General features: G+C 43.0%; 1 protein-coding gene across 4 annotated transcripts; it reads left to right on the top strand.

Annotated features, from left to right (window-relative positions):
* Positions 1-65,812: 65,812 nt before the first annotated feature.
* CD99 (CD99 molecule (Xg blood group)) lies at positions 65,813-133,484 on the top strand. 4 transcript variants are annotated; one of them, XM_075850775.1, is made up of 15 exons: positions 65,813-65,915; positions 71,327-71,395; positions 77,118-77,171; positions 85,192-85,212; positions 86,349-86,408; positions 91,711-91,764; positions 94,930-94,962; positions 103,642-103,692; positions 105,218-105,265; positions 109,020-109,040; positions 111,710-111,733; positions 112,342-112,374; positions 112,871-112,984; positions 114,591-114,647; positions 132,934-133,484. In XM_075850775.1, the coding sequence occupies exons 5-15, from the start codon at positions 86,369-86,371 to the stop codon at positions 132,957-132,959; spliced, it is 501 nt and encodes a 166-aa protein (XP_075706890.1). In that variant the 5' UTR covers positions 65,813-65,915; positions 71,327-71,395; positions 77,118-77,171; positions 85,192-85,212; positions 86,349-86,368; the 3' UTR covers positions 132,960-133,484. The 4 variants fall into 4 exon arrangements, with proteins under 4 accessions (XP_075706890.1, XP_075706888.1, XP_075706891.1 ...); XM_075850773.1 differs by having other exon boundaries at positions 103,642-103,701; XM_075850776.1 differs by lacking the exon at positions 111,710-111,733 and having other exon boundaries at positions 103,642-103,701.
* The last annotated feature ends 10,695 nt before the right edge of the window (positions 133,485-144,179 follow it).

The following is a 144,179-nucleotide window of genomic DNA, read 5'->3' as shown; positions in this document are numbered from 1 at the left end:
AAAAATCAAGGGATGTATGGTAAATTTTAAAGCAATCTTTTATACAGAGCCCTGGTTTTTCAGGACACGTGTCACATTGATATATTGTGACCTTCCTTATCCCCCTCTTATAGCAGACTCTGCACCTCTTTTGAGTCTTTCCCTTCCCACCAGTTTGGGGAACTTCTCCTGGAAAGTGTTGCCCTGGTACGATGCGTGTGGCCTCGCTTCCAGAAGTACTGGGTGCCCCCTCTTCCTGGTCCCTAAAGATTAGGTTCTTGATAACCACCTCTTGAAATTCCAGGAAAGTTCCCCTCTGGCCTGCACATCGATGTAGAACGTACGCGTTGTACAGTGCCATCTGTATGATGTGCACGGCCAGCTTCTTAAACCACACCCTCGATTTCCGCATGGCGCTGTAGGGTTTCAGGACTTGATCTGACAAGTCCACCCCTCCCATGTACCTATTGTAGTCCAGGATGCAGTCTGGTTTGGGGGTCTCTGTACTGGTACCTCGTACAGGTACATGGGTACTGGTGTGGCCATGTATTGTTGTCAATACAAGGACATCTCTCTTGTCCTTGTACTTGACACACAATATGTTGCTGCTAGAATGTGCCCTGCTCTCACCCCTTCTGAGTGTTTGCCCAAGCAGTGTCTTAGGGAGGCCTCTCAGGTTTTTTCTAGCAGTGCCGCATGCCACAGTACTTCTGGAAGCGAGGCACTTGAAGGGTGGGACGCTGGTATAAAAATTATCCAGGTAGATTTAGTAACCCTGGTCCAGCAGTGGGTGCACCAAATCCCACACAATTTTTGCATGAATTCCCAGTAAGGGGGGGGGGCATTCTGGGGGCTGAATACTGCTGTCCTTCCCTTCATATATCCTAAATTTGTACGTATACCCTGATGCACTCTCGCACAGCTTATACATCTTCACGCCATACCTTGCCCTCTTACTTGGCAGGTACTGGCGGAATGAAGCCTCCCTTTAAAATGTACCAGGGACTCATCAATAGAAATACACTTCTCGGGGGTGTATGCTTGGGCAAACCGGGCACTGAAATGGTCTAATAGGGGTCTCAGTTTATACAAACGGTCAAAACTGGGGTCATCTCGGGGTGGGCACTGCTCATTATCAGTATAATGTAAGAAGCGAAGTATTGCCTCATAACGCATCCTGGACATGGCCATACGGTACATTGGGGTGTGGTATAAGATGTCCGTGCTCCAGTAGGTCCTAATGGACGGCTTTTTCAGAAGCCCCATGTTCAAGTGAAGTCCCCAGAACTTGCCCAACTCTGCTGCGTCTACAGGAGTCCACCTCTGGGATTTGGCATAAAATGAGTTTGGGTTCTTGGTGATATACTGTTCGGCATATAAATTTGTCTGGGACACCATAAGTTCTATAAAATCATCAGTAAAAAAGAACTTGAAAAAGTCCATCTCACTGAGCCCTGCCGTGTTAAATTTGATCCCTGGGCTGCCCGTGTACTCAGGGATTTGGGGTTCATAGTTGTCTGGTGTGGGCGACCAAATGGGGTCACTTCGCTCAGGGGTATCAATTGTTGCACGGTCACTTGTCTCGGGGGTTTCAACTGTGGTGGTGGTGGTCCTGGGGCATCTCCTAGGGGGTCCCTCCTCTTCATCTCCTAGGGGGTCCCTCCTCTTCATCACTGGATGAGGAGGTCGACAAATAAAATAGAGTCTCACCATCCGACGAGTCTGTGTCGGAGGCAAGAAATGAATATGCCTCTTTGGCAGTAAATGTCCTTTGGGACATGTTTGTTGTGCTTAGTATACAGCAAACAAAATAAAAAAATCCCAAACTGGGAGCAATAGGCTGCTACCTAAACTAGCACAAAAGCGTGTTTTATTTTGTTTTTAGAGAACAAGTGGGCTTCCCTGACACTAAAACTAACTAGGGCGAGGGTTCCTAACACTAAACCTAACTAGATTTTATGTGAACTTCCCTAACGCTAAACCTAACTGCGTCGACGATTCCCTAACACTAAACCTATCTAGATAATTCCGAGCTTTCCTGACGCTAAACCTAACTACGGTGATGGATCCCTAACGTTAAACCTAACTACGGTGACGGATTCCTGACCCTGAAGTCCCTGACGCTACACCTAACTACGCTTTTTTTTTTTTTTAAACTCGTTTTATTGAAGAAACGTAGTACAAATGCAATCATTCCATACACTCAATACAGTACATATTGCAGACATGGATGATAATCTTTACCTTTCCAACTTTACATATTAGGAGAAGTACATACATGTAATCAGACATTTTAACATGAGTCTAGGATCCATCAGAATTACAAAAGCAGCTATATTGGAGAACATCAGCCAATACAAATTTGAACACTTTGCATAAATGATCTAGATCCGCCACCCCAGATGTTCAGACATGTGTTAATGACCTACGCAGGTCGCTATACCTGTGCGGAGTATACTGTGTCCCTGCAGAATCACACCAAGCTTCCCATATCCCATGAAATTTATCAATGCAACCCCTCTGTCTATACATTATTCTCTCATACGGGATAACCGCGTTCACCAGTGCTTTCCATCTTGCCACTGTGGGAGGACGGGGGTCCATCCACCTTAAAGCAATAGCTTTTCGTGCCATAAACAGAATTTCCCGGAGGAATATTTTCAGATAATGTGGCCACTGTTCATCCTGGAGGATACCAAATATACACACTTGTGGGCTTACTGGGACCGGAATATGTATGATTCCCGCAGCAACCCCTACCTCCTCCTTCCAAAAAGAGGAGATAACCGGACACTCCCATATCATATGCCAGAAGTCTGAGCTAGGGTGCCTGCATCTGTGACATTCTGTGCTCGGATATCTACCCATTTTATGCATTCTAACAGGTGTCAAGTAGCTTTGGTGGACTATTAACAGCTGTATCATCCTATTGTTGGCAGCTGGCGACACGTATAATGGAGAGGTTAGGATCACATCCCAGTCCTCTTCTGTAAGGTCAGGTATCCTCGCAGTCCATCTATCCTTGACCATCAGGGGTGTATTAGCTACCTTGGCTGTAATGAGAGATGTATATATAGCTGATATCAGACCTCTGGGGCCTTGGGACCTAAAAACTCCTATCAGAGGAAGCCGAGTGAATGTCGTGTCAGTGGGGGGGAATTGGGCATTAAGAGCATGACGCAGTTGTAAATATCTATAAAAAGCAGCCCTAGGTATTGCAAACTCCGACTGCACCTGTGAAAATGATTTGAGGATGTTATCCGTATATATGTCCCCTATAGTACATATCCCCTTTTGAATCCAAAACTGTGGAGCCAGTTCCTCTGATATCTGAGGGAGAAGGGGGTTAGACCATAGTGGCATATCAATTTGTACTCCCGAGTGACTGTATATGCTCTTCGCAGCCCTCCACACCTGAGAAGCCACCCTATGGATTGGCAACACATTTTTAATTTCGTTCAGGGACCCTTCCAATACCGGCCACAGAGTGGACATATGCATATGGAATGCCAGGTGATGTTCCCTATCTGGCAGGGCCATATTGGCAACCCATACTTTGAGGTATCTTAGTTGTCCCGCCAGATAATAAAGGTAAAGATCTGGCAGGGCCGCCCCCCCTGATGTTTTGGGGCGCTGCAGAGTAGCAAGACTGAGCTTCGATCTATTGGAGCCCCATATAAACCCTGGAAATAGCGCATGTATCTGTTTGAAAAATTTTTTGAACACTGGTGTCGCTGCATGTTCGAGGATATAGAGACATTTAGGAAGAATGACCATTTTTATTAGATTTATTCTACCCGTTACTGCTAGGGGAAGAGTGCTCCTAATCCGAAATTTAGCCTTTATATATTCTAACAATGGCAAGACATTACTGGCATGATCATTCCTATGCTCTTGATTTATAACAATTCCCAAGTATTTAAATGAGGAGACCACCCTTAATCCGTGCATCACTTCCGGTCCTCCCGCCCCCTGTAATGGCATAAAAAAGGACTTGGTCCAATTGACATAAAGGCCAGAAAACCCCCCAAAGATTTCCAAAGTGGTGATTGCCAAGGGCAGTGTCACCATTGGTTGGGACATAAAGAGAACCATGTCATCTGCATATAGGCCAATCCTATCTTCCCTACCCCCCAAACTAATCCCTTTATATCCATTATGTTGGCGTATGTGTAAGGCTAAGGGTTCTATAGCAAGTGCGAACAGCAATGGGGAGAGGGGGCAACCCTGCCGAGTACCCCTCTGTAACCGGAAATATGGGGACAGTATGCCGTTCACCAGAATTTGTGCCCTTGGTGCTTTATATAGAATCGAAATCCATCTAAGGAACTGTGGTCCAAACCCAAACCTCTCCAAAGTTTCCAACAGATATATCCATTCGATGGAGTCAAAAGCTTTCGCGGCGTCTAAAGACGCCATCGCCCAGTCAGCCTTCATCTCTTTCCCTATTTGAGCTATAATCTGTACCCTCCGGATGTTATCGGAGGTAGATTTCCCAGGCATAAAGCCTGTCTGGTCTTCATGGATTACTTGGGAAATAACTTTGTTCAGCCTATTTGCTAATATTTTAGTAAGCAATTTGTAATCATTGTTTAGTAATGATATCGGGCGGTAGGAGCCACATTCTACAGGGTCTTTATCTGGTTTCAGCAGAACAATAATAGTGGCGTCATACATACTTTCGGGTAACTGCCCTCTCTCAAGTGCATACGAAAACATAGCTGCTAGTGAGGGAATGAGATGCTCTGAATATTTATGGTATACCTCAATAGGGATCCCATCAGGACCCGGTGCCTTTCCCTTAGCCATATCTTTCAAAGCTTCCCTTATTTCATCTTCAGTCACAGCCCCTTCCATGGTCTCTCTACCTTCCGTACTCAGCTTAGGGAACTGAATACCATCCATATACGACTGGAGCTCTAAATTATCATATCTAGATTGTGAGGTATATAGCCCCCTGTAAAATTGAACAAATGCCTCGGCTATGCCTTGGGAGTCAGTCAAGCATTCCCCAGAACTACTTTGAATTTTAAGAATAGCCGGGCTTTTAGAATTTTGGTGTATCAAATGGGCCAACAGTTTACTAGACTGATTACCTAGTTCAAAATATGTTTGTTTCGCAAAAAATGTCTTCCTATGTGCCTTCTCCTGCAGCAGTAGCAGGTACTTCCTCCCCATTTGCAACCATTGGTCTCTATTTATGTCAGTGGGGTCAGCCGTATATTTACCCTCTAGTTCAGCGCATTGTTTTCCCAACTCCACTTCTGTTCTGGAGGAGTCTTTTTTAATGTATGAAATAGTGGACCGGAGACACCCCCTAAGATATGCTTTCAGTGTATCCCAGGCAATGCTGGAGTTTTCAAAAGTGCTATGTTCCCTGTTAAACACCTCCAATTGATCAGGGATCCTATCCTGTGGGCCTATCAGGGTTAGCCAGAAGGGGTGTATTTTCCAACTTCTGGGCAGTGGAGGGCCTGGGATGCTGAAGCTGGCCACTATTGGAGAGTGATCAGATACTGCCCTGGGTTTATACGAGATTGATTCCACCAACGGTACAATTAAAGAGTTTCCCACCATATAATCTATACGGGACAGGGAGTTTCTGCCTAGGGAGTGACATGAATACACTGTAGACATCGGGTACTTATATCTATAGAGATCCTTCCAGCCCATCTCTTCAAACAGTAGACCCAAAACTGATACCGCAGAGGGTGTCCGGACCTGCCCGGTAACAGCATTAAACCTATCCATGTTGCTGTCCACCACCATGTTGAAGTCTCCCATGCCAAGCACTCTTGCGGTCGGATATGTGGCTGCAAAGGTGGCTGCCAAATGTAGAACCTGTAATGAAGCTGGCGGGGGGATGTATACACCCAACAAGACATGAGGTACATTTTCTATAAGCGCATACACAAAGACATATCTACCCTCACTATCCACTTTAGTGTGAATTGCTTCCCATCTCACCGATTTGTGCACTAGTATGGACACGCCCCTTGAGTATGTCGTGTGATATGAATGGCTAGACCACTGCACCCATGGCCGGAGAACCGTTTTCATTTTAGCTGGCGTCAGGTGTGTCTCTTGAAGGCACAGTATATGAGGGTTGATCTTGCGTATATAACTATATATTATCACTCTCTTCTGTGGATTGCCCATGCCCCTCACATTCCACGACATTACCGTTAAAGAAGACATTTCTGAACTTTATCTTCCACATACAGGAGATATCCATATTGCCTGATATACATCAACACTCCATCCCATCTCAAATAATGAATATAACTATGCATTCCATCCCTTATGCAGTTACATTTGTACATGAATGGTGCTATAACTATCCGCACCCAAGGCACATTCCAACTTAAAACCCAGAACAACAGGTTATTAATAACACAACCATACCGGCAATGCATTGAGATGCATATTACATTACCGGTGCGTGCCGTATAACGTGGCATTTTGAATATACGGGGGTAATACCCGCGCCAAACATCAGTTATGAATGCTTCCATCAGGACTTAAACGACCAGCAACTTCTTCGGACAAGACGTCCAATACTTCAGGATAACCTAAGTCAGTACTGTTCTAGCAAAAAGGACCAGCCATTCTCTGCCAGACCCAGTCTGTATCCTCTTCAAGCTGGGGCCTTATAACAGGAAAGTCCAACGGCAACAAATACTTCACCACGAGGCACCAACCTTGATATCAGGCATAGCTAGTTCCTTCGTGGCTGACGCTTGCCCCTCACCCAATCATCAGCATCCTGCGGAGAATTGAAAAAGATGGTTCTCTCTCCGTCCACAATACGCAGCCTAGCCGGATAAGACATGGAGTAAGGGACCCCCAGCTCCCGTAAACGTCGTTTAACAGCCAAGAATGTCGCCCGTTTTTTTTGCAATTCTGCCGAGAAGTCAGGGAAGATGGAGACTTTCGCCCCGTTATATGTAATTTCCGGCAACCTGCGAGTCAGACGCAAAATCAAGTCCCGATCATTGCAGTTTAGCATACGTGCCAGAAGCGGTCTGGGGGGAGCCCCCGGTGGTGGCGGCCTTCCCGGCACTCTGTGGGCTCTCTCAACCGCCAAGGCTTGCGAAAATGGCGCGTCAGGAAGCAGGTTTTTAATCCACTGCAGAACGAAATCACCAGGAATCTGACCTTCAGCTCTCTCTGGCAGGCCAATTATGCGTATGTTATTACGCCTAAGTCGATTTTCCATGTCATCTGTCTTCTGTTTCCATAATTCTGCCGCCGATTCTAAGTCAGCAATGGCCTCCGGTAAGGACGCCGTTCTGTCCTCCACCCCGGATACTCTATCCTCCACGTGGGTCAGACGCTCCCTCATGGTCTGCATGTCCTGTCTCATAAGGCCTATGTCAATCTTAACTTCCTCCAGCTTACCGGTAAGCGAAGTTTTACATGCTGCTATAGCTGCGAGAAGTTGAGTAGTCATTTCGGACAGCGTAGGCTCCGGGGTTGTCTCTGTATCCGATTCCTTGCTGCATGAGGCCTCTCCTCCCTTAGATCTCTGAGGCAGAGGTGTGCGTCCGCCATCTTGCCCCTCACTCCTTGCAAAGTTTTGCAGCTTCTCCGCGGCCGTCTGACCTCTAGTGGGGCCCATGCTGGCTCCGGTACTTGCCCCCGGTCGTCTCGGGCGTCTGGACGGTATTTTTATGAGCTATGGAAGCCTCAGGATCTTTGCAGGATAACGATGGCGCGGGTTCACTGCGGAGCTCCTAGAACATGCGACCGCTCCTGCTGCGCGCTAAGCCACGCCCCCCTAACTACGCTTTTTGACTGTTCCCTGACACTAACTAACCCTAATACTAAACTAACAAGTTAAATTGTCTAAATTGTCGAAACTGTTTTGTTTTTTTTACTTTTACATTTTTTTTTCCGTTTTATATATTTTATAAAGAAAAAAAGAAAAAAATATTCCCCAGGGACCAAAAATTTGTCCCTGAAGACTAAGGCTGGGTTCACACGAGCACATTAACGTCCGTAATGGACGGACGTATTTCGGCCGGAAGTCCCGGACCAAACTCAGTGCAGGGAGCCGGGCTCCTAGCATCATAGTTATGTACGATGCTAGGAGTCCCTGCCTCTCTGCAGGACAACTGTCCCGTACTGTAATCATGTTTTCAGTAGGGGACAGTAGTTCCACGGAGAGGCAGGGACTCCTAGCTACGTACATAACTACTAGGAGCCCGGCTCCCTGCACTGAGTTCAGTCCGGGACTTCCGGCCGAAATACGTCCGTCCATTACGGACGTTAATGTGCTCGTGTGAACCCAGCCTAAGAAGTGGTCAGTGATAGGAGATCACTGACCAAAAACGTGGAAGGACCACAAAAAGGAAGGGAACAGGAGAGGGTAGTGCATGCAGTGGGTAGTGGGAAGCTGAAAAAAGTCTGTTTAACATTTTTTTACTTTTTCTCTCTCTCTTCCTGCACACAACCGCTCCGAACGCCTCACGAACTCCAACAGAGACGTTCAGGGCGGATGTGATGTCAGGGAGAGGAAGTTTAGACACAGATCGCCTCTATTGGACAGTTAGTCAGCAACTAACCAATAGCTGCGATCGTGAAGGCGGGACCATTTAGATTGGTCCCGGCACATTAAGCTGTGATAGCCTGCTGTCGGAAACAGCGGCTGTCACAGCTCGTGAACGCGCGCGGCGCTCTGTTTAATGCATGACATACTATTATGTCATGGAGCGCGAACGATGCACTTACCATGACATAATAGTATGTCCTGGAGCGGTAAGGGGTTAAAGGTCATTTTGTGCGCCAATGTCCACAGAAACCGGGAAACTCCAACACCTAGGGTTGGTTGGAGAGGCAACACTAGGTGGGAAGTCTCCAAATGTCAAAACCTCTTCCAAATTATCGATTCCTGTGGCCATCTTCTACGGAGAAACGTCACATCCCTCCTCTGCCTATCTTGACTCCGGAGAAGCTGTTAGTTTCAACCAGCAGGATCTAGTGGATCGCTTACATCTACCCACAGTTGTTCTGGAGAGACCTCTGGCTGTTGCGTCTGTGAATGGTCTACCTTTGCCTGATCCGATTGTGTTCATCACGGAACCATTGACACTTCAAGTTGGAGCTCTTCACTTGGAACAGATCGCCTTTCTGGTATTACCCAAGGCTATCAATCCTATCCTGCTGGGTCTGCCATGGCTTACCCTGCACGCTCCGGTTCTTGACTGGAGTTCTGGAGAAGTTCTTCAATGGGATCCCAGATGCCATAGCCTGTCACAAGTTCGTCCTGTTTTGCCCCCTCTGCCTCAGTCACTCTTTGATCTACCTTCTCAGTATGCTAGTTTAGCGGAGGTCTTCAGCAAGTGAGAGGTTGAGACGCTGCCTCCACATCGGAATTATGACTGCCCTATTGAACTGGTTCCAAATGCTTCTCTTCCCCGTGGACGGGTATATCCTCTCTCCTTGCCAGAGACTCTATCCATGTCAGCCTATTTCAAGGAGAATTTGGAGAGGGTTTCATATGCAAGTCTTCCTCCCCGGCCAGGGCAGGGTTCTTCTTCGTTAAGAAGAGAGACGGATCTCTTTGACTCTGCATTGACTACCGTGGTCTCAACCAGATCAAGGTCAAGAACAAATCCCCTTTGCTACTTATATCCGGACTGTTTGACCGTATACAAGCCAGTATTTTTTCAAAATTAGACTTGCGTGGGGCTTATAATTTGATTCGAATTCGTCAAGGGGACGAGTGGAAGATGGCGTTCAACACGCGAGACGGGCACTACGAATACCTGGTGATGCCCTTCGGACTGTGTAACGCTCCCACAGTCTTTCAGGAATTCGTCAATGATATCTTCCGAGATCTCCTCTATGTCTGTGTTGTAGTCTATCTCGATGATATTTTGATTTTCTCCCCAGATCCGACGACTCATCGGAGGCATGTCCGTAAGGTTCTACTGCGATTAAGGGAGAATCGTTTATATGCCAAGTCGGAGAAGTGAGTCTTTGAAAAGAAGTATTTGCCCTTCCTGGGCTACATAATCTCGGATCAAGGTCTCAAGGAAGCTAAAGTCTGTCCTGGAATGGCTACGTCCTCAAGGCCTGAGGGCCATACAGCGTTTTCTGGGATTCTATTCAATTTCTACTGGCAGTTTATCCCAAACTTCTCATCACTGACTGTCCCCATCTCTACCCTTACCAAGAAGGGTGTGAACGCCAAGGTGTGGATTCCAGAGGCAGAATCTGCATTTATTTGCCTCAAGAAAGCCTTCACTTCAGCCTCGATCCTCCATCATCCTGACGTGTCTCGGCAATTTTCATTGGGGGTGGACGCTTCTTCTGTTGGTGCAGGCGCACTTCTGTTCCAAATGAACTCCAAAGGAAAGGCAGTAGTATGTGGCTATTTCTCGATACTTTTTTCTTCTGCAGAGCGCAACTACTCTATTGGGGATTGGGAGCTACTGGCCATCAAATTGGCTCTGGAGAAGTGGAGACATCTGCTAGAGGGCACAGCTCACCCCATCCTGATCTACACCGACCACAAGAACCTTACCTATCTCCAGTCGGCCCAACGGCTGAACCCCATCAAGCCAGGTGGTCACTGTTCTTCACCCGCTTTCAATTTGTGCTCCACTACCGTCCCGCTGACAAGAATGTGAGGGCCGATTCCCTGTCCAGGTCATTTGAGACGGATGACATGGTGGAGTCCCTTCAAAGTATCATAGACCCGTCCTGCATCGTCACTACCAATCCTTTGCAGGTTGGAGACATCCCTCCGGGGAGGACTTTGGTTCGGTTGGCAGACAGGAGAAGAATTTTCCGCTGGGGACACAGTTCTAAACTGGCTGGGCACGCTGGTGCTTGTAAGACCCGAGACCTGATTACTCGTCTCTTCTGGTGGCCCACGCTACCCAAAGATGTTGTGGACTTCATCTCTTCCTGCACGGTGTGTGCTTCTAACAAGGTTGCTCCCCTCAAACCTGCTGGCCTGCTCCAACCTCTGCCTGTACCCAGTGTCCCCTGGCAGCACATTGCGATGGACTTTGTCACAGACCTTCCTCCCTCAGCAGGATGCAACACTGTCTGGGTGGTGGTAGACCGGTTCTCGAAGATGGCACATTTTAACCCGCTGACCGGCCTACCTTCTGCTCCCCGACTGGTGAGTCAGTTCATTCAGCGCATCTTCCGCTTACATGGCTTGCCCCTTCACATTGTATCCGATCGGAGGGTTCAATTTACCTCAAAATTCTGGAGAGCCCTCTGTAAACTCCTGGATGCGAGATTGGACTTTTCCTCAGCCTATCACCCCCAGTCCAAGGGGCAAGTCGAGAGGATCAACCAGATTATGGAGAATTATCTCCACCACTTCAACTACTTGCAGCATGATAACTGGGTACAGCTTCTTCCATGGGCCGAGCTCTCGTATAACAACCACATGAGTCCACCACTTCCACACCATTTTACATTGTGTACAGTCAACATCCTAGAGTCTGCTGACTTTGCATTTGGGGACTTTCTGCAAATCTGGCAACAGACCCGGTCCTCTATTTTGCTGGCAGTCGATCGATTGAAGCGAAAAGCGGATACAAAAAGAAGAGAGCCGCCTCAATATCTTCCAGGTACCAAACATTTGTTTAAAGATGCCTTCATACACGTTTGCTCCCAGGTTCCTTCTAAGCCCTACAGTGTGCCCAAAAAGCAGTTTACATCCACATGTAAGGCATTGCGATACCCGGGAGTACCCACTTAACAATTTATGTGGTGAGATTCCCCAGTGGCACAAGCTGGGCACAACATATTGCAATTTTCACTTTGCATCATCCACTGCGTTATAATTTCTGAAAAACACCTGTGGGGGTCTAAATTCTCACTACACCCCTTGATAAATGCCTTTATTGGTGTAGTTTCTAAAATGGGGTCACTTTTCTTTGGTACATTAGGGGCTTTGAAAATGCGACATGGCGTCCACAAACCATTCCAGCAAAATCTATGCTCCAAAAGTCAAATACCACTCCTTTTGTTCTGAACCCTCCCATATGTCCAAACAGCAGTTTTTAACCACATATGGGATATTACCATACTCGGAAGACATTGCCTTACAAATGTTGAGGCGCTTTTTCTTATTTAATCCTTGTGAAAATGAAAAATGTTGATCTAAATCTATATCTTATTGGAAAAAATATATATTTTTCATTTTCACTGCTTAATTCTAATTAATTCAGCAAAAAACCTTTTGGGGTCAAAATTCTCTCTATACCCCTGTATGATTACTCAAGGGGTGTAGTTTCCCAAATGGAGTCACTTTTGGGGGATTTCCATTGTACTAGTACTACAGGGGCTCAGCAAATTCAACATTGCACCTGGAAACTATTCCAAAAGCTAAATGGCACTGCTTCCCTTCTGAGCCCTACAGGTGTCCAAACAGCAGTTTATGATCGCATATGGGGTATTGCCGTACTCAGGAGAAATTGCTTTACAAATATTGGGATGCTTTTTCTCCTTTAGTTCTTGTGCAAATTTAAAAAAATTTGTGAAACCTACATTTTATTGAAAAAATTTCAATTTTCATTTTCACGGCCTACTTCGATTGTAAAGTTTGACACTAAGCAACAATTGTTGCATTGATATATGACAATATCCGTTCACTTGATTGATTAATGGTATCACTGCCTATATGAACGATTAAAATTCGATTTTTATTGTAGAAAATCTTACTAAAATTGGGCTAAGTAGCCAAAGGTACTAAGAAGGCGTAAGCACGGTACACCAGACAGATGGAGGAGCGATAGAAAAACTGTTGTTAGCACCATTTGCTGCCAAACAACACTTCCCCCTGTCTGTATTATGATATAACACCTGGTCAATCCGTGCCACTAACACGTGTCCCTACGCGTTTCCTCACCGCTGATATTCACGGTGATTCATCAGGGGTCACACTGATGCGATAACAACACATCTATATTTGATTATGTGATATGGCCGGGAGACACCTATTGCGTGTCTCAGATCATTCACCCGGCTCGTGTACGACACTAGTCAGCTGGTCGAACACGAGCCGAGTGAGATGCCGGACATATGTAGTACTAACCCCTCCCTCCCTGGAGTGATGCGGCGGCCGGGCAGCCAATCCCCGCGAGGCTGGGCGGCCAGAGCAGGGCCGGCCCCCGGGCGCTCGCTGTCACTGCAGGGGGGAGGAACAAGAGCGTCCCTAGTAACCAGGGATTACCAGGCGGCCGTAACCCACTGGCCTGGGATATTGCAGCTAGGAAGAGTAACCAGGGAAGAACACAGCGATCCTGAGCCCACACTGTGGCACATTCAATCACTGTGTGTGTCATCCTGCAATGGGAGACTCCGCAATCCCAGAGTGCAGTTGACAATGTGCACTCGATCGCCGTATTTGTGAACAGAGGAAAAGGGGGAGTGTATAGCAATTCATTACACACTAAGGGACCGCTCCAACCTCCCTAAAAATGCAAGCCATACTATAGGGATTCATGCGTTAGACTGGCAATGGGGCAATTGAACATGGGCAGGGTGTGACATATGATTCACTCCGGCCCCAGGTGACATATGACCAATTCAGAGGAAACAGTTAAACGATATCTGTTCATTGAGACCCGCCGGTTTCATGGTATGCATGCGGAAAATCCATTGGGCCTCTTTTTGCAGAATCCTTTTGTCCCAATTGCCCCCCCTGGCAGATGGCCTAATCTGTTCAATCCCCTGGAATTTGATGACGTGGGTATCACCGCCATGTTTTTCCCAAACATGTCGGGCCACTGAAGTGTCCACATTGCGGCGAATGTCGCCTATATGATCCCTTATTCGTCTCCTGAATTCTCTAATTGTCTTGCCAATATACTGCAGTCCGCATACACATGAGATCAGGTACACGATGCCCCTAGTTTTGCAGTTGATGAAGGATCTATTTTCATATGTCCGACCAGTCGTGTGGCTATTGAAATTCTTGCTACAAGAAATCGATTCGCAAGCTCTGCAGGACCCACATCTAAATGTACCCTTAATGTTATGTGTAAGCCATGTGGTAGGGCGAATGGACAACATATGGCTATGGACTATACGATCCCTGATATTCCTACCCCTCCTATAGGTAACTGATGGTCTGTTGCCTACAAGGTCCCCTACATCTGGATCTGTCCTGAGGATCCCCCAGTAGGTCTGTAGGATCCTGATAACTTCCTGATTTGATGAATCGTACGTACCTATAATGCGCATTTGGTCATCGGTCGTACGTATTTTGGGGTTTAGGAGTTCGCTCCTATTGCAATGAAAGGCATTGCGATAGGCCGATCCCAGGACATCATGGGGATAGCCCCTCCGGCGAAATCTATTCTGTAGGTCAGAGGCAGCTAGTTTGAAGTCAGTCAAAGTGGAACAGTTCCTACGTACCCTTAGGTACTGACCTTTGGGTATGCCCTTTCTCAAAGGTGCGGGATGCCAGCTCTCCCATCGAAGGAGACTATTCGTTGCTGTCTCCTTCCTGAAGATGTTGGTTTGTATATACCCCTGTTCGGTTTTATATATGTTGATATCCAAGAAGGTCATTTTACTCTCATGGATAACAGATGTAAAAAAGAGCCCCATTTCGTTAACATTAAGGATGTCCACAAATTCGCTGAACTCCTCTTTAGTTCCAGACCACAAAATCATGATGTCATCAATAAATCTTAGCCAGAGGATGATCATAGATGTCCATCGATCCATCTCCTCCCCAAATACAATCATTTTCTCCCACCAGCCCAGATATAAGTTGGCATAGGATGGTGCACAGGGGGTCCCCATCGCTACCCCCCTTAGTTGGTGGAAGAATTTGCCATCAAACAGGAAGAAGTTTTGCTCAAGAACAAAACGAAGGAGGCTGACCACGAACTCGTTATGGGCCTGAAAATGTGTTCCCCTTTCCTTCAAAAAGTCTTCTACAGCTCTGCATCCCATGGCATGGGGAATCGAGCTGTATAAGGCCTCCACATCCAGTGAAGCCAGATGTACACCAGGATCACATTTGATGCCCTCCAAGCGTCTAAGTACATCCATGGTGTCACGGACGTACGATGGGAGGGCCACTACAAATGGACTCAAGATCCGATCAATATAGAGACTAGCATTCTGAGTCAGGTTATCAACCCCAGAGACAATGGGGCGACCCTTGAGAGGAGATGTGCCCTTATGTACCTTGGGCAGGCTGTAAAAGGTGGCATATTGTGGATGATCAGTCAGGATAAAGCGTTGTTCATTAATGCTCACCAGATTAAGCGATCGGCCTTGATTTACCAATCTCTTTAATTGGTTTGCAAAAGTTGGCATAGGATCACTTAATAGAATTCTATAGCATGCTGTGTCACTCAGAATGCGGTGGCACATATCACTATACTGATTGCGATCCATCACCACAATATTACCACCTTTGTCTGATGGTTTAATGACAATACTGTCATCCTGCTCGAGGGCCTGTAGGCCTGCCATCTCATCTCTGGAGGTATTAAATTTGATAGTCTTAGAAGAATCCAGTTTCCTGAGCTGGTCCACCACTACCTCCAGAAATACATCCATTGAGGTATTATCATTGATAGGGGCATTTCTGGTGGAGGGCTGCCTCAACTCTGTGAAGGGACCATCACCCACATTTCTCTGACCTTCTTCCAATAATTGATTAAGTATTCTGAAATGTGGCATATCCTCCTCAGAAATCCCCAGTTCAAGGCATTCACGCCTATCGTGGGTTTTGAAAAATTTCTTCCATTTCAATTTGCGCACGAATAGATTCAGATCCTTGACCCACGTAAAAAGGTCGAATCTATTCGTGGGCACAAATGATAAACCTTTCTTCAGAATGCTAGTCTCCTCGGTCGTTAGGGTACGTGATGAAAGGTTGATGATCTGCAAATCATCCTCATGATTCCCCGACACTACATCTCTCTCCTGTCTCTTAGTAGATATTCCGAAATGGGGTGGTTTCGTGATAAAAAACCATCCCTGTTGGGGCCCTTTCCTCTACCTCTGCCCCTTTGGAAACTACGTGATGGGTTCTTCCCAGTGTGTTGACTTCCCCTAGCTCTCCTACTGGGATTTCGTGCAGTATCGGAATCAGACAGATCTTGCTCTGAGGAGGACTGTTCGGTCTCAATCTCCAGCCCCCCCATATTTTTGACACTGTAGTCGAAGATTTTCCCGTCTTTAAAATCAGCGGTATCTCGGACATATTGGAAATGCTTTCTCTCCTTAATATGGATGATACTTCTCATCAGAACGCCCAGCTAGTAAAAGTAGTAAACACGCCCCGATGTACGCACATAATACACGCCCAGTTGTACTTTTACTTTTCAACACGCCCAGTTGTACTTTTGCAAGCCTCATTTGCATAAATACGAAAATGGTCATAACTTGGCCAAAAATGCTAGTTTTTTTAAAATAAAAACGTTACTGTAATCTACATTGCAGCGCCTATCTGTTGCAATAGCAGATAGGGGTTGCAAAATCTGGTGACAGAGCCTCTTTAAAGAGGCTCTGTCACCACATTATAAGTGCCCTATCTCCTATATAAGGAGATCGGCGCTATAATGTAGGTGACAGTGATGCTTTTTATTTAGAAAAACTATCTATTTTAAACCACTTTATTAGCGATTTTTAGCTTTATGCTAATGAGTTTCTTAATGCCCAAGTGGGTGTGTTTTTACTTTCGACCAAGTGGGCGTTGTACAGAGAAATCCTGACACTTCTGAATCTTTTCTGTGAGATTCCAGCAAGCCACGCGTAATCTCGCGAGATTACGATGTAAACGATATTTAGTTTCCCTTGCTGGAAATGTCACACAAAAGATTCAGAAGTGTCAGGATTCTGAATACACATGACGTCCTGACTGGAGGTCATGTATATTCATTATCAGGACACTTGATTAACGTTAATGTCTGTGTATGTGGCTGCACATCGTGTTCTAGTAAGAACGCGATGCTGCTATGTAAATGAATTGAGAGGAGTGCATGATGCTGACTGGTCACTGATTGGTCAGCGTCATAAACTCCTCTGTACAACGCCCACTTGGTCGAAAGTAAAAACACGCCCACTTGGGTATTAAGAAACTCATTAGCATAAAGCTAAAAATCACTAATAAAGTGGTTTAAAATAGATAGTTTTTTCTAAATAAAAAGCACTGCTGTCACCTACATTATAGCGCCGATCTCCTTATGTAGGAGATAGGACACTTATAATGTGGTGACAGAGCCTCTTTAAGGGGGTATTCCCATGAAGGACATTTATGACATATCCAGAGGATATGTCATAAATGTCAGATAGATGCAGGTCCCACCTCTGGGACCCGCACCTATGTCTAGAACAGGGCCCCCTAAACCCCGTTCTAGCTTTGTCTGGTCTCGCTGCCTCCTGGTCACTTCCTGGTTATATGGTCGAGAGTTCCGAAAGCAGCATAGCTCGGCGAGCTACGCTGTTTCCGTAACTCCCATAGTAATGAATGGCAATTCCGGAAGCAGCGTGGCATGTGAGCTACGGTTTCCATAACTACCATTCAGTTCTATGGAACTTACAGAAACAGCGTAACTCAGCGAGCTACGCTGTTTTCGTAACTCACGACCATTTCATCTTTTTCATGGTCGGAAGTCACATCATTCAGCCGCAACACAGAGCAACTGAACGGGGTTTAGTGGGCCCCATTCTAGGAATAGGTGAAGGTCACAGAGGTGGGACCCGCATTTATCTGACATTTATGACATATCCTGTGGATATGTCATAAATGTCTCTCATGGGAAAACACCTTTAATTCCTGTGAAACGCCTAAAGGGTTAAGAAACTTTCTAAATGCTGTTTTAAATACTTTGAGGGATGCAGTTTTTAAAATGGGGTGATGTATGGGGGTTTGTATTGTAGAACATTTTTTGAAAATTCTAAGTTCTAAGCCTTGTAACGTCCTAGAAAAATAAAAGGATGGTAAAAAGAAATGATACCAACATAAAGTAGACATATAGGAAATGTTAATTAGCAACTATTTTGTGTGGTATTACTATCTGTTTTACAAGAAGATACATTTACATTTATAAAAAGTCTAATTTTTCGCTACATTTTGGTGTTTTTGACAATTAAATACTGAATGTATCGACCAAATTTTACCACTAATATAAAGTCTGATGTGTAATGAGAAAATCTCAGAATCGCTTGGATAGGTGAAAGCATTCCAAAGTTATTACCACATAAAATGACTTGTCAGATTTGAAAAATGAGGCTGTCAGGAAAGTCCAAACTGTCTGCAGCAGGAAGGGGTTAAAGAAGCCTGTAATACTGTGAACCGCTGCTACAAAGTGTGACGGCTTTTTACAGTATGGAGCAGTAAAGAGAATGAAGGGGAAGCAGCGCTTGAAGGAGCGCTGCGGAATCTTTAAAACAGCTAGACGGCAGGGGTGCTGAGAGTCGGACCCTGCTGACCATAGGATAGGCCAGGGTTCTCAAGTACACGGCTCGCGGGCCGCATTCGGCCCTTGGGGCTGTCATCTGCAGCCTGTGGGACACAGAGCTGGTAGTACAGACTCTGCTTTGGGACTCTGGAATTCCCTGACATCAATGTTCACATATGGACAGTGATTTCTGGGGCTTCCCCAGAGCGGAGTCCCGGGCAGAGCACAATTATCGGCTCTCCTCCAGTACTCTGTGGAATTCCCGGACATCGCTGTCCATATATGGACAGTGTTGTCAGGGTCTTCCCCAGAGCGGAGTCCCGGGCAGAGCGCTAGTATCGGCTCTGCTCCGGGATGCTGTGGAATTCCCTGACATCACTGTCCATATATGGACAGTGTTGTCAGGGTCTTCCCCAGAGCTGCAGTCCCGGGCAGGGCGCTAGTATAGACTCTGCTCTGGGACTCTGGGGAAGCCTCTGATTTCGCTGTCCATACATCGACAGTGATGTCAGGGGCTTCCACAGAGCAGGAGTCCCAGTGATGTCAGAAGCACAGCTGGAGTCCCAGGAAGAGCCTACTAGCACTCTGCCCGGGACTCCAGCTCTGGGGTTGCCCCTGACATCCATGTCCATATATGGACAGTGATGTCAGGAGCAGAGATGGAATCCCAGGCAGAGTGCTAGAAGTGGCTCTGCTCCAGGACTCCAGCTCTGGGAAAGCCCCTGACATCACATTTCGGTCCACGAGGATCCCCTGACTTCACTGTGTATGGACAGTGACATCAGGGGCTCCAACAGCAGCTACAGAGGACTCTGTGGCAGCAGCTACAGAGGACTCTGTGGCAGCAGCTACAGAGGGCACTGTGGCAGCATCTACAGAGGGCACTGTGGCAGCATCCACAGATGGCACTGGGGCAGCATCCACAGAGGGCACTGTGGCAGCATCCACAGAGGGCACTGTGGCACTATCTAAAGAGGGGCTGCCCAATCTTGACATGTGTGTCTGCCAAACACTGCCAACTGATCCGCCGGACTGCATTTAGCGACATTTAAACTGGAAAACTGGATTGTTGAAATAAGCACGTGGAGAAATATCTCAAATTTTAAACCTAGCGGTATTATTATAGTAATGTAGTATTGTTGTAGTAGTAATGTAGTGTTATAGTAATGTAGAATTGATATAGTAATGTAGTATTGTTATAGTAGATCAAATAACTAACTGATTAACAATAACTTTGTATTGTATCAAATTTGAAAGTAATGCAGACCGTCAACTTCCCATTTTTTCTATATGTGGCCCACTTACCCGGTCGAGTTTGAGACCCCTGGATAGGCCATCAATTTTCTCTCTCTCTGGAAAACCCCTTTTAAGCCAATACTAGTGGATGTAACCCTCTGCAGGAGATAAGATCCTTTCACGTCTATTACCGACTGTGACTTCCACAGGGGTTTGTCACAATACTTATCATCAGCTGCAAAATCTTGTGAATGGTCATGGGTGATGTCGTCAGGGACATAGGGCTTTTCCTATGTACATTGTCAATTCTACAAGCCCTATTGTTCATTTCATAGATGAATTTCCTGCTATTAAACCAGCCTGACTCTGACCGTGCTCCTTTTGTCATACTCTGATCAAGCTGACTCTATATTGCCGATGATACACATCACCATTCCAGAGAGCCAGCTGCAGCTATCTGTGATACTCTGCTCCTGCCATCAGCTCTCCAGTGGAATAACTCCAATCCTATAAGTTTAACCTGTTAGATGCCGTGGTCAATAGCAACACCAGAATCTAAGATGTTTGACAAATGTAGGGGGCTTCGTTTGTCAGCTCATCGGCATCCTGCTTTGCGATTGCGGGGTATTAGTAATCACAGCTTCAAGTCCCCTTTCTTTTCTTTTTTCGTTATCAAACTTTTTTTTATTAGAAAATAAAACATTTCACAAAATTGCAAAAGTTTGCACGCAGTGCAATACAATAAAGTAAAACTATCGAAAATGTTACAGAGACATATGAACAATGGTAGGAGGTAGTCTCCCAAACATCAAAGTAATAGGAAGTAAATAATAAAATCTAATGGTAAGTAATAGTACCATAACCACAGTAAAAGTAGTGCAATATTTAGGGAAACCAGTCCCAAAACGAGTAGTAATGACACGTTTAGGTGCAGATTTTAGCACAAAGTTACATAAACACAAGACTACAAAGGGAAACACAAACGGACAAAAGCACACAGAATTTGGCGAGATGAGCGTTCAAAAGGGGCCATCCAACCAGAGAGGCAGATCAGTACCACCCCGGAATCCGGACCATACTGACCAAGTTCGAACAAAAATCTCGGATTTACCACGATCAGCAGACATCAGCTCCTCCATCCTCATAATCACATTCAGCTCCGTTACCCATTCCTTCAAAGAAGGCACAGTACTAGACTTCCAATGACGTGGAATTACCATTCTAGCTGAAGTCAGAAAATGACTAAAGACCCTGTTTTTGAGGTGTGGGAGTGATCCAGGAACCATGGAAAACAATCCAACAGAAGGCGAGGTAGGAACGTCAGTGCCAAAAAGCTTATTGCCAAGATAAAAAAAAATTCCCCAAAGGGACGGAGCTTGGGGCAATTCCACCAAATGTGCAACATGGTTTCAGGAGCCTCCCCACACCTCCAACAATCTGCAGACACATTAGGAAATATCCTACGTAAAAAGGAAGGACAACGGTACAATCTGGTAAGTATTTTATAGTTTTTCTCCTGAGCAAAACAAGAAGTTGGTAACTTATGAGCCAGAAAGAAAGAAGTTCCCCAGTCCTCCTCAGAACGTCGAACCCCCATTTCCTCCTTCCAAGCTGTGGTGAATGTCAACTGAGAATAAGAGTATCCCGGTTGGAGGATCCCATGTAAATAGGACAGCACATGAGAAGGAGCAGAAGTCAAAGACAGATAACGTTCCAGAGGAGTCTTATCCTGTAGCAACACAAGACAATCACCCATGGAAGAGAGATATGAACGCAACTGAAAGTAGTGCCACTACATTGATCGTCTCCCCGGGCAGGCCTCAGAGACAGCAGCAAGCGACAAAATTGCACCATCAGGTGTAAGGGTCTGAGCCAAATATCCGCCATCCTGTCTCCCCCAACAGAGGAATGTGTCCACACCCACCGCCGGAGGGAAGGAAGGATTATCAAACAGAGGAGTCAAAGGACCCGGACGGTGAGCAAGGTCCAGGGTACCAATGATCCGCTCCCATACCACAAGAAACTGACGTGTGAGGAAAGGCAGAGAAGACGTTGGTCGCTATAAGCCAGACAACCAAGGCAAAGAGGACTAATCAAGAGAGGACATATTATTCTCAATGCGCACCCATTGCTTACCCGTAGCTGCACGGTACCAATCCACCAACATCATGAGGATCGCAGCTTGATGTTAACGCTTAAAGTCACCCCCCTCCACCTTGGGCCCCCTCCACCTTTAACGTCACCTTAAAGTCACCCCCCTCCACCTTTAACGCTTAAAGTCACCCGACCTGCCCGGGGAGACGATCAATGTAGTGGCCCTACTTTCAGTTGCGTTCATATCTCTCTTCCATGGGTGATTGTCACCCAGCACCCCCCTCCACCTTGGGCCTACTGAGAGCAGAAAATCTAAGCCGAGGCTTAGAAGAGCCTCATACAAATTTGGTTATGGCCCTATGCATGGTCTTAAAGAGGCTCTGTCACCAGATTATCAAATCCCTATCTCCTATTGCATGTGATCGGCGCTGCAATGTAGATAACAGTAACATTTTTTTTTTTTAAACGATCATTTTTGGCCAAGTTATGAGCAATTTTATATTTATGCAAATGAGCCTTTCTAATGCACAACTGGGAGTGTGTTTTCTCTTATTTCCAACTGGGCGTGTATTGTGTTTGTAACATCTGGGCGCGTTTACTTGTTTTACTAGCTGGGCGTTGTGAATAGAAGTGTTTGTCAGCATCATATGTCAGCATCATACACTTCTATTCACAACACCCAGCTAGTAAAACAAGTAAACACGCCCAGATGTTACAAACACAATACACGCCCAGTTGTCCATTAGAAAGGCTCATTTGCATAAATATAAAATTGCTCATAACTTGGCCAAAAATGAACGTTTTTAAAAAAAATAAATAAAAATGTTACTGTTATCTATATTGCAGCGCCGACCACATGCAATAGGAGATAGGGATTTGATAATCTGGTGACAGAGCCTCTTTAAAGAAGGACGCAGGAACCACAACGGGGACAGTTTGAAATATGTACAGAAATTTAGGTAAAATATCAATTTTGACATCGTTGATACACCCGAACCACGACATGCGCCGACCCCCAAATGCCTCCAACTATCGCAAGGTACGCTGTAAGATAGGTGTGTAGTTCATGGTAAACAGGTCAGACAAATGTGTGGGGATACCTCGCAAGGTACGTGTAAGATAGGTGTGTAGTTCATGGTAAACATGTCAGACAAATGTGTGGGGATATGTATCCCTAAATATTTTAAGGATGCAGTTTGCCACTTAAACGGGAAAACCCGAGCGAGATGAGCAGTTAGAGGGGCGTCCAGAGATACATTCAGTGCCTCCGATTTAGAATAATTGACCTTGAAGTTACTCAAGTGACCAAATCACTCAAACTCCCCAGTCGATGACTCCCCAGTCGAAGATGGCAAAGAAATCATAGGAGTCGTAAGGTACACTAGAAGATCATCAGCGTACAGTGCTAACTTGTTATGCTGAGCACCAACACAAATGCCCTTAATGCTGGGGTTAGTTCGCAGTGCCACAGCCAGGTGTTCCATGACTAACACATAACAGAGGCGAAAGTGGACACCCCTGTCTTGTTCCATTTGTAATAGGCAAAGAATCAGACAAAAGACCATTAACTCGTACCCGAGCTGTAGGCCTGTGATATAATGGCATAATCCTATCCACCATTGTAGAGCCGTCCGACCTGAGTCAAGACACTGCGGAGAAACACCCAGTGTACCCTATCAAAAGCCTTCTCGGCATCGACAGAAAGTAGGCACATCGGTATCCTGCGTGTCTGGCAATAGGATGTTAAAAGCAGGGTCTTGTTAGTATTATCCCTGGCTTCTCTACCACGCAGAAATCCCACCTGATCATCCGCAACCAAGCCCGGTAAGAACGGAGAAAGTCTGGAGGCAATCAATTTCGCAAAGATTTTCACATCTACATTAATCAATGAAATGGGCCGAAAATTTGCACACGCCGTGGGGTCCTTACCCGGTTTTGGTAGAAGAGTAATATGAGCCTCAAGAGACTGAGGCGCAAAGGGACAAGAGGAAGACACAGAGTTAAAAACTTTTGTCAAAAAGGGAGCAAGTTGATCCTTGAACGTCTTATAAAATCTATTGTTGAACCCATAAGGTCCTGGACTTTTGCCCAAAGGAGAGTCCCCAATCACCTGCAATACTTCCGATTCCAAAAATTCTTCCTCAAGTCCCAAGGCGTCCCCAGCCTCCAAAGATGGCAAGGCCGTGTCCTGTACATACTGATCAATTTTCCCCCGCAATGCATCAGCCTGCATGTCCTGAAAATGACCTTTGAGGTTATACAAAGTAGAATAATATTGTCTAAAACATTCAGTGATACCGACTGGGTCATGAACCTCGCCGCCAGTGGGAGACGCAATTTTAGGGATATATGCTTGCGTACGGGGATGTAAAATCCGTGCTAAAGACCGATCACATTTATCCGCAAATTCGTAGGAATGTTTGCGCATCCGATCCCGAAATCTAGCATGCGATTGATCTAGCAAAGAACGCAGGGATTCTCGCGTTGTAGTGGGCTCAGAAAAAACCTGTGAGGAAGAAGGAGCACGCTTATGACTGGACTCCAACTCTCGTATCCGCTCCAGGAACCGTGCAATAGCCACCCCTTTTTCCCTTTTCAAACGAGCCCCGTGCTGAATTAGGACACCTCTAACCACGCACTTCAATGCCTCCCACTGTAAAGGTAACGGAGTAAAGTCATGAGCGTGCACAGCGAAAAAAGAGCTAAGAGTATCTTTAAGAGCTGACATACACACCGTATCCCGCAAGAGATTATCATTAAGCTTCCAAGACTGGAAATTGGGCACCGAATCAGGGAAGGTAAGGGACAAAAAAAAACGGTGCATGGTCTGACCAAAACATGGGGCCCACCTCAGAAGAAGGGTGCCAAGTAAGCAAGTGATGGCTAACAAGAAAGGCATCTAAATGACTGTACATATTGTGCAACGGAGAGAAAGAAGTATATTCTCGTACCTGAGGATGGAGAACCCTCCACACGTCAATCAATTGCATAGAGTGAATCGTAGTCTTCAAGGCCGCCAAGTGTGTCTTAGGAACAGCAGACCTGCCCGAGGAGGTATCATGCCTGGAGTCAAATGTCAAATTAAAGTCACCTCCCACAAGTAAAACACCTTCCGAAAACTCCTCTAATTTCCTGAGAAATACACGGCACACCGGAGCCTGATCCTGATTAGGAAGATAAAAGTTAGCCAATGTGAAAATCTTATTCCTAATGGACAGCTTAAAGGAACAGCGTTACCACAATTTTTTTTTTAATATGTTAAAGATGTTAGTGCTTTATTAAAAACGTTTGGATTAATTTGTGTGTTTGTGTGTTACTTTTTCTTATTTTTACACTTTTTCTTCCCTATGGGGGCTGCCATTTTTTTTTCCATTTCTGTATGTGTCGATTAACGACAGATACAGACATGGAATACGGCAGCTCCAGTCCCATAGGGACTGCGAACGGGGCCCGTTCCATCCACTTCTGTGTACGCCGTCTGTGTGGGAACGGCGCATGCGCCGATCCCACACAGTCCAATTTGAAATGCGCGCCGTCCGGCGCCATTTTCCTGTGGACCGTAAGTCGCGGCCGGACAGTAAGATTACTACTTCCGGTCGCGGCTTCCGGACTTGTGCACTTGGACCAGCGGCAGCAGACGGAGCGGACGGGCCGGAGGGAGCCGCGGCGGCAGGAGCAGGTAAGAGATTTTTATGTATGTTCGTGTTTGTGTGTGTTTACTACTGTATGTAAACCTACTACACTGTGTGTTAGCTCAAAAAATGGCGACACACAGTGTAGGAGGTTAGACCGTTCAATCCCCTCGTTTATCCCGGCACTAGCCAGGATAAAGGAGGGGGGGATGCTGAGAGCTCACTAGAGCGAGGGCTTTTTACCCAATTTTGCAGCATAAAGCAATGTGGTTGCTTTACCACATGCAATGCTGCAATTTTGGGAATGGCTCCATCTAGTGACCAGCAATGGGAAATATTATAAATTAGAATCCAATTGAATCCAATTTATAATATTTCCTGACTCGTGAAAAAAAAAAAAAAATTAGAACAATGTTTAATCACCTATACACTAATTGTTTAACTAAAAAAAAAAAAATCATGTTTTGCTGTCAACACATTCCCTTTAAGAAAGACAAACCGACCACCCGGGTCGATCAGGACATCAATGGTCTTATGAGAAAGCGATTTGTGGATACAAATACTAGCAGCTTTGGATTTAGCTTCCGGGTTGGCACTGTGAAACCAAACCGGATAATACCGATTAGTAAACTGTGGTGTATGGCCCACCTGAAAATGAGTTTCCTGCAGGAACAGGATATGCACCCGCTCTTTGTGCATGTGATACAGTACCTGTGAGCGTTTTTCAGGGACATTAAACCCTCTAACATTAAAGGTACAGATTTTCAACTGTGCCATCTTACCGTACTCAGGATGAGCACGCCAATACTGTGTACTAATGCAACAAAGACAAAGACAAGACAAACAAGGAAGGGATAACACGACAACAAAGACAAACAAAACGGGTGAAATGATCACCCACTCCCTGGAGAAACAATCCAAATACAGTAAACATCGGATACAACCAGTGAGTCCCTAAGTGCCAGGACAAGGTCTAGCCAGCGCCCTGCACCCCCCAACCCAGCAATAATATGAAACATAGCTGAATTGATAAGAGATAAATGAAAAAGTAAAAGAAAAGGAAAAGGAAAGGAAACCAAGTGATGTAATATGAGGGGCCAAAGACCAATGACAGAAAGCATACAGTATAAGGCACATGACATGGTCAGAAACAGACAGAAAACCCCAATAAAGAACCGCCCACCATATAGTTATTGATAAAATAAATGTAAGTTTAGGCAAATAAAAGTATGAAGTAAACATTCACATGGGATTAATGTCGACAGCCCAGCAGGAGCCATAAATCAACAAGAAATGGCAAGAACACAAAGTCCACCTAAAATAAAAAAGAAAATTAAGCAGGCATAGGAACATGTAAGCAGCACACAGCCTCACAGGGCGGAGGCCAAATTGAAGATCCAACAGCAGACCGCAAAATAGACTTCAGGAAGGAATCATAGCGGATCAGTGTCCCGACCACCATTACGCCTCATAGGAGATGCAGGGGAGCGGCCACGCCTCCGTGATCGTGGACGCGGGGCAGCTGAGGAACATAAGGCCATTCAGGTATAGAGACTAGAGGCAAATGAAGAGCAGCACAAAAATCCGGAATATCCCCGGGATCTCGAACAATCAGCAACCCACCATCTTTCCGAACCTGTAACTGAAAGGGGTGGCCCCACGAGTGAGAAATCTCATGCTCTCTCAGCACATCCAGCAAAGGACGCAGCACTCTTCGTTTATCTAAAGTCATCCTAGACAAATCAGACAGGAGTTGAATCTTGACACCATTCAAGAAAACGTCGCCTTTATCACGGGCCTTCCTCATAATCTGTTCTTTGAGAGCGAAGAAGTGAACACGGCATCAGACATCTCTAGGCCTGTCAGGATCCGGATTACGAGGACCAAGAGTTCTGTGAGCTCTAGCCAACTCCAGAGGATCACCTGCGGGGCGCTCCAGTAAGGAGTTAAAAATCGACTGTAAAGCGGGTATAAATTGCCCAGGAGAGACATCCTCAGGAATGCCCCGGAGTCGAATATTGTTACGACGGTTCCGGTTTTCATGGTCCTCCGACAGATTAAAAAGCATGTGAATCTGGGGAGTGTTGATCCAAACGATCTGCATGTGAAACCTGTTGCACTGAGACAGATGAGATATCTCCTTCCATACGCTGTACTTGATCAGACAAGTGAGAGAGATTAGTAGTGAGAGATTGAATCTCAGATTTATAAGTGGTCTCCAAGCGGTTAATATAACGCTCCATGTACTGTTTAGTAGGTAAAGCAGACAACTGTAGCCGCAATCCTTGTAAATCATCCCCTGGGGCGGTTAGACTGTGAGAAAAGTGACCTGCTGTATCCCTGGAGGAGATGGGAGGCAATGACGAAGGCCTCGGCATAGAAGAGGAGAAAGTAGGGGAGACCCGGCCGCCATGACAGGCACCACGTGGTGAGCGCTCCATAGCGGGAGACGCCATGACAGTCCCAAGAGAACTCAGCTCACCCCCAGCCTGCAGGGGTGGAAACTGTCCCACAGGGAGAGGAAAGGGTGCAGCCGGTACCTGGAGCAGCAGCGGTGGCCGCAGATGTAAGCCCCTCAGCAAGCGGAGTCCCTCCGCCATCTCGTCTCCCCTCCGGCAGAGCCATCTTGGAAGGAGCTCCAGCAGCATCGTCTGTAAGGAAACGCTGAATTGAGCCGGCCGACGACATCTGCCTGGTCTGATATGGGGTCCCAGAGGTTGCCTTGGATTTCCTCACCATCAGGTAAGTGAACTTCAGCTTCTAACGGTGCTAATGATCGGGTTAGGGAAGTGCCGGAACGGAGCTCTCAAGCAGCCTGTCTGGTCAGCGCCATGTCCAAGCCACGCCCCCCAAGTCCCCTTTCTTCATTAACATTTTCTTACTGTTGAAAAGTAGTAGACAATAAAATAAAAAATTACTGGTAGAATACAGATAATATATAGCACAGCGCATGGTGTTACCGCTCCCAAAAAAACAAATAATGCAGGATTTGCTGTTTATTTTATCATTTTCTTCCCCTAAAAAGTTATAAAAGTTAATCAATAAATTCTACATATCAGAAAATGGTGGCAGTAAAAACTTCAACTCATCCTGAAAAAAACAAGCCATCATAGAGCCCTGTGGGGCGATAAAGACCCATAATAGTAGAATAAATAGACAATTATAATTATAAACCATCAAATAGTGTGTGATAAATCTGGCTCACACAATCCTCATGACAAAATATAATGCATATTATTATAATATATTTGCTTTCGCTTGAGAACTATTTTGCAGAATTCACCATTTATTTTCAGTTCATCACTTTTTTCAGCGATTTTATACAACTACTGTTTTTTTCCACTATTTTGAGATAATCACGTCAAAAACCTGCCCGTGTGAACACACCCTAGAATGATAATCTTCACAGACCATCTGTAAAAAATTACTTTGAATTGACTTTCCATAGGAATGCATTGAATAGCTTAAAGAGGCTCTGTCACCAGATTATCAAATCCCTATCTCCTATTGCAGCAGATCGGCGCTGCAATGTAGATAACAGCAAAGTTTTGTTTTTTTTTAAATGATAATTTTTGGCCAAGTTATGAGCAATTTTATATTTATGCAAATTAGCTTTTCAATGGACAACTGGGCGTGTTTTCTCGTTTTACCAACTGGGCGTGTATTGTGTTTTTACGAACTGGGCGTGTATTGTGTTTTTACCAACTGAGCGTGCTTATTGGTTTTACCAACTGGGCGTTGTGAATAGAAGTGTATGACGCTGACAAATCAGCGTCATATACTTCTCATCGTTCCCACCCAGCTTCTTTCACTGCAGACACACAGCGTGACGTCACCCACAGGTCCTTCAACCTTGGCGTCGGACAGATAAGATACATCGTCTCCAGGCGTCCGAGAGGGTAATATTCTCGTCTCTAGGGAGTTTACTATGCTTACCTGCACACGGTGATGCTGCTGCAGTGACAGAAGCTGGGTGGGAACGATGAGGTCACCCACAGGTCCTTCAACCTTGGCGTCGGAAGAGAGAAGACACATCAGCTCCAGGCGTCAGAGGGTACAGTTGAATCAGCTGCAGCATCTCCATGTGCAGGTAAGCATAGCAAACTCCCTAGAGACGAGCATATTACCCTCTCGGACGCCAGGAGCCGATGTATCTTCTCTGTCCGACGCCAAGGTTGAAGGACCTGTGGGTGGCGTCACGCTGTGTGTCTGCAGTGAAAGAAGCTGGGTGGGAACGATGAGAAGTGTATGATGCTGATTTGTCAGCGCCATACACTTCTATTCACAACGCCCAGTTGGTAAAACCAGTAAAAACGTCCAGTTGGTAAAAACAATACAAGTCCAGTTGGTAAAACGAGAAAACACGCCCAGTTGTCCATTGAAAAGCTCATTTGCATAAATATAAAATTGCTCATAACTTGGGCAAAAATGATAGTTTTTAAAAAAAAAAAACAACTGTGCTGTTATCTACATTGCAGCGCCGATCACATTCAATAGGAGATAGGGATTTGATAATCTGGTGACAGAGCCTCTTTACAAATCTCTTCAAAATCACTCCAGTCATGCAATGTGGTTGCGATCTTTATTTTTAATCGACACATGATTGATTCTAAAAGTAGCAGCGAAAGGTGCATCCAAATGGGTCGCATACAAACCAGAATAAGCCGGAAAAATGGCCAGGAAATCCGCACCAAACCGGGCTTATTTTAGCCCAGAGCTGCAGCCGGTGATTGGTCTACCTCACTGTTGCATACCTTTTTTTTTTCGCGATATACAAAGGGACACTCTTTTAGCTACTGTCTGATAATGAAGCCCTATGGACACTTTAAACGTGTACGTTGGGTGCTTTCCCACTGTGCACACGAAACCTACAGTAAACAAAAAAAACTTGATGTGAACCAGGCCTAACAGTGTCAGCAACACTGCCCACACAGTGTCACTATAAGGGTATGTGCACACAATAACTGCATTTACGTCTGAAATTACGGAGCTGTTTTCAGGAGAAAACAGCTCCTGAATTTCAGACGTAATTGCTCGTACTCACGTTTTGCGAGGCGTCCTTTACGGACGTAATTTGGAGCTGTTCTTCATTGAAGTCAATGAAAAACGGCTCAAATTACGTCCCAAGAAGTGTCCTGCACTTCTTTGACGAGGCTGTTATTTTACGCGCCGTCTTTTGACAGCGACGCGTAAAATTACAGGTTGTCGGCACAGTACGTCGTAAAACCCATTGAAATGAATGGGCAGATGTTTGCCGACGTAATCGAGCCGTGTTTTCAGCCGTAATTCGAGGCGTAAAACGCCTCCATTACGCCTGAAAATAGGTGTGAACCCAGCCTACGGGTATGTTCACACGGCTTAGCAAATTACGTCTGAAATGACGGAGCGGATTTCAGGGAAAACAGCCTCTGATTTTCAGGCTGGGTTCACACTACTTATTTTCAGACGTAAACGAGGCGTATTATGCCTCGTTTTACGTCTGAAAATAGGGCTACAATACGTCGGCAAACATCTGCCCATTCATTTGAATGGGTTTGCCGACGTACTGTGCAGACAGCCTGTCATTTACGCGTCGTCGTTTGACAGCTGTCAAACGACGACGCGTAAAAATACAACCTCGTCAAAAGAAGTGCAGGACACTTATATACATTATATGCAGGACACTTCTTTCAGACGTAATTTGAGCTGTTCTTCATTGAACTCAATGAAGAGCAGCTCAAGATTTCCGGCTGTCAGAGAAGCCTCGCAAAATGCGAGGAGGAGCATTTACGTCTGAAACGAGGCAGCTGTTTTCTCTTGAAAACAGCCTGTCTTTTCACACGTAAATGACTGCTACCGTGTGCACATACCCTAAGGCGTTTTTGAAGCTGAAAATGAAATTTGGAGCTTCTTTTGAGGCGTTTTTCATAGTGTTGAATGGAAAATCAGCTACAAAAAACGCCTCAAGAAGTGACATGCTACTACTTTTTACGGAGCGTCTTTTTACGCTCCGTTTTTTTAAACAGAGGAGTAAATAGACAGTCTGTATGAACTAAATGCTGTTTTTCCCATTGATTTCAATGGGCAGATGTTTGTAGGCGTTCAGCTTCTGTATTTTCAGGCGTTTTTCGTGGCGTAAACACCCCGAAATATGTCTGAAAACACTTCGTGTGAACATATCCTTAGGGTATGTGCACACGAGATCTGTCATTTACGTCTGAAAAGACAGGAGAAAACAGCTGCCTCGTTTCAGATGTAAAAGCTCCTCCTCGCATTATGCGAGGCATCTTTGACGCCCGTAATCTTGAGCTGCTCTTCATTGACTTCAATGAAGAACGGCTCAAATTACGTTGCAAAGAAGTGTCCTGCACTTCTTTGCCGAGGCAGTCATTTTACGCGTCGTCGTTTGATAGCTGTCAAACGACGACGCGTAAATGACATGTCGTCGGAACAGTACGTCGGCAAACCCATTCAAATGAATGGGCAGATGTTTGCCGACGTATTGCAGCCCTATTTTCAGACGTAAAACGAGGCATAATACGCCTCGTATACGTCTGAAAATAGGTTGTGTGAACCCAGCCTAACAGTGGCAGCCATACCGCCCCTATAAAGGCCTGATCGCATCAGCGTTCGGGTTCCGTTCAACCTTTCCGTCAGAGGAACCGAAACTATCGCTTCCATTTGCATTATCATTGATTTCAATGGTATTGCTTCCGTTTCAGTTTGTTTCCGTTCCGTAAAATTTCAGTTTTCTTAACGGAAACAATAGCGTAGTTGACTACGCTATTGTTTCAGTGAAAAAAAAAAACAGAAACAGGTTTTTAGACGCTACTGGGGATGTGCAAGTACTGTACGGTCAAATGCCAGTCCCTGCTGCCATGACTGACCACCAATGTCATCACTGATATTATTGGAGAAAAGCCTGATGTTTCTCATGGACATTAGGGGGCAGTGATCCCTCTAAGCCTTTGTAGCTAGTGAGCGGCGGGGCAGTTAGAGACCTAGGGGGGTACATCATCCAAACGTTCATTCTGTACATAGAATTGAAATCAATGGTGATGGAAACGGAAACCTCTGGTTTCCGTTTGTCAGTTCAGGGTCCCGTTCTGACGGAAAGCTCCGACGGAACGTCAGAACGGGACCCTAACGCAGATGTGAACGAAGCCTGACACGCATAAACCAGTTGTTATCGATCACTTGTCAGAGACACGCAGGACCCGCTGTCACCGAAGCCGTCAGTCCTGCAGACCTGACGGATTTGGGTTTCAGCGCAAGATACTGCTTCTATGTATCCAGGATACAAAGCAGCTGTAGCTCAAAAAGGAAAAAACTATTTTAAAGGTGCATTAAACACAATAATACATAATTATTATTTTATTTTAGTTTCAAGGTTTACATAGCATTTAAGACTCATCTAGTTCATGAATGACACGGCACAGAACTGCCGCACAGTTACCTCACAAGTCTACTGGAAGTCGCAGCTGTCTGGGCGGGAAGCTTAGAAGCGGCCCATCAAAATGATAACTATCTGACAGGGAAAAAACTGATGCGACTTCATGTTACTGCGCCACACCTAGCCGCTGCCAGTGGGCAGGCTGGGCGGGGCAGAGCCCAGGCTGGAAGGCGGCTGCCTGGTCTATTGGTCGTGTTCGCTTACAGATAGTGTGGGAGGAGAATGGTGCAGGGGGTGGAAATTTAAGTTTTTCAATAGGGTGGAAACTTTCCTGCGGGCAATTGTACGCAATCCGGCCGTGCGCTATACACAAGCTGCTATACCGCGGCAGCTGGAGCGCGTGATCTCGCCTGAGGGGCTTCCATAGTGTGTACGTGAGTGTGCGGAGACCACCTTTACCAGGCACGATGAGACTCGCCGTGTGCTGCTGCCTGCTGGTCCTTGTTGCTGGAATCAAAGGTAAGACTGGTAACATATGCCCGCATCGTTACTACGTTGGCTGGGCACGGCTCTGCCCCTGTATACTGCATTCAGCCCCTGTATACTGTACTCCGCCCGCCTGCTCCGGACAGCTGACAACTGTTGTAGACTTTCTATATATAAGTTGTGATGTAGTGGTGCCCCTCACCCATCAGCTCTTTGTCTCGTCTTAATTTGGGTGGGGTTGTGTATAGGTGAGGGATGTGCTGCATGTGGTGAGGCTCATCGTAGATCACAAGCTATGGGAATATCACACCCGGGTCTCTAGGTTATATAATCTATGAATCAGAGGGATTGATTTCTTATGGACGCCCTTTCCTGCAGATCAGGTTTTCCACATAACTCCGAGGCTCCTCGCTTTACTTCCATAATAAGTAACAAAAAATTAGAGGGAGATAAAAGCGAAGATGGTGCCAGCTGCCAATGGTGCTAGGATGTGGGCAGTGCTGCGGGCATGTGCTTGCGCCAGTTTTATTATGTTGGAAAACGTAATGAGACGGGACATGGTGCCCACCCTTTCTTTATGAAGCAGTGCCTGCTCCTATTTACAAAATGGTGCCTATCCCCTATATATGAAGCAGTGTTAACCCCTTATTTATGAAGTGAATGATGTACTTGTTTGGCACCTCTGCTACTAGTTTATAACCCACCATAGAAAGAACTGCGCCAGTCTCGTGGACATCTCTTAACAACTTTCATGTGGTAAAAGGTATAAGAAAAACGTAGAGAGTTCAGTGGCAAACCAAAAACAATGTCCTACGTCTACAGCAAAGCTGGAAATCCTGACCCTTTTTATGACGTCCCTTTTATTTCTGACCACGTGAAAGTGTGTAATGCTGAGCAGATGTACGTAAGACTGCGACGTAGCGGCTTTTTATGCTGCTTTTCTTTATACGTTTGCAATCTCATGTAATTCTTTATTCTAGAAAAAATAAAACCATTATAGCCACTTGACCCGTATGATGAGGCCTGTATGACACGTGTGGACTATTTTAGGCATTTTCTGCAGTGTGACTGGAGCCATCTGCTTCCGGGACCGACCAACGTATAACATCTGGTGCCATAAGGCAGCCGATGGGTGCGGGGTCCGGGTGTAGGACCCCTACCAATTATATACTCGTCACCTATCCTGCGGATAGGTCATCAGTATGACAAACCGCCCCATGCCTGGACGAGCCCTTCTCGTTGATCCGCGATCGTCTACTCTTTACACAAGGAGCAATGCGTGGGGACGAGCAAACATTACTAGCGCTCATCCTCGTACGTTTCCATCATGACGGTAGCACATCTCTCTCTTTACACCGGGAGATGTGCTGTCGACGGCGATATTTCTTGCAGCATAAACGATACGATCAGCCTATGAACAAGCGTTTGATCGTTCATCGGCTGGTCGTTGATTTTTTATTTTTTTTTACCCATATTGCTAATGTTTTTTTGCAATGTTTTCTGTTCCTTTCTATATTGGTAGTGAGTTCTCATAGATAACAATGGAGTCTGGAAGAATGCAGTCGATTAAATATGGACAAAATAATCCTAGTCTTTATCAATCTCCTTATTTTAATGCACTTGTGTGAATGAGGCCTAAGGGAGGCTTAAAATACAAGTGTGCCTTCCCTCCGTCTCTGACTATACAAGCATGCTTGGCGTGGTTATCATGCCTATGTGAAATCCCACACCTCAGACGCAGGGGGTGCTCAGGACGTTTAGCTGAATGTAAAGACTACACCCAGACCATAATCTTGTGCAGGGGAAATCATTCTTTTCCTAAGGCCTGATTCATACGAACGTGTTAAAGAGGCTCTGTCACCACATTATAAGTGCCCTATCTCCTACATAAGGAGATCGGCGCTGTAATGTAGGTGACAGCAGTGCTTTTTATTTAGAAAAACGATCTATTTTAAACCGCTTTATGAGCGATTTTTTTTTTTTGCTTTATGCTAATGAGCTTAATGCCCAGGTGGGCGTGTTTTACTTTAGACCAAGTGGGCGTTGTACAGAGGAGTGCATGACGCTGACCAATCAGCATCATGCACTCCTCTCCATTCATTTACACTGCACTAGCGATATAGATATATCACTATGTGCAGCTACATACACAAACACTAACATTACTACAGTGTCCTGATAATGAATATACATTACCTCCAGCCAGGACGTATTGTTTGTTCAGAATCCTGACACTTCTGAATCTTTTCTGTGAGATTCCAGCAAGGCAAGCGTAATCTCGTTTGAAATGACAGGTTACATCGTAATCTCGCGAGATTACGCTTGCCTTGCTGAAATCTCACAGAAAAGATTCAGAAGTGTCAGGATTCTGAGTACACATGACGTCCAGGCTGGATGGTCATGTGTATTCATTATCAGGACACTGTAGTAATGTTAGGGCTTGTGTATGAGGCTGCACATGGTGATATATCTATATCGCTAGTGCAGTGTAAATGAATGGAGAGGAGTGCATGATGCCGATTGGTCAGCGTCATGCACTCCTCTGTACAACGCCCACTTAGCCTAACGTAAAAACATGCCCACTTGGTCTAAAATAAAACCCGCCCACTTGGGCATTAAGAAACTAATTTGCATAAAGCTAAAAATCGCTCAACGTGGTTTTAAAATAGATAGTTTTTCTAAATAAAAAGCACTGCTGTCACCTACATTACAGCGCCGATCTCCTTATATAGGAGATAGGGCACTTATAATGTGGTAACAGCCTCTTTAAACGTCCGTGGGATGGCCGTTGAAACAGCGGCCGTCCCACGGACCTTTGTAATTCATTGTGGCCGTTCAGACAGCCGTTGTTTCAACGGACCGTGTGAAGGGTCCGTGCGAAAATAGGACATGTCCTATCTTTTCACGCATCCCTCCATAGACTCTCAACTATGGTGGATGCGTGACATCGCGTCCGGCAGCACTGAGCACGGATGCACCTCAGACGTGAAAAACGTCAGTTTTTCATGTCCGAGATGCGCAGCGCTCGTGTGAATCAGGCTTTACTGTATGTGTATATTCTGATATGGAGGCTTTCCAGGTAATGATTTAGTTACAGAAGCTTGCTTTATTCCCCTCTCCACATTGAAATAAAGTGCAGGCTTGGCTAGGCCGAGCCTCCCATGTTTACGGTGGAGTCAATTGAAACAGCTGGCGGCCAAGGAGCGTTTGGAAGTGTATGACTAGATAAACTCTTTGCTATCGAGACATTTTTAAGTGTATACTTGGCCCTGGAGTGGCACCCATCCTCTCCCTGCCGTACTGTTTAGTTTATGATTCAAGCTCATTGGATTAAAAAGAAAAAATAGACTCTCGGTTTTGCAGGTTTAAAGTGCAGCGTTCGCAACAATTTGTAACCCGTGCCCACCACATGTTGGTGTGTTTTTTGGCTTTATGCGGATGCCGCTACGTGTTTCCTCAGCCATAAGGGTTTGTCCACACACAACGGAAATGCTGCAGAAAATTTCTGCAGCAATTCCGTTGAAAGTTGCAGACTTTCCGCTGCGGCAAAACGCACAATTTCCTGCGGTTTTTGCGGACGAAAATTGTTATTTTGCTGCGTTTTTCACAATGCAAGGAGATGGTGACATCTCCTCTGAAAAACGCAGCAATTCTGGCCACTTTCCGCAGCAGAAATTGACATGCAGTGGTCAGAAAAATACGCACCACAGGTACATTTCTGCTCTGATTTTATACGCAGTGTGTGGATGATTTTTGTTAAATCTCATTCACTTTGCGGCTACTGTATTCTGCTGCGTTTTTTCCGTCCGCAATTCCGGACGGAGAAAACGCGGCGAATACGCAGTGTGGAGACGAGCCCTAACGCTTCTAAATAGACAATTAACATTCTTGTTATCTCTATAGAGTAGTGACAGATGAGCGTCACCTGTGGAGTTGCTTATCTCCAGGGATAGCAAAAAATTGAGTTAAGAAAAATCCCTCCAATATGTTTGTTCCACTGGTGGCGTCCTCAGGCAGTTTCTGCCAAGCTCGCGAGACTTGGTCAATGGGTCCTAGAATAATTATTGGAATCTGCCAACAAATACCTATTGTCTACTGTCCGCTTTAAGAGCTCATTCACACGAGCGTGTATCTCGTCCTAGTGGTGGCCTTTTTGCCTGCGGTTTTTCACATCCAGGGTTAGCCAGGCTCGCGTCGATGTAGCCTAAGGCTGGGTTCACACAACCTATTTTCAGGCGTAAACGAGGCGTATTATGCCTCGTTTTACGTCTGAAAATAGGGCTACAATACGTCAGCAAACATCTGCCCATTCATTTGAATGGGTTTGCCGACGTACTGTGCAGACGACCTGTAATTTACGCGTTGTCGTTTGACAGCTGTCAAACGACGACGCGTAAATTTACTGCCTCGGCAAAGAAGTGCAGGACACTTCTTTGCCACGTAATTTGAGCCGTTCTTCATTGAACTCAATGAAGAGCAGCTCAAGATTTACGAGCGTCACAGACACCTCGCATAATACGAGGAGGAGCTTTTACGGCTGAAACGATGCAGCAGTTTTCTCCTGAAAACAGTCTGTCTTTTCAGCCGTAAAAGCCTCTCGTGTGCACATACCCTAAGAGAGAGCACTCAACAGTATTATGAATAAGTAATACGGTAGCTGTTTTATCAGGAATATATTCTGTTTTTTAATAGCTATTTTAATTTTCTGGTCAGCTAGGACAATACGTTAAATATTCTGCGGGACACCTGTTACCAGAACGCTGTCTATCATGGAAGCATGGAAGTTGACAATAACCTAGTGAGACCTCTTGCTCTCGGCGCTATTTGGAAAACATGGATCCTGAATACGGGGCCCTCCAATTCTTGCATGGAGAGATAAGACACTGTGGCTTTAGGGTATGTCCAGACTTTGCAGATTTTGTACTGAAAATCCGCAACAATTTAAAGTACAATACAAATGAATGGGGTTGTAGAAAATCCCATTCACACAGCGAAGAAAACCCACCCAGATTTTCAAATCCATATATTGGGGGTTACGCAAAGCAAAGGGTGCAGTGACTCTGATTTGTAGCAAAATCTAGAGGCAATAGTGTCTGTCAGCTGCGTGTCTTCCTCTCCCCTATTTCGTAAGTGAGCACGCTTGGCCGAGACAAGTGGGCATATTTATCTTATGTATAGGGCCAGCTTTACGATATTTAAAGGGGTTGATTGCTTTGTACAGTCTTTATTGTTAGATAAATCCCATGACAATAAGCTGTCTCGCGGCCTGAACCCCCAGCGATCTGCTGTGATCTGAAACCCTACATTACCACCACAGGAGAGATAAAGCGCTACACAGCTCGGGTGCTGATGCGGCGACTAAACATATTACATGGGAGGGGGGCAGCTTGCTGTTACGTGCAGTTGAAATTCACGGTGTGTTTGTCACAACCAGGCTTGCCCTTCTGCTCCACGGGAGGTTTCTGTCATCCCTGAGCTTGCCTTAGGACACCCTGCGGTGATGGTGCCGGCTCTGCTTCTGAGCTCGCACCATCACTGCGACATAACTGTACTGCGGTTTGCGGGAACAACTATTATACAGCTGGCACCTTCCTGTAACTGCCAGGACCGGAGCTATACTCCGATCCGGTTGATTAACCCCTCAGATGCTGCATTCAATAGAGCGAAGCATCTGATGGGTTTTAACCCGACCGGCAACCCAGCGACTCAATCGCTGGGTTGCTATGGCAATCGGAGGCCAAATAATGGCGTCCGAGTCTGCGGCGAGTCCTCATAGGCTTGCTGTCAGTGAATAACTGACAGCGCTAATACACTGCACTACGTATGTAGTACAGTATATTAGAGTAGTGATCGGGGCATCAGGCCCTCAAGTGCCCTTGTGGGACAAGTCAAAAAAGTTAATAAAAATGTCAAACAATAAAAACAGATAAGTTTCAAGTAAACAAAAAAAAAAAAAAAGCTAAACTGCCTTTTTCCCCATAGTAAGTCTTTTATTATACGAAAAACCCTAAAAAATGAAAACTACACATAATTGGTATCGCCGCGTCCGTAACGACCCAAACTACAAAACTATTATATAAATTATCCCGCACGGTGAACGCTGTAAACAAAACATGAAAAACCGCCAGAATCTTTGTTTTCAGGTAACCTCTTCTCCCAAAAAATGCTATAAAAAATTATCAGTCACATTTACTCCAAAATAGTACCAATAAAAACGACAATCTGTCCCGCAAAAAATAATCCCTGACAAAGCTTTGTCCACGCAAAAATAAAAAGTTATGGGTCTTAGAATATGGCGAAACAGAAAACAAATTATTTAATAGAAAAAAAGTGATTTTTATTGTGCAAAAGCTGCAATACATAAAGGGAAAAAAAAAAACTATAAATTTGGTATTGCCGTAATCGTATCGACCCGCAGAATAAAGCTAACATGTAATTTATGGCGCACTGTGGATGCCAAAAAAAAACCCCAATAAAAAACTTCCAGAATTGCTTGTTTTTGGTAATTTCCTTTACCAAAAAAAGAAATAAAAAAGTGATCAAAAAGTCGTATGTGTTCCAAAATGGTACCAATAAAATCTACAGCCCGTCTCACAAAAAACAAGCCCGCACACCGCTCAATCAACTGAAAAACAAAAAAGTTAAGGCACTAGTAATGCGGTGATGAAAAAACATCTCAATGCGCAGCAGGAAGGGAACATTCCTTCAGTTTCAGGGCCCTAGTATTTAGGAACTAGGAAAGGAAGGGACATAGCACATCCGCTGGAAGCGAGGGCGCCTGTATTATACCAGCGCAAAAGTTTCCCAGCAAAATTTCCCAAACTATGAAGGAAAAAGTCCCCAAAAGGCGCAGAGCGTTACAAAAGGGGAATAATAAAGAAAACCGTTTATCAGTGTGACACCGGCCTGTGCATAACGGATCGCTTCACAGCGTAACACACATCTATGGATAATTGTTTTATTTACCCCATTATTATACCCTATTATTATGCCCTGATGTACTCCGCACAGATTACATATACCCCCACATTATAAACTGAAATACCAGCAAAACCCTAAACAAAACTACCAAGCAAAATCCATACTCAAAATGGCGGTCTTTCCTTTCTTAGCCCTACAGTGTGCCCAAACAGCAATTTATGGCCACAAGTAAGGCATTACCATACCCGGGAGAACCTGCTTAACAATTTATGGGGTAAGATTCTCCAGGGGCACAATATATCGTTCAGTGAATAGGCCGATCAGTGGAAAAATTGAAATTTTCACTTTGCACCATCCACTGTGTATTCATTTCTGAAAAACACCTGTGGAGTCTAAATTCTCATTACACCCCTTGATAAATGCCTTTAGGGGTGTAGTTTCTAAAACGGGTCCCTTTTGTTTGGAACATCAGGGATTTTGCAAATGTAACATGCAGTCCGCAAACCTTTCCAGCAAAATCTACGCTCCAAAAGATAAATACTGCTCCTTTTCTTCTGAACCCTCCCATATATGTAAACAGCCGTTTATAACCACATATGGGGTGTTACCGTACTCAGGAGAAATTGCTTTACAAATGTTGGGGTGCTTTTTCTTCTCTATTCCTTGTAAAAATGAAAAATGGTGATCTAAAACGACATCTTATTGGAAAAAAAAATTATTTTTCATGGCTTAATTCTAATTCAGCAAAAAACCTTTTGGGATCAAAATTTTCACTATACCCCTAGATGATTCCTCAGGGGGTGCAGTTTACCAAATGGAGTCACTTTTGGGGTGTTTCCACTGTACTAGTACTACAGGGGCTCAGCAAATGTGACATGGCGCCCAGAAACCATTCCAAAATCCAAATGGTGCTCCTTCCATTCTGAGCCATACCGTGTGTCCATTCAGACGTTTATGACCATGTGTAGTATTGTTTTACTCGGGAGAAATTGCTTTACAAATGTTGTGGTGCTTTTTCTCCTCCAGTCCTTGTGGAAATGAGAAAAAATTAGATAAACCTACATTTTCTTTGAAAAAAATGTAGATTTTCATTTTTACGGCCTACTTCCAAAAAATATCTGCAAAAAACCTGTGGGGTCAAAATGCTCACTATACCCCTAGATAATTTCCTCAAGGGGTAAATTTGCTAAATTTTGAGCTCCAAGAGCCAAATGGCCCTCTTTCCCTCCTCAGCCCTGCCATGTGTCCAAACAGCCGTTCATGACCACATGTGGGGTATTGTTTTACTCGGGAGAAATTGCTCTACAAATGTTGTGATGCTTTTTCTACTTTAGTTCTTTTGGAAATGAAAAAAAATTGGCTAAACCCACATTTTATTTGAAAAAATGTAGATTTTCATGGCCTAGTTCCAAATATTTTTGCAAAAAAACTGGTGGGTCAAAGTGCTTGCTACACCCTTAAATAAATTTCTCGAGGGGTGTAGTTTCCAAAATGTGGTCACTTTTGGGGGATTTCCACTGTTTTAGTACCACAAGACCTGTTCAAAGCTGACATGGTGCCTAAAATATATTCTAATAAAAAGGAGGCCCAAAATCCACTAGGTGCTCCTTTGCTTCGGAGGCCGGTGCTTCAGTCCATTAGCGCACTAGGGCCACATGTGGGATATTTCCTAAAACTGCAGAACCTGGGCAATAAATATTGAGTTGTGTTTCTCTGGTAAAACCTTCTGTGGTACAAAAAAAAAATGGATTCAAACTGAATTTCTGGAAAAAAATAATTAACTTTGTAAATGTCACCTCTACTTCTGCCTTTAATTCCTGTGAGATGTCTAAAGGGTTAAGAAACTTTCTAAATGCTGTTTTGAATACTTTGAAGGGTGCAGTTTTTAAAATGGGGTGATTTTTGGAGGTTCGGGACTGAACTGGCCCCTGTAAAAATAGCCTTTTGAAAATGTGAGAAATTGCTGCTAAAGTTCTAAGCCTTGTAACGTCATAGAAAAATAAAAGGATGTTTGACATTGTTTTTTAATCTAATGTAGACATATGGGGGATGTTAATTAACAAAATTTTTGTGTGGTATAACTGCCTGTCTTACAAGCAGATAAATTTAAATTGAGAAAAATGCTAATTTTTGCATTTTTTCTCTAAAATTTTGGTGTTTTTCACAATTAAATACTGAATGTATCGGGCAAATTTTGCCAGTAACATAAAGTCCAATGTGTCACGAGAAAACTATCTCAGAATCGCTTGGATAGGTACAAGTATTCATTCCGGAGTTATTACCATATAAAGTGAAACATGTCAGATTTGAAAAATGAGGCACTGTCAGGAAGGTCAAAAGTGGCCAAAGAGGGAAGGGGTTAATTTCTGCATTGTTGCCAGTATTGACCCTATGAAGTCTACTTAAATTTCTACTGAGTGATAAGCAAAATAAATAAATCCAAGATAACAAATGACTTACGACTTTAAATGTCTAAAGTAAGGTTATCATAGTTTACACATTCTAGTTTGCTCTCAGATTATTCTAATAGGCGCTGTCTTGCTGATAACTAGTGTAAATTGTGTTCCAAAACGTTTATTTTCAGTTATGAGCTTTTTTCTAAATATGCTAATGTAGCTATACTTACCAAATGTGCGTGAAAACGCACCAATATAGGATATGCAGTGAGTTTCACGCAGCGGACTCTCGCTGCGTAAAAACTCACGCATGTATGAATGACCCCTTTGAAATCAATGTGTCTTGTATGCTGCACGTGATTTCCATGCGCAGCACATGTATGTTATTCACGTTCATGTGAATGGGCCCTAATATTTTTCTCACTCATTTCAAGGTTTAAAGGGGTTTTCCTAAAATCATTAATTATCACCTATCCACAGCATGGGTGATAATTTTATGATCGATGGGGGCCCCACCGCTGGGACCCCACTGATCGTGAGAACGTGAGTCCTGAATCCTCAGATCCTCCTCACTGCTCGACCGCAATGAGAAGGAGCTTTGATGGAGCGTCAGTTGAGCATTTGCCCGTCTCTTCATTCACTTTCTATGAGAATGACGGAAACAGCCGAGCGCTGTACCTGGCTGTTTCCATCATTCCCATTGATATGGAATAAAGCAGCCGCTTCATTCAACGTCCTGCTCTACTGCAGTGAGGAGTAACTGAAGATTTGGGACCCCTGTTTTAACGATCATTGGGGGTCCCAACGTTGATATGTGATGTTTATGATTTTGGGAATACCCTTTTAATGTACCAAGTTTTGGTATAACATTGTGGGTATCTTTGCTCACAACAATGTCTACACATTAATGTCACGCTATTCAAGGCAATTAGATTGTGGACATTTATTTGAATGATTATTTTAATATACCCATCTCCAGAAAGCTGACGTTAACAATAAATAAAAACAGGTAGTGTCACCTGCACATCAAAAACCTCTCCAGAATCCGCCCTTTTCTTACTGTGGAAACAGCCACAACTCTCATTGTCGCTCTGATTCACTGTCGTCTTGACTACTGTAAGGGTATGTGCACACGGTGAGAGGCTTTTACGGCTGAAATTACAGACTGTTTTCAGGAGAAAACAGCTGCCTCGTTTCAGCCGTAAAAGCTCCTCCTCGTATTATGCGAGGCGTCTGTGACGCTCGTAAATCTTGAGCTTCTCTTCATTGAGTTCAATGAAGAACGGCTCAAATTACGTTGCAAAGAAGTGCCCTGCACTTCTTTGCCGAGGCAGTCAATTTACGCGTCGTCGTTTGACAGCTGTCAAACGACGAGGCGTAAATTACAGGTCGTCTGCACAGTACGTCGGCAAACCCATTCAAATGAATGGGCAGATGTTTGCCGACGTATTGTAGCCCTATTTTCAGACGTAAAACGAGGCATAATACGCCTCGTTTACGCCTGAAAATAGGTCGTGTGAACCCAGCCTAACTCATTACTAATTGGTCTTCCACTCCCTAAACTCTCCCCTCTCCAATCTTTCCTGAATGCAGCTGCCTGCCTTCTCTTTCTGACCAACCGCTACACCAATGCCTCTACCCTGTGCCAGTCACTGCATTGGTTACCCATTCACTTTAGAATACAATTTCAACTTATTACTCCCACCCACAAAGCTCTCCACCGTGCTGCACCTTCTCACATCTCCCTCACTTGTCTACCCCCCTACCCAAATCCATCAGTATATGGCTGGGAGGCAGCGTGATCACAAAAAGCTAGAACGGGGTTTAGTGGGCCCCATTCTAGAGATAGGTGTGGGTCCCAGAGATGGGACCCGCATCTATATAGCATTTGACATATCCTGTGGATATGTCATAAATGTCCCTCATGGGAAAACCCCTTTAAGCTGCTCATACACCCCCCCCCCCCCCATAGACATGCACACTAGTCTCGACCCAGCATTCATGTCTCTCAAGGCAGAAAAGTGTCCGGCAGCTTATGTTTATGTGGAGCATTAGTTGAGTGCGCACACTTCCCCCCCCCCCCCAAACGTGGCACATGCCTGTTGGGGGTAATACAGTGTGGCTATTGAACAATACTTTAGTTCTCAAGTATAAAATGTAGATGTAAGAATATTTTCAAATTCTTTTTTTCAGGAAAAAATGCACGATCAGTGCCCTGTCTAGATTTTATGTAAACCAAAAAATTGTCGCTAGACGGCAGCACATCTCCCTGTGTAAACGGAGATATGCTGCTGACATGATGCAAATGCATGGGGACGAATGATTTTCATCCCCATACACTACCGACAATTGCTCCTTGTGAATGGAGCAAACAAGTGCGGATTGTGGTGCTGTATTGTTGATCGGCGCTTGTTTTCACTCCCAGTATTGAATTGTCTAAAAGAACCATTAGACATCAGTTTTCACTCCCTTGTAGAGATAAGATGTGCTTGAATCTATGAAATGCTCCCTTCCTCTGACTGAACATTGATCAGAGCTGGTAGTTCTTGCCCTCCCACAGGCTTAGTGCATTTTCTGCGATTAATCCCGGCAGAATTTTTCTCTGCAGCCAATCGATCTCGCCACCTGCAGCCACAAAAATGTCTTACCAAGGGAAACCGGAGCATAAATGTAAAACTGGCTGACTATCAGCTATGCCAAGAAGGAAAACAACGACTTCAATCCGGAAGCATTGCAGTGACTTGAACACAGGTATTCAATGTACATACACCGACATCAGTCCATGAACTCTTTGGGGAAAACAATTTGCCCCTTTGTATTTTTTGGAAGTCACCACCAAGGCATAAATACTACAAAAGATAAGAATGGGAACGGATAAATAGAACATGGGAAACCACAGAAATTGGCCGTTATACTTATATGGTTCAGATACAGTTGAAAAACAAATGGTAGATGGTGTAAAATATCAATAACGTACTAAAGTGGTGATACTCAACATAACCATCACCATCATAAGGAGGCAAAGGCGGGTGAGGAGAAGGAGATATTGACATATTTTATGGTTATAACCATCTCTGTAAATGAACACCTCAATTGATATGCTTATATCTAAATATAAGGTAAGTATATGGATAGAATTACAAGGTGCTAAGAAATATGAAGGAGTATTAAAGAAATGCTGCAAAAGTGAAACCTTCATTTAGCCCAAGAGGGCTAAGGGTATGTTCACACACTTACGGACGTAATTCGGGCGTTTTTGCCCCGAATTACGTCCGAAAAAATGCGGCTTGAAAGCGTTGACAAACATCTGCCCATTGAAAGCAATGGGCTGACGTTTGTCTGTTCACACGAGGCATATATTTACGCGCCGCTGTCAAATGACGGTGCGTAAATAGACGCCCGTGTCAAAGAAGTGACCTGTCACTTCTTGGGGTGTAATTGGAGCCGTTATTAATTGACTCCAATGAAAAGCAGCGCCAATTACGTCCGTAATGCACGCGGCGTTCAAGCGCCTGCACATGCCGTTACGGCTGAAATTACGGGGATGTTTTCTCCACACATTCAATCCATACATGATGGTAACATTCGCTCATTACAATTTTGGGGCATTACCCAGATTAAGTTGAGCCCTAGAGTTGGTAATCTAGACCGCAAACTTCTACAAGAAGAGGCGCGGTGGATTCACCTCCTGGGCACTCTTAGCCCTGTTGGGCTCAACGAAGGTTTTACTTTTGCAGTGTTTCTTTAATACTCATGTTTCTTAGCACCTTGTAATTCTATCCATATACTTACCTTATATTTAGATATAAGCATATCTATTGATGTGTTCATTTACTGAGATGGTTATAACCATAAAATATGTTAATATCGATTTCTCCTCATCCGCCTTTGCCTCCTTACGATGATGATGGTTATGTTGAGCATCACCACTTTAGAACGTTATTGATGTTTTACACTATGTACGATTTTGTTTTTCAACTGTATCTGAACCATGCTTCCTGATTGGAGTCGTTTTTTTCCCTTCTTGGCATAGTTGATAGTCAGCTAGTTTTAAATTTATGCACGAAGTCCTAACGCATGTGCAGTATTAACACCTCTAAAATCATTAAGTATCTCGGCATTGCTATACTTAGACACCGTTCATACACTTCCCTCTGCGCATGCGCGAAGAACGCTTTACCACTGGTCACTTCAGTGGCAATTTCTATTGGTCTCCCCCTTTGTCCGTCACACTGTAAGGGGCTCAAACGCCTGCACCAATTCCATTGGCTGCCCCTCACTGAATCTCCACCTGCTCAGTACATCCGGGCTATTTAATAGGAAAATCGGCGGCGCTCTGTCATTAGCCCCTGAGGACGCTGAATATGTAGTGAAACGTGTCGGGGGGGGGGCTTTTTTGGATTTTAATTACACGATCTGTTGCTATATCCATCTTTACTCAGCAGTTAGCGTAGCTATAGCGCTCTGCAGCCGCTGGCTTCTAATGCACTTTTATCTTAAAGAGGCTCTGTCACCAGATTTTGCAACCCCTATCTGCTATTGCAGCAGATAGGCGCTGCAATGTAGATTACAGTAACGTTTTTATTTTTAAAAAACGAGCATTTTTGGCCAAGTTATGACCATTTTTGTAGTTATGCAAATGAGGCTTGCAAAAGTCCAACTGGGCGTGTATTATGTGCGTACATCGGGGCGTGTTTACTACTTTTACTAGCTGGGCGTTCTGACGAGAAGTATCATCCACTTCTCTTCAGAACGCCCAGCTTCTGGCAGTGCAGATCTGTGACGTCACTCACAGGTCCTGCATCGTGTCGGACACATCGGCACCAGAGGCTACAGTTGATTCTGCAGCAGCATCAGCGTTTGCAGGTAAGTATCTACATCGACTTACCTGCTAACGCCGATGTTGCTGCAGAATCAACTGAAGCCTCTGTGCCGATGTGTCCTCGCTCGTCTGACACGATGCAGGACCTGTGAGTGACGTCACAGCGTGATCTGGCAGAAGCTGGGCGTTGTGAAGAGAAGTGGATGATACTTCTATACACAACGCCCAGCTAGTAAAAGTATTAAAAACGCCCCGATGTACGCACATAATACACGCCCACTTGGACTTTTAAACACACCCACTTGGACTTTTGCAAGTCTCATTTGCATAACTACAAAAATGGTCATAACTTGGCCAAAAATGCTCGTTTTTTTAAAATAAAAACGTTACTGTAATCTACATTGCAGCGCCGATCTGCTGCAATAGCAGATAGGGGTTGCAAAATCTGGTGACAGAGCCTCTTTAATAAAGACTCACACTGCAGGAGATAAACAGGGATATTAGGAATACAACTGAACATTACAAATTTAAGTTATGCACAGCTGGAATCAGGGTATCTGGCACCAGTTTATGCTGCCCACAGATAGGGCAGCATAAACATGGTGACAGATTTTCTTCAAAATGTGCAATTCACAAGGCATGTTAGACATTTTCCTTCCCTACGTCACCTTATAACTGATGTTTGTTATACATTGCATTAAAAAAAACTGTTCTAAATGTAGTCCGCATGTTATAGAGCAGGAGGAGCTCTATAAAATACTGAGTATTTTCCCGCACAACTATATATATCAACCTGCTCCACATCTCTAACTTGGGCGTATAAAATTGGCCGCACATAGAAAAAAAAAATGTGAAGTTGACGGGCCGCGTTACTTTCAAATTTGATACAATACAAAATTATTGTTAATCAATTAGTTATTTGAGTTACTGTAATACTACCACGTTACTGTAATACTACCACATTACTCTAATAATACCAATAGGGTTAAATTTAGCGGAAATTTGCGAGTTTACTCCATGTGCTTATTTTATCAATCCAGTATTCCAGCTTAAGGCCTCATTGATTGCTGGCGTGGACAGCCACCCGCATTTTCTGCTCGTTCTCCCATAAAAAGCATGGGAGCACGGAGCGTAAAAAGCAAAAGATAGGACATGTTCTATCTTTTGCGTTACACTTCTACAGCCCGGACACCTTCCCGTAAATAAACTGGGAGCTGTCTCACAACAGTAGAAGGGAATAGGTCCATAATTGCGGACTGTAAATGCGGTCCGCAAATAGGCCCCATTCCCTCGACTGTAAAAATAGTCTGTGTTGCTAAATGCAGTCTGGCTGTTCAGCTGGCAGCATTCGACAGACACAAAGTGAAGTTTGGGCAGCCCCTTCTTAGGTGGGGCCACTGTGGTGCCCTCTGTAGGTCGGGCCACTGTGCCCTCTGTTTGGTGGGTATTCTGCGCCTAGAGGGAACCCCTGATGTCACTGTCCATATATAGACACTACAGTGACGTCAGGGGCTACCCCTGGAGCGGAATCCTCTGCTGGAGCGTTGGTAAAGGAGATTCTGCTCCAGGAGTAGTCACTGACGTCACTATCCTTATATGGACAGTGATGTCAAGGGTTTCCCCGGGCACAGTGCTTAAAGAGGCTCTGTCACCACATTATAAGTGGCCTATCTTGTACATAATGGGATCGGCGCTGTAATGTAGATTACAGCAGTGGTTTATTTTATTTTTTTATTTCCAAAAACTATCATTTTTGACGGAGTTATGACCTATGTTAGCTTTATTCTAATGAGTTTCTTGATGGACAACTGGGCGTGTTTTACTTTTTGACCAAGTGGGCATTGTGGAGAGAAGTGTATGACGCTGACCAATCAGCGTAATACACTTCTCCCCATTCATTTACACAGCACATAGCGATATAACTACAGCGCCGATCATATTATGTAGAAGATAGGCCACTTATAATGTGGTGACAGAGGCTCTTTAAAGTAGCGCTGTGCCTGGGGAGTCCTCGGCGAGCGAAGGTGCTCCTGTTCCCGAGGACGCACATACAGTTGACAGCGGGACAAACCCCCGGCCGCATGGAATCCGAGACTCTCCAGCTGAACCCGGGAAGGTTGGGAGGTATGCCCCAGGGCGATTGTAGCGCTATCTACAGGGGGTGGTGTGTGGAGCGATCTCTACAGGGGGAATTGCACGACCATGTGTGGCCATTGCTTACCTATCACCAACAGACTGCTCTCCTTCGTGACGTCATGATGGAGCGCCAGCTCATTCCTCCTTCTGCCTGCTTTCTCCTCTCACGAGGGGGCTACGGTACCCCCACGGGCTGTGTATTTGAGACACCTGCTCTATAACCTGCTGCCTGCAGAAAAGAATACATATTCAACATGACCGGTTCCCTTCAATTATTTGGTACCTTTTACAACTCATGTTGGCAGCACCCTGTTTCCTAGACACTTTTGAGGTAGGTATAAAGTGTCTAAAATACATAATAAAATCGGCACATGCAATATACTACAGTTATTATTGCAATTTGCGACAGAAATCTGCCACTTTTTGCATGGCAAATTGTCCCCAAATCTTTACCAAAGTCATTCAAGCCAAACCAAAAGCAGTGGGCAAAAATCAAGTGGTAGAATAAATAAGTGGAGAAGTTGCATGTACCAACCATTCAGATTCCAGGTCTTGTTTTTCAGTTTTATTTTTTTATTTCGCTTTAGTTTCACTTTTACTTTGCCCTAGTTTTAATAAATCTCCCCAGTCAACATAAAACCTTTTTGCATGGCATTACATTGGTGCTGCTGGAGTGTTATCTTGGCCCAAATGTTCTTCCTGTGTAGCATAACCCTAAGGGCTTGTCCTCCTGTAACGGAATTGCTGCAGAAACTAGCAGAAATTCAGCTGCGGAAAAACAGCACGATTTCTTGAGGTTTTTTTTTACTGCAGAAATTGGTGCAGATTTTGCTGCGTTTCAATTCAGTCCACTTTCCACAGCAGGAATTGTCATTCTGCGGTATGAAAAATACGCACCGCAGGTGAATTTCTTCTCAGAAATTTTACAGTGTGTGGATGAGACTTGTTAAATCTCACCCACTTTGCTGCTACTGTATTCTGCATATTTTCCGACCGCAATTCCGGACGGAAAATACTCAGCAATTCCGTTACGTGTGGACAAGCCTTAAGGCTAAATGCACACGTTGCGGAATTTGGTGCAGAAAATCTTCATCAAACTAGCAGGCGGTTTCACAGGTAAAATCCGCTTTTAAGCGCGTTTTTATGCATCGGATGTTTTTTTTGTTTTTTTTTAACTAATGCGCTACAATTTGCAAGCGGAAACGCACTGTGTAGATGAGATTTTCTTAATCTCATTTGCTTTGCTTTGCTACCTTTTATTACACTGGATTTGCCGCACAAGGCTGCGGGCAAATCCGCACGTAGTACACATTGTGTTCATTTGGCCTAACGCAGGTCTTTTTTAACAATCTGAACTATTGGGAAACATGGAGTCATATTTGTTTGTCATATGACTGGCCCAGCCTTTTACATTATTGGAGGCCAGGACAGAGCAAGGGAATCTGTTAAACGCTGCTCAGTAGGTGGCTGCGTTTGCATGATTGTTTTTGCATAGGCAAAATGTACAATACATCCCATGTTTCCTGGCTGATTGTTTTACATTGGACATAGGACGCATTCACAATATTATACAAATGTAATTTTTAACCGCCAGCCATCGCATATATGACAATGACCCCCTCAGTGGTGGCTAAGAATGCCTCCTAAAGTAATTATATACGCAGTGAAATTTCTTGGGCATTTGATAGTACAGAAATACTGGTAGTCCACCACTTTCGAAGTTCTTCTTTATTGATAAGTGTAAGGGTGTATTCACACAGTGCAGTTTTGCTACGCGGCCTGAAAACCACACCGAAAAATGCATGGGTTTTTACTGTGATTTGCCGCGGTTTTGCACCGAGTGAATACACCCTATGGGTTTAGACCTGGAACATGCAGCACATTCTGGCTGAAAAATCGCAACACATTGCCATTGTGGTGTGGTTTTTCGAACGGAATTTCCACTGCAGAAAAAAAGCACTGGGGAGAGAAAAAAAAGACACCATGCTTACTCCCTCTTCTCTGCGCGTAATCTGGCTTTCCTGGATGATGATGTGGCCTGTGAGTGGCTGCAATAGTCACATGGGATGCAACGTCATCCCAGGAGGCCGGACTGGAGGAAGTGTTCTGGGTAAGTGTGTTTTTGTTTTTCCAGTGTTGCGATTTTTGTGACTGAATCACTGTGAAACCGCCGCAAAAAACGCATCTTAAATGGACATGCTGCAGACTTCTGCACCGCAGGTCGATTTAACGTTTATGCTGTGTTTTTTTCCGCAGCGTGGGCATGAGATTTTCTTAATCTCATCCACTTTACTTCCACTATAAATACTGCAGAATTCCCGCACGGAATTCCATTACGGAAATGCCGCAGCACTTGTTCTATGTGGGAACCCGGCCTTACAGGAGCATTGTTAATGCCTCCATTTGACTATATATACCTTTTTTATATACTAGTCCTTCTCAGTGAATTCAAATCTCCTCAAAAAGTTAATTTATTTCAGTAATTCAATTCAAAAAGTGAAACTTATATTATATTGATTCATTACACACAGTGATCTATTTCCAGCTTTTTTTCTTTTAATGTTGAGAATTATGGCTAACAGTTAATGAAAACCCAAAATTCAGTCTCTCAGAAAATTAGAATATTATATAAGCCCAATTTCAAAAATGCTTTTTAATACTGAAATGTTGGCCTACTGAAAAGTATGTACAATATATGAACTCAATACTTCGTGGGGGCTCCTTCTGCGTGAATTACTGCATCAATGCGGCGTGGCATGGAGGCCATCAGCCTGTGGCACTGCTGAGGTGATATGGAAGCCCAGGTTGTTTTGATAGCCTTCAGATCATCTGCATTGTTGGGTCTGGTGTCATCTTCCTCTTGACAATACCCCATAAATTCTCTATGGGGTTTAGGTCAGGTGAGTTTGCTGGCCAATCGACCACAGTGATACTGTGGTTGTTACACCAGGTATTGGTACTTTTGGCAGTGTGGGTAGGTGCCAAGCCCAGCTGGAAAATTTAAATCAGCATCTCCATAAAGCTTGTCAGCAGAGGGAAGCATGAAGCGCTCTAAAATTCGTAGACGGCTGCGCTGACTCTGGACTTGATATATCACAGTAGACTAACACCAGCAGATGACATGGCTCCCCAAACCATCACTGACTGTGGAAACTTCACACTGGACCGCAAGCAACTTAGATTGATGCCTCTCCACTCTTCCTCCAGAATCTGGAACCTTGATTTCCAAATGAAATGAAACATTTTTCTTTCATCTGAAAACAGGACTTTGGACCACTGAGCAACAGACCAGTCCTTTTGCTCCTTAGCCCAGGTAAGACGTTTCTGACATTGTCTCTGGGTCATGAGAGGCTTGACACAAGGAATGCGACATTTGTAGCCCATGTCCTAGGTATGTCTGTGTGTGGTGGCTCTTGAGGCACTGACTCCAGCGCAATCCACTCGTGAATCTCCCCCAGATTCTTGAATGGCCTTTTCTTGACCATCCTTTCAAGGCTGCGGTTATCCCTGTTGCTTGTGCACCTTTTTTCTACCACGCTTTTTCCTTCCTCTCAACATTCCATTAATATGCTTGGATACCGCACTCCGTGAACAACCAGCTTCTTTAGCAATGTCCTTTTGTGGCTTAAATGACTGTCTTCTGGACAACTGTCATGTCAGCTGATTGTGTAGCCTACTGAACCAGACTGTTGGACCATTTAAGGGCTTTGGAAACATTTGCAGGTGTTTTGTGTTGATTAGTGTGAGTGACATCATGAGTCTACAATCTTCAACTTTTACCCAATATTCAAATTTTCTGGGACTAAATTTTGGGGTTTCATTAAAGTGTAGCGTCCGAGCACTGAGACACCCCCCCCCCCACCAATCGCTAGAACGAAGCAGCTGAAGCACTTGTGTGAGCGCTCAGCTGCTTCGTGTGTTTCCGGAAAGCCGATATATCGGAGTACGGGCTCATAGACTTTCTATTGAGTCTGTACACGATACATTTATTTCTGGAAAAAGCCGACAGACACGAAGCGGCTGAGCGCTCACACGAGTACTTCAGCTGCTTCCTTCTAGCGATTTGGTGGAGGTCTCAGTGCTCAGACCCCCACCAATCCAAACTTCTGACATGTCAAAGTGCAGCTAAACGTTTGACAATGTTGAGGGTTATGGCTAACTGTTAGAAGTTTGTCAAACGTTTAGCTGCACTGTGACATGTCATTGACATGTCTGAAGTTTGAATTGGTGGGGGTCCGAGCACTGAGACCTCCACCAAATCGCTAGAACGAAGCAGCTGAAGCACTCGTGTGAGCGCTCAGCCGCTTCGTGTCTGTTGGCTTTTTCCGGAAATAAATGTATCGTGTACAGACTCAATAGAAAGTCTATGAGCCCGTACTCCGATATATCGGCTTTCCGGAAACACACGAAGTGGCTGAGCGCTCACACAAGTGCTTTAGCTGCTTCGTTCTAGCGATTGGTGGGGGGTCTCAGTGCTCGGACCCCCACCAATCCAAACTTCTGACATGTCAAAGTGCAGCTAAACGTTTGACAAACTTCTAACAATTGGCCATAATCCTCAACATTAATAGAAAAAAATACTGTAAATCACTCTGTGTGTAATGAATCTATAATATGAGTTTCACTTTTTGAATTGAATGACTGAAATCAACACTTTGATGATATTCTAATTCATTGAGAAGGACTAGTATATAACCAACATCAGCATTTTGCTGTGAATATGGCTTTTGTGACATAAAAGTAGTGATTTATATTTAATGTTTTCTACTTTTTATAGTTAAAGGGGTTTTTCAGCTTCTTAAAGTTGGCCCTGATAGGAGGGATGCATTGAAAAAAAAGAGCCATTACTCTCTTCACAGATCCCCGGCGTTCCACGGCCGGTACTCCCCGCTGCTGATTATTGACATGGCTGCAGCGATGACGTGCCTTTTGTACCCACGTGATCGCTGCAGCCAAACACTGGCCTCAGCGATCCTGTGTCGTATACCCACTGAGACCAGTGATTGGCTGTAGTGATCACATGTGTATACAAGCACGTCACTGCTGCAGCCATGTCAGTAAACAGTGGCGGGGAGGACTGGAGTGGCGGCCGTGGATCTGTGAGGTGAGTAATAGTTTTTTGCTTTGTGGTGTTTTTTTTTTTTTTTTTTTCATCTCTCCCATCCCTACTGCTTTTTTGAAGAAGTTGGAAAACCTCTTTTTAAGGCCTCTTGCACATGATTGTGTTTAGTCTCTGATATTCGGACCACATGTCAGCCGCGTTTCACGGACCGAACACTTTTCAGGGAGCTGGGCTCCTAGCATCATAGTTATAAGTGTGACGCTAGGTGTCCCTGCCTCCCCGCAGGAATACTGTCCCGTACTGAAAACATGTTTCAGTACGGGACAGTATCCCCGCGGGGAGGCAGGGACACCATAGATAACTATGATGCAAGGAACCCAGCTCCCTGAAAAGTGTTCGGTCCAGGAAATACGGCTGACATGCGGTCTGTAAATCACGGACCGAACACTGCTGCCGTGTGCATGAGGCCTAAAGCTCTTTCCAATCAGCACTTGTGTATAATTCTCATAAATACTAGGAAAATTTCCTGACGTATAGCCCCTATGCATGCAAACGTGCTCTACTCTTCTAGTTTTCTTTTGTTAGTTAACAATAAATCGCTGTATACGGTCTTTTGTGGGATCCTCCTGTGTTGAAAAACATAATTGACAAAGCTTTTTAAAACCACGTACCATCCAAAGCGTATGACGAGTACTCCCGCGGGGTCCTTTATATACTGTGAACATGTTCAGCGTCTGTACGGTGAATGTACGTCACAATCGGGGTGTGAACAGCCAGAGGTTACTGTGACTGTAAGATAACGTGGAGTGTTTTGCATTGTCAATAAACAATTTGGGTAACCTCTGGCATTTGGCTAGAAGCATATGCCTGAGTAAGTCTCGCTTTCTGGATTATAGTTGAACAATGAGACTTTGTTGCAAAGGATTCTCCATTTCATTCCTTTATAAAGTCTGACACACCCTAAGAACGATCAGCAAGTCTGCATTTTTATTCGCTTACTATGGGCAAAAGGATTTTGTTTCCCACAAGAATTGCCTGTGCGTGCTGTATGTACACCGATCAACCAGAACCTAAAAACCGCCGGAAATGCTAATGAATAATATTTTCTCGTTACGATGGTGTCTGTCAAGGGTTGAGGTGAGGCAGTAAATGAATAGTCCCTTCTTGAAGTTAATGTGTTAGACGCATGTTTTCAGGAGTAATTTGGTACGTAAAACGCTTGTGTTAGGTGCTGAAATACACATGAAATACGCCTGAAAATCGCTTCCATGTGAAATACGCTGGGTAGTACATATACTAATGCGGAATACAAGCTGATTGTCCCATTGAAGTCTTTCCTGTTGATGCTTCAAAATACACTTTAAGTACCCTTGCAATATTGAAAACGCACCAGTAAACGCCTAGTTTTCAGAGGCCATTTTCTCTTGACATTCGCCTCGTATTTTTCAGCCTGTAAAATATGCCGTGTGAACTTAGCGGACTAAGTTCACACGGCATATGTTTAGGCTGAAAAATACGTGGCGAATTTCAAGAGAAAATGGCCTCTGAAATCTAGGCGTTTGCAGCATTGATTTTCAAAGCGTTTTTGTTTTTTTGGAGCATATAAGCCTTTTATAAAATACGCCTGAAAATAAGCCATGTGAACATGGCCTAAGGATCTAAGCGACTTTGACAAGGGCCAAATTGTGATGCTGGACTTCAGGTCTGGTGGGGTTTTCCCAGTATGCAGTGGTTAGTACCTACCAAAAGTGGACAACCGCTGAAGCGTCAACAGGGTCATGGGCGTCCAGGCTCATTAATGCGTGTGTGGAGTAAAGGCTAGCCCGTCTGGTTCAGCCCCACAAAAGAGCTACTGTAGCACAAGTTGGTTAAAAAAAAAAAAAGTTAACACTGGCTATGATAGAGAATGTCATAACACAGTACATCGTAGCTCGCTGTGTATGGGGCTGCGTAGCGGCAGAACGGTCAGAGCGCTCATGTTGACTCTGCTCACCACCACACAATGGAAGAAGGTGACCTCGTCTGAGGAGTCACGTTTTCTTTTACATCGTGAGGCCATCAAGGTGCCTGTACGTTGCTTACCTGAAGGAGAGATGGCACCAGGATGTACTATGGGGAAAAATCTAAGCTGGGGGAGGCAGTGTGAAGCTCTGGGAAACCTTGGGTCCTGGCATTTATGTGGATGTTACTTTGACGCTGTGGCCTCTTTCAGCAGGATAATACACCCTGCAAAAAATTGTTCAGGAATGTTCAAGGTGTTGACTTCACATTCCCCCAGATCTCCGTCTGAGTGTCTGTGAGATGTGCTGAAAAAAAAAAGTCTGCTCCATAGAAGCCCCAGCCCGCAACTTAAAGGGGTTTTCCGAGTTATTTCAAAAATTGTCCAAGGTAGGAGGGAATGTCAAAAATACAAAGAGCCATTGCTCACCTCACGGATCCCCGTCATTCCTGCCCAATGCGGTTTGACATAGCTGCAGCGATGACGTGCCCGTATACCCACGTGATCGCTGCAGCCAAACACTGGCCTCAGTGGGCATATGGCACTGAATCGGTGATTGGCTGCAGTGATCATTTGGGTATACAAGCACATCATCGCTGCAGCTATGTCAATACAGAGTGGCAGGGAGGAACGGAAGGTCAGGAAGATTAGGTTTAACTAAAAAAAAGTGGGCGTACCCATAGTGGAAAATGATCGCCTACAATCTGCCAATCATGCCTTACACGTGTAGTTTCAACGAGGAGTGACGTAATCCAACCTGACAGATCACGTTTTGGTCAAGTTGTAGTCTGCTGCTGTCCATCGTGAGTGATCGTTCTCGTATCATTATCAAGCGATGGTCGGCCTTAATGGCCTTGTGTATGTAATCATTCTTTATCAACTGAATGTACTTTGGTGCCGGCTTAGGCTATGTTCACACGGAGTATTTTGGGGGAGGAATATCTGCCTCAAAATTCAGTTTGGAACTTTGAGGCAGATATTCCTCTCCCTGCACGCCGATTTTCGCGGCAATTATTGCGCCGTTTTTCGCCCGCGGCCATTGAGCGTCGCGGGCATAAAACAGCGAGAAATACGCTTTTCTCCTGCCTCCCATTGAAGTCAATGGGAGGTCAGAGGCGGAAGCGCCCGAAGATAGAGCATGTCGCTTCTTTTTCCCGCGAGGCAGTTTTACTGCTCGCGGGAAAAAGACGCCTCCCATTGAAATCAATGGGAGGCGTTCTCGGGCTGTTTCTGCCGAGTTTTGCGACGCGGTTTCCGCGTCAAAAAACTCGGCAAAAGACCCCGTGTGAACATAGCCTTATGCAGGCCTGTTTTACTCTTACATCTGGGTATATGTTACAAACCGAGGAAATGAATCATAGGGAATTAGTCATAGGTTTTTGCTGATGTTTGCCAATGGTTTCCAACGTTACCAGGGAGACCTAGCTTTAGTCATTTTTCACATTCTTGTTTTCATTAGGTAAAGTAAACTGCATGTGCAATGTATGCAGAAGAAACCGTAGGGTACGGATCAATGTACACAAGGGTTGAGGTGCGGTTAAAATGTATAGACAAAATTGCATCCGAGAACCGCATGTGTTTTTTTTTTTTGTTTTTTTTTGTTTTATTGCGATTTAGGTGCATTTTTAGTTGCGTAAAGAAAAATCAAAACTACACCGGAAGATGCATGCGTTTTTCTGATGTATGTTATGTGGTTTTAACCGCACCTCGATCGCATGGTGTGAATGGACCCTAACATTCACAACTTGCACCACTATAATAAGGAGATGGATTTCACTGTTGGCACCAGTCCTCTAAGGTATATTAACTCTTGTACAAATTCCAAGTTCAAATTTGCAAGCATTTTTTTTAACAAAAAATGCGTCAAGCATTTGTGCTGAAAATGCTGCCTTCAAAATACATAGATCAAGAGAACCCTGTAAATGCTTTCCCTTTTTTGCTCTTTAATATTTGCTCTCACATTATTATCTAAAATAAATTAAATAAAAAATATCAGGCACTAGCAGCAGATTTCTTTGAATCTCGGCAAAACGTTTACAATTTGCGGCATAAACACGTTTAAACCGCAACGTGAGATGCCTTGGCCTGATGGAAATGGAAACATTGGGATAGACCAGGTGCTGTGATGAAATAGACGCTGCTTATTACCTCTGCTCTTTCCTTTGGGATTGTCTCTTACATGACTATTGCTACCATTATAGCTTATGCCCTTGTTCATTTGTTGAAGTCTGTAGTGTCTTCAGGGAACGCTGTTCTTCAAACAAAACATCATTTATATATTTTTGTTAAGTTGTATTATACTTGTAGAGTCTGGGTAGTTTGTAACTTTTTAGGTCTGAAAACTGGAAGGTAAATGTTATGCTATGTTCTGGTTATATTCACTAGTTTAGCTGTCAATGGTCCATTAACCCCTAGACGCACCACAACGACTCTGTATGTCATGGGGCGGGGGGGGGGGGGTATGGAGCGGGCTCATGGGTTGAGCCTGCTCCATACGCTGTGGATGTCAGCTGTTTATTACAGCTGACGCCTCACACTTACGGCTAGGATCAAAGATGGCTCTGATCTTGGCAGTTTAACTACTTAGATGCCGCGTCCATGCATGTACCCTACACATAATTTCAGATTCCCCTGCTTTCTGGTTCAAATCGGCAGCTGAAGCAGAGAGCTTTTAATATTCAGTGTCATGGGATACGGAAAGAGCAGGAAGTCTGAGGAGCAGCTTCAGCCAATAGCTGTAGAGCAGGAAGTGATGTCAGAAAATATGGCGCTGTTTTGGCAACTTCTGCTGTATAGCCCAGGAACATGCAGCTCTATTTTATTTCCTGTGGTGTTTTTGACCTGTGTTTTTCAGAGCACCTTGGGAATGTGCACTAGAGGATCAGATTAAAACCATTAACTCCCCTGGTATGGTAAAGGAGTTATCTGGGATCAGCTGTTTGATAGGGGCCTTGGCACTCGTACGAGAAATGCAGCCTTTTCTTTGCTTACGTCGATTTAGTTAGAGTTTGTACTTGTTAGTTCTGTAGCGGCTGTGCGATTTTATTGCAGCACTGTCCCATTTATAAGAGCGCCAAGGCCCCTTCAAACAGCTGACCGGGAGGAGGAGACATGAGCGTCGGAACCGACTGAAGTAATACTGATGGCCTATCCCAACGATGGGCCATCAATTGTAAAATCCCGGATAACCCCTTAAAATTACCCTAGTGGGTCCATTTTACGAGTTGTGAAATTTTGCTGCTAGTTTTACTTTGAGGGTATATTTAGGGTATATTCAGACGTTGCAGTTTAGACCGCATTTATCACATCCGAAAACCACGTGCGATTTTAATGCGTCTTTCTATGCGGTTTCAGTAAAAATGCATGTGTTTTTGATGCGGTTTTATTACAGCGATCATGTGGATAGGGGATACATGTGTTTTGTGGGAAAACCCCTTAACAAATCCTCACCGCAGGTCAATTTCTGCCCTTTAGAAATGAATGCAGTGGTGGTTGATCATGTGGTGGCTCCTAGGAACGGCAACGTAAACCTGTGTTCGTGATCGGTGGGGGTCCTAGCGGTCGAACCCCCCCCCCCCCCCCCCCCCCCGATCAGATATTTATCACCTATGCTGTGGATAGGTGATTAAATAATAATTGTGGAATTTGGAAACCTCTTTAACCCCTTCTCGACCAGGAGCACACATGCATTCCTTGCAGCCCAGCATTTCTCGGTACTGGCTGCTGCTAGCAGCGTTAGTACTAAGGGAAGACATCGGGTGGGATCACAGCCGATTAACCCCTTAAATGCGGCGGTCCGTAGCCACCGCCGCATTTAAGTAGTTACAACAACATCGGCACCCAGCTACGCAGGAGGCAGGACCTACTATGCTGCCTGTCCGTGTGAAGCTGACAGGTACAATACCCTGTATCGCAGTATTATAACAGTTAACTCCTTAACGACCGCCCACTGTCTTTTGACGGCAGGCAGTGCAGGTGCTTCGTCTACAGCAACGTCTTTTGGTGTCGCTGTAGAAGAGGCTGATGAGCGCTACTGTGAGCGCTCATCCTCTAAGCAGGAGCTGTAGCTTACAGCTCCTGTTCTTAGAGCAGCTTGCTAAATACAGCTGGGATCGGAAAACGTTCCGACCCCAGCTGTTTAACCCTTTGATCGCTATGGTCATGACCGTGTCATGATCAAAGGGGACTCCCCTCTTTGATCTAGTCATCGTAAACCCGGGGACCTGAGCAAAGACTGGGGAAGCCCTCTGCAGTCATCCCTGGGGACCTAGAAAGGACTCCAGGGCAATCTGTTCAGTTTGCCTGCTGTTTGGGCAGCACATAGTGTGCCCGAACAGCAGCCTGCGTCAGTGACACAGCATACGTATGCTAATACATTATACTAATACATTACTTACAACTTACAACTAAAAAAAAAAAGTAACAAAAAAAAATGGCCCAAAAAAAGTCATTCTTTTGCATAAAATATATTTTATTGCCCCTACACTACAAAAAAAAAAAAAATAACCTACACATATTTGGTATCTACTCGACCGTAATAACCTGAAGCATTAATTTAACAGGTTATTTAAAGAGGCTCTGTCACCACATTATAAGTGGCCTATATTGTACATGATGTCATCGGCGCTGTAATGTAGATTACAGCAGTTTTTTATTTAGACAAACGATCTGATGGAGTTATGACCTATATTAGATTTATGCTAATGAGTTTCTCAATGAACAACTGGGCGTGTTTTACTATGAGGCCGGTGTTTCAGTCCATTAGCACGCTAGGGCCACAAGGGGGATATTCCTAAAAACTGCAGAATCTGGGCAATAAGTATTGAGTTGTGTTTCTTGGGTCAAACCTTCTGTGGTAAAGAAAAAAATGTATTACAAATGAATTTTGGCAAAAAAAATAATTTGTAAATTTCACCTTTTTTGCCTTATTTCCTGTGAAACGCCTAAAGGCTTAAAACACTTTCTAAATGCTGTTTTGAATACTTTGAGGGGTGCAGTTTTCAAAATGGGGTGATTTATGGGGACTTTCTAACATATAAGGCCCTCAAAGCCACTTCAGAACTGAACTGGTCCTTGACAAAATAGCCTTTTGAAATTTTCTTGAAAATATGAGAAATTGCTGCTAAAGTTCTAAGTCTTGTAACGTCCTAGAAAAATAAAAGGACGTTCAAAAAATAATGCAAACATAAAGTAGACATATGGGGGATGTTAACTAGTAACTATTGTGTATGGTATTACTATCTGTTTTACAAGTAGATACATTTAAATTTAGAAAAATGCTAATTTTTACAAATTTTCTCTACATCTTGTTTTTTTTTTTACAAAAATGTAATCTATCGACCAAATTTTTTCACTAACATAAAGTACAATATGTCACGAGAAAACAGTCTCAATCGCTTGTATAGTTAAAGCATTCCAGAGTTATTACCACAAAGTGACGTCAGATTTGAAAAATCTGCTTCGTCCTGAAGGCCAAAACAGGCTCAGTCCTGAAGGGGTTAAATAATGTCAGTTTTTTGCTTCAGTATTTATAAGCAAAGACTAGGAGTGGGTCCAGAACATTAAACAGAGAAAACTTACAATGGAAAGATTTGCACCTCTTCAGTCTTCACTCCTGGTTTTCACTTCCAAATGCAGCCGTGTGAATGAGGCCTAAGACTATTTTGCAAATGCCAGAGTGAACGCTTATAAAGTAAAGGCCCTTTGACACGGGTTAGTGATTGGGCAAACGTGCGTTCAGATGAACGCTCCTTTCCGGTCATTGGGATGTGTAAACAGAGCAACGATCAGCCGATAAAATGTTGGTTATGATCGTATAACATTCTCATTGTCTGCAGCACATCTCCCTGTGTAAACGCAGAGATGTGCTGCTGACGTGATGGTAATGCATGGGGATGAGCGATCGTAGTAAGTTTCGCTCGTCCCTAAACATAACCAATCATTGCCCTTGTGGAAGGGGCAACTAAGCGCCCATCAACGAGGTGTCCCAATGATCAGCGCTTGTTGTCACGGCTAAAACTGGCCAGAGTAAAAGGACCCGGATTCCTGGGACACGATTGATGTGCCCCTGCTGATTATCACATGACGAGCAATAGGATAAGGCGGCGGCTTCAATGTAATTCAGCCATTTTAGTTTTCTCATCCGTTTCTAAGTTTTGGCCAGAATCCACACAAGTGTAATACGAGCATGTCCGCCCGTGTGTCCCAGCCTGTCTACGTGTCTGACTCAATCGAACAGCATTATAGTTACCTAGGGTGCTGTAAGTTTGGCCGATCAGAACCGTAATTGGGCCTGAATTTTTGGTTGTAATATGGGCTCATAAATGCGCATGTCTGAGACTCGTGTGAAGGACTCGTTCCTTAGTGTTCATGAATGGTCTTAGGCCTCATGCACACGACCGTAAAAACTCACGTTCTTATGGGTCGTAATTACGACCCGTAATAACGGGCTCATAGACTTCTATTGGCCACGGGTACCTTCCTGTTTTCTTACGGGAAGGTGCCCGTGCTGTTGAAAAAGATAGAACATGTCCTATTTCAGGCCGTGATAACGGCACGGACAGTCCATAGAAGTCTATGGAGCTCCCGTAATGACGGGTGGCTACATGTGTGCACCCGTCATTACGGCAGCGTTGCTAAGCGACGTCAGTAAATAGTCACTGTCCAGGGAGCTGAAAGAGTTAACTGATCGGCAGTAACGTTCAGCACCCTGGACAGTGACTACCGATCAGAATAAAGAGCAACCTGTAAAAAATAAAAATAAAAGACGTTCATACTTACCGAGAACTTCCTGCTTCCTCCAGTCCGGTCTCCCGGCCGTTGCCTTGGTGACGCGTCCCTCTCGACATCCGGCCCGACGTCCTGGCCGCCCCTGGATGACGTTTCAGCCCATGTGACCGCTGCAGCCAATCACAGGCCAATCACAGGCTGCAGCGGTCACATGGACTGCCGCGTCATCCAGGGATGTCGGGCTGGATGTGAAGAGAGGAACGCGTCACCAAGACAACGGCCGGGTAAGTATGAATTTCTTTAACTTTTATTACAGAAAGGGCTGTCCCTTCCTCTCTATCCTGCACTGATAGAGAGAAGGGGCTGCCGATTAGTGCAGTGCTATTTTGCCGCCAAAAACGTGCCCGTGAATACGGGTGACACCGGACCCGTATTTACGGGTGGGAAAAAATACGGTCGTGTGCATGAGGCCTTACATCTCAAAGTAAAAAACAGGCTTTCTTTCCAATTTTATGCTTGTATATTGTTTTTATAAAATGTTTTTTGAAAAGTTATTATTTATGTCCCATCTCCTGAATTTTATTTAGAGGACTGTATTTCTGCTTGCTTTAACCCATAGTAAATCTTGTAAAAGGCTAATTTTTTTTCATTTTTTTTTTTTCCCTCTAGGACAAGATGGCAAGTTTTTTGTTATGCAGTTTCTGTTGGGATTCTAGTAATTAAAGGGTTGTCCAAACTGGTCCCAGCAAACAAAGAAGCTGCCCAATGAATCAGCTGATCGGACAGCCAAAAATTTCGAATTCGGCACTTGAAATGTTGCATTGTACATCGCTCATTCCAATGAGCGGACTGAAGATGTATCTAATATAGTTTAGTAGGAGCTGTCTGTTAATTACATATGTTATGTTTGATTATAAAGACCTATAGACTCGGATGTGTCATAATGATTCAATTAGACAGAATAGCTGCTATTCCACATCATTACACAGCATTTTTATGTGCTTAAAGGCCTTTTTACACTGGCCAATAAGCGGCTGATGCTGCGAGCGCCGATCAACGAGACATCGTTGATCGGCGCTCGTTTTCACCGGTCACACGGAGCTATGGATGGGGACGAGCAGTCTTTACTCGGATTGCTCGTCCCCATACATTATTATCATGTCGGCAGCGCATCTCCCTGTTTACACACCAAGATGGGCTGCCGACAACGATAATCTTTTACTTTTTTAAAACTAAACGACCAGCAGATGATCGAGCATTTGAACGCTCGTCTGCCCGATAATTGTCCTGTGTAAAACCCCCTTAAGGGCAGGAACACACTAGGCGTAAACACTGCAGATTTTACACAACTGATTAATTGTGGAAAATCCACAGCGTAATACAGTAGCAGCAGTGTGTGTGTTTTCCACTAATCTCATTTCCACACAGCGGAAAAAAGTTGCTGAAAAAAATGCACATAAATTGACCTGCGGTGTGGTTTTTCCAGCTGCAGCATGTCCGTTAATGCTGTGGTGTCACTGCATTTCCTTTGCGGGTTTTCCCCATTCAATATTATGGGAGCTTAATCCGCAACAAAGTGGAATGGCAGCGATTCCGCTGCAAAACTCGTAAGGAAGAAAAAAAAAGTTACTTTCCCTGAGCTCCCTGCCTCTTCACAAGTCTGGCCTCCTGAGATGGCATTTCATCCCATGTGACCGCTGCAGCCAATCACAGGCAGCAGCGGTCGCATGTACTGCGACGCCTCTCCTGGAGGCTGGACCAGAAGAGAGGGAGGGGGTAAGTGTGTGTTTTTTATTTTTTTTTTGTCCTGGCGCTGCTTTCCACAGTTGAAATTTCGCCCGAATAAATGCACCACAACGTGGTGCGGTTTTTCAGACCGAATTCCCTGCGGTGTTAATGGCGGATATGCTATGCAGCTTGACACAGCGTATCTGCCCCGAACAGGCTGTGTGTTCCTACCCTTAGAGTTCAAATTCTGTACAGCTTACATCTGCGTATGCATGAGTCATGTGTTTTCAGGGTATAATTTAGGATATTTTATGTTCGTGTATGTGATATGTGTATTATGTTAGTGTTATACTGTCTGCTGAGCACTGTATCTAATCCTCCTACACTGTGCATTCGCTCAGAAAATGGCAGCACACAGTGTAGGAGGTTTGACGTTTCAAATCCCTCCTCCTGGCACTAGCCAGAATAAGGGAGGGGGGATTGTGTGAGGACACTAGAGCGAGTGTGTCTACCCCAAATTTGCAGCATAAAGCAATGTGGTTGCTTTACCACATTGACCATGCTGCAATTTTGGGAACTGCTCCCTCTAGTGACCAGCACATGGAAATGTTATAAATTAGAATCTAATTTATAATATTTCCTGACTTGTGAAAAAATAAAAAAAATGTAAACAATGTGTAATCACTCAAATAATTGTTTAACAGAAAAAAAAAAATAATAATCATTCTAGCGACACATTCCCCTTAACATCTCGTTTTTTGCCTGATCAGTAGTAATGGCTATATTAGTGTGGGATTGCTGGGATATCTATTTTGTATGTTTAGTGTTCCTTTTTAAGAGCTAGTTTGCACTGATAAAGCGAATGTTCATAATTTTTCTTATCTTGCAGAATTTGATTTATCAGATGCTTTTGGCCTAGATGGTAATTATTATTATTTTTAATATATGAATGACTTTTTGTATTGCTTTCATCAATCACTTTTATTTATTTTTTATTTTTTTAAAAATATCGAACTATCTTAACTTAACGAATATAAAATGTACCAAGTGTTACAGTACTGTAGGAGCCAAATAAATGTATTCGACTGGGTTCGGCGTGCAGGCAGAACTTCCAAGCAGGATTTTGAGGCAGATTTTCCGCATCCAAAAAACTCCGTGTGAACATAGCCTAAGGCTGGGTTCACACGGAGTATTTTGCAGAGTTTTTTGACGCGGAAACCGCGTCGCAAAACTCGGCAAAAACGGCCCGAAAATGCCTCCCTTTGATTTCAATGGGAGGCGTCGGCGTCTTTTTCCCGCGAGCAGTGCAGGGAGAGGAAAATCTGCCTCAAACTTCCAAACGGAATTTTGAGACAGATATTCCTCCATGTGAACATAGCCTTAGTATCCAGATTGAAATAAAAACAGATTGACTGTTTATGTATTTATCAGGAGTTAATAACAATTGTGCGGTCCTCATCAACTTCTATATACAAATAAATAACCTCTGACAGCAACAAAACAATCCAACAGATTTCAATATCAATTCATCTTTTCCAAAAATGGAGCTGACATTCAGAAACCAAATGGGAAATATAAGTACACCGTGTAAGTTCAATTAGCCTCTGTTCACATCACTTTTTGGCCCAACGTATGCATTGGGGAAAAACTCCCGATGTATACTTTAAACGTAAGCTGTGATGGACGCCCTAACCGTGGCATTAGTCACCAAAGACTATAATGGTGTACTTTTTAAATGGACGTCATGAACTCTCATGTCGTTTTTTTTTAGTTTTTTTTTTAGATGAGGTATCTCTTAAATGGATACCATTATAGTCTATGGGTGACGGCTGACCCTGCATGGCATCCATCACAGGCCCTCGTTAACTGTATTCGTCAGGAAGCTCCAGTGACGTAACTGTCCATATGCGGGAGTTTTCCCGGCAACAGAGGGAGTCTTGATGGCCGCCCTGCCCGCACACATTTTATCTCTGGAATACTGAGCCAGAGGTGACTTCCACTCTCCTTTGCCCTTCTCCACAATCTCCTATGCCCCTCCCCCACCAGTCTTGCACTGCCAGTGACGTAACCCCAGGGTACAAATGTTGCCAGTTAAGTCACTGGCGCTAACCCAGTAAAGCTCCAGTGACAATACTTGCCATATATGGACAGTTACAGCACTGGGGCTACCCCAGGAAAGCTCCTGGGATGCAGCTTCCCTGGGCAGTGATTTTAAAAAGCAGCCTGGGACACCGTCTACGTTGGGGGCATAGTTGGGCTGCTGTGCGGGTGATTCTTGATGACCACGGGTATGGTGTTCTCTGTGTACCACGGTCTTGGCAGCGCAGGAGGCACACAAAGGCCACGGAAATGGAGCCAGGGGAAACGAGCAGAGACTCAACTCTGGCTCAGGGTCATAGAGGTAAAATTACTATGGGGCCGAACAGCCACCCAGACTCTGTTCCCTGGGAAGCTCCAATGATTGGCCATATATGGATAGTTAATGGATTTTCCCTATTCAAACATTTAACGCTTTAATGACCAAGCTATTTTTTTAGGTTTTTTTTCCATCGTCCCATTCCAAGAGCTATAACTTTTTATTTTTATTTTTGCATCGACATAGCTGTACAAGGTCTTGTTTTTTGCAGGACAAGTTGCATTTTCACCACACGTTTTTGCATCCTAAATTTACGCCGTTTTACTGTGTGGTATAAGTAACACTTTAAGTTTATTTAGCGGGTTATTACGATTGCAACGATACCAAATTTATATAAATTTTATGTATTTTACTACATTTACACTTTTTTTTTTTTTTTATTATTATTTTTGTGTCTCCATGTTTGAAGAGCCATAACTTTTTTTTTTTTTTCCATCTATTTTTGCATTGTGCTTTTTTTTTTTTTTTTACTTTTTGTTTTTTTACCAGTCCCACTAGGGGACTTCACTATGCGATCATCCGACGCCTATTACAATACACTGCAATACTTCTGTATTGCAGTGTATTACTGCCTATCCGTGTAAAACAGACATCTTCTAGGCCATGCCTCTGGCATCGGATGTCGGTGGGGTGAGAGGGAGCTCCCTCCCTCTCTCCAAAACCACTCAGATGCGGCGCTCACTATTGAGCGCCGCATCTGAAGGGTTAAACGAGCGAGATCGATACTGATATCGATCTCGCCCGTTCAAGCAGGGACGCTCCCAGCCCTCGGCAGAGGTAGCTGAGAGCAGGGAGACGTAAAAAGGCTACTGCATCGGAATAAAACCTGTTAGTGGCCGCCGTAAAAATGCTATGGGGCGATCACTAACTGGTTAATGGAAGCCTGTGCCACTTGCCACACACTTGGATTAATCACCAATACTTTCATATAAAGAAAAAAATAAGTATTTAATTATTGAGCAGGAATCCGGTGGGGTGGAAAAGCAGAGTATACTATTCTAGTCCATCCTCAAAAAAAAAAAGAAGAAAAATAGGCTCCTGGCCTCTGTTGGGCTAATGGGGTCCCATGTACCTGTTTAGCGTGTACATTGGGAGCTTTCCTGATGTATATTCTAAATGGGCATCACAAATCTGATGTGAAAAGGGCCTAAAATGCAGAGCCACCTGCAACAACAAGAACTTGAAGTAAACCTTTTCTGGGTGTTCATTAGTGTCTCACATTGTTTCCTGAGAAATTTTTGCCTCCTCTTTACAACATTGCTTAAATTCATAGACTTTTGAGGATATTTGTATATACACCGCTCTTAAAGACTATCTGTCAGAGATCTATGCTGCTCTGTCTTGGGGTAGCACAAAGTAGGAGACACGCGCTGATTTCACACGCGCCGCATGAAGTGTGCGCCTGGCGATGCAGGGCCTGAATCCAGCGGTATGCACGCTCCCCCGGCCCTCCAGCTGCTGATTTTCTCCCTATTGGGCCTTGTTCACACAGAGTTTTTTTTGTTTTTCCCCAAAAAAATGCAGACATTGATTTCAATGGGAGGTGGAGGTTGTTATTTATCCTGTGAGTGGAAATAAACGTTCGTGGGAAAAAAACATGCCCTATCTTGAGGCGTTTTCGGCCTCAAAAACCCCATTGAAATCAATGGGAGACTGGAAAAAACGGCGCCAACAGTCTCAGCGGGTTTTTTTTTACGCGTGTCAGGCTGGGTTCACACGACCTATTTTCAGACGTAAACGAGGCGTATTATGCCTCGTTTTACATCTGAAAATAGGGCAAACATCTGCCCATTCATTTGAATGGGTAAATTGACTGCCCCGGCAAAGAAGTGCAGGACACTTCTTTGCAACGTAATTTGAGCCGTTCTTCATTGAAGTCAATGAAGAGCAGCTCAAGATTACAGGCGTCAATGACTCCTCGCATAATACGAGGAGCAGCATTTACGTCTGAAACGACGCAGCTGTTTTCTCCTGAAAACAGTGTCTTTTCAGACGTAAAAGCCTCTCATCGTGTGCACATACCCTTATGGCAAAATCCGCTCGTGTTTTTTCCTTTGCCTGTTGAAGAAAGAGGTAAGAAGAAAACGCAGCAATGAAACACCTGTGGTGCAAAACCACTTAAAAGAACAACGGAGCTGATTTTTCCAGGCAGAATTGTCTGCCTGCAAAAAACTATGAACAGGGCCTAAGGGGGAATTCACACTGAGCTTTTTGACGAGCAATCCGCGTCTGAAAACGCGCCAAAAAACAGCAGAAAATGCCTCCCATTAATTTCAATGGGAGGCGGAGGCGTTTTTTCCCACGAGCGGAAAAACCGCCTCATGGGAAAAAGGGACATGCCCTATCTTCGGGCGTTTACGCCTCTGACCACCCATTGACATCAATGAGAGACAGAGCTTATTCGCAGCCGTTTTTTGCCCGCGGGCGACAAACACCGCGAAAATCGGTGTGCAGGCAGCTCAAAATCTCCAGATTTTCCGCCTGCAAAAAAACTGTGTGAACCCAGCTTTACTGTGCATAGATAAAAAAAAAAAAATTCCACCAGTCGCAGGAGGGGGCAGGGAGAGCGTGTATGTCAGTGGACTCAAGCCCTGCATTGCCGGACACACACACCGCAAATATATCATGTAAATTCTCCTAAACTACTGCACGTTATTGACTAAAATCAGTGTGGCTGTCGCTACTTTGTACTGCCCCCAAAATGGGCAGCAGAAATATCACTGTAGAGAGCCCACCACAGCATCTCTATGGGGTTATGGTCTGGACCGTGACTTGGCCACCCCAACACCTTGTTTTGTTTTTTCTTCTTTAGCCATTCAGATGTTGATTTTGCAGGTGAGCTTGAAATCCTTGCCCTGTTGCATAACCCACTTTCGGCCCAACTCTGCTGGACAGATGGCATCATGTTTACCTTAAAAATATTGTGGTATGAAGTAGAGTTTATCATTGCCTTAATGACTGCAAGTTTCCCAGGTCCTGTAAGGGCCTGTTCATATCGTTGTCTTTGTTCCGTTGAGGGGTTCCGTTGGAGGTTTCCGTCGGGTTAACCCCTCAGCAAGAAGCAGAGGGAAACCTAAGCTTCTGTTTCCCTCACCATTGATATCAATGGTGACGGAAACCTAGCTAATGGTTTCAGTCTGTCACCGTTGTGACAGGGTTCCGTTGTTCTTGACGGAACCAATAGTGCAGTCAACTGCGCTATTCCGTCAAAACAAATGACTAAACGTGTGACTAATGCAACTGGATGACATCCGTCACAGGTATGTTAAATGTTGGGGAGCTTTTCCAGGCCCGGAATCCCCAGGTAGTGCTCCGCCCCGGGATTCCGCCCCCTGAGAAACCCCTGACGTCACTGTGTATATGTGGACCGTGATATCCGGGTCTTTCAACTAGAGTCGCCGGCCAGGGTATCCGTAGGGCTCTGGCCGAGCACTCCGGGATTGAAGAAGCCCCTGACGTCTATGTCCATACATGGACAGTGACATCAGGGGCTTCCCCAGCAGCGGAATCCCCCGCCAGAGCATTTCTGATGCTCTGTCCGAGGGTTTCCAGCATCTCAAAGTCCCTGACCACACTCCATATATGGATAGTGACATCGAGGGCTTTCTCAATACAGGAGTCCCCGGCCGGAGTGCTTGCGATGCTCTGGCCGTGGACTGCATAGTTGAAAGCCCCTGACATCACTGTCCATATATGTATAGCGAAGTCAGAGGCTACACCCGGGCTCAGCGCCTGAAGTAGCGCTGTGCCCGTGGATTTTGGGCGATGTATTCCACTATCGGAGGTGTACTTCGTGACTCCTCCCGGCATATACCTTCAACGGAAGTGAAAAACGTAATGTGAACAGGCCCTAAATGGAATACAAAACAAGTGAACATAACCTAAAGTATATGATGAATTTTATTTACTTTTCACAGACCCTGATGACACTGTTCCTTTAAAGACAACTAAAGAACCTCAACCAGGTCAAGGTGGTGCTGCAGATGGTAAGTTCCCTGAATCTTTCTGCTGCAGACAGAAAATGGGTCCAAATAAAAAAAAAACAGAAACTTGATACCTATTTGTTGTGGCATTCTTAATGGGGACACGATCACAATGTGACACCTTTTTTCGTTAATTAGTTTAAAAATATTCATATTTTGTATTTTTTTTAATCATTTGTTTATCCATGTCAAATATTGCAGACTTGTAAAAACAGCCTACAGTGAAACTGAGGGTTTAGGGTAATCCTGAGAGACTGGTAATGTTGTTTGCCTTCAAAAAGTCACGGTATACTGCGAAGATATCCGTGTTTAGTTGATGGGAGTCAGACCACTGAGACCACCACCAGTCACCAGAATAAAACCGCTAAAGTCCGCTCCATAAAATGAGCGTGTCCGCTGCATGTTACTGCAGTGATCGTGCGGTGCCGATGGTTGTCATGGCAGCCTAATGAAAGCCCCCAGGTCTGCTATCTTTGTGCTTCTATTAATAAGAGCCTGTAAATTCCATTATACTGCAATACATTAGATTGCAAGTGATCAAACGATCAATGGTTTAACCCCTTCCCGCCACAGCCATTTTTCGGATTTTCATTTAAAAACTTTCCTCCCCACCTTTAAAATATTTTTGCGGGACGAGTTGTAGTTTTTCATGACACCATTCATTATACCATATAAAGTACTAGGAAATGGGGAAAAAATTCTTTAGTCTGAAAAAAAGCAAAAAACTATTCCATTGTTTTTTGTGTTTAGTTTTTCTGCGGGTCAATACAATTGCGGAGATACCAAGTTTGCATATATTTTTTTTTATATATACATTTGACTTTGCTTTTTCCTTGTAAAAGTAAATTGTAAAAAATAAAATGGAAGTGTCGCAAAATTCTGAGAGCCATAACTTTTTGGTCGATTTTTTTTTTTTTTTTTTTTTTTTTTTTTTGAGCTTTGAGGGCTTATTTTTTGCGGGACAAGCTGTGGTTTTCAATGGTAACATTTTGGAGTACTTGCAATTTTATGATCACTTTTTGTATTCTAATTTTTTGGGTGGGAGATGAGGTGACAAAAAAAACAGCGATTCTGTTTTTTTTTTTTTTTATGGTGTTTACCATACGTGTTAAATGTTCTATTGTAATACACTTCTCCACGCTAAAATTGCAATACCAAGAAGGAAAAGTTTTGGTATTGTGGAAATCACAGGATCAAGACATGTTAATGATAAAGTGGAAACTAGTTAATATATTAAATAACTAAATATTCCAAACATCTTGCATTATTCAGTATAGCGTATGAGCGCCACGCACTTACACGTCTTCGCATGCCATCAATGAGGTTATTAATGGTTGTCTGAGGAATGTTATGCCACGCTGAATGACGTCCCAGATGTGCTCGATGGGAGACTAGTACGGAGACGCTGCAGGCCATGGTAGCACTTTTAGCCCAATCAGGCTGCTCACAGTAGCACAAGCAACATGCGGCCTGGTGTTGTTCTGTTGATAAACTGCTGAGACGCTTTGGAAAAATGGCCGTACCACTGGTTCCACGACCAAATCAATGTAACACGGAGCTGTTCGTGTGCCTGTAATGAAGATTAGAAGAGTCTGGCTACTGTGCATTATGCCACCCCACACCATAATACAGTTCCCTTGTGAACGTCTCCAGACCAATCTCCGCCCGAGACAAAAGCGTGACATCACTGAAGAGGATAGACTACCATTGCTGGCTTGCTGTGCACCATAATAGCCTTTGATTGTTTGCAGATCTTAGCAATATCTGCTACTTCCTCAGTTTTGCATAACTTTACTGTTTGAAACTTCAACACCTAGAAGGTCAATGTTGAGAAGGGTAGTTCAGACTTTTACGGATGCAGCGATACCAATGAAGTCGATGGGGAAAATTATTATAATTTTTTTTAAACTTCTTCTTTTTTTTTTTTTTTTACTAGTCCCCCTAAGGGACTTGAAGAATGTGATCGCTTGCACGATATACTGCAATACTAATGTAGGGCTTAATTGAGGTACAAAGATGATAGACCTGGAGGCCATTCATTATTTATTTTTTTCCCAGGCTGCCATGCCAACCGTCGGCACTCCACGATCGCGTCGTAGAGGGGCTGATGGGCTGTCAGAGGGGGTCGTGCCCCCCCCCACTCTTTCTAACGCTTTAGATGCTGTGGTCGCTATTAACAGCAGCATCTAAGGGGTTAAAATAATGGGATTGGGCTTGTTAGGGAAGTGTCGGCTGTAACATGCTTCATACTTCCCCCTTCTTGGCTTTGAGATAAGTATACTTCGGCAAGGGATTAAGTCCCCTAGGAGGACTAATGAAAAAAGCATTAAATTAAATTCAGATTATGTGTGTGTGTATGCACACACACACACGCATGCATACACACATACACACACATACATACACACACATACACACACATACACACACACACACACACATACACACACATACACACACACATACACACTTTGGCGGTTAAATTATTGATTTATTTACTACAGATTAAATAGTTTTATATTGTAATACAGTTTTGGTTTTTTTCTTTATCATAATATTGCTTAAAATCTAGTACGGTAAGCATGCAATACAAGACATGTAGTATATCCATTTACATGAGGAATCATTAGCCTCAATTTCCTTCCTATAGTTTAACGAGCTTTTAAACTGTCTAAATTCTGTTTTGAATACTTTGAGGGGTGCAGTTTAAAATGGGGTGACATTGGGGTTTTCTAATATGTAAGGCCCTCAAAGCCACTTCACAACTGAACTGGTCATGGACCGTGACTTCAGGGGCTCCCTCTGACCCCCCCCCCCCCCCACAATGTAGATAGCATCCCCCATGTAGATACCACCCCTCTGTAGATATCGGCACCCTCCTCCCGTAGATGGAACCTCCTCCCGTAGATGGCGCATAATACACTCCCTTGAGGACATTCAGTTGAATTTTAGTTTTTTTACTTTTTTAATCCTTAACGCAGTGCAGATTTTGCATGTATTTTTTTTTTTTCAAGCCAAAACCAGGAACGGAACTTAAACAGAAGAAATATGAAGGAATGCCCTGCAGGTCTGCTCTCCTGGATCCAATTCTGGTTTTGGCTTAAAAAAAATGCTTTCAAATCGGCAGCAAATCTGCACTGTGTGAGCAAGACCTTAGTGTCTTTTCACTGCAAAGCAAAGCAGTCTTAGGCACACGTAGCGTAATTGCAGAATTTCCGTCCGCATTTGCAGATGAAAAATGTGCAACATATTACCGTAGCAGCAAAGTGGATGAAGTTTGAAAAATGTTATCCCCACCCTGCTACAAATTTTGTTTTTTGTTTTTTTCATAATTGTATTTTTTTAAAGTGAATCCTCTTACCTGCGATTTTTGATGCGAATGCGCAGCTTTTCCACAGCAAGACTTTCTATTCGTTGCGGAATTTCACTTTCCCTTTGTACTTAAAGGGGTTTACCCATCAGGGACATTTATGACATATTCACAGGATATACAGACTAGACCTCGATCCATGTCTAATAGATAAATGAAGTTACAGCACTCAAAGTTCAGTGTATTATTGAATGGCCCCCTAGTGGAACTACAAAAAAATTTTTTTAAAAAAAGTTAATCAAGTCCGATGTACCCCAAAATAATCCTAAGGAAAACTACAGTTCGCCCAGCTAATAAACAAGCCCTCACACAGCTCAGTCGATGGAAAAACTCATTAAAAAAAATAAAATAGTTTTTGGGTTGCCACATTGTAAGGCCCTGTTCACACGGCGTTTACTCTATGCTACCTTAAACTTCTCATTTAAAGAGGCTCTGTCACCAGATTTTGCAAGCCCTATCTCCTATTGCAGCAGATCGGCGCTGCAATGTAGATAAGAGTAACGTTTTGTTTTTTTTTTAAAACGAGCATTTTTGGCTAAATTATGACCATTTTTATATTTATTCAAATTAGGCTTTCTAAAGTACAACTGGGCGTGTATTATGTGTGTTACATCTGAGCGTGTTTACTTGTTTTACTAGCTGGGCGTTGTGAATTGAAGTGAATGATGCTGACGAATCAGCATCATCCACTTCTCTTCGTTAACACCCAGCTTCTGGCAGTGCAGACACATAGCGTGTCCTCGAGATTACGCTGTGACGTCACTCACTTCCTGCCCCAGGTCCTGCATTGTGTCGGCACCAGAGGCTACAGTTGATTCTGCAGCAGCATCAGCGTTTGCAGGTAAGTAGCTACATCGACATACCTGCAAACGCCGATGCTGCTGCAGAATCATCTGTAGCCTCTGGTGCCGATGTGTCCTCGCTCGTCTGACACGATGCAGGACCTGGGGAAGTGACGTCACAGCGTGATCTCTCGAACACGCTGTGTCTGCACTGCTAGAAGCTGGGTGTTAACGAAGAGAAGTGGATGATGCCGATTCGTCAGCATCATTCACTTCTATTCACAACGCCCAGCTAGTAAAAGAAGTAAAAACGCCCAGATGTAACACACAATACACGCCCAGTTGTACTTTAGAAAGCCTAATTTGCATAAATATAAAAATGGTCATAACTTGGCCAAAAATGCTCGTTTAAAAAAACAAACAAACTTTACTCTTATCTACATTGCAGCGCCGATCTGCTGCAATAGGAGATAGGGCTTGCAAAATCTGGCGACAGAGCCTCTTTAAGTCAATGGGAAAGTGCAGTTAGTACGTATAACGCGTGTTTTTTTTGTTTTTTTTTTATATACGTGCACATAGTGTAAAAAAGAAGCATCTGGTCAATTCTTTGACACTTAAAACGTGCCAAATGTTCCCATAGTCAGTGGGAGTCCTAAGCACCAAAAAACTTGCAAAACACGTAAAAATCATGTGGAAAACGCGTAAAAAACACCTGTATTTTAAAAAGTGATTCAGAGTATTTGACACGTTTAACGCGTCGTGTTTTTTTTTTATTAGCGCAATGTGAACATGCCCTAAGGTCACACTCACACGTGGCAGAGTTTTTCCGCTGCAAATGTTGGTGCAGATTCGGGCAATTACGCAACGAATCGGCACCAAATTGCATATTTGACAGGTAATTCAGAGGTTGCAGAAAACACAGCGGACTCGCCACAGATTTCAGTTTTTGCATTGCAAAGGCTGAAATCCGCAGTGAAATTCCGCTTCTCCGCAATATAATGAGCATTCTGCGGAGGGAAAAATCTCCACCGCAGCCGAATTTCCGAAGTTATTTTCTTATTGGACGAAGTTTCCTAAAAATGGATGGAAACAAATGTAAAAACCGGCTGCTGCAGAATTCCACTGCGGACTGTCCGTAGCAGAATTCAACAGCAATTCCGCCACGTCCTGAACGTGGCCTAAGTGGTTTTTCTTTTTTTAACAGCGCTTTTTTTTAATTTATTTTTATGCTGACAGTTGTTACGTTAAAGTCTATAGTCAAATATAAAAAACAATACATTCATACAGCATTTTCTGGGTCTGGCGTTCCTGTTTTTTGTTTTTTTCCCCCCCTATATGCAAGAAAAAATGAATGCACAAAACGACACTAAAGTTACTAAAAAAGGCCGCAAAAAAGCATTTTAAAAGTAACGGAAATAACTTTAAATGACAAGTGGCAAATTTTAAGAGATTGAACGTGCTCTTTAAATGGGTTGAAATGCGCTGAAATGAGAAACGGCTTTCTTCCTTGACATAAAATACTGCGTCTGAGATTTGTGTGGTAATGCAAGTTCTTTTTTCTTTTGTTTTAAAGTAATACCCAAGAAGCCAACTTCAAAACCTCAACCAGATGTAGGTGGTGAAGAGGGTAAGTAGTTTCATCCCTAAATCTGCTTGCAGTAAACTTATATTATTCATCCAGGCACTAAGGGTCCATTTACATCGGCCAATATGGGCCGTAATTACGAGCACCGATTAACGAGACCGCTCGTTCATTGGCGCTCCTTTCACAAGGAGCTATGATTAGTAATATATGGGGACGAGCAATTATTACTACGATCGCTAGATGCCATGCATTTCCATCATGTCGGCAGCAGATCTCCCTGTGATTCCGACGAAGATAATATTTTGTGCTGCATAAACATTAACAAGCGGAAACGTTCGTTCATTGGTTGATCGTCAACTGATCGTTGCCATGTTTACACAGTGTACTGTTCGCAAATGAGCGTTCATGTGATAAAAGGGCCCTAAATTTACTTGACCTAATTACTAATGACTTAGTCACTGTAAAAGTACAGTAAACCAAAGGCTGATCTTACCTAGATTTGCTGTGCAGTTGAATATAATAATTTGAGATCTGCAATTTGGGATAGAATAGAGGTTTTTCTATTGGATTACTGACAGGAGGAAAGATTAAGGGCCCTTTTACACGAGCCAATGATCGGGCAGAGGAATGTTCATATGAACGCTTGTATACCGCGCAATGACCCGCAGACGAACGAGCAAACACTCATTTATCGGCTGGTCACGTGATCTATGCAACACTAAATATTATGGTTGTCTGCAGCACATCTCCCTGTGTAAACCCACATGATGGTAATGTATGGGGCTGAGCGATCCGAACTTGTAAAAGGAGCAAATGAGCACCGGTCAACGAGCTGTCTCGTTGATCGGCGCTTGTTTTCACGGCCCATGTTGGCCGGTGTAAAAGAACCCTACATACATAATTGTGCCCTATATTAGCAGCTGTTTTTCTTAATAGATCATTTTATAAGCTCTGTATTTTAGGGTTAATGTGTTTTCACAGAACACCTATCCGCTCTCCCGACATGTTGGTTGGAGTAAGTGCTTGCATTCACAATGAAATCACATTTTTGGAGCACCTTTTCTTAGACTTCTGTGTCATTCCTCTGGAAAACGTATGAATACATGAACAACTGGATGTTACCATTTACCTTGTCATTTGGGTGTATTTTTGTATAGAGTGACACTAAGCAATAATTAGACAGTGTTATAGTGTGTAGGGACTTGCCCCATTGACAAGGTAAATGGTGCCCAGTTGTCAATTTATTCATACATTTCCAGGAGGAATACCAGAGCAACAACCGAGTTCTAAGGAAAGGTGCTCCAAATTTATTTCACGGTGAATGCTAGCATTTACTAAAACCAACATGCATTTTTAATGTACATGAAAAGTTACTTTTTTGAAAGTAACTTTTTGACTATTAGTGGTTATTTAGCATCCCTTTCTACATTCGTCGTACTTCTTTGCATTTTTTTAAGTCCTATGGAGAAAATGATGGGGGGGAAATGCCACACCCAGCGTATACTGTGTTTTGGGGGAAATAAAAACTAAAACGGAGTGCAAAAAATGGCACAAACAAAAACGCAGTGTATGCAGTGCTTTTTCTATTTCACTGTAGACTTTTTACTGCAACATCTGGTGAAAATGTATTCCAGAATTTGCAAGCATTTCCTAAACACCTGTCAGGAGAGCCGTCCGTTCCTTTTTAAAGCAATGCATAAAAAGTTCTATTCACACTTGGGGTATGTTCACACAGGTGGGTTACGCTGCGTAAAAGTACACAGCGTATCCGACCTAAAACACACATGGAATGCCAGCCAGAAGACAGCACCAAATTGTGGTGCAGATTTTTGGCTGGAATTGCTGCTGTCAATACATAACTTCACTGGCATCGGCATAGGGACTCATCCCTCTGGTCTCCTGTGATAATGCTACAGCCCGTGATTGGCTGCCACAGTCACATGGGATGAAAGGTCATTCCAGGAGGCCGGCTGTACGGAGAACACATGGGGGAACAAAGAGCCGTCCCTATGACAACACCAGGGAAGTAAGTATAGACTTGCTTTTGTTAAATTTAAAGGGAATGTGTCGCTAGAAAAAACAGTTTCTTTTTTTTAGTTAAACAGTTATATACATGATTTAGACCTTGTTCTAATGGTTTTTTTCGCAAGTCAGGATATATTATAAATTAGATTCTGATTTATAACATTTCCCTGTGCTGGTCACTAGAGGGAGCAATTCCCAAAATTGCAGCATTTGCATGTGGTAAAGCAACCACATTGCTTTATGCTGCAAATTTGGTGTAAACACACACGCTCTAGTGAGCTCACAGAATCCCCCCTCCCTTATCCTGGCTAGTGCCAGGAGAAAGGAGGGGATTGAATGTTCAAGCCTCTTACACTGTGTGCCACTATTTTTTGAGCGAATACAGTGTAGTAGGCTTACATACAGTGGTTATAACACAAAACATACATAAACATGACTTACCTGCTCCTGCCGCCGCCTCTCCCTCCGCTCCTAGTGCTTGCTTCAGAACACATGTCCGGAAGTAGTCCTCTTACTGTCTGGCCGCGTCTTCCGGTCCACAAGAAAATGGCGCCGGATGTCGCTCGGCTGAAGACTGATGTCGCTCGGCTGAAGACCTTCCATTTGGACTGTGTGGGAGCGGCGCATGCGCCGTACCCACACAGACGGCGTACACCATAGCGAATGCGAACAGCTCCCGTTCGCATTCTCTATGGGGATGTATGTGCCGTATTCCATGTCTGTATGTGTCGATAATCGACACATACAGAGATAAAAAAAAAATGGCAGCCCCCATAGTGAAGAAAAAGTTAGAAAAAAGTAAAACACAAACACACAAATAAATAAAATGTATTTTAATAAAACACTAAAAGCAAATTAATTTAAAAAAAATTTCGCGACACCCGTCCTTTAAGCTAGAAAAAGGGTTTTCTCTTTCAGATTTTCTATTTTTTTTGTGGTTTTTACCTCCCGATTGAACTCAATGGGGAAAATAATGCAACAAAAGTGCAAAGATTCCACAGCATAAATGGAGATGCTGCAGATTAACCCCTTCCCAACATTTGCCGTAAATGTACGTCATGGAAAGCATTGACTTCCCGCAAAATGCCGTATATTTACGGCAAATGTTTGGCACCGGTTCAGAAGCTGAGCCGATGCCATCATCGTCGGATCTCAGCTGTATCTTACAGCTGACATCCGACTGTAATGGCGGGGACCGAAATTGGCTTCGATCCCCGCCATTAACCCCTTAAGTGCAGCGCTCAAACGCTATCGCTGCACTTAAGGTGTTTGCAGCTCATCAGAACCCCAGCAATGAAATTGCCGGGGTTCCGGTGGCTGCAATGGCAACCGGAGGCCTAATACTGGCCTCCCGGTCTGCCTAGCACCGAAGCCGGTCAAGATTCGCCCCGTTGTGGAGCCTGATCGGCTTCCGTAGCTGCCGGCAAGATGGCGCCGGGTCAGGAGCTGATCCGGCGTCATCAGCGGTGGAAGTCAGCTGTACTGTACAGCTGACATCCACCTGTAATGGCAGGAACCGGAGCTAGCTCCGATCCCTGCCATTAACCCCTTCGATGCCGCAATCGAAAACGATTGCTGCATCGTAGTGGTTACTAGCAGATCGCCAGCCCTGACAGGCAATCGGGACTGGCGACTGCTGTTATGGCAACAGGAGACACAATGGTCTCCTGCTCTGCCATTACGGAAGCCGATTTAGGCCCCGCCGGGAGGCGAAGCCTAATCGGCTTGCTGTCAGTGAATGACTGACAGATCTAGTACATTGCGCTACATAGGTAGTGCAATGTATTAGAAAGAAAAAAAAACTGACCGTTGGACCTTCAAGTGGGACTTGAGAGAGTGTAAAAAAAAAAGTGCAAACAAAAATAAAAGTTTGAAAACAATAAAAGTTTCAAGTAATCAAATAAAACACAATCCCCCTTTTACTCTTATCAAGTCCTTTATTATTGAAAACTAATAATAAACCATATGTATTTGGTATCGCCGCGACCGTAACGACCTGAGGTATCAAAATATTATAATATTTATTGCACGCGGTGAACAGCGTAAAAAAAAACTTAAAAAACTTTACCAGAGTTTCTGTTTTTTGGTCACTTTGCCCTACAAATATTAGAATAAAAAGTTATCAAAAAGTCGCACATATCCAAAAATGGAACCTATAAAAACTATAGCTCGTCCCGCAAAAAACAAGCCCTCATACAACTCCGTCGATAAAAAACTTAAAAAGTTATGGTTCTCACAACTTGGCGACAGAAAAAATACATTCTTTTTACAAAAGTAGTTTTATTGTGCAAAAAGTTGTAAAACATAAAAAAGTGCTATAAATTAGGTATCGCCGGAATCGTACTGACCCGCAGAATAAAGTTAACATGTCATTTATAACGCATGGTGAACGCTGTATAAAAAAACGAAAAAAGCTGTGCCAGAATTGCGTTTTTTTTGTTTACCTTGCATCCCAAAAAATAGGATAAAAGGTGATCAAAAAGTTGCATGTACCCCAAAATGGTACCAATAATAACTACAGCTCGTCCCACAAAAAAACAGCCCTCATACCGCTACGTCTATGAAAAAATAAAATTAGTTATGGCTCCAATAAGTCAGGAAATAAAGAAATATGCAGTTGTGCCCGAGGGGAACATTTCTTCTGAAATTAGGGAACCAGGAAGGGGAGAGCCCAAACATATCCGTTGGAAGCGACGGTGCCCGTATTATACCAGGACAACACTTTCCCAGCAAAATTCCCCAAACTACAAAGGTGCGGAGTGTGGATCAAAAGGGGCATAAGAAAGGGCCCCATTTATCAGTGCGACACCAGCCTGTGCAGAAAGTATTGCTTTACAGCGTAACACACATCTATGGATCATTTTATTATTTATTTTTTTACCCCATTATTATACCACCTGACTATGCCCCTTATATACTCCGCTCCGCTTACATGTACCCCCACATTATAAATGGAAACACCAGCAATACTCAAACAAATATAGTACCAAGCAAAATCCGCTCTCCAAAAGCCAAATGGTGCTCCCTCGGCTCTGAACCCTACAGTGTGCCCAAACAGCAGTTTCCTTCAACATATATGGCATCGTCATACCTGGGAGAACCCTTTTAACAATTTTTGGGGTGTGTCTCCAGCGTCATAAGCTTGGCATGACATATTTGCCACTGAATGGCATATCTAGGGAAAAATATACATTTTTAATTTGCACCATCCGCAGTGCATTCATTTATGGAAAAGACCTGTGGCGTGAAAATGCTCACTACACCCCTTAATAAATGCCTTGAGGGGTGCAGGTTCCATAATGGGGTCACTTCTCAGGGGTTACTTTTTATTATTCCACATCTGAGCCTCTGCAGTTGTGAACCAATACTGTGTAAATCGCCAAATTAGGCCTCCACTCCGCATGGTACTCTTCACTCCTGAGCCCTGTCATATGTCCAGGCAAAAGATTAGGGTCACATGTAGGGTGTTTCTAAAACTGCGAAACACCGCATAATAATTAGAGAGCTGTCTCGTTATGGTGGCACAAGCCGGGCACCACATATTGGCATATCTATGGAAAAAAATCCCATTTTCACTCTGCAACATCGAGTGCACACTAATTTCTACAAAACGCTTGCAGGGTTAAAATGCTTACTACACCCCTTGGTAAATGCGTTGAGTGTAGTTTCCAAAATGGGGTAACTTCTGGGGGGTTTCCACTGTTTTGGGCCCACAGGCGCCCAGAAACCAATCCAGCAACATCTGCACTCCAAATGGCGTTCCTTCCCTTCTGAGCCCTGCCGTTTGCCCAAACAGCAGTTTCTGACCACATATGGGGTATTGCCGTACTCAGGAGAAATTGCTTTAAAAATGTTGGGTTCTATTTTTCCTTTATTTGTTGAGAAAATTTGCGCTAAAACTACGTCTTATTGAAGAAAAAGGATTGTTTTTATTTTCACTGCCCAATTCTAATAAGTTCTATGAAACATCTGTGGGGTCAAAACGCTCACTACACCCCTAGATGAATTCCTCAAGAGGTGTAGTTTCCTAAATGGAGTCACTTTTTGGGCGTTTTCATTGTTTTGTCCCCTCAGGGGCTTTGCAAATGTGACATTGCCTCGGCAAACCACTCCTGCTTAATGTGAACTCCAAAAGCCAAATAGCGCTCTTTCCCGTTTCAGCCACGCCGTGTCTCCAAACAACCGTTTATTACCACATGTGGGGTATTGTTTTACTCGGCAGTAATTACTTTACAAATTTTACCGTGCTTTTTCTCCTTCAGTCCTTGTGGAAATGAAAAAATTAGCTAATCCTACATTTTCTTTGAAAAAATTTAGATTTGTCATTTTTACGGCCTACTTCCAATAATTTATGCAAAAAACCTGTGGGGTCAAAACACTCACTATACCCCTAGATAATTTCCTCAATGGGTGTAGTTTCCAAAATGGGGTCACTTGTGGGGGGTTTCCACTGTTTTGTCCCCTCAGGGGCTTTGTAAATGTGACATGGCCTCCACAAACCATTCCTGCTAAACTTGAGCTCCAAAAGCCAAATAGCGCTCTTTCCCTTTTCAGCCACGCCGTGTCTCCAAACAACCGTTTATTACCACATGTGGCATATTGTTTTACTCGGGAGAAATTGCTTTACAAATTTTGTGGTGCTTTTTTCTCCTTCAGTCCTTGTGGAAATGATAAAAAAATTAGCTAAACCTACATTTTCTTTGAATTTTTTTTAATTTTCACGGCCTACTTCCAATAATTTCTGTAAAAAACCTGTGCGGTCAAAATGCTCATTACACCCCTAGATAATTTCCTTGAGGTGTGTAGTTTCCCAGATGGGGTCACTTTTGGGGGATTTTCACTGTTTTGGCACCGCAAGAGCCCTTCAAACCTGACATGGTACCTAAAATATATTCTAACAATAGTAAGGCCCCAAAATCCACTAGGTGCTCCTTTGCTTCTGAGGCCGATGCTTCAGTCCAGTAGCACGCTAGAGCCACATGTGGGATATTTCATTTAACTGCAGAACCTGGGCAACAAATATTGAGTTGCATTTCTCTGGTAAAACCTTCTGTGTTATAAAAAAAAAATTGTATTAAAAATGTATTTCTGCAAAAAAATATGAAATTTGTAAATTTCACCTCTACTTTGCTTTAATTCCTGTGAAATGTGTAAAGGGTTAAGACATTTTCTAAATGCTGTTTTGAATACTTTGAGGGGTGAAGTTTTTAAAATGTGGTGACTTTTTGGGGGTTTCTAGTATATAAGGCCCTCAAAGCCACTTCACAACTGAACTGGCCCCTGTAAAAATAGCCTTTTGAAATTTTCTTGAAAATGTGAGAAATTGCTGCTAAAGTTCTAAGCCTTGTGATGTCATAGAAAAATAAAAGGATGTTCAAAAAACGATGCCAATCTAAAACAGACATATGGGGGATGTTAATTAGCAAGAATTTTGTGTATTATAACTGCCTGTCTTACAAGCAGATACATTTAAATTGAGAAAAATGCACATTTTTGCAATTTTTCGCTAAATTTTGGTGTTTTTCACAATTAAATACTGAATGTATCGGGCAAATTTTGCCAGTAACTTAAAGTCCAATGTGTCACGAGAAAACAGTCTCAGAATCTCTTGGATAGATGAAAGCATTCCGGAGTTATTACCACATAAAGTGAAACATGTCAGATTTGAAAAATGAGGATCTGTCAGGAAGGTCAAAAGTGGCCAAAGAGGGAAGGGGTTAATAATCAGCACCACAGGTCAATAAATGCAAATATTTTTTTTCTGCAGCGTGCGGATGAAATTTATTTGAATCTCTTCTACTTTGCTGCTACTGTAATATTCCTCCATGAAATCCGCAGTTAATCCGCCCCATGTGCACATACCCTTATTCTTCATGGTATAAATGCTGTCCATCAGGACTCCTGAGCAATATGTTCTTTAGATCCTCTCTGATCTATCGGCCCGTTTATGCAATCTCATGACTAGTTATTTTTATAGTAAACCCAGTTCTGCTTCAAATCTTAAACTTTATCTTTGTGTTTTCTTGGTTTGTTGCAGGTTTTGAATTGGGAGGAGATGGTAAGTTTTATTTTACACGTGTGTGTGTGTGTGTGTGTGTGTGTGTGTGTAAAATATGTATTTGAAAATCGAATTCACTCATGTTCAATGGCAGGGTCTAATAGGTTGTCTGCCTTCCTTGCTTTCTTCCCTTTTTTTTTATTTTTTTATTATTATTAACCCTGACCGGCATAATACACTGCAATACAGAAGCATTGCAGTGTGCTATTGAATGGCCCCCAAGTTGGATTACATAAATGTAAAAAGAAAGTTAATTAGGTCCTATGTACCCCAAAATAGTCCCAATGAAAACTATGGTTCGTCCAGCAAAAACAAGCCTTTACACAACTGTCGACACAAAAATAAATATATATATATATATATATATATATATATAAAAAAAATTTATTTTTTTTTGTGCAAAAGTAGTAAAATATTTTAAATAAAAATACAAATGAGATCACGGTAATGTTACCTGCAGAATAAAGTTAATATGTAGCTTATACTGCACGGCGAACACCCGAAAAACAATGGTGAAATTGCTGGTGGTTTTTTTTTTTGTTTCATTTCTTCCCCATCTGATGTGCGGCACTACTACATCGAACATATTCAACACTACTACATCTGACATAGTATGTTCTGGTGCATCTGATATGCTGAGTTCTGCATTGCACTGTATGACCACGCATGCCAACTCTCCCGGAAAGGGCAGGACTCCCATAATAGCCGACAAATCTCCTCCTAGATGCCAAACACATGCCCCATAATAAGTCCAGCAGAGCAGCAGGTTTACCCATCTAAGCTGTGAACATTGGATATAGGCCTAGTCAGAGGACAATAGAGCGGTCATTCCAGTCCTCTACCTACTATTCGAATGACTTCTACTTTGTTTCCTTTTTCAGCAGATTGTAAATAGTCTGCCCTACCATTTTATCTATTTTTCATCACTGCTGGAGAGGTACAATATTTTGTATTTCATTTTGAATTGCATAGTACTCTCTAAATAAAAATAAATGCCAAATTCGAAAACCAAATAGTTTTCCATCAAAATTGAGTTTTAAAAAGCATACTCCTTTTTGGCAATTTTATTGTTTACTATGTCTAATGTAAGACAAAAACAAACTGTAAAATAACTGGTTTTATTTATTTTTTTAAAGACCCACACAAGCCGCCAACTATGAAACCTAAGCCAGGTCACGGTGGAGGCGGTGGAGGTGGTAAGTAAAATCCTCAATCATGCTCCGTACATGTGTTAGAGACCCAGCTACTAGTCCCTCTTTCGATTTGGTATTGATGAATCATTTTTTGGGTGAAATAATGAGTGATGCAGAATAAAATAAAACTACAGATCTGTAGTCCTGTGCTGAGAAGGCGGATTTAAAAGTGGTTAAAGTGTAGCTAAGCGTTCGACAAACTTCTGACATGTCATAGTGACATGTCAGAAGTTTGTATTGGTGGGGGTCCGAGCACTGAGACCCCCACCAATCGCTAGAACGAAGCAGCTGAAGTGCTCGTGTGAGCGCTCATCTGCTTTGTGTCTGTTCGGCTTTTTCCGGAAATAAATGTAGCGGTGTACGGACTCAATACAAAGTCTGTTCAGTATAGCGTATGAGCGCCACGCACTTACACGTCTTCGCATGCCATCAATGAGGTTATTAATGGTTGTCTGAGGAATGTTATGCCACGCTGAATGACGTCCCAGATGTGCTCGATGGGAGACTAGTACGGAGACGCTGCAGGCCATGGTAGCACTTTTAGCCCAATCAGGCTGCTCACAGTAGCACAAGCAACATGCGGCCTGGTGTTGTCCTGTTGATAAACTGCTGAGACGGTTTGGAAAAATGGCCGTACCACTGGTTCCACGACCAAATCAATGTAACACGGAGCTGTTCGTGTGCCTGTAATGAAGATTAGAAGAGTCTGGCTACTGTGCATTATGCCACCCCACACCATAATACAGTTCCCTTGTGAACGTCTCCAGACCAATCTCCGCCCGAGACAAAAGCGTGACATCACTGAAGAGGATAGACTACCATTGCTGGCTTGCTGTGCACCATAATAGCCTTTGATTGTTTGCAGATCTTAGCAATATCTGCTACTTCCTCAGTTTTGCATAACTTTACTGTTTGAAACTTCAACACCTAGAAGGTCAATGTTGAGAAGGGTAGTTCAGACTTTTACGGATGCAGCGATACCAATGAAGTCGATGGGGAAAATTATTATAATTTTTTTTACTAGTCCCCCTAAGGGACTTGAAGAATGTGATCGCTTGCACGATATACTGCAATACTAATGTAGGGCTTAATAGAGGTACAAAGATGATAGACCTGGAGGCCATTCATTATTTATTTTTTTCCCAGGCTGCCATGCCAACCGTCGGCACTCCACGATCGCGTCGTAGAGGGGCTGATGGGCTGTCAGAGGGGGTCGTGCCCCCCCCACTCTTTCTAACGCTTTAGATGCTGTGGTCGCTATTAACAGCAGCATCTAAGGGGTTAAAATAATGGGATTGGGCTTGTTAGGGAAGTGTCGGCTGTAACATGCTTCATACTTCCCCCTTCTTGGCTTTGAGATAAGTATACTTCGGCAAGGGATTAAGTCCCCTAGGAGGACTAATGAAAAAAGCATTAAATTAAATTCAGATTATGTATGTGTGTGTGTATGCACACACACACATACACACACACACACACACACACACACACATACACACACGCACGCATACACACATACATACACACACATACACACACACATACACACATACACACTTTGGCGGTTAAATTATTGATTTATTTACTGCACTGCAAATTATTGATTTATTTACTACAGATTAAATAGTTTTATATTGTAATACAGTTTTGTTTTTTTTCTTTATCATAATATTGCTTAAAATCTAGTACGGTAAGCATGCAATACAAGACATGTAGTATATCCATTTACATGAGGAATCATTAGCCTCAATTTCCTTCCTATAGTTTAACGAGCTTTTAAACTGTCTAAATTCTGTTTTGAATACTTTGAGGGGTGCAGTTTAAAATGGGGTGACATTGGGGTTTTCTAATATGTAAGGCCCTCAAAGCCACTTCACAACTGAACTGGTCATGGACCGTGACTTCAGGGGCTCCCTCTGACCCCACCCCCCCCCCCCCCACAATGTAGATAGCATCCCCCATGTAGATATCACCCCTCTGTAGATATCGGCACCCTCCTCCCGTAGATGGAACCTCCTCCCGTAGATGGCGCATAATACACTCCCTTGAGGACATTCAGTTGAATTTTAGTTTTTTTACTTTTTTAATCCTTAACGCAGTGCAGATTTTGCATGTATTTTTTTTTTTTTTCAAGCCAAAACCAGGAACGTAACTTAAACAGAAGAAATATGAAGGAATGCCCTGCAGGTCTGCTCTCCTGGATCCAATTCTGGTTTTGGCTTAAAAAAAAAATGCTTTCAAATCGGCAGCAAATCTGCACTGTGTGAGCAAGACCTTAGTGTCTTTTCACTGCAAAGCAGTCTTAGGCACACGTAGCGTAATTGCAGAATTTCCGTCCGCATTTGCAGATGAAAAATGAGCAACGTATTACCGCAGCAGCAAAGTGGATGAAGTTTGAAAAATGTTATCCCCACCCTGCTACAAATTTTGTTTTTTGTTTTTTTCATAATTTTATTTTTTTAAAGTGAATCCTCTTACCTGCGATTTTTGATGCGAATGCGCAGCTTTTCCACAGCAAGACTTTCTATTCGTTGCGGAATTTCACTTTCCCTTTGTACTTAAAGGGGTTTACCCATCAGGGACATTTATGACATATTCACAGGATATACAGACTAGACCTCGATCCATGTCTAATAGATAAATGAAGTTACAGCACTCAAAGTTCAGTGTATTATTGAATGGCCCCCTAGTGGAACTACAAAAAAATTTTTTTAAAAAAAGTTAATCAAGTCCGATGTACCCCAAAATAATCCTAAGGAAAACTACAGTTCGCCCAGCTAATAAACAAGCCCTCACACAGCTCAGTCGATGGAAAAACTCATTAAAAAAAAAAGTTTTTGGGTTGCCACATTGTAAGGCCCTGTTCACACGGCGTTTACTCTATGCTACCTTAAACTTCTCATTTAAAGAGGCTCTGTCACCAGATTTTGCAAGCCCTATCTCCTATTGCAGCAGATCGGCGCTGCAATGTAGATAAGAGTAACGTTTTTTTGTTTTTTTTTTTAAAACGAGCATTTTTGGCCAAGTTATGACCATTTTTATATTTATGTAAATGAGGCTTTCTAAAGTACAACTGGGCGTGTATTGTGTGTGTACATCGGGGCGTGTTTACTTCTTTTACTAGCTGGGCGTTGTGAATAGAAGTGGATGATGCTGATTCGTCAGCATCATTCACTTCTATTCACAACGCCCAGCTAGTAAAAGACGTATACACGCCCAGATGTAACACACAATACACGCCCAGATGTAACACACAATACACGCCCAGATGTAACACACAATACACGCCCAGATGTAACACACAATACACGCCCAGATGTAACACACAATACACGCCCAGATGTAACACACAATACACGCCCAGATGTAACACACAATACACGCCCAGATGTAACACACAATACACGCCCAGATGTAACACACAATACACGCCCAGATGTAACACACAATACACGCCCAGATGTAACACACAATACACGCCCAGATGTAACACACAATACACGCCCAGATGTAACACACAATACACGCCCAGATGTAACACACAATACACGCCCAGATGTAACACACAATACACGCCCAGATGTAACACACAATACACGCCCAGATGTAACACACAATACACGCCCAGATGTAACACACAATACACGCCCAGATGTAACACACAATACACGCCCAGATGTAACACACAATACACGCCCAGATGTAACACACAATACACGCCCAGATGTAACACACAATACACGCCCAGATGTAACACACAATACACGCCCAGATGTACTTTAACTTTAAACACGCCCACTTGTACTTTAACTTTAAACACGCCCACTTGTACTTTAACTTTAAACACGCCCACTTGTACTTTAACTTTAAACACGCCCACTTGTACTTTAACTTTAAACACGCCCACTTGTACTTTAACTTTAAACACGCCCACTTGTACTTTAACTTTAAACACGCCCACTTGTACTTTAACTTTAAACACGCCCACTTGTACTTTAACTTTAAACACGCCCACTTGTACTTTAACTTTAAACACGCCCACTTGTACTTTAGAAAGCCTAATTTGCATAAATATAAAAATGGTCATAACTTGGCCAAAAATGCTCGTTTTTTTTTATCTACATTGCAGCGCCGATCTGCTGCAATAGGAGATGGGGCTTGCAAAATCTGGTGACAGAGCCTCTTTAAGTCAATGGGAAAGTGCAGTTAGTACGTATAACGCGTGTTTGTTTGTTTTTTTTTGTTTTATATACGTGCACAAAGTGTAAAAAAGAAGCATCTGGTCAACTCTTTGACACGTAAAACGTGCCAAATGTTCCCATAGTCAGTGGGAGTCCTAAGCACCAAAAAACTTGCAAAACATGTAAAAAATCATGTTGCAAACGCGTAAAAAATGCCTGTATTTTAAAAAGCAATTCAGAGTATTTGACACGTTAGCGCAATGTGAACATGCCCTGAGGTCACACTCACACTTGGCAGAGTTTTTCCGCTGCAAATGTTGGTGCAGATTCGGGGCAATTACGCAACGAATCTGCACCAAATTGCATATTTGACAGGTAATTCAGACGTTGCAGAAAACACAGCGGACTCGCCACAGATTTCCGTTTTTGCATTGCAAAGGCTGAAATCCGCAGTGAAATTCCGCTTCTTCTCCGCAATATAATGAGCATGCTGCAGAGGGAAAAATCTGTACTGCAGTCGAATTTCCGCACAGTTATTTTCTTATTGGACGAAGTTTCCTAAAAATGGATGGAAACAAATGTAAAAAACCGGCCGCGGAATTCAACAGCAATTCCGCCACGTCTGAACGTGGCCCAAGTGTTTTTTCTTTTTTTAACAGCGCTTTTTTTTATTTATTTTTTTTATGCTGACAGATGTTACGTTAAAGTCTATAGTCAAATATAAAAAAACACTACATCCATACAGCATTTTCTGGGTCTGGCGTTTTCCCTGTTTTTTCCCCCTATATGCAAGAAAAAATTAATGCACAAAACGACACTAAAGTTACTAAAAAAGGCCGCAAAAAGTTATTTCCATTACTTTTAAAATGCTAAGTGGCAAATTTTAAGAGATTGAACGTGCTCTTTAAATGGGGCGTTACCCAGTGACATTTTATTGCCTGTTCATAGAATCTGCTCTAAAGGTTTCATCTTTGGTGTATGACCACTATTGAGAGCGGCTCTTGGGAGATGGCTCAGAAAAACACACGCTGCGCTGAAATGAGAAACTGCTTTCTTCCTTGACATAAAATACTGCGGCTGAGATTTGTGTGGTAATGCAAGTTCTTTTTTCTTTTGTTTTAAAGTAATACCCAAGAAGCCAACTTCAAAACCTCAACCAGATGTAGGTGGTGAAGAGGGTAAGTAGTTTCATCCCTAAATCTGCTTGCTGTAAACTTATATTATTCATCCAGGCACTAAGGGTCCATTTACATCGGCCAATATGGGCCGTAATTACGAGCACCGATGAATGAGACCGCTCGTTCATTGGTTGATCGTCAACTGATCGTTGCCATGTTTACACAGTGTACTGTTCGCGAATGAGCGTTCATGTGATAAAAGGGCCCTAAATTTACTTGACCTAATTACTAATGACTTAGTCACTGTGAAAGTACAGTAAACCAAAGGCTGATCTTACCTAGATTTGCTGTTTAGTTGAATATAATAATTTGAGCTCTGCAATCTGCAATTTTTGGATAGAATAGAGGTTTTTCTATTGGATTACTGACAGGAAGAAAGATTAAGGGCCCTTTTACACGAGCCAATGATCGGGCAGAGGAATGTTCATATGAACGCTTGTTCCCGAACATTGCCCTTTGTAAACCGCGCAATCATCCGCAGACGAACGAGCAAACACTCATTTATCGGCTGGTCACGTGATTTATGCAACACTAAATATTATGGTTGTCTGCAGCACATCTCCCTGTGTAAACCCACATGATGGTAATGTATGGGGCTGAGCGATCCGAACTTGTAAAAGGAGCAAATGAGCACCGGTCAACGAGCTGTCTCGTTGATCGGCGCTTGTTTTCACGGCCCATGTTGGCCGGTGTAAAAGAACCCTACATACATAATTGTGCCCTATATTAGCAGCTGTTTTTCTTAATAGATCATTTTATAAGCTCTGTATTTTAGGGTTAATGTGTTTTCACAGAACACCTATCCGCTCTCCCGACATTGGTTGGAGTAAGTGCTTGCATTCACAATGAAATCACATTTTTGGAGCACCTTTTCTTAGACTTCTGTGTCATTCCTCCGGAAAACGTATGAATACATGAACAACTGGATGTTACCATTTACCTTGTCATTTGGGTGTATTTTTGTATAGAGTGACACTAAGCAATAATTAGACAGTGTTATAGTGTGTAGGGACTTGCCCCATTGACAAGGTAAATGGTGCCCAGTTGTCAATTTATTCATACATTTCCAGGAGGAATACCAGAGCAACAACCGAGTTCTAAGGAAAGGTGCTCCAAATTTATTTCACGGTGAATGCTAGCATTTACTAAAACCAACATGCATTTTTAATGTACATGAAAAGTTACTTTTTTGAAAGTAACTTTTTGACTATTAGTGGTTATTTAGCATCCCTTTCTACATTCGTCGTACTTCTTTGCATTTTTTTAAGTCCTATGGAGAAAATGATGGGGGGGAAATGCCACACCCAGCGTATACTGTGTTTTGGGGGAAATAAAAACTAAAACGGAGTGCAAAAAATGGCACAAACAAAAACGCAGTGTATGCAGTGCTTTTTCTATTTCACTGTAGACTTTTTACTGCAACATCTGGTGAAAATGTATTCCAGAATTTGCAAGCATTTCCTAAACACCTGTCAGGAGAGCCGTCCGTTCCTTTTTAAAGCAATGCATAAAAAGTTCTATTCACACTTGGGGTATGTTCACACAGGTGGGTTACGCTGCGTAAAAGTACACAGCGTATCCGACCTAAAACACACATGTTATGCCAGCCAGAAGACAGCACCAAATTGTGGTGCAGATTTTTGGCTGGAATTGCTGCTGTCAATACATGACTTCACTGGCATCGGCATAGGGACTCATCCCTCTGGTCTCCTGTGATGATGCTACAGCCCGTGATTGGCTGCCACAGTCACATGGGATGAAAAGTCATTCCAGGAGGCCGGCTGTACGGACACCTGGGGGAACAAAGAGCCGTCCCTATGACAACACCAGGGAAGTAAGTATAGACTTGCTTTTATTAAATTTAAAGGGAATGTGTCGTTTTTAGTTAAACAGTTATATACATGATTTAGACCTTGTTCTAATTTTTTTTTTAATTTTTTTTCGCAAGTCAGGATATATTATAAATTTAGATTCTCATTTATAACATTTCCCTGTGCTGGTCACTAGAGGGAGCAATTCCCAAAATTGCAGCATTGGCATGTGGTAAAGCAACCACATTGCTTTATGCTGCAAATTTGGTGTAAACACACACGCTCTAGTGAGCTCACAGAATCCCCCCTCCCTTATCCTGTCTAGTGCCAGGAGAAAGGAGGGGGATTGAATGTTCAAGCCTCTTACACTGTGTGCCACAATTTTTTGAGCGAATACACAGTGTAGGAGGATTAGATACAGTGGTTATAACACAAAAAACCTACATAAACATGACTTACCTGCTCCTGCCGCCGCCTCTCCCTCCGCTCCTAGTGCTTGCTTCAGAACACATGTCCGGAAGCCGCGACCGGAAGTAGTCCTCTTACTGTCCGGCCGCGGCTTCCGGTCCACAAGAAAATGGCGCCGGATGTCGCTCGGCCGAAGACCTTCCATTTGGACTGTGTGGGAGCGGCGCATGCGCCGTTCCCACACAGACTGCGTACACCATAGTGAATGGAACGGCTCCGGTTCGCATTCTCTATGGGGATGTATGTGCCGTATTCCATGTCTGTGTCGTTAATCGACACATACAGAGATTAAAAAAAAAATGGCAGCCCCCATAGTGAAGAAAAAGTTAGAAAATAAAAAAAGGAAAACACAAACACCCAATTTTTTTTTAAAATAAAACACTAAAAGCAAATATATAAAAAAAAATTTTCACGACATCCGTCCTTTAAGCTAGAAAAAGGGTTTTCTCTTTCAGATTTGCTATTTTTTGCGTTTTTTACCTCCCGATTGAACTCAATGGGGAAAATAATGCAACAAAAGTGCAAAGATTCCACAGCATAAATGGAGATGCTGCGGATTAATAATCAGCACCGCAGGTCAATAAATGCAAATTTTTTTTTTCTCTAGCGTGCGGATGAAATTTATTCGAATCTCTTCTACTTTGCTGCTACTGTAATCTGCTGTAATATTCCTCCATGAAATCCGCAGTTAATCCGCCCCATGTGCACATACCCTTATTCTTCATGGTATAAATGCTGTCCATCAGGACTCCTGAGTAATATGTTCTTTAGATCCTCTCTGATCTATCAGCCCGTTTATGCAATCTCATGACTAGTTATTTTTATAGTAAACACAGTTCTGCTTCAAATCCTAAACTTTATCTTTTGTTTTCTTGGTTTGTTGCAGATTTTGACTTGGGAGATGCTTTGGGAGGAGATGGTAAGTTTTATTTTACAAGTGTGTGTGTGTGTGTGTGTGTGTGTGTGTGTGTGTGTGTGTGTGTGTGTGTGTGTGTGTGTGTGTGTGGAAAATATGTATTTGAAAATCGAATTCACTCATGTTCAATGGCAGGGTCTAATACAGGGGTCTCAAGCACGCCGCCCGCGGGCCGCATGCGGCCCCTGGGGCTGTCATCTGCGGCCCGCGGGACACAGAGCCGCTAGTATTGGCTCTGCTCCGAGACTCTGGAATTCCCTGACATCGCTGTCCACATATGAACAGCGATGTCTGGGGCTTCCCCAGAGCCGGAGTCCCGAGCAGAGCGCTGGTGTCGGCTCTGCTCCGGGACTCTGTGGAATTCCCTGACATCGCTGTCCACATAAGAACAGCGATGTCTGGGGCTTCCCCATAGCGGAGTCTCGGGCAGAGCGCTAGTATCGGCTCTGCTCCGGGACTCTGTGGAATTCCCTGACATCGCTGCCCATATATGGACAGTGTGTCAGGGTCTTCCCCAGAGCGGAGTCCCGGGCAGAGCGCTATTATCTGCTCTGCTCCGGGACTCTGGGGAAGCCTCTGACATCGCAGTCCATACATCGACAATGATGTCAGGGGCTTCCCCAGAGCAGGAGTCCCAGTGATGTCAGGAGCACAGCTGGAGTCCCAGGAAGAGCCTACTAGCGCTCTGCCTGGGACTCCAGCTCTGGGGTTGCCCCTGACATCTCTGTCCATATATGGACAGTGATGTCAGGAGCAGAGCTGGAATCCCAGGCAGAGTGCCAGAAGCGGCTCTGCTCCGGGACTCCAGCTCTGGGCAAGCCCCTGACATCACTGGGGCAGCCTCTACAGAGGGCACTGGGGCAGCCTCTACAGAGGGCACTGGGGCAGCCTCTACAGAGGGCACTGGGGCAGCCTCTACAGAGGGCACTGGGGCAGCCTCTACAGAGGGCACTGGGGCAGCCTCTACAGAGGGCACTGGGGCAGCCTCTACAGAGGGCACTGGGGCAGCCTCTACAGAGGGCACTGGTTTATCTACAGAGGGCACTGTGGCCTTATCTAGGGGTGTGTTGCATTATCCACAGAGGGCACTGGGGCACTATCTAAAAAGGGGCTTCCCAATCTTGACATGTGTGCTAACTGAGCCACCGGACTGCATTTAGCGACACTTAAACTGGAAAGCTGGATTGTTGAAATAAGCACGTGGAGAAATCTCACAAATTTTAAACCTAGTCCTATTATTATAGTAATATAGTATTGTTATTATAGTAATGTAGTGTTATAGTAGTTCAAATAATTAATTGATTAACAATAATTTTGTATTGTATCAAATTTGAAAGTAATGCGGCCCGTCAACTTCCCATTTTTTCTATATGCGGCCCACTTACCCGGCCGAGTTTGAGACCCCTGGTCTAATAGGTTGTTACATAGTTACATAGTTAGTACGGCTGAAAAAAGACACATGTCCATCAAGTTCAACCAAGGGAAGGGAAAAGGGAAGGAAAAATTTCTACACATAGGAGCTAATATTTTTTTGTTCTAGGAAATTATCTAACCCTTTTTTAAAGCCATCTACTGTCCCTGCTGTGACCAGCTCCTGCGGTAGGCTATTCCATAAATTCACCGTTCTTACTGTAAAGAAGCCTTGTCGCCTCTGCAGCTTGAACCTTTTTTTCTCCAGACGGAGTGAGTGCCCCCTTGTTTTTTGAGGGGGTTTTACATGGAACAGGATTTCACCATATTTTTTGTATGTGCCATTAATATATTTATATAAGTTAATCATGTCCCCCCTTAGTCGTCTTTTTTCAAGGCTAAATAGGTTTAATTCTTTCAATCTTTCCTCATAACTTAAATTCTCCATGCCCCTTATTAGCTTCGTTGCTCTTCTTTGTATTTTTTCCAACTCCAGGGCATCCTTTCTATGAACTGGAGCCCAGAACTGAACTGCATATTCTAGATGAGGCCTCACTAATGCTTTGTAAAGTGGTAATATTACATCCCTGTCCCGCGAGTCCATGCCTCTTTTAATACACGACAATATCCTGCTGGCCTTTGAAGCAGCTGATTGACACTGCATGCTGTTATTGAGTTTATGATTTACAAGTACACCCAGATCCTTCTCAACAAGTGAATCCGCCAGTGTAGCGCCCCCTAGGACATATGATGCATGCAGGTTGTTGGTACCCAGATGCATAACTTTACATTTATCTACATTAAACTTCATTTGCCAAGTGGACGCCCAAACACTTAGTTTGTTTAAATCTGCCTGCAATTCACAAACATCTTCCATAGTCTGAACTATATTACATAGCTTGGTGTCCTCTGCAAAACTAGAAATAGTGCTATTAATCCCTTCCTCTATATCATTAACCCCTTAAGGACGCAGCCTAGTTTGGGCCTTAAGGCTCAGAGCCCATTTTTCAAATCTGACATATTTCACTTTATGTGGTAATAACGTCGGAATGCTTAAACCTATCCAAGCGATTCTGAGATTGTTTTCTCGTGACACTTTGGGCTTCATGTTCGTGGTAAAATTTGGTCCATATATTCAGTCTTTATTTGTGAAAAATTGCAAAATTTAGAGAAAATTTACAAAAAATAGCATTTTTCAGAATTTAAATGCATCTGCTTGTAAAACAGACGGTTATACCACCCCAAATAGTTACTAGTTCACATTTCCCATATGTCTACTTAAGATTGGCATCGTTTTTTGAACATTATTTTATTTTTCTTGGACGTTACAAGGCTTAGAACATAAACAGCAATTTCTCATATTCTTAAGAAAATTTCAAAAGCCTTTTTTTGAAGGTACCGGTTCAGTTCTGAAGTGGATTTGAGGGGCCTATGTATTAGAAACCCCCATAAAACACCCCATTTTAAAAACTAGACCCCTCAAAGTATTCAAAACAGCATATAGAAAGTTTTTTAACCCTTCAGGCATTTCACAGGAATTAAAGCAAAGTGGAAATGAAATTTGCAAATTTCATTTTTTCTGCTGAATTTCAAATTTATTAATTTTTTTTCTGTAACACAGAAGGTTTTACCAGAGAAATACTACTAAATATGTATTGTCCAAATTCTGCAGTTTTTATAAATGTCCCACATGTGGCCCTACTGCGCTCGTGGACTAAAACACAAGCCCTAGAAGCAAAGAAGCACCTAGTGCATTTTAAGGCCTCTTTTTTATTAGAATATATTTTAGGCAGCATGCCAGGTTTGAAGAGGTGTTGAGGTATCAAAACAATGGAAACCCACCAGAAGTGACCCCATTTTGGAAACTACACCCCTCAAGGAATTCATTTATGGTTTTTGTTATCATTTTGACCACACAGTTTTTTTACAGCACCTATTTGAATTGGGCTGTGAAATGAAAAAAAAGATATTTTTTCCAATAAGATGTAATTTTTGATCAAAATTTCTTATTTTCACAAGGAACAACATACCCCATTTTGTTGCCCAATTTGTCCTTAGTGCGGCAATACCCCATTTGTGGTGATAAACTGCCGTTTGGGCCCATGGGAGGGCTCAGAAGGAAAGGACCACCATTTGGCCTACTGGAGCTTTTCTGGTGCTAAGTCATGTATGCAGAAGCCCCTGAGGTACCAGTAGAGTTGAAACCCCCGAGAAGTGACCCCATTTTAAAAACTACACCTCTTAAGACATTCATCTAGAGGTGTAGTGAGCATTTTGACCCCACAGGTACTGTGTAAAAGATAATGCGCAGCAGATGGTGCAGAGTGAAATTTGCAATTTTATATATATATATATATGGCATGTCAGTGTCCGATATAGTGTGCCCAGCATGCGCCACCGGAGATATACACCCCTTAAATTGTAGTGTGTGTTCTCCTGGGTACGGCAATACCCTACATGTGGCTGTTATCAGCTGCCTGGGCACACAGCAGGGCTCAGAAGGGAAAGATGAGGGGGGTAAGCTGTGCGGAGTGCATCAGGGTAAATTAAAAATCAAGGGATGTATGATACATTTTAAAACAATCTTTTATACAGAGCCCTGTTTTTTCGGGACACGTGTCACATTGGTATATTGTGTTCTTCCTTATCCCCCTCTTATAGCAGACTCTGCACCTCTTTTGACTCTTTCCCTTTCCACCGGTTTGGGGAACTTCTCCTGGAAAGTGTTGCCCTGGTACGATGCGTGTGGCCCCGCTTCCAGAAGTACTGGGTGCCCCCCCTTCCTGGTCCCTAAAGATTAGATCTTGAAATTCCAGGAAAGTTCCCGTCTGGCCTGCACATCGACGTAGCACGTACGCATTGTACAAAGCTATCTGTATGATGTGCCCGGCCAGCTTCTTATACCACACCGCATGGCGCTGTAGGGCTTCAGGACTTGATTTGACAAGTCCTTCCCTCCCATGTACCTATTGTAGTCCAGGATGCAGTCTGGTTTGGGGGTGTCCTTTCCTTCATATATCCTAAACCTGTAGGTATACCCTGATGCACTCTCACAGCTTAGACATCTTCACGCCATACCTTGCCCTCTTACCCGGCAGGTACTGGCGGAATTGAACCCTCGCTTTAAAATGTACCAGGGACTCATCAATAGAAATACAATTCTCGGGGGTGTATGCTTGGGAAAACCGGGCACTTGAACGGTCTAATAGGGGTCTCCGTTTATACAAACGGTCAAAATGGGGTCATCTCGGGGTGGGCACGACTCATTATCAGTATAATGTGAGAAGCGAAGTATTGCCTCATTTATTTATTTTTTTAGGTTCCAGTTCAGTTCTGAAGTTGCTTTGAGGGGCCCATATATTAGAAACCCCTATCAAACACCCCATTTTAGAAACTAGACCCCTCAAAGTATTCACAACAGCATATAGAAAGTTTATGAACCCTTTAGGGGTTTCACAGAAATTTAGAGCAAAATAGAGGTGACATTTACTTTTTTTTTTTTGTCAGAAAATCCTCTTTATACCATTTTTTTTATAACACAAAAGGATTTATCAGAGAAACGCAACTTAATACGTATTGCCCAGATTCTGCAGTTTAGAGAAATATCCCACACGTGGCCCTCGGGCCGGTAATGGACTGAAGCACCGGCCTCCGAAGCAAAAGAACACCTAGTGGATTTTGAGCCCTCTTTTTTATTAGGCACCATGTCCGGTTTGAAGAGGTCTTGTGGTGCCAAAACAGTGGAAAACCCCCAAAAGTGACCCCAATTTGGAAACTAGAGACCTTGAGGAATCCATTGCAGTTTTCATGTCATGCATGCGACTTTTTGATCAGTCTTTATTCTATTTTTATGTGGCGCGGTGACTAAAAAACCGCAATTCTACTATTGTTTTTTTGTTCTATTTTTTTCACAGCGTTCACCGTGCGCTATAAATGACATATTCACTTTATTCTGCAGGGCGATACGATTACGGCGATACCAGATGTTTATAGTTTTTTTATGTCTCATGGTGTTTGCACAATAAAATAAGTTTTGTAAACAATCATTCACTTTTTGTGTTACCATGTTGTAAGAGCCAGAACGTTTTTATTTTTCCTTCAAAAAAGCCGTGCGAGGACTTATTTTTTGCGTAACGAACTGTAGTTTCGATCAGTACCATTTTTCGGTACATGCGACTTTTTGATCTCTTTTTATTCCATTTTTTGGGAGGTGAAGTGACCAAACTATTGTGATTGTGGTGCGGTTTATTATTTATTTTTTTTACGGCGTTCACCGCGCGGGATAAATAACGAAATAATTTTGTAGTTCAGGCCGTTACGGACGCGGCGATACCAATTATGTATAGTTTATTTGTTTATTTATTTATTTTAATAATAAAGACTGACAAGGGAAAAAGGGGGATTTTTACTTTTATTACTTTTAAAACTTTTATTTTCTTATTTTTACACAACTTTTTTTAACTTTTTTTTAACTTTTTTACTTTGTCCCATTAGGGGACTTGAGGGCAGGAGGCCCTGATCGCTATTCTAATACACTGCACTACATGCGTAGTGCAGTGTATTAGAACTGTCAGCTACTCACTGACAGCAAGCATAGTGGGTCCTGACTCTGTCAGGACCCACTAGGCTTCCGTCTATGGCATAGCCGGACGCCATTTTTTGGTGTCCGGTTGCCATAGTCACCATCGCCGGCCGCTATCGTGTAGCAGGCCGGCGATGGCGGATTAACCCCTAAGAAGCCGCGATCGCTATTGAACGCGGCTTCTGAGGGGTTAAATCTGCGGGGACACAGCGATCGGTCCCGGCACATTGAGCAGCGATAGTCTGCTGTCGGAAACAGCAGCTATCACAGCTCATGCACGCGCCCCGCGCGAACGGCGCCGTGTTTACTCCATGACATACTATTATGTCATGGAGCGCGAACGATGCACTTACCATGACATAATAGTATGTCCTGGAGCGTTAAGGGGTTAATAAATAAGTTGAATAATAGTGGTCCCAGCACTGAACCCTGGGGTACACCACTTATAACCGGTGACCATTCAGAGAAGGAATCATTGACCACAACTCTCTGGATACGGTCCTTGAGCCAATTCTCAATCCAATTACAAACTATATTTTCTAAACCTATAGTCCTTAATTTACCCATTAGGCGTCTATGGGGGACAGTGTCAAATGCCTTTGCAAAGTCCAAAAACACTAAATCCACAGCGGCCCCTCTGTCTAGACTTCTGCTCACCTCTTCATAAAAACAGATTAGGTTAGTTTGACAACTTCTGTCCTTAGTAAAACCGTGCTGGCTGTCACTTATGCTATTTATTGTCACATAATCCTGTATATAGTCCCTCAATAGCCCCTCAAACATTTTCCCCACGATGGATGTTAAGCTTACTGGTCTATAATTACCCGGGGAAGACCTAGAGCCCTTTTTGAAAATAGGCACCACATTTGCCCTGCGCCAGTCCCTTGGCACTATACCAGTCACTAGAGATTCTCTGAATATTATGAAAAGGGGGACAGAAATAACTGAACTAAGCTCTTTAAGAATTCTAGGGTGTAACCCATCTGGTCCCGGGGCCTTGTGCACATTTATTTTATTTAATTTAGCTTGGACCATCTCTACATTCATCCAATTCAGTATATCAGCCGATATATTAACAGCACTGGCAGCGGCTACATCAGCTGCTCTTTCTTCAGTTGTATATACAGAGCTAAAGAACCCATTTAGTAACTCTGCCTTCTCTTGATCCCCTGTGATCAACTCCCCATTACCATTATCTAGGGGTCCTACATGTTCAGACCTTGGCTTTTTTGCATTTATATGCTTGAAGAATTTTTTAGGATTTGTTTTACTATCCTTGGCCACCTGCCTTTCATTTTGTATTTTTGCTAATTTTATTACATTTTTACAGGTTGTCTGCCTTCCTTGCTTTCTTCCCTTTTTTTTTATTTTTTTATTATTATTAACCCTGACCGGCATAATACACTGCAATACAGAAGCATTGCAGTGTGCTATTGAATGGCCCCCAAGTTGGATTACATAAATGTAAAAAGAAAGTTAATTAGGTCCTATGTACCCCAAAATAGTCCCAATGAAAACTATGGTTCGTCCAGCAAAAACAAGCCTTTAAACCAATGCCAGAGGCAAAGAAGCCCTATTTTCCAGCTACCATAGAAGTTGTTAAATTTTAAAAAGTAATCTTTATTATGCTAATACAGCAAACCATATCTTTTTACACAACTGTCGACACGAATAAATATATATATATTTATTTTTTATTGTGCAAAAGCAATAAAATATTTTAAATAAAAATACACGAGATCAAGGTAATCTTACTCACCCGCAGAATAAAGTTAACATGTAGTTTATACTGCACGGCGAACGCCCGAAAAACAATGGTGGAATTGCTGCTGTTTTGTTTTTTGTTTTTTTTTGTTTTTTTCATTTCTTCCCCCAAAAAATATTTTTACGTTTTTCAATACATTATGTGTATTCAAAAAATACAACCCGGCCCGCAAAAAAAGCTACGGCTGCGTCGATGGTAAGATTAAAAAAAAGTTACAACTACATATCATCTGATTAAGCCCTGCTACGTATGCCATATACAATTTTTCTGCAACTGATAATCTCAGCACTACTATGTCTGATCAACTCAATTCTATTACATTTGACAAACTACTGCGTCTGATACTCATCTGATGTGCGGCACTACTACATCGAACATATTCAACACTACTACATCTGACATAGTATGTTCTGGTGCATCTGATATGCTGAGTTCTGCATTGCACTGTATGACCACGCATGCCAACTCTCCCGGAAAGGGCAGGACTCCCATAATAGCCGACAAATCTCCTAGATGCCAAACACATGCCCCATAATAAGTCCAGCAGAGCAGCAGGTTTACCCATCTAAGCTGTGAACATTGGATATAGGCCTAGTCAGAGGACAATAGAGCGGTCATTCCAGTCCTCTACCTACTATTCGAATGACTTCTACTTTGTTTCCTTTTTCAGCAGATTGTAAATAGTCTGCCCTACCATTTTATCTATTTTTCATCACTGCTGGAGAGGTACAATATTTTGTATTTCATTTTGAATTGCATAGTACTCTCTAAATAAAAATAAATGCCAAATTCGAAAACAAAATAGTTTTCCATCAAAATTGAGTTTTAAAAAGCATACACCTTTTTGACAATTTTATTCTTTACTATGTCTAATGTAAGACAAAACCACTTATTTTACAGTTTGTTTTTATTTATTTTTTTAAAGACCCACACAAGCCGCCAACTATGAAACCTAAGCCAGGTCACGGTGGAGGCGGTGGAGGTGGTAAGTAAAATCCTCAATCATGCTCCGTACATATGTTAGAGACCCAGCTACTAGTCCCTCTTTCGATTTGGTATTGATGAATCATTTTTTGGGTGAAATAATGACAGTGATGCAGAATAAAATAAAACTACAGATCTGTAGTCCTGTGCTGAGAAGGCGGATTTAAAAGTGGTTAAAGTGTAGCTAAACGTTCGACAAACTTCTGACATGTCATAGTGACATGTCAGAAGTTTGTATTGGTGGGGGTCCGGGCACTGAGACCCCCACCAATCTCTAGAACGAAGCAGCTGAAGCGCTCATGTGAGCGCTCATCTGCTTTGTGTCTGTTCCGCTATTTCCGGAAATAAATGTATCGGTCTACGGATACATCGGCTTTTCGGAAAAAGCAGAACAGAAACTAAGCAGCTGAGCGCTCAAATGAGCGCTCCAGCTGCTTTGTTCTAGAGATTGGGTGGGGGTCTCAGTGCTCGGACCCCCACCAATACAAACTTCTGACATGTCACTATGACATGTCAGAAGTTTGTCGAACGTTTAGCTACACTTTAACTCCATTTTAAGGTCCCATTCCCTCTTTGCATTTTGGTTTAAGTTTTCAGGGAGCCTAAACTAGTAATGAATCCAAACAAAATATAAAAGAGGAGACTGACTCTTTTCTTCCACTACTGTTTTGGGGCAAAAAATTTTTTTTTAATCAAAACTGTAAACGGCCTAAAGCCTGTTTTATGTAAATAAAGCTTAGGCATGGGGCACGCGTGTGAACACAGGTCTGGATTTATCTATACACACAGTAGGCTTGTGTCAATAGGCGGCTCTGGGGAAAGTCTGCTGAAGGGAACATTTAAATATTAATATACTGAACCGTAACGTAATGTAGTTGCAATTACATGGTAATTAGATAATTGGGCAAGGGGAGGACTGCGGGGGGTGTTTGATTTTGCAGCAGTAGACCACAAGTTCTGCTTTATTTTGTAAGATCCGACGAACACTCCTTTTTTTTTCCTTCGGCTGAATGCACACGTTCCGTAATTTGACGCGGAAAATATGCAAAACCGCAGGTATACGCACAGAATACTGCAGCTAAAACCGCATGTAATGGTGCATTTTTTTAATGCGTTTTTAGGTGTGATTTTGATGCGGTTTTACATTTTGATGCGAGAAATAGGTGAGGTTTGATGCTGCGTATTTTGGTGCGTTTTTCTTTAAAACTAGACAGATACAATGGGCAAGCGGATAAATTGACATGCTGCAGATTTTAAAATACGCACCACGGGTCAATTTACGTGCAGATAAAATCTGCATCATGTAGATGGCAAACCGCATGTTATACGCATCGTGTGCATTGACCCTTCAAATACAAATGAGGCAGCACTCCAAGGATGTGATTAAGAAAGTGAGGATTTTTATTCACCCATATCCAACATTTCAGCCTAGCTTAATTTTATTTTATTTTTTTCCACCACACACCTATAGATTGTGGCAAATATTTTTTTTGTGTCTTTTTCTCTTTCCGGTTTAGAATTTGGTGACGGTGATCTAGGTGAAGTTGGACATTATGACCCTAGTGGTAAGATACACACTAGATAGATCGATTAGCTATATTAGGACAAAAGTATTGGGAGACACCTCTTAATTATGGAATTCAGGTGTTTCATTCAGTCCCATTGCCACATGTGTATAAAATCATCACCTAGACATGTAGTCTACCGTTACAAACATTTGTGAAAGAGTGTGTCGTTCTGAAGAGCTCCCTGAATTCCAGCGTGGTACCGTAATAGGATGCCACCATTGCAAAGTCAGTAAGTGAAATTTCTTCACTCCTAGATATTCCATGATAAACTGTGAGTGGTAGTATTGTAAAGTGGAAGTGTTTAGGAACAACAGCAATTCAGCCACGAACTGCAGACCACGTAAAGTTACAGTGAGGCGCATAAGTTGCCAAAGCTCTGCTGGCTCGATAACTGTAGGGCTCCAAATCTCCTCAGGCATTCACATCAGCACAAACTGTGTGCCGGGAGCTTCACTGCATGAGTTTCAATGGCCAAGCACGTGCATGCAAGCCTCACATCACCAAGCACAAGGCAAAGCGTCGCATGGAGTGGTGTAAAGCACGGTCCCACTGGACTCCGAAGCAGTGGAAACGTGTTCTGTTGAGTGACTAATTGCCCTTCTCTATCTGGTAGTCTGATACAGGACTCTGGGTTTTCGAATGCCATGAGAACGCTACCTGCCTGACTGTATTGTTTCAACTGTAAATTTTGGACGAGAAAGTATAAGGGGTTATTTTCAGAGGTTGGCCTAGGCCCCTTAGTTCCAGTGAGGGACGTCCTAATGCTTCAGCATATCAAGACATTTTGGACAACTGTAGGCTTCCAGCTTTGTGGGAACTGTTTGGGGAAGACCCCTCTCTGTTCCAGCATGACGGTGTCCCAGTGCTCAATGCAAAATCCATAAAGGCATGGTTGGGTGAGTTTGGCGTGGAAGGACTTGACTGGCCCGCACAGAGCCCAGACCTCCGCCCCATCCAACACCTTTGGGGTGAACTAGAATGGAGATTGCGAGCCAGGCCCTATCATCCAACATCCGTGTCTGATCTCACAAATGTTGTTCTGAGTGAATGGGTAATTCCCACAGACACACTCTAAAATCTTGTAGAGAACCTTCCCAGAAGAGTAGAAGCTGTTTTAGCTGCAAAGGGGGGCCAACTCCATATTAATGCCTATGTATTTAGAATGGGATGTTGTAAAAGCTCCTGTAGGTGTCCCAATACTTTTATCCATATAGTGTACATAGATACATAAATTATGTTTGTTTCAAATAAAAAATAGGTTTATTCTGTGAATTAGTTTATTGTATTCATTAGAGTTTACAACCCTACAGAATGCATGTTGTTTCAGAATATCCTTAGTCCTAGCCTATATGCCATATAATTATTGATCTTATATCCACTTAGAGATTGCATAACAATAAATCATGAATAGCAAACACTAAGTATTAATATGCTTTTGGCTGTACAATTGGATTTAAGACAATTAGGTGATCGATGTTTTGAAGGTGAAAGTCACAAACTTGATTTCTCTGTCAACAAATAATAGAATAATGTTCTTGTCACTGGGCAGCTACATATTGGTGACTGTCATGGAGTCAACGGAGAGTGGTGAGGACCCACTGTCAATGGATTTGGCGCAGGGCTAAACGGGGGAGCGGATTCTAAGAGATGGCTAGGTGGTCATCCTTTAATCTCCATACAGAGATGTGGACTTGGCGGCTAGAATCCCCAGGTTGCTACCCCCAGAGTAGTCTCTGTTGGCAACAGCCGAGTTAAACAGGTGAGATACATCTGTTTGCCGTTATTGTAAGGACTGAAGCGTAGGTCAGGTGGCAGTTGAGCGCTTGCAGTTAGGCAGAGTCAGAATTCAGGGCAGGAGGCAAAAGCTCAGGGCAGGCAGGTGAGGTCAACTTTTTCTATCCAAATAGAAAACACAGGAGAGTACTACTAGCAAGCTAATGTATGGAACATAATTGTTTAGACAAAGAGCAATGGGCAAGGTATCTTATGTACCCGGGAAAATCTGGGTGGCTTTTAGCACGCGCTGGAGGGGTCAGTGCATGCACTAGTAAGTGCCAGAGAAGCAGGAGGAATGTGGTGGCAGAGGAGTCTGTGCGCCAGGCAGGGGCAGTGGTGATTGCCCAGACGTAGAAGATGCCGAGGAGTGGTAAAAACTCAGCCGGAGCAGGGGGTGACGGCCAGACCGGCAGCCGTGATAGTTTTTATTATCTGTTATTCCTAGAAGTTGCTTTGAGCAAAGTAGAAGGACATTAGTAGGCATCATATCGGAACACCATACATCGTGGGGGTTTAATAGTGGTGTCTGATTAAAACGACCATTGAAACTATTGCCTTGTCTCTCCCACATTATTATTAAAGAGAACCTGCCACCTTCCACTGTTTAATTTGCATTAATTATTTTTCCCTTAGGCTATATTCAAACAATTGTGTCCAATTTGCATCCAAAAAAAAGGGCCACTTTTCATGCACATGACTGTCCATGTTGCGTCACTTTGGCTTCCGCGTGTCATCTGTTTTTATCGGCCGTGTTTCTCCTCTGCAAGCGCTTCCTGGTTAAAGGTGTTTGTGTGCTGTCCATGATTTTCACACACCCATAAACTTCCATGGGTGAGTCTGATCCGCAAAAACAGACTAGATTAGGACATGCAGTGAGTTTCACACAACGGACACACGCTCCGTGAAAAAACAAGAATGTGTGAATAGACCCATTGGATCGTGTGTCTCCATCACGTGGCCATGGAAGTTTTATCCACCGGAATAACCGCAAGCAGAGATCTTGGAAACCGTGTGGCAGGGAACAGGCTAACGAATCTCTGATCAATTATGCACTGCGTGCACGAACATCCCTCTCTGCCAGTCACCACCTCAGCCGGTCTCCGACATTGCAGACGAGTGCAGTCTAAATTGCAGCAGGTGCATGCAGATTGCGCGGAGTAATATTAATGTAATGCAATTTTTGGTACCCCGATAGCCCCTTTAAGGCAGGATTCATACGACGGTGATTGTGCCCTGAAAAACGTCATGTGTGTCAGCCAGCCTGACTACTGTACATGTGAACGGGACTCCTGGCATCAGTCATTTAGGCTACATTCACACGACAGTGAAAGAATATGGGCATTAAAAACTGATCAACTAACCGTTTTGCATCAGTGTGTGTCCATATTTGTATCCGCTTCCAGTCCGTCTGTCCGTTTTTACTGGCAGTTTGCTATCCGTTTTTCATGGCTGTTAAAAGAATGGATGTATTTAATTTGTCATGATTTTTTATTTTATTTTTTTCCCCAACCCCCTGAAAACATCACAGTTGCCCACACAGCGTCTCTCCTGGATTCCGCTCCAGGAGTAGCCCCTGACTGGGAGGGGGCATGGTGCCATCTACAGGGGGTGGCACCTTCTACAGGGGAATGGTGGTGCTATCTACAGGGGGGGGTGGCGCTAAAGTAGGAGTCCCTGCTTCCCCACGGAACTACTCAGGTTTGCGGGACTGACTGATTCAGTGTAATGCAGACGATACAGCTGTTCTGTATAGAGAATACAGAACGGCTGTATCTCCAAAAGTCAAACTTTTTTTTTTCATAAAGACTAATTACAAAGTTACACTAAACACACTGATCTATTTATGTATAAACAAAAAATGCCCTCAAAGGTGTCCATAGCCTTAATCTCCTCCTTGTGTATCGTTTCTTGCCTCCTCGTGTTGTATGACTACATATTTATATCTTTAATGTGCATTCTTTTTTCTTTATTCCAGAAGATGATAATAAGAAAAGTGGTAAGTTTTGAGCAAACTATAGTGGTGAATGTTTCCTTGCAGCAACAAAGAACGATGCATGAAATGTTGAGCACATAAAAGCTTGCACAAATAAATTATAGCTGAAATGCTCTGCAACAATAAAGTCTAAACTGTAAAAGCTTTGATCATAAAAGATGATCCTTAGCAAAAAAAAAAAAAAAAAAGCAGCGTTCAATGGCGACACTAATAAGGCTCCTCCTTGCTTTATTAAAATCTCATCTGAAGCCGTTTTACAGCCAATACTAAACTGCACGCTTGCACTAGTAAGCCGTTTGCTTTCATGCCAAGTCTTTCACCTGCTTTGCCAAAGTACTTATTTCAAAATCCCTTCACCTTTAGGGCATGCCCCCACGTGGCGGATTTCCTCCGCAACTGTCCGCATCAATGCCGCACCTAATCCGGGTTGCGGATTACGGCTGCGGATCTGCCCAAAATGTGCAGTAAATTGATGCGGACTAGCTGCTGCGGACTGCGGTAAAAGTGCTTCCCTTCTCCCTATCAGTGCAGGATAGAGAGAAGGGACAGCACTTTCCCTAGTGAAAGTAAAAGAATTTCATACTTACCGGCCGTTGTCTTGGTGACGCGTCCCTCTTTCGGAATCCAGCCCTACCTCCCTGGATGACGCGGCAGTCCATGTGACCGATGCAGCCTGTGATTGGCTGCAGCCGTCACTTAGACTGAAACGTCATCCTGGGAAGCTGGACTGGAGACAGAAGCAGGGAGTTCTCGGTAAGTATGAACTTCTATTATTTTACAGGTTGCTGTATATTGGGATCGGTAGTCACTGTCCAGGGTGCAGAAACAGTTACTGCCGATCGTTTAACTCTTTCAGCACCCTGGACAGTGACTACTGACGTCTCCTAGCAACGCTCCCGTCATTCCGGGAGCCCCATTGACTTCCTCAGTCTGGCTGTAGACCTAGAAATACATAGAACAAAAACCTAAAAAATGGAGTCAATACACAGCTTTGACTAATAAACATAATGATCTTTATTTATACAAAACATAAAACATGTATCACACAATAAAATCAAGGATGATTGCCACAGTGTGGAAATGTTTGGAAGCCAGACAGATGTAGATCACAGTGTATAACTATAACGGTATTATACTCAAAAGGATAACACAGAAGGGGACTGAAAAGTCAATACAATTAGTATACACAGTCCAAGATCATAGTAGATGGTTGTAAACATAAGGGATAGGGCAGAGATACCTAGCCCATCCACAAATTGGTATAGAGGAAGGTGTATAAGTAACATGTAAGTCTTACCCATGGTATGTTATCCTGCTGTCTGGCGTCACACCCGACGCGCGTTTCGGCGGAAAAGCCTTCGTCCGGGGACGAAACGCGCGTCGGGTGTGACGCCAGACAGCAGGATAACATACCATGGGTAAGACTCTTACATGTTACTTATACACCTTCCTCTATACCAATTTGTGGATGGGCTAGGTATCTCTGCCCTATCCCTTATGTTTACAACCATCTACTATGATCTTGGACTGTGTATACTAATTGTATTGACTTTTCAGTCCCCTTCTGTGTTATCCTTTTGAGTATAATACCGTTATAGTTATACACTGTGATCTACATCTGTCTGGCTTCCAAACATTTCCACACTGTGGCAATCATCCTTGATTTTATTGTGTGATACATGTTTTATGTTTTGTATAAATAAAGATCATTATGTTTATTAGTCAAAGCTGTGTATTGACTCCATTTTTTAGGTTTTTGTTCTTGATATTTTAGGAGTCATAGCTACCTGTTACTTACAGTCATAGGCATTATTGTACGCCCCTCTTTTTCCTTGTCTATACGACATTACTTATGGACATAATTATAAAGGGAATTCAGGTTGTCCTCCAAATTGGTTGTGTCTAGAAATACATAGGTCCAGCCAGAATGAAGAAATGTCATGTTAAAAAAGCAAGACGCATCCGCAGCACACATAACATGTGCATGACAGCTGCGGACTTCATTGCGGAATTTAGAATCTCCATTGAAGTCAATGGAGAAATTCCGCCATGAGTCCGCAACCAGTCCGCAACAGACAGAGCATGCTGCGGACACCAAATTCCGCTCCGCAGCCTATGCTCCGCAGCGGAATTTTACGCATCGTCTAAACGAACACTTCTAAATTTAAGTGGAAGTCAATGGAGAAACGGCTCCGCTGCGGATTAACGCTGCGCAGTGTCCGCAGCGGAATTCAAGTGAAATTCTGCCACGTGTGAACCCAGCCTTAAAGTTCTGTATTCGACAAATACAGAGGAACTGTCGTAAAAGGAATGATAGTTGCAGATTATGGGGAAACCTTACTGGTCAGGCAGTTGGTTAATGTCATGCCTAATAATTGGTAGATAATGGCTGGGACTGAATGAGATGTCTTAGATTTTGGGGTGCAAGCTATCCCTATAGAAGAATCTATAATATAATAAGGTGGCGACCAGTTATAAATCAGCCCTAAGATGTTTGGTCATTGTATACACTAATTTTATATAATTTAATTAGATAATAGGGCCGTGCACCCTGAAGCCTAATATTTCTGACATTTGAACCAAACCCTTTCATGTATTTTCAGGTGTAGTTGATGTTAAACTGTCTTAGCTTTTTCTAATCACGCGTGTATTTTACTTGCAACTTTTGATAGGTCGTGCAATGCAACCATCAGCTGGTATGTCTCCATTCTTTTCCTCATCACTATATAGTTTAGGAACTTCAGTCTTGAACCTTCTAAAACTACCAAGTCTTTTCTTTAAACTCGTTTTAAAATATATTGTGGAATTGCTTTATCAGCAACACCCTAACGAAATATTCTCAAAATCCCTACCCTTGTAAGCAGGAGCATGCGGATAATAACTCTGCATATCCCCTACTATTGTTGATGTTCCGCTATAGACAGACCAATATCAAATGCCCTGCAGAGTTATTATTGAGGTGCTTGTCAAAGGAGTGATTCTGATGACACGCAATTCCTCAATATGCTCTTTTAAAGTGGTGTCAAGGTAGACCTTCTTTTGAGGTGTATACTTTCTCTAAAATTCATGTTAGAGGAGCTCTCAAATCTAAATTGACCTATCAGAAGCTTTCTTAGCGGTGGGATGTTCTAAAACGCCAATTTGCTTTTGCTAACCATCACGATTTCTGCTTACACTTACATACAGTATAGAGCATGCTTCTTGGGAATCTGCTGTGCTTCTCACTGAAAAACTAGAGTCAAGACCTGTAGACTGTTCATTTACTGAACGTCCATTAATTGCCAATATTTATCTTCTATTTCAGGAGGAGGAGGAGCAGAACAGGGTCAAGCAGAAGGTACTGCCTGTTTCAGATATTTTTTTTTCCGTAATTGTGTGCAAATTACATTTACACATTGGCCCCCTCCAGTCGGGCTTTAGAGGTTATATAACTTGATCCACACCTTTTTTAATGTTCGGATTGCCCCGGAGTCAGGCTGACTATGAAGGGATCACTGTGATCAGCTGCTGTTGTTGTTGTTATTATTAGAAGTGCAAAAAAAACGCTCGTTGAAAATATCCACTGTAATAACAAATATTATGAGGGCTTTCTGTGTTTTCTGACTTCTTCGTATCTTGTATGGAGACAGTATTTCTTTTGAGTATATTTAATGAATGACGCTAGCTAGGGTACAAGGCACAAAATCCGCATAAGCAACGTGACCGATGAATGGGTGATGAACAAGGTACACCTTTTCTTTGTGTCCAGAGAATAAATTGTAACCGTTGTAAAAATGTCCAGATTTACATGCATTGTCGTTAATAACCTGATCAAAATGCTGTGTACTTGGCAGGCAATCCAAGCGTATTGGCCGGTATTGTCAGCGCAGTGGCTGTGGCAGCAGTCGGGGCGGTATCCAGCTTCATAGCTTACCAGAAGAAAAAGCTGTGCTTCAAAGGTGCTACAGGTAAATTACCAATGATCAAACAGATGCCTGCTTCAGGCCTCAAATATCATTTCAATGCATGTTCACCTTTTTTGGTTTTCAAAATTTTAACCCCAAAAGTACATGGAGTTGGTCGCTTGTCTATTGATGACCTGTAATCCCAAAAATAAGATGTCATTTTGGAGGAGACATCCGTTTGTCTGTTTGGAGATCTACAATGCTCCATATCTGACCTGCCTTTTACCATTTTACTGTACAGCTGACCAATAGATCATAGCTGGCTGAGGCGGCCTACAATCTAACGTTTATGGGGGGCCTTTGGACTGACTGTCCCCTGACAGTTGGGTTTGAACATAGCCAGTCCTTTTTTCCTATGGTAGATAAGCCGCTGCTAGAGGTGCTGGGAATGGCTTATTGCCTTCTCCCCATTGAAATAAACATGCACACTCGGCTAAGTGGGATTAAATGTGGCGTCTTATCTAGAACTAGGGCTCCCCCTCAATCTTGTTGACCGATCGCTGAATGAAAGTGAAGCCACTGCTTATATAGAATGGATACAGGCCATGACAAGTTGTAAATTTAAGGGGAAACTTCAACTGCGTTTTGTGACGTCACATTTTAGGCACCTTCTTGAAATTTGAAAATGTCTTCTGTACCATGAAGTATATTTTCCGTTGAAGGGTTCCGTCTGAGGTTTCAGTCAGGTTAACTCCCCAACGGAAAGGCAATCCAACCTTAGCTTCCGTTTCCCTCGCCATTGATCTCAATGGTGACAGAACGTTGCTAAAGGTTTCCGTTTGTCACCGTTGTGCCGATTCCGTTGTTCTTGACTGAACCAATAGCGCAGTCTACTACTGTACTGTGCATAAAATATTGGGGATTTGCTTATAAGCAATTATTTAATTTTTTGCTAGCAATAGAATCACTATTGCTGCGCTAACCATAAAGTAATGCATGACTTCCAGGGGAAGTTTGGATTCCTCATGGCATCCTTCATATTTAATATAGAAGAAAATGTTATTTCCTTTACTGACTTAAACTGGCTAGTGCATCTAGACGTACATGATCCTTGTGCTCTGTGCCTATGCATGTGAACAGGAGTAGTCACCCCCTGTTGCGTCACCACGTAAAGCTCATAGTTTGACATCATGAACCTGCCTTCTAGAAATGGGGGGGGGGGGGTGATATGTTAAAAATATATATAATTTTCACCATAATAAAAGTGAGTTATTTCCATTGTTCTGCTGAGTCAGAGGGGCAGAAAAATCTGACGCATCGGTTCCGTTGCACGACAGACACCACTGGTGGCTGACTGAGTCCATTGTTTTACTAAAAACAATAGCGCAGCATTCTCGACCAGATTTGCGACGGAGGCCCCTAACTCAGCCTCCAACGCAGATGTGAACGAGGCCGAAGTGCTTAAAAATGCTGCCTAAAAAAATATTACAACTTTTGCTAAAAAGTAAAGGCGTCACTTGGCTGCATAGACTGTAAAAAAAAAAAAATGGGCTTGGTCCTCAAGGAGTTAAAGCACAGTAGATTGACATATAGCGATGTTATTATTGTAATGCTTCCGTGCTTACAGCTTTAGTGTTAATACATTTTTCACAATTATACCTTATTTCAGATGATCCAGAAAATGTGAACATGGATAGCCATAAAGGAGACCAGTTTGATCCACAAGGTATGTAATTAATCTAAATGTGTGCTCATGGGGGCCTATGATCACATCTATTCCTACCAAAGGTGTAACTGGGGGCGGCAGAGGTTGCGCTCGCACCTAAACTCTGGTGCCTAAGGGGGGCATTAGATCACTCTGTAGTATTGTAAAAGTTACACCTAGCAGTTGGGGACCTTGCTACAGATTTGGCATTGGGGCCCAGAAGCTTCGTTAGGTCTCTGAATCCTACATCCAAGTATTCTCTCTACACTTAATTCCGTTTATGTACATGAAAGACCATATTAAAGATGGTGTCATATAATGAATAAGGGGGTATTTCAAAGAGTGAGTTGCTTGTTATCTTGTTCACCCCACTTCTGGGTGTCGTCCACCTAATGTTCATGTTACTAATGCTATTCTGTGATAAATTTTCATGTCCCTGCGAATAAGTTGATTGCATGTACTTGTCCCCGCACGTTCTGTTACTCTTATGTTTAAAACGGAATGTGGTCTCCTGGTCAACTTGTCCTTTCATGGCTGACATCCTGGGCTTTCTTACCTCTCCAATGTCCATATGGCCAGCACTAACCTAAAGTGCATGGTATGGATTGTACAGCGTATGAACAACCCTCTCGGATGTAACTTGTTTTGTGCAAAATTACAACCCTGCCATACTATGTCTTGGAGACGCCACTCTCTGACAAAGATGGTTGGGCTGGATTCATGCTGCTCTCCGTTTATTAAAGGGGTTGTCCAGTCATAATAAGTTGATGGCCTATCCCAAGATATTGATGGTCTATCCGATCAGTGGGGGTCCGACTACGATCACCTGTTTTGAAGGGGCCACGGCACTCGTAAGCACCCTTCTTCCCCTTCATTTTTTATCTGCTCGCACTGTGAATCCCCGACACACTTGTAGTCACAGTTCACCGTATTTAAGTGAATGGGAGAAGGCTGTGATGCTGTGAACCGCTGCTACAAGTGTGTCAGCAATTCACAGTACAAGTAGATAAGGAATGAAGAGGAAGCAGCACTTGTACGAGCACCCCATCAGAACAGCTGATCAGCGGGGTGCTGAGTCGAACCCCCACCAATCAGATATTGATGGCCTGTTTTTTATGACTGGGCAACCCATTTAAGTTAGGTCGGACCCAAAGGTTGCTGATTTTTTTTTTTTGCCTATTTATTATTTGCTTTTGGATTTCGCTGGCTACTGAACAGGTATCAACTCCTTCTGGGACCGGCTTTCTTCCTCTCCTATTACTGCACCTTCCAGAAATACCACCACTTTAGGAAAATGGCTAGACGTAATTGGGTGGTGTGATACGTGGCGACACCTTAATCCCAATTTAAAACTTGACTTCTGTTACTCCCCAACACTTTGATGTCTATCCCGTATAGACAACATCTTTGTCTCCCTCCGTACCTTGCCATATGTTACTGAGGTGACTTGTCTCCCTTGTGGGATCTTAGACCACTCCCCTCAGCTAATTTCTCTGCCCATAGCCCCACCTATGCCCCACTTCCATGGCAAACGCAAATATGAACAAAGCCTAACCCTGACCCTAGTGTTTCAAGTGAAACTTGGGATGTGGTCAAGGCGTACCTCAGGGGGTGTCTTAGATTGGCAGTTTATTTTTTATTAAGCGTTCCACTAGGGAGTCGGAGGAAGTAGCACTGGAAGTTATGAGCAGCAATATATATCGACACCTCAACAGGTCCCATTGGAGAAGCCTTCAATGCTCTAAAGTGGTCTTGTACATTAGATGTGTGTTGGCCAAATCCACCAATTTTCAGCAGGACCAGCCGACCATCTAATGTGTTTGCTATTGGTGGAAAATCGGGACACCACCAGATGTCAGGGTAGAGGAGGGTTGGGCATGTTGGAATCCTACATTCTTAATCTTTTTGTTTGCAAAGAGATTAGCCTCTGGCAGCATCTTCACTCCCTATCGACAACGCACACAGGCTTGGCCGAGCAGGCATGTGTATGGGGGAGTCAGAAGGAAGAGCTGTCGGCTGACAGCTATCTGAAGTGTATGGCCAGCTTTATTCCCAATTATTGGTCCTTAAGGCTAAATGCTGCGTCCTTCCATAAACCAAGACCTTTCTAAATGGTAATCAGTCGGTGAAACTGTGAGCTTATCTCGCTAGGGATAGCTCTGGCCCTCCTGCTATCTTTTATATAAAAAATGAGTAAGGTCAAATTTGTATTTCCATATCTTTTATCTCCCAGTGTATCAATGCCTTTCCATTCTATACTCCTCAGTGGAGGAAATTGCCTTCTCTAGTCAGGAGCTTACATTTCATAATCTGACAAATGAACAGATTCAGATTCTAGAAGTGCATTTTACACTGGGTGAGATTACCAGGGCTATAGCTACCCTCACTTCCGGGAAGGCTCTGGATCCTGACTGACTTCCTGCTGATATTTATAAATGCTATTTGGATCAACTTCGCCCAAAAGCTATTAACCATGCGTTAATTCCAGTATTAATGAGTACTTTGGCTGCCTCTTTATATGAGGCCTCAATTATTGTACTAGTACACAGGAATGTGTTTCATACAGATCCATTTCACTGCTTAATTGTGATTGTAAAATACTATTTAACCCCTTCCCTCTTTGGCCACTTGACCTTCAGGACAGCCTCATTTTTCAAATCTGACATGTTTCACTTTATGTGGTAATAACTTCAGGATGCTTTTTACCTATCCAAGCGATTCTGAGATTTTCTCGTGACACATTGGACTTTGTTACTGCCAAAATTTGCTCGATACATTCAGTATTTAATTGTTAAAAACACAAAAATTTGGCGAAAAGTTGCAAAAATTTGCATTTTTCTACATTTAAATGTATCTGCTTGTAAGACAGGCAGTTATACCACACAAAATTGTTGCTAATTAACATCCCCCATATGTCTACTTTAGATTGGCATCGTTTTTTGAACATCCTTTTATTTTTCTAGGACATTACAAGGCTTAGAACTTTAGCAGCAATTTCTCACATTTTCAAGAAAATTTCAAAAGGCTATTTTTAGACGCCAGTACATTTGTGAAGCGACTTTTAGAGCCTTATATATTAGAAACCCCCGATAAGTCACCCCATTTTAAAGACTTCACCCCTCAAAGTATTCAAAACTGCATTTAGAATTTTGTTAACCCTTTAGACATTTCACAGGAATTAAAAAGGCACTGTCACGACATAAGTGCCCTATCTCCTACATAAGGAGATCGGCGCTATAATGTAGGTGACCGTTTTTTTTTAAAATAAAAAGCATTACTATCTACTTTTACCACTTTATTAGCGATTTTAGATTTATGCTAATGAGTTGCTTAATGCCCAAGTGGGCGTATTTTTACTTTAGACCAAGTGGGCGTTGTACAGGGGAGTGTATGATGCTGACCAATCGGCGTCATTCACTCCTCTCCATTCATTTACTCAGCGCATAGGGATCCTGCTAGATCAGTATTGTAAATGTGTTAGTATAAGACGGCACATAAGGAAGTGTTTAGACAGTGAATAGACATTCCACGGGATGTCTATTCACAATTTCTGCGCTTCGTTACTGTTTCTATGGTAGTTACAGCAGAGGAAGCGTGATCTCGTTGTAACTTGTCATTTACAGCGAGATCTCGCGAGATCACGCTTCCTCTGCTGTAACTACCACAGACAGAGTAACAAAGTTCAGAGATTGTGAATATATATCCTGTGGAATGTCTATTCACTGTCTAAACACTTCAGTATTGTTAATGTGTTAGTATAAGACGGCACATAGCGATCTAGCAGGATCCCTATGCGCGGAGTAAATGAATGGAGGAGTGCATGACGCTCATTGGTCAGCGTCATACACTCCCCTGTACAACGCCCACTTGGTCTAAAGTAAAAATACGCCCGCATGGGCATTAAGCAACTCATTAGCATAAATCTAAAATCGCTAATAAAGTGGTGAAAACAGATTGTTTTTTTAAATAAAAAGCATTACTGTCATACATTATAGCTCCATCTCCTTATGTAGGAGATAGGACACTTTTATAATGTGGTGACAGAGCATCTTTAAAGCAAAGTAGAGGTGACACTTTAGAATTTCATTTTTTTTTATTATTTTTTGCAGAAATTTAATTTTTAATCTTTGTTACAAAAAAAAAAGTTTTACAAGACAAATGCAACTCCATATCTATTGCCCAGATTCTGCAGTTTTTAGAAATATTCCACATGTGGTCCTAGTGTGCTACTGGACTGATGCACAGGCCTCAGAAGCAAAGGAGCACCAAGTGGATTTTGAGGCCTCCTTTTTATTAGAAAATATTTTAGGCACCATGTCAGGTTTGAAGGGCTCTTGCGGTCCCAAAACAGTGGAAATCCCCCAAAATTTACCCCATTTTGAAAACCACTCCCCTTGAGGAAATCATCTAGGGGTATAGTGAGCATTTTGACCCTGCAGGTTCTTTGCAGAACTTATTGGAAGTAGGCCGTGAAAATTAAAATCTACATTTTCTTTGAAATAATGTAGATTTAGCTCATTTTTTTTATAATTTCCACAAGGACTAAGGGAGACAAAGCACCGCAACATTTTGTAAAGCAATTTCTCCCGAGTAAAACAATACCCCACATGTGGTCATAAACGACTGTTTGGACACACGGCAGGGCTTAGAAGGGAAAGAACGCCATTTGGATTTTGGAGCTCAAATTTAGCAGGAATGGTTTGCTGAGGCCATGTCGCATTTGCAAAGCCCCTGGGGGGACAGTGAAAATGCCAACAGTTAATCCATTTAGGAAACTACACCCCTTGAAGAATCCATCTAGGGGTGTAGTAAGCATTTTGACCCCACAGGGGTTTCACAGATTTTATTAGAATTGGGCAGTGAAGATAAAAAAAAAATCCTTTTTTCTCCCAATAAGACGTAGCTTTTCAATTTCTCAACAAATAAAGGAAAAAAAGAACCCCAACATTTTGTAAAGCAACTTCTCTGGAGTACGGAAACACTTCATATGTGGTCATAAACCACTGTTTGGGTACACGGAAGGATCAGAAGAAAAGGAGCGCCATTTGGCTTTTGGAGTACAGATTTTGCTGGATTGGTTTCTCTGCACCATGTCGCTTTTGCAAAGCTCCTAAGGTACCAGTACAGTGGAAAGTCCCCAAAAGGGATTCCATTAACGAAACTACACCCCTTGAAGAATTAATCTAGGGGTGTAGTGAGCATTTTGACCCCACAGGTGTTTCATAGATTTTATTAGAATTGGGCAGTAAAAATAAAAAAAATCCTTTTTTCTTCAATAAGACGTAGTTTTAGCTCCAAATTTTTCATTTTCTCAACAAATCAAGGAAAAAAAGAACACCAACTCTCGTAAAGCAATTTCTCCCGAGTACGGCAATACACACGTGGTCATAAACTGGTGTTTGGGCACAGAGTAGGGCTCAGAAGGGAAGGAGCACCATTTGCTTTTGGAGTACAGATTTTGCTGGATTGGTTTCTGGGCGCTATGTCGCATTTGCAAAGTCCCTGTGAGAACAAAACAGTGGATCCCCCCCAGAAGTGACCCCATTTTGGAAACCACACCCCTCAAGGTATCCACCTAGGGCAGTAGAGCATATTAACCCTGAAGGTTTTTGGCAGCAATTGGTGTGCACTCGAGGTTGCAGAGTGAAAATGTTTGTTTTTTTTCTTTAGATATGCCAATATGTGGTGCCCAGCTTGTGCCACCATAACAAGATAGCTCTCTAATTATTATGCTGTGTTTCCCGGTTTTAGAAACACCCTACATGTGGCCCTAATCTTTTGCCTGTACATTCGACCAGGCTCAGGACTGAAAGAGTACCATGTAAAATTGAGGCCTAATTTGGCGATTTACACAGTATTGGTTCACAATTGCAGAGGCTCTGATGTGAAATAATAAAATAAACCCCTGAGAAGTGACCCAATTTTGGATACTGCACCCCTCAAGGCATTTAAGGGGTGTAGTGAGCATTTTCACCCCACGGGTCTTTTCCATAAACTATTGCGCTTTGGAATGTGCAAAGTAAAAATTAAAATTTTTCCCTAGATATGCCATTTCAGTGGCAAATCTGTCGTGCCCAGCTTTTTTCATGTTTTCTGTAACCGAATAACGTATAATTTTTTTTTAAATAGTGTTATTTCTTTTTTTCGGTTACAGCAAACATAATAAAAGGAAGCCGACAAAGCAGCATTACAAGTCATTATTTCCAAAGATCTTAGGCCTCATGCACACGACCATAGCCATGTGCACGGCCGTGATTTTCGGGACGGCCGGCAGCGGAGCGTCATCTGCGACCCGCCCGAAAATCGCAGGTTGTGCACATTGTCCATTATTTTCTATGAGCCTGGAAAGCAGAACACGGCCGTAATAAGACATGTCTGTTCTTTCTGTGGTCCAGGCACCTGGGCCATGCACGGACCGTGGAAACCACGGTCGTGAGCATGGGCCCATAGAAATGTATGGGGCCCGAAATTCTCCCGTGGATTTTCAGGGGAATTGCGGCCTCAAAAGCACATTTGTGTGCATGGGGCCTAGACAGAGGACAGTCTGGGTAGGTAGCTGACTATATTGCAGCCAACAGTTGGCTGAAATATTGTATAGATCAAAGCAATGGCAGATATATAGCTGAACCACATGCTATACATTTGCAATTTTATTTTTTTATGGACTTGCTTAGCTATATATTGCAAAGACAAGAAGATCTCGACTCCTGCTTTATTACGTAAACTCTGAACTGCAAACTCCTTGCACACACTCTTGTTTGCCATTGCTGGTAGAATGTCAACTGAGCAAATAAACATTCTCCCTGTATCCTGAATATAAATGACACTCCTTTGTTTACCCATCTGAGAACGCAGGTCATGTACACATTTATTTTTTATTGGAACTATTTACTAACAAATAAACGTAAGATTCTTGTTTAGTAGTCTCATTCAGAACGTTACCAATAACTGTCAACAATAACTTGAACTGGTTCCCTATGTTTGTAATTCCTTTTTTTTTATCTAACTAGGTTAAAAATGTTGTTCAAAGTAATATCTTAACCAGTGTCACGAAAAATTTTTTTTTTACATCCGTTTGGTTTTAGTGTTTTATTAAAAACTTTTATATTTATTTGTGTGTTTGTGTTTTACTTTTATTTTTTATTTTTACACTTTTTCTTCCCTATGTGGGCTGCCATTTTTTTTCCCATTTCTGTATGTGTCGATTAACGACACATACAGACATGGAATACGGCAGCTACAGTCCCATAGTGAATGCGAACGGGGCCCGTTCCATTCACTATGCTGTACGCCGTCTGTGTGGGGACGGCGCATTCGCCGCTCCCACACAGTCCAAGTTGAACTGCGCGCCGTCCGGCGCCATTTTCCTGTAGACCGGAAGTCGCGGCCGGACAGTAAGATTACTACTTCCGGTCGCGGCTTCCGGACTTGTGCACTTGGAGCGGCGGTAGCAGACGGACCGGAGGGAGCGGCGGTGACTGGAGCAGGTAAGTTATTTCTATGTATGTTCGTGTTTTACTGTGTTTACTAGTGTATGTTAACCTACTACACTGTGTGTTAGCTCTAACAATGGTGACACACAGTGTAGGAGGTTTGACCGTTCAATCCCCTCGTTTCTCCCGGCACTAGCCAGGATAAAGGAGGGGGGGGGATTCTGAGAGCTCACTAGAGCGAGTGAGTTTTCCCAAATTTTGCAGCATAAAGCAATGTGGTTGCTTTACCACATGCAATGCTGCAATTTTTGGAATTGCTCCATCTAGTGACCAGCACTGGGAAATATTATAAATTAGAATCTAATTTATAGTATTTCCTGACTAGTGAAAAGAAGTAAAAAATTAGAACACTGTTTAATCATTTTAACACTAACTGTTCAATTAAAAAAAGCAAAAAAAAACAACTCGCAACACATTCCTTTTAAGAGGTTGGAGCTTTGTTTTTCTGATACAGAGCTCCAAAACCTGATCAGTCCTAGTTTTACAAACATAACATGCTGGCTGCCTGTAGCTTCCACAAGGTAGCTTACTGCACGCTGTTATACATTAAACTAAATAAATCCGCAATGCAGGAAACTCCTAAATTGTCCAGTGGTGGCTGCAGACAGCCAGCATGTTACATTTTTAAAACTGTCTATGCAGGGGATTTGGAGCTGTGTATCAAAAAAACTGCCAGAACTCTGGCCGCTATAAAGATATTTAATGGCCTTTAATCAGTAAAGAAATTTGCACTGATATGCTGATAAACTATGCAGATTCAGTTTAACCCCTTCATCGTAAACCACTTTCAGATTTTAGTTTTTTTCCTCCCCACATTCCAGAAGCCATAACGTCGTTATTTTCCCGTCTATATAGTACTATGAGGACTTGAATTTTGCAGGAGTTTTTTTAGCACAATTTATTTTGCCGTAGAATGTACTAGGAAACGGGAAAAAAATTATTTGTGGGGTAGAAAATGAAAAAAAAACAGAGATTCCTCCATGGTTTTTTGCGTGCCGTTTTTACGGAATTCACTGTGCAATTAAAACAACATGTTAACTTTATTCTGTGGGTCAATACGATTACGGCGATACCAAATATATATAGTTTTGTCTATATTTTACTACTTTTACATGTAAAAACCGAAGTGTAAAAAAGAAAATTTATTGTGTCGCCAAATTCCAAGAGCCGCAACTTTTTTATTTTTCTGTCGATTAAGTGGTATGAGGGCTTATTAAAAACTACAGCTTATGCCGCAAAAAATAATACCATTTTGGTGTACATGCGACTGTTTGATCACTTATTTCATTTTTTGTGGGAGATGAGGTGACAAAAAAAATTGTAAACGCCAGAATGTCTAACTTTTATTTATTTTTTTCGTTCACCGTGCGGGTTAAATAATATCATCATCTTGTAATAGTTCAGACTTTTGCGGACACGGCAATACCAACTATGTTTATTTTTTTACTATGCTCTAGGGGGAAAATGGGAAAAGGGGTTTTTTTTGAACTTTTTTTTTTATTTTTTTTTTACACACCCAAAACAACTTTATTTAACTCCTTTTTACTTTTTTTTATTAGTTCCCCTAGGGGACTTCAACCAGCGATATACTGCAATACTAATGTATTGCAGTATATCGGGACTCTGACAGGCACCTACTAAGCCCTGCCGCAGGCAAGGCTTAATAGATGTACAAAGATGGCAGACCTAGGGGCGTTCATTAAGCCCCCAGGCAGCCAATTCAACCATCGACCGCGCCGCCCCCCCCCCCCCCCCCCCGCGGGTGGGTGCGGTGGGCTGTTAGAGGGGGTCGCCCCCCTCTTTCTGACGATTTATATGCTGCGGTCAGTATTGACCGCAGCATTTAATGGGTTAAACTAGCGAGTTCGCGCTCGAGCGCGATGCCGCTAGTTACTCTGAAGTGTCGGCTGTAACATACTGCGTGAGCCTGCTCCATACTTCCCCTACCCGACTTCGGCATATGGATACGTCAAATGTCGGGAAGGGGTTAAAGGGTTATTCCCATCTCCCAATTTTTTATTTTTCCATAATACTGTGTTTTTGCATTTCTCCAATCAATTCTTTTACCCCTGTGTTATGTCTGTCACTCCATCTCCACTCCTTGTTCCCTGGTTTCCCAGCTTTGTGGGCAGTCCAGTGGCCACGCATCATGTGAAAAGCCAGTTTCTAGGTGCGCGTTCACAATTCTAGTATGTATGCAATTTTAATATCCGCGTCATGAAGAGCAGATCCTAGCCACTTTAACCCTGCTATAGTAAACCCGGTTTCCCCGATGTCCCTCCTTGCCCTCTCCTTTTTTGAAGTGTCCCTGTATATAAAAAAAAAATAAGTAAATAAATAGGACAGCCCTGCAACAACCAGGATAAGGGATCTATTTGTCAGCCCCGGATGAAGCTGGGAAACCAGCCAAGTGTGCGTTGGCAAAACAGAATTTCCCTGCTGAGCTTCACAAAGATTGCCTAAAGTCACTTACATTCTTTTCCCCCGATCAGGATTAATATCATTACTGTACCACCTCATAGCTGCAGCAGGACCTGGAGTGTATGTGCAGTCACGCTGTCATCAGTAGCGCTGTCTGCATATAGAGTCCCAACAGAAGACCAGAATGAGTTGCTGGCACAGCGGGTTTCAAACACGCAGAACAGGACAGCTCAAGGGCTACTGTGCATGCCTGGGAGCTGTTCTATTCTCTTCTATTAGAAGAGTAGGAAGTTGGCTGGTCTGGGAGCTACCATACATGTGAAGTCAATGTCCGCTCCCGATAACTAGGCCAGAAATGGAAATTTACAAGCACATCTGCGCAACCACGGTGGTGGTCATAACCATAGGAGACACAGGTTATACAACAATGGACAGGAATGGATTGATCACTAGTGTGGCAAATTTGGGAAAATGATTTCGTAATTTAACCCCTCTCCGCGCGAGTAAGTAACTGTACGGCATTGCGGGAGGTTACTGCCCGCACGAGGACGTACAGTTACTGAGTTTTTTCCGGGGCACACTGTCGGCGACAGTGTGCACCGGGAATCGGGAGGTCGGCTGCTCCGACAGCTGACACTCCACTCTTGCCGGCCAGCGGTCCTTTGCTGATTTCGGCGAATTGACCCCTTAAATTCGGCGATCATTTGCAATCGCCGAATTCTAGGGGTTTATAGCATTTCGGCAGACCCCGGTCCGAAATCGCGGAGTTTGCCGATAGTTAGCATGGGAAATGGAAGCCAAACAATGGCTTCCGTGTCTGCCATGGACGGAAGCCCATCAGGACCAACCTTCGGCTGGTCCTGATAGGTTTCCTGTCAGAGTGACAGGAAGTCACGGTGTCTTTCCCGATGCACACTGTCGGCGACAAGGTGTGCATCGGGAACTGGGAGATCAGCTGTCTCCAACAGCTGACACTCCAGTGTTGCCGATCAGCGGCTCATCGCCGCTGATTTCGGCAATTAACCCGATAAATGTGGTGCTCGATTGCGACCACCACATTCAGGGGGTTTGTAGCACATCAGCAGCCCCCATGCAATTATGGGGGCTGCTGATGCTTGTGATGGCACCCGGGGGCCAGACAACAGCCTCCGGGTCTGCCATGTATGGAAGCCTAAGAGGACCAGCCTCTGGCTGGCCCTCGTAGACTTACTGTAAGGTTGGATTCACACGAGGTCATTTACGTCCGTAATTGACGGACGTATAGCGGCCGCAAGTCCCGGACCGAACACAGTGCAGGGAGCCGGGCTCCTAGCATCATAGTTATGTACGATGCTAGGAGTCCCTGCCTCGCTGCCGGACAACTGTCCCGTACGGTAATCATGTTTTCAGTACGGGACAGTTGTGAGGCAGGGACTCCTAGCTTCGTACATAAGTATGATGCTAGGAGCCCGGCTCCCTGCACTGTATTCGGTCCGGGACTTGCGGCCGAAATACGTCCGTCAATTACGGACGTAGTGACCTCGTGTGAATCAAGCCTCAGAGTGACTGTGACGTCACACTGACAGATGGAATACGTTACACTACCTAGGTAGTGAAATGTATTCTAGCAGCGATCAGAGCTGCAGGTAAAAAAAATAAAGTGTAAAAAGTAAAAAAAAGTTAATAAAAATGTTTTATAAAAGTGTAAAAATAAAAGTTTTGGTTTTCCTATAATAAGTCATTTATTATAGAGAAAAAATGAAACCGTTAAAAAAAAAAAAAAGTACACATATTTGGTATCACTGTGTTCGTAACGACCCAAACTATGAAATTGTTTTTTTCCCGCACAGTGAACGCCGCAAACAAAATAAGCGGAAAGCTGTCAGCATCGCTATTTTTTTGGTCACCACCCCTCCCAAGATATAGAATAAAAAGTGATCAAAAAGTCGCATTTACCCCAAAATAGTACCAATAAACTACAACCCGTCCTGCAAAAACAAGCCCTTACACAGCTTTTTTTTGACAAAAAAATAGTTACGTCTCAGAAAATTATTTTATAGAAACTTAAATTTATTGTGCAAACGCTGTAAAACGTAAAAAAAAAACTATACACATATGGTATCGCCGTAATCGTACTGACCGGCAGAATAAAGTAAAATGTAATTCATTGCGCACGGTGAACGCTGTAAGAAATAAAGCATTTAAAGCGCCAAAATCGTTGTTTTTTTTGGTCACCTTAGCTCTAAAAAAAAATCCTGTGGGGTCAAAATGCTCACTATACCCCTAGAAAAATTCCTTGAGGGGTATAGTTTCCAAAATAGGGTCACTTTTGGGGGTTTCCACTGTTTTGGTCCCTCCGGGGTGTTGCAAACCTGACACAGCACTGAAAACCAATCCAGCAAAATCTGCGCTCCAAAATCCAATAGGCGCTCCCTCCCTTCTGAGCCCTGCTGTGGGTTCAAACATCCGTTTATGACCACATATGGGGTATTGCCGTAATCGGGAGAAATTGCTTTGCAAATGTTAGGGTGATTTTCCACTTTATTCCTTATAGAATTTTTTCATTTTAACGTTTCCACAGAAAAAAAAGGTGATTTTCATCTTCACAGACGAATTCCACAAAATTTTGCAAAAAAAAAAACTGTAGGGTCAAAATACTAACTATACAACCTTCAAGGCATTTTTCTAGGGGTAGTTTCCAAGATGGGGTCACTTTTTGGGGGTTTCGACTGCTTAGGTACCACAAGACCTCTTGAAACCTGACATGGTGCCTAAAATATATTCCTAAAAAAAGGAGGCCCCAAAATCCACTAGGTGCTCCTTTGTTTCTGAGGCTGGTGCTTCAGTCCATTAGGACACTAGGGCAACATGTGGGATATTTATAAAAACTGCAGAATCTGGGCAATAAATATTGAGTTTAGTTTCTCTGGTAAAACCTTCGGTTACAGATTTATTTATTTTTTATTACAAATGAATTTCGGCAAAGAAAAATGATTTGTAAATTTCACCTCTACTTTGCCTTAATTCCTGTGAAAAGCCTAAAGGGTTCAAATACTTTCTGAATGTGGTTTTGAATACCTTGAGGGGTGCAGTTTTAAAAATGGGGTGATTTATGGGGACTTTCTAATATAGAAGGCCCTCAAAGCCACTTCAGAACTGAACTGGTCCCTGAAAAAATGGCCTTTTGAAATTTTCTTGAAAATATGAGAAATTGCTGCTAAAGTTCTAAACCTTGTAACGTCCTAGAAAAGTACATGAAAAAAAATGATGCAAACAAAGTAGACATATGTGGGATGTTAACTAGTAACTATTTTGTGTGGTATTACTATCTGTTTTACAAGCAGATACATTTAAATTTAGAAAAATGTACATTTTTGCTAACATTTGACGTGAATTTATCGACAATTTTTTCACGAACATAAAGTAAAATATGTCATGAGAAAACAATCTCAGAATCGCTTGTATAGGTAAAAGCATTCCGGAGTTACCACATAAAGTGAAACATGTCAGATTTGAAAAAATCATCTGTCCACAAGCCCAAAACAGGCTGGTAACTAATTGCCATGATGGGAATATCCCTTTAATCCCTTAAGGACGCAGCCTAGTTTGGGCCTTAAGGCTCAGAGCCCATTTTTCAAATCTGACATATTTCACTTTATGTGGTAATAACGTCGGAATGCTTAAACCTATCCAAGCGATTCTGAGATTGTTTTCTCGTGACACTTTGGGCTTCATGTTCGTGGTAAAATTTGGTCGATATATTCAGTCTTTATTTGTGAAAAATTGCAAAATTTAGAGAAAATTTACAAAAAATAGCATTTTTCAGAATTTAAATGCATCTGCTTGAAAAACAGACGGTTATACCACCCAAAATAGTTACTAGTTCACATTTCCCATATGTCTACTTTAGATTGGCATCGTTTTTTGAACATTTTATTTTTCTTGGACGTTACAAGGCTTAGAACATAAACAGCAATTTCTCATATTCTTAAGAAAATTTCAAAAGCCTTTTTTTGAAGGTGCCAGTTCAGTTCTGAAGTGGATTTGAGGGGCCTATGTATTAGAAACCCCCATAAAACACCCCATTTTAAAAACTAGACCCCTCAAAGTATTCAAAACAGCATATAGAAAGTTTTTTAACCCTTCAGGCATTTCACAGGAATTAAAGCAAAGTGGAAATTAAATTTGCAAATTTCATTTTTTCTGCTGAATTTCAATTTTATTCAATTTTTTTTTAGTAACAGAGAAGGTTTTACCAGAGAAACACTACTAAATATGTATTGTCCAGATTCTGCAGTTTTTAGAAATGTCCCACATGTGGCTCTAGTGCGCTCGTGGACTAAAACACAAGCCCTAGAAGCAAAGAAGCACCTAGTGCATTTTGAGGCCTCTTTTTTATTAGAATATATTTTAGGCAGCATGCCAGGTTTGAAGAGGCGTTGAGGTATCAAAACAATGGAAACCCACCAGAAGTGACCCCATTTTGGAAATTACACCCCTCAAGGAATTCATTTATGGTTTTTGTTATCATTTTGACCGCACAGTTTTTTCACAGCACCTATTTGAATTGGGCTGTGAAATGAAAAAAATTATATTTTTTCCAATAAAATGTCATTTTTGATCAAATTTTCTTATTTTCACAGGGAACAACATACCCCATTTTGTTGCCCAATTTGTCCTTAGTGCGGCAATACCCCATTTGTGGTGATAAACTGCCGTTTGGGCCCATGGGAGGGCTCAGAAGGAAAGGAGCGCTATGTGTTTGTTGGAGTCCAGATTTTGCTGGATTCGTTTTCGGGTGCCATGTCGCATTTGCAGAGCCCCAGAGGTATCAAAGCAATGGAAACCCACCAGAAGTGACCCCATTTTGGAAACTACACCCCTCAAGGAATTCATTTATGGTTTTTGTTATCATTTTGACCGCACAGGTTTTTCACAGCACCTATTTGAATTGGGCTGTGAAATGAAAAAAATTATATTTTTTCCAATAAGATGTCATTTTTGATCAAAATTTCTTATTTTCACAGGGAACAACATACCCCATTTTGTTGCCCAATTTGTCCTTAGTGCGGCAATACCCCATTTGTGGTGATAAACTGCCGTTTGGGCCCATGGGAGGGCTCAGACGGAAAGGAGCGCTATGTGTTTGTTGGAGTCCAGATTTTGCTGGATTGGTTTTCGGGTGCCATGTTGCATTTGCAGAGCCCCAGAGGTATCAAAGCAATGGAAACCCACCAGAAGTGACCCCATTTTGGAAACTACACCCCTCAAGGAATTCATTTATGGTTTTTGTTATCATTTTGACCGCACAGTTTTTTCACAGCACCTATTTGAATTGGGCTGTGAAATGAAAAAAATGATATTTTTTCCAATAAGATGTCATTTTTGATCAAAATTTCTTATTTTCACAAGGAACAACATACCCCATTTTGTTGCCCAATTTGTCCTTAGTGCGGCAATACCCCATTTGTGGTGATAAACTGCCCTTTGGGCCCATGGGAGGGCTCAGAAGGAAAGGACCACCATTTGGCCTACTGGAGCTTTTCTGGTGCTAAGTCATGTGTGCAGAAGCCCCTGAGGTACCAGTACAGTTGAAACCCCCGAGAAGTGACCCCATTTTAAAAACTACACCCCTTAAGACATTCATCTAGAGGTGTAGTGAGCATTTTGACCCCACAGGTACTGTGTAAAAGATAATGCGCAGCAGATGGTGCAGTGTGAGATTTGCAATTTTATATATGTATATGCCATTTCAGTGTCCAATATAGTGTGCCCAGCATGCGCCACCGGAGATATACACCCCTTAAATTGTAATGTGGGTTCTCCTGGGTACGACAATACCCTACATGTGGCTGTTATCAGCTGCCTGGGCATACGGCAGGGCTCAGAAGGGAAAGATGAGGGGGGTAAGCTGTGCGGAGTGCATCAGGGTAAATTGAAAATCAAGGGATGTATGATACATTTTAAAACAATCTTTTATACAGAGCCCTGGTTTTTCGGGACACGTGTCACATTGGTATATTGTGTTCTTCCTTATCCCCCTCTTATAGCAGACTCTGCACCTCTTTTGACTCTTTCCCTTTCCACCGGTTTGGGGACCTTCTCCTGGAAAGTGTTGCCCTGGTACGATGCGCCCCCCCTTCCTGGTCCCTAAAGATTAGATCTTGAAATTCCAGGAAAGTTCCCCTCTGGCCTGCACATCGACGTAGCACATACGCATTGTACAAATCCATCTGTATGATGTGCCCGGCCAGCTTCTTATACTACACCGCATGGCGCTGTAGGGCTTCAGGACTTGATTTGACAAGTCCATCCCTCCCATGTACCTATTGTAGTCCAGGATGCAGTCTGGTTTGGGGATGGCCTTTCCTTCATATATCCTAAATCTGTAGGTATACCCTGATGCACTCTCGCACAGCTTATACATCTTCACGCCATACCTTGCCCTCTTACCCGGCAGGTACTCGCGGAATTGAACCCTCCCTTTAAAATGTACCAGGGACTCATCAATAGAAAAACACTTCTCGGGGGTGTATGCTTGGGAAAACCGGGCACTGGAACGGTCTAATAGGGGTCTCCGTTTATACAAACGGTCAAAACTGGGGTCATCTCGGAGTGGGCACGGCTCATTATCAGTATAATGTAAGAAGCGAAGTATTGCCTCATTTATTTATTTTTTTAGGTTCCAGTTCATTTCTGAAGTTGCTTTGAGGGGCCCATATATTAGAAACCCCTATCAAACACCCCATTCTAGACCCCTCAAAGTATTCACAACAGCATTTAGAAAGTTTATGAACCCTTTAGGTGTTTCACAGAAATTTAGAGCAAAGTAGAGGTGAAATTTACTCTTTTTATACCATTTTTTTTATAACACAAAAGGATTTATCAGAGAAACGCAACTCAATACTTATTGCCCAGATTCTGCAGTTTAGAGAAATATCCCACATGTTGCCCTCGGGCGGTAATGGACTGAAGCACCGGCCTCCGAAGCAAAGGAGCACCTAGCGGATTTTGAGCCCTCTTTTTTATTAGGCACCATGTCCGGTTTGAAGAGGTCTTGTGGTGCCAAAACATTGGAAACCCCCCAAAAGTGACCCCAATTTGGAAACTAGACCCCTTGAGGAATCCATTGTAGTTTTCTTGGGGTGCATGCGGCTTTTTGATCAGTTTTTATTCCATTTTTAGGTGGCGTGGTGACTAATAAACAGCAATTCTACTATTGTTTTTGTATACTTTTTTTTTTACAGCGTTCACCGTGCGCTATAAATGACATATTCACTTTATTCTGCGGGGCGATACGATTACGGCGATACCAGATGTTTATAGGTTTTTTTTATGTCTTATGGCGTTTGCACAATAAAATACGTTTTGTAAACAATCATTCACTTTTTGTGTTACCTTATTCTAAGAGCCATAACTGTTTTATTTTTCAATCAATAAAGCCGTGCGAGGACTTATTTTTTGCGTAACGAACTGTAGTTTCGATCAGTACCATTTTTCGGTACATGCAACTTTTTGATCTCTTTTTATTCCATTTTTTGGGAGGTGAAGTGACCAAACAATTGTGATTGTGGTACGGTTTATTAATATTTTTTTTTACGGCGTTCACCGTGCGGGATAAATAACAAAATAATTTTGTAGTTCAGGCCGTTACGGACGCGGCGATACCAATTATGTATAGTTTATTTGTTTGTTTATATATTTTTATTAATAATAAAGGCCTGATAAGGGAAAAAGTGGGACTTTTACTTTTATTACTTTTAAAACTTTTATTTTCTTATTTTTACACATCTTTTTTTAACTTTTTTTTTACTTTATTACTTTGTCCCACTAGGGGACATGAGGGCAGGAGGCCCTGATCGCTATTCTAATACACTGCACTACATGCGTAGTGCAGTGTATTAGAACTGTCAGCTACTCACTGACAGCAAGCATAGTGGGTCCTGACGTTGTCAGGACCCACTAGGCTTCCGTCTATGGCATAGCCGGACGCCATTGTTTGGTGTCCGGTTGCCATAGTCACCATCGCCGGCCGCTATCGCGTAGCAGGCCGGCGATGGCAGCTTAACCCCTAAAAAGCCGCGATCTCTATAGAACGCGGCTTTTAAGGGGTTAATCAGCGGGGACACAGCGATCGGTCCCCGCTGTAGGAGCTGTGACAGCTGCTGAACAAGACAGCAGCGTCACAGCTCCTGTATGTGTCGGGAGGACGGCCGAAACGGCCGTTACTCCCGAGACGTACTATTACGGCATGGAGCGCGAACGATACAGCTGCCATGACGTAATAGTACGTCAAGGAGCGGGAAGGGGTTAAGGCTTGAAGTGCCCACATCTGACTACTTTGTATTTACTAAATGAGCGCTTGTCTGGCGATTGTGATAGTGTTGTAATATGTCTTTCTGCTTTTTCTGCAGCTCAAAATACTCTGCTTTCAAAATAGATGCTGGAATTGGAATATGTACGTGTCTCAACGGTGTCCACCAAAACGCAATTCCTGAACAGGGTTTTTCAGGATTATGTATAAATTCCGCAAGCTTGAGTGGACCGCTGTAAGCAGCGCAGCCGGAAATGTTTTATGGACATTATAGATGTTCTTGGTCAGATTGTGCCTGTTACATGTTTGATCTTACATTTTTGTTTTATGACTTCCCTGTTATTTTAAAGTTTTTGTTTTTTTTAATTAGAGTTGTTTGAATTAACTTTCGTTTTCCGAAATAATATTATTACTTCTGTGCTGTTTTTTTTTTTTATTTGTTTTTTTTCTGTTTGTTAAAAAAAATTAGCTAACTGATATTAGAAACCATAAAAAGTTTGTTTTATAGAACATAAAACCTAGTGAAATAAGGTTTTTGCCAACTTTAAATATGTTTCATCACTTTTAAAGGTACATTTTAAAATTGGCAAAGCATACTTGTGGTGTTGCCGGCACTGAAAACTACTTTTTTTTTTTTTTTTTTTTTTTTTTTCTACTCCCTGAATCTTAAACTTATAAGCCATTATCTTGGATACATTTAAAGGCCCCGCTCCACATTTATAGGCTTCTAATTCTCATTGACCAAATAATAAATACATGGTTCTAGTCTGGATCTACCCACTGAAGACCTGGTGGTTTACTTTCAAGCTTGTGGGTAGAAGGAAATAAAGTTAGTAACAACCAGAAGTGAAACAGGTTTTCCATCAGCAGGAGATGCTGGCAGAGGGACGGTGGGCGAGCAAAGGGTCTGTGTCACCACTACACATGCTACTTAGCATGCCACCTTTTATCACAGCTCAAATTTGTGAGGAGTTACTGCATATGTATCAGTTTAGTGAGGGCGCATTAAGTAAATATCACTTTTTAAATTAATTTGGACTCCTTAGGACCTTGTAGTTTGGTCTGGTCACATGTGAACCCCTCACAAATATAACATCTAGCCCCTATGGTAATTTTACACTATATGACACAAAACCGCCATTTTTTGCGCCTTCTTTGTCATACCAGGCCATTCTTTGGAAATTTTGCAGTGATATTTTTTTTTTCTGCTCATTTGACAGACTATTGGCCTGTAAAAAGAACAAAAACCTGAATTGGTCCTTAACATGCTTCACAATGATGTGGTTTTCAATAGAAGCTGTCCTAGAAACTAGTTCTAGAATGGCTTCTGGATAATAACCACAGGAATGCCGATCTAGACAAACCGCTCAGGTTTTAAAATTGCATTTGTTTTTTTTTTTGTTTTTCTTCAATCTTGTGTTAGTGATGCGGCTGAGAGCTGTACCACGAACACTAAGGCTTATACACAGACTGATGATCGAGTGGACAAGCGCTCATACCAATGCTCGTTCCCGATCATTCGCCCGTGTGATATGCCCAGCGATCAGCTGACAAACGCGGAAACGATTGTGTCAGCTGATCAGATGTTTTATGCAGGTGTTAGTATCATCAGTTGTTGGCAACACATCTCTGAGTAAACAGGAATGTGCTGCCAACATTAATACAGTATGTGCCCAATCGCATTATTGATCGTTTGGCTACATATATTACCGATGATTGCTCCATGTAAATGGAGCTAAACCAGCACCAATCGGCTTGCTATGTTCTCAATCAGCGCTTGTTAGGGTATGTGCACACACACTAATTACGTCCGTAATTGACGGACGTATTTCGGCCGCAAGTCCCGGACCGAACACAGTGCAGGGAGCCGGGCTCCTAGCATCCTAGTTATGTACGATGCTAGGAGTCCCTGCCTCGCTGCCGGACAACTGTCCCGTACTGTAATCATGTTTTCAGTACGGGACAGTAGTTCCACGGAGAGGCAGGGACTCCTAGCATCGTACATAAGTATGATGCTAGGAGCCCGGCTCTCTGAACTGTGTTCGGTCCACTACTTGCGGCCGAAATACGTCCGTCAATTACGGACGTAATTAGTGTGTGTGCACATACCCTTACAGGCAGAAAATCTGCAGGTGTAAAAGGGCCCGAAGTGTGGTCCTCCAGAATCATGGGTTCTTTTTAAGCGTACATTGTAACATTATATTTTTAACGTTGACTACTTTTTTTTTTATCTGCCATCTGTTTTGATTTGTAGGGACCACAAAGGCCTATGACTTTGTTAAAAGGAATGTATCAACTTATTGTTTTTTTTGTGGTTTTTTTAAACTAATTACAAAAAAAAAAACGCTTATTTTTAATCAGATTTTATTACGGTAATATTTAAATTTTTATGATTTCCTTTTAACAATGTGAGGAGCTCGTTCTGTGCAGACTTAAGCTGTCCATATGTATTAGATAAATGTCACTTCATCCTGATTTTATAATCTAATGTGTATGGAGGAAGACTAGGGGAAATCCAGCATGCCTGCTTCTTTGTTTCCCTGGGAGAAGTTCTGTCAGAGGAGCTTATCCCACTCTTCCAAATGAAATACACATGCGTGCTTAGTCGATTTAGGCTTGCATGTTTATGGGGAGGTAGAGCTCTTCGGAGTAGGTTTGTGTTCCATATTGTAGTTCAAATGGTGGCATTTTACTGCTGTTTTTGCTGGCATGGCATAAAAGTCCTATTTAGTAAGGTTCATGTTTTTATTAGTTTAATAGAAAAGTGTCATGGTGTAAGGCATATACGATGTTATAGAAGAACTGTCACCTCTCCTGATTTGTCTGTTTTGGTAAATTATTATATTCCGCATGAAATAATTCCAGAGCGTCTTTTCTTTGAACTCTACGTTGTGCTGTTCCTCTGTTATTCCTCCCAGAAATGCATGAATAAATTGACAACTTGGTGTTACCAGTTGGGGTGTGTCCCTACGCGGACTGACATCGTTCAATCCGTGGTGACACCGCCAGGCTGTGCAGGGAAATACCCCATTGACACGGGGAATGGTAACACCCATTCCAGAAAAGATGCTCCAGGATGGTTAGTGTATGGGGAATAAAAGTATTTACTAAAATAGACCTGTCAGGAGATGTTTTTTTTTTTGTTTTTTTTTTTCTAATCGTAGATTTCAGAATTGTGTTCCTAATCGCTGTCTATAGAAAAATGGTAGGCCTTGAGGTAATTGTTACAGAATGGTCAACGTTTTAGAGCTGTGCATAGAAGACAGAAGAAAGCTGTGTATTTAATAAGTACTATACATGAGCATCACCTTTTTTTGTGTGGCCTTTTATATGTATTTCTTTAAAGCTTGCCATTTGACTGTTATAATGTACTCAGAATAAATGTTTTTTTTTGTAGTATTTCTTTGTGCAATGTTTTGTTTGCTATTACAGCACGCATATTAAGAGATTTTGCTGTGCTGACGTAGACCCTGGTCCGTTTCTTATAGCCAACCACCTTTTATTTAAAGGGAATGTGTCGGTAGAACTTATTTTTTTTTTTTTTTTAGTTAAACAATTATTATTTGAGTAATTACACTGTTTTAATTTTTTTACATTTTTTTGCAAGTCAGGAAATATTATAAATTAGATTCTAATTTATAACATTTTCATGTGCTGGGCACTAAAGGGAGCAGTTCCCAAAATTGCAGCATGGTCAATGTGGTAAAGCAACCTCATTGCTTTATGCTGCAAATTTGGAGTAGACACACCCGCTCTAGAGTCCTCACACAATCCCCCCTCCCTTATTCTGGCTAGTGCCAGGAGAAGGAAGAGGTTTGAATCTTCAAACCTCCTACACTGTGTGCCGCCATTTTTTGAGCGACTGCACAGTGTAGGAGGATTAGATACAGTGCTCAGCAGACAGTATAACACGAACATAAAACACACATCACATTCACGAACATAAATTACCTGCTCCTGCCTCCGCTACTATTCCTTGCGCCTTCGCTTCCTTGAACATATGGCCGGAAGTCGTCGTCTTACTGTCCGGCCGCAACTTTCGTTCCACTGCGAACGTGCTTCGTTTTGGTCTGTGTGGGAGCGGCGCATGCGCCGTTCCCACACAGACGGCGTACGCTGCAGTGAATTGAACGGCTCCTGTTTGCATTCTCTATGGGGTTGGATGTGCCGTATTCCATCTCTGTGTATGTCGTTAATCGACACATATAGAGATAAAAAAAAAAATGGCAGCCCCCATAGAGAAGTAAAAAAAAAGTAGAATACAAGAACACAAATAGATAACATTTATTTTAATATCATACTAAAAGCAATATTATATAAAATAAAAAATTCATGAGCCCTTCCCTTTAATGTGCCCAAAACAGTCATCCAGATGGATTTTCCTTAAACGGACCATGCACATTAGAGTAAGACCGCTGAACCTGCTGATTTCAGCGGGATCGGCCAACAATCTAATCACTATCTGGGCTACCTGACAGTCGCTTAATGTCTACTGCCAGGCAAAATTAGGGCTTTGTTCACACCTGTTGGGACTCGTCTGAGCTTTCCGTCAGGGGAACCCATGAGCGGAATACAAACTGAAACAAACTGTTTCCGTTTGCGTCACCATTGATTTCAATGGTGACTGATCCGGTGCAAATGGTTTCCAATTGTTATAGTTTAAGGGTTTCGTAGTTTTGACTGAATGAATAGCGCAGTCTACTACGGTATTTATTCCGTCAAAACGACGGAACCCTTAAACAACGTTGACAAATGGAAACCATTTGTTTATGGGTTCCCCTGACTAAAATCTCAGACCGAACCCATGAAGGGAGTCCCAACGCAGATGTAAACAAAGCCTAAGATCCTTGGTTTTCCCTGGAAACAAGCTACTGCCAGAGGTGTCTGGCAGCAACTTATTCCCCTCTTTGTATTTAAATAAACTTACACGGCCAGACAATCTGAATACGCAAGTTTATAAAGGAGTCAAGAGAAATCACTGACCGAACAAGCCGTCCGCTGTCTCATATGTATTGTAGCGCTTATATAGTTACGTAGGTTGAAAAGACATAGGTCCATCAGGTTCAACCCCTCTCAAAAAGTTACCTGTCATTCTTTGCTTGATTTACTATAACCCTCAATGCCATTCGTAAATAAATAAGCATCTAGCCTTTTTTTTTTGTTTGTTTTTGTTTAAATGCTGACATAGTATCTGGCATCACTACCTCTTGGAGAAGGGCATTCCATAGCTTGACCACTCTAACTGTAAAGAACACTTTTCTATATGGATGTCTGAAACTTCTTTCTTCCACACGCAATGGTTGTCCCCATGTCCTTGGCAGGAACAGATCATGTGCTAGGTTACTGTATTGACCACACATACTTATACATATTAATAAGATCCTCCTCTAAGACCTCTTTTTTCCAAGCTGAAGAAGCCCAATTTTGCCTTTCATTGTAATCAACACCTCCCATCCCATTTAATAATCTCATTACCCGCCTTTGAACCCTCTCCAGTTCTCCGTCCTTTTTACAATGTAAAGCCCAAAACTGAATTCCATATTCTAGATGTGGCCTTAGGCTGGGTTCACACGTGGCGGAATTTCACTTAAATTCCGCTGCGGACACTCCGCAGCGTTAATCCGCAGCGGAGCCGTTTGTCCATTGACTTACACTTTAATTTAGCAGTGTTCGTTTAGATGAGGCGTAAAATTCCGCTGCGGAGCATAGGCTGCGGAGCGGAATTTGGTGTCCGCAGCATGCTCTGTCTGTTGCGGAGCAGTGGCGGACTCATGGCGGAATTTCTCCATTGACTTCAATGGAGATTCTAATTTCCGCAATGAAGTCCGCAGCTGTCATGCACATGTTGTGTGCTGCGGATCCGTCTTGCTTTTTTAACTTGACATTTCTTCATTCTGGCTGGACCTATGTATTTCTAGGTCTACAGCCAGACTGAGGAAGTCAATGGGGCTCCCGTAATGACGGGAGCGTTGCTAGGAGACTTCTGTAAATAGTCACTGTCCAGGGTGCTGAAAGAGTTAAGCGATCGGCAGTAACTGTTTCTGCACCCGGGACAGTGACTACCGATCCCAATATACATCTATCTGTAAAAAAAAAAATGAAGTTCATACTTACCGAGAACTCCCTGCTTCTGTCTCCAGTCCGGCCTCCCAGGATGACGTTTCAGTCTAAGTGACGGCTGCAGCCAATCACAGGCTAATAACAGGCTGCAGCGGTCACATGGACTGCCGCGTCATCCAGGGAGATCGGCCTGTATGCCGAAGGAGGGACGCGTCACCAAGACAACGGGCGGTAAGTATGAATTTCTTTGACTTTCACAAGGGAAAGTGCTGTCCCTTCTCTCTATCCTGCACTGATAGGGAGAAGGGAAGTACTTTTACCGCAGTCCGCAGCAGCTAGTCCGCATCAATTTACTGCACATTTTGTGCAGATCCGCAGCAGAATCTGCAACGCAGATTCTGTGCGGCATTGATGCGGACAGTTGCGGAGGAAATCCGCCACGTGTGGTCATGCCCTTACAAGAGATTTATAGAGTGGTAATATTACATTTAAATCCTGGGTTTTTATCTCTCTTTTTACATACCCTAAAATCCTATTTGCTTTTGCAGCTGCTGCCTGACATTGAGTGCTGCTGCTTGGCTTATTTGTCACCAGAATACCCAGGTCCTTCTCTTGTTCCGTTATCCCCAGTTTTATACCATTTTAATGTAAAGAGTTAATGCTATTATTGCATCCAAAGTGCATTACCTTACATTTATCAACATTAAATTTCATCTGCCATGTTTTTGCCCTTGCTGCCAGCTTATCTTAGTTACATAGTTTGTAAGGTTGAAAAAAGACACATGTCCATCAAGTTCAAACATGGGATGGGAAAGGGGAAGTAAAAAATTTCTACACATAGGAGCTAATATTTTTTTCTTCTAGGAAATTATCTGAGCCTTTTTAAAGCCATCTACTGTCCCTGCTGTGACAGCTCCTGCGGTAGACTATTCCATAGATTCACAGTTCTCACAGTAAAGAAGGCTTGTCGCCTCTGCAGGTTGGACTTTTCTTTTTCCAGACGGAGGGAGTGCCCCCTTGTTTTTTTGAGGGGGTTGTACTTGGAACAGTATTCCACCATAGTTTTTGTATGTGCCATTAATAAATTTATATAAGTTAATCATGTCCCCCCTTAGTCATAGTCTTTCAAGGCTAAATAGGTTTAGTTCTTTTAATCTCTCATAACTTAGATTCTCCATGCCCCTTATTCGCTTCGTTGCTCTTCTCTGTATTTTTTCCAACTCCAGGGCATTCTTTCTATGAACTGGAGCCCAGAACTGAACTGCATATTCTAGATGAGACCTCACTAATGCTTTGTAAAGTGGTAATATTACATCCCTGTTCCGCGAGTCCATGCCTCTTTTAATGCACAACAATATCTTGCTGGCCCTTGAAGCAGCTGATTGACATTGCATGCTGTTATTTAGTTTGATTTACAAGTACACCCAGATCCTTCAACAAGTGACTCTCCCAGTGTAGCTCCCCCCTAGGACATATGATGCATGCAGGTTGTTTGTACCCAGGTGCATAACTTTACATTTATCTACATTAACTGGTTGCCGACACATGACGAGTATGCTCGTCCTGAGCCGCAAGCACTTCGCGCATTAGGACGAGCATACTCGTCCTGTGTGACAGCCGTCCCTGCGCGCGTCTGTGCGCGCGATCGAGAGCGGGGCAACGGCTGTAATACACAGCCACGGCCCCGCTCTGACAGCGGAGAGAAGAGAAACATCTTCTCTCCGCCGTTAACCCTTTGAACGCCGCGATGACAGCTGATCGCAGCGTTCAAGGAGAGGGGAGGGGACTGCACATTGATCGCGTCACAGAAAATAACTGACGCGATCAAAGCCCATAACTCATATGGCCAGACAGCCCAGGGTCCAGTGAAGGACCCCAGGGCTGTCTGAACATATTTCCTGTTGTTAGGGCATACTGAGGTATGCCCTAACTGCCTGTGTACGATCAGTAACAGGCTAATGTACTGGCATATAGATCTATGCCAGTACATTAGTTACAAAATAAAAATCAAAATGATAAATCCCTTTATGGGATTAAAAAAAAAAGTTAAATGAATGTAAAAAAAAAATAATGGTAGATAAATAAATAAAAAGTAAATAAAATACACAGAAACACATTTTTTTTATAATAAATCAACTTTTTAAAATATAAGTCCCAAAACATGAAATAAGACATATTTGGTATTGCCACGACCGTAACAACCTGTACTACAAATGTATACCATTCTTTATTATGATCGGTGTATGGTGTAAAAAAAATAATTAAAACTGCTGCACAACTGCTTTTTTTTCTGCATTTTAATCTAATTAAAAATGTATAGAAATTAAACGATAATGTAGTTGTACCAACAAATGGTATGTACATAAAGTACAACTCGTCCCACAAAAAACAGTCTCCTACAACTACGTCGTACAAAAAATAAAAGCGTTATGAGCGTCGGGATGCAAAGAGGGAAATGTAAAAAAAATAGTTCTGTCCTTAAGGCTAAAATTGGCCGTGTCCTTAAGGGGTTAAACCTCATTTGCCAAGTTGACGCCCAAACACTTTTAAATCCGCTTGCAATTCACGAACATCTGCCATAGACTGAACATTACTGCATAGCTTGGTGTCATCTGCAAAAATAGAAATAGTGCTATTAATCCCATCCACCATATCATTAATAAATAAGTTGAATAATAGTGGTCCCAGCACTGAACCCTGGGGTACACCACTTATTACCGGGGACCATTCAGAGTAGGAATCATTGACCACAACTCTCTGGATACGGTCCTTGAGCCAATTCTCAATCCAATTACAAACAATACTTTCTAAACCTATAGTCTTTAATTTACCCATTAGACGTCTATGGGGGACAGTGTCAAATGCCTTTACAAAGTCCAGAAAACACTATATCCACAGCAGCCCCTCTGTATAGGCTTCTGCTCACCTCTTCATCTAGGTCTTCCTGTAATTATTTTAAAGTCCAGCGGAGTTTTAAGTATCCTACAAAGTTTTGTATAGTCGGCAAAAACGGACACCTTGCTATGAATCCCATCCACAAGGTGATTAATAAAGAGATTAAAAAGAATTGGACCTAACACCGATCCTTGTGGTACCCCGCTGCTGACTTCAAACCATTTTGAGAAAGTTCCATTTATAATGACTTAGTATTCTGTCCCTTAACCAATTCTTTACCCACTTGCATACGTGTTTTCCCAGTCCCTTTGTCTGTAGCTTCAGAACAAGACTGTGTGGAACAGTATCAAATGCTTTAGCAGAATTCAAATAAATCACAGCCTCATGACCAACATCTAGATTTGCACTTGCCTTCTCATAGAAACCGAGCATGTTGCTTAGGCACGACCTGTTTTTCATGAATCCATGCTGGTTATCAGTAATTAGACACTGCCCTGCTATATACTTTTGTAGTTCATCTCTTAGACTACCCTCCAATACTTTACATACCATAGATGTCAAACTTACTGGATGGTAGTTACTCTGTTCCAACTTTTTACCCTTCTTAAATATTGGTACAACATCAGCCGTCCTCCAATCCAGTGGCACTGATCCTGCTACAAGACAGTCTAAGACGATGTGATACAATGGTCTGTCCAATACCGAGTTTAATTCCCTTAACCCCTTCCCCCTACTTGCATTCTGGGCTCAAATGACCAAGCCGCTTTTACATCGTCCTATTCGAAGAGCTATAACTTTTTTTTACTTTTGCATTGACATAGCTGTATAAGGTTTTGTTATTTGCGGGACAAGTATTTTTTAATAGCACCATTTTGGGTTACATATAATTTATTGATTAACTTATTAACTTTTTTTTGGGGGGGGGGGGGGGGAATAGAAGAAAACCTGAAATTTTGCCACTTTTTTGCATCCTAAATCTACGCCGTTTACCGTGTGGTATAAAATTAAAAAATAACTTTATTCAATGGGTTGTTACGATTGCAAAGATACCAAATTTGTATAGATTTTGTAGGTTTTACTACTTGCACAGCAAACACTTTTTTTTTTCCAAATTGTCTCCATTTTTTTTTTTTTTAGTTCTTTATTTTTGTGACCAACAGCCACATTTTCACAAAAGAACATAAAAATTCAGCAAGCACATAAGGGAAGGAGAAACAAATATCCATCAACATATCTGTATAACATTGAACAGTGCATTGTAAACCTATTCATTGGTAGGACATTATCGTTCAAATCCATATTGACTGATAAACACTCCCTGATATGTGAAAGGATACAGAGCAGTAAAAGAGAGAGAGAAAAGAAGGATGGAGGTAGGGGGAAGGACATCACTTCCCACCGAGGAGATCCCTGCATCTCCAGAGAGCCCACCACAGGCTACCGACCAGTGTCCATCCCTCGAAGAATGTCTTTGTAGGAGTCAGAGTCCTGGAAACCAATCCAAGGAGACCACTTGTGGCACAAAAAACAAATACATGGCCACATATTGCGACAACGCCATAACAACTCGGTCCTCTCACAAAATGATGGACCCTACCCTGCTAATGACATGGTACACGGTGATGTGCCTGCTACACAAAAGGTCATTGGGCAATTGAGCAGAAGACACATACAGGGCCACAGTTCTTCAATAGGGATGACATTGCATTGCTTAAAAACACATGGTACTCACCCAACTGACTGCGGTCCCGGGTTCGGCTACTCTCCCATTCCTCTCCAAAAAGCACCTTTGCAATCTCCTCCCAGGCATCCTCCTTGGCCGTGCGGTCGTGGTACACCTCCACACGAGGTCCCAAAATAGCCCTGGACCAGGCTGATGAGGCGCTCAACGTCAAGCCCACGCGGCATGGCAGCAGATCTCTGGGGAGTGTAGATTCTCTCACACAGGCTTGCCCACTCGCAGAGAAAACGCAAGCACTTCCTGGTTTTTGTTTGCTTTATAAACTCTTTTGCATGGACCTAACAAGTGATGCGTGAAAATCACGCATGCAACGCAGGAGCATCCGTGTGGCATGCATGGTTTTCACACACCCATTGACTTCAATTGGTGCGTGATGCACGATTTTAGAACATGTCGTGAGTTTTACGCAACACACTCGCACTGCGCAAAAAACACGGACTGTCTGCACTGTCCCATAGAGTAATATAGGTGCGTACGTCACGCGTGAAAAGCACGCGCATATATTATGCTTGTGTAAATGAGGCCTAAGTCTGAGTCGAGGACTACTTCGATGACTACTTTTTTTATTCTCAATAAAATGGCTAATGAGGTTTGTGTGAAGGTTTTTTTTATTTCAATAGAATATTTTATCTACGTCTTTGTATTTTCTT

The sequence above is a fragment of the Rhinoderma darwinii genome, chromosome 2, assembly GCF_050947455.1.
Source record: "Rhinoderma darwinii isolate aRhiDar2 chromosome 2, aRhiDar2.hap1, whole genome shotgun sequence".
NCBI lineage: Eukaryota > Metazoa > Chordata > Amphibia > Anura > Rhinodermatidae > Rhinoderma > Rhinoderma darwinii.
Note: the sequence above shows the minus strand (reverse complement) of the source record. Positions and strands in the feature narration are given on the sequence as shown.

Excerpts from the sequence above, each read along its gene's own strand:
- CD99 (XM_075850773.1), top strand. The coding sequence starts at position 86,369 with ATGAAACCTAAGCCAGGTCACGGTGGAGGCGGTGGAGGTG. Across the intron at positions 86,409-91,710 it reads CGGTGGAGGCGGTGGAGGTG|TAATACCCAAGAAGCCAACT; the intron begins GTAAGTAAAATC and ends TTTGTTTTAAAG. Across the intron at positions 112,375-112,870 it reads AGAACAGGGTCAAGCAGAAG|GCAATCCAAGCGTATTGGCC; the intron begins GTACTGCCTGTT and ends TGTACTTGGCAG.